The sequence below is a fragment of the Pimephales promelas genome, chromosome 18, assembly GCF_988280905.1.
Source record: "Pimephales promelas chromosome 18, fPimPro1.hap1.1, whole genome shotgun sequence".
Classification (NCBI taxonomy): Eukaryota; Metazoa; Chordata; class Actinopteri; order Cypriniformes; family Leuciscidae; genus Pimephales; species Pimephales promelas.
The window spans coordinates 32,681,464-32,825,642 of NC_142786.1; the positions used below are offsets into that span (position 1 = coordinate 32,681,464).

The following is a 144,179-nucleotide window of genomic DNA, read 5'->3' on the forward strand; positions in this document are numbered from 1 at the left end:
TAAAGATTCATTGTGCTGTAGAAGATGCCATAGCACTATGTCAGTTATGTAAATCTCAGGTGTTTCATACAAAAGCTAAAACGGTTCTAGAAGCTCATTATAATACACAATATCACTAATAACATCAAATGAAAATGAGAGAGGGAGAGGTCTGGTTAGTTTGGTTATCTGCTTGCCAGCACTAAGTAAAACACCGGTGTCATTTTTCCAAAATGGTTTGTCTAAAAGCAGAAAACAATTTTTACTAGGCTATTTGTTAGTATTTGGTCCAAAGTATCTTTTGTGTGTGTGTGTGTGTGTGTGTGGGAATGAGCTAAAATTCAATTGCTCTGCTCAAAGTGCCACTTCCTTCCTCTGCACACTCCAGATGATGCGTTTTACTGCTCAACAATCCAATGGACGGAGCTCACGCACGCAGCCACACAGCTGTTTGTATGGGATTGTGTTCACTCGGAGGTAGTGTCTGTTCACACCTTGTGTTGCTTAACGTGCACAAGCAAAATTGTGAACTCAGTGTGTGTTTTTGTGCCAAACTTGACTCCACTTTTGTTAGAAAATTCCACTCTGGGTTGAGTTGTCCTGACAATCCAATGGCTCCAATCCCAGACTGGATTCCACGGGGGTTACAGAAAACAGGGAAAAAGGTATCTGCCATGAGGAATCTTTTTCTCAGGCCTGACGGTTTTACTGTCTTTTAAATGGAATAAAACCCGACTGTGAACTTTAACAGTGTATGGTTTGAGGAAAGGGTTAGGTTAGCTAAAACATGCAAAGCTTTGTGGTTAAGTCACACTATGAAGACAACAGCCTCAGATGCTTTTGGTTTAGGATCAAAACCTGTGGCTTTCACCTCAGAGCCCTATAAACACAATGTGGTTTATAAAGTGCCAGCAACAAGTGGTTTTGAGCATCATATACTGTAAGAAAAAGAGTGATCTGTTGACTTTTGAAAAGCTTAAAAGTGAGAGATTTGATCTTGATGCCCTAAAGAACCACTTGACTAAATCAATTGTCTCTATAATGCAGAACACGCACATGTCCGAACAATCTTCCTAACATTGTCCGGGAAGCAGACACACTCTGTCAGTTCAAATCTAGATTAAAAACAAATCTCTTTGGCCTAGCATACACACTGTAAAAAAATATTGTTGGTTTAACTAAAAGTAAGAGTGAGAGAATGATTTAATCAAAGTGAGAGAATGATTTAATCATCAGAAACTCAAAATTATATGTTATCTGAACTAAATAAATTATTTAAGTTGATTTGACAAAAGAAACAATGTTGTGCTGTCACTGTAAAAAAATATTTTCATGATTAGAACTCTCAACATTTTCATTTTCTTACTGAAATCTTACTGAGATATGCTATAAAAGTGCAGTTTATTATTAGTTCATGTTGTTCACTAATGTTAACTAATGAAACCTTATTGTAAAGTGTTACCAAAATATAACTTACTGAATTCAACCAGCAAGGTTTAACTGGCTGCTTAATAAGTGTGATATACTCGTTTTGTTTATATGGTGAAAGTCCTTTTCCTCCTAAATACACTCACAAAAATGAATTCATTGCCCTTAATTAATTTTACACACAATTTAATTTAGTTCATTCAAAATAAGTCGGTTTAGTTGGGTCAACGTAATTTAGTTCAAATTAATTAGTCAAACTATTGATTTACTTATTTACTGAGGCTTGATTTTCAATCAGGATGAGTTGTTCATCATTACACTGTAAAACACACTTATCAACACACTGTAAAAAATATTTTTGTATATTTGTAATCACAACAAATTTTCTTTTGTCAAATCAACTCAAATAATTTATGTATTTCATATAACATAATATTTTGAGTTTCTGATGAGTAAATCAATCTCCTTCATTGTATGAACTCAATTTTTCCATTTCAATAAACTTAAAATTTTAAGCCAATCAGGTTACTTACTTTTTTTAAGTTAAACCAACAGTGCACTGACGTTAGCAGAACACCGAATGCACAGCAGCACAAGCACTACTCTTCAGCACAATGCAAACTACACAATTCAATATCAAATGTCAAACATAAATGAACATTAAACATTTACAAACTACCAACATCTTTTCCTTGACTGAAAAACACAAACAAAAAATAACACTTAATCCCCAAATTTACTATCCTAATGCAGTTTCTTGCAAAGCATGCTGGGAACTGCAGATCCCACTGCCCAAGGGCTGTCTTTCTCAAAAGCATCGTGAGTTAAGTTGATCGTTCGTGGCAATGGTGCTACGATCTACTTTTGGGAAACGCAGCCCAGTTAGCGTTATCCATGTCGTTTTAATACAAATGAATTGAGTAAACTTAACTTTTAAATAAATAAGGATTAAACACAATTACTTTAAGCTGTGATGAAATGTTAAATTGTGTTACTTAAACTAATTTTAATTGATTAAACTGAGCAGGCAATGCTTTTTTTTTTGAGTGTATTAATGCTTTTAAATGCCAATTGTGATTTTCACTTTGATGCAACATAATGGGTATAATAACCTTTCTCATTGAAGCAAAATTCACCAATCAGCAAAGAGCAGCCAAACATAACTTTTCTTCTTCGTCCTTCAGATGTTCCTACACGGGTCACAGCTAGACTACCCTCTATAGGTCTGGTGCAATCAGTGTGCATTTGTCGAATGTGTCAATCCTGAGCTTTATTGGAAATTCTATATTGGGTCAATGTAACTCAATTAAGTTAAAACCGTTCCCTTGTTTTATGTGACGTAAACCTGATTGAATTAGGTAACAGCAAAAATAGATTTTAGGCAGAATCAGGTAGAAATTCCCTCAGCAACAACCGCACGTTCACTTTTACAGTGTGTTTAACGAAATAGGCTACTTTTAAAAAGTGCCTTTTGCAATAATTTCATTTACAGTACATTTTAAATAATTGTCTGAATAATATTTTGTTATGCTTTAAAGAATTATACTTATTTTGATGTGTGGACTAACATGCTAAAGCACTTGATTCTGATTTTACTCTAGATTATTATTCAATAAAGTTATACATGACATACAAGTTCATTAATGGCATTGAAGTATATTTTGCAATAAATATGTGTGAAATTGATGAAAACTGACTTAATTCACACATCCAATAAAAATCGCCTAAAGTTCTGTAGTCAATAATTTAATGCAATGATTAAACTCATCTTTGATCATCCATGCAAAATGACATATGTGTTTTTTTTCAATGCCTTAAAATAGCTTGAATGTTACTATACACCCTTGCCTCATTTACTATACGCGGTTCTATGAGTATGCAAATTATCCCCGCCTCCACTCACTCACATCATATATATATATAAACAACATTAAAACTTGATTTTCACAGCAGGTTTTTTTTTGAAGAAATGTGACCCAGAATTGTGAAGTTAGTTCTGGGAAAAGCAGCAGAATTTGTTTAATTCATTTTAAATGTTAATATTTTTGTAGTTAAAGATGCTGGCTCACAATTTATGTAAGGTGAAAAAGATAAATTTTAAGCAGACAGACCTTCTCTTAACTCTAATCAGTGGATGATCACAGCTTATCAACAGGTTGTTGTGATAAATAGCTTCCACTTACTATTCCAGTGAGTGTATATGTGCTTAATATTTAAGTAACGGCGTAAATCTTGCGAATACAGTGTATTTTTGGCCCAGGTTCCTCTTGGACGGGTTCCAGGCTCGTCATGGCAGAGACCGGGGAGAGCCCTCGGCAGCGGACCACAGGTGATGCATCACGCTCAGACTCATGGGTAGGTGGTGGAGGGGGACAGAGTAAACAGTCGTAGATCACAGGCTGTCACAGATGGGCTGTGTCACGGTGCCCATGCGGCGAACTCACAGCCAGAGGCCTGCATGGTGATCTGACTTTGAGAAAGCTTTTAATCTGAGTTTATTAGAAGGGTTTCACTGCAGAAATTAGAGGTAAAGACACTTATGTTGAAGCTTCATTTATCCTTTGACAACTATGACTAAGAGAGTGAATGTGGAATCCATGTAGGTGGAAAAATCTCTGATTCATTCTTTTCAAGTGGGGGAGAGCTGGTGGCCAAGCATTTTTCTGTTGCTATACAACCTGGTCCCTCAGTCTGAAAGCCCAGGACTTGCAGCCAGAGCCAAATGTTTCAAAGAAAAGTGGCCCCTAAAGTCAATGGCATTCAATGAGCCCTGGATCTAAAGGCCTTTGTGCTGGATTCTTAGCATTCAACTTAAATCTTCCCATTACAACTGCCTATCTGCTAATCATGTTCTTTCTTTTTGTATTCTTTTGTTCATTGGCAAACAACATGTCCATGAACTTCATTTTTTTTTAATCAAAATCTAGATTTTAGCTTAACCCTTCCTAGCTAAAAAAATAAGTATTCTTATTATGGAAATAAATAATATACGTTATAAGAATACAATACAATGTTTTCAGACACTTAAGTGAATGTTAACTGCAATTAAATGAAAATGTATTCTAGTTTATATTTATATTCCAGATATTTAAACTTGTAAGTGTTCTTTTGTCTACATATTTAAAGTAGCCTACACTACAATTGCAAATCACACTTCATTTTCAGAACGGTTATGGAAACATTCAAGGAATAGTATAGTTTTAAATGAGGGCAAACAACAAAGTATTTAAGCCACTTTTGAAAACCATTTTACAATAATTTGACTCATTTATGGGTAAAACAGGATATTCCCCAATGAAAAAGACAAGTGTAGTCAGACTTCTACATTACAGAAAGCAGTCTGGCTGCGTAAATGCTAAAACAATGCCAACTAAACATGTTCTTATAGCCGCATACCATATGCAAAAATGGAAAAGGGAAAGTCACATATACTCTGATAAAAAATGACAAATTAAAAAGCTTGTATACCCTGTGAATAACATGCACCACTAGACTAGAGAGACACATTAAGAAAAACAAATAGGGTCAATTTTGATTTCATGTTGACTTTTAAGCACCCATTGTTTAGTAATTTAATAGAGTAACTGGAAAAAATGCTTCAAAACAGACATTAAATTGGTTTTAAATGCAAAAAAAACGCTGGAGAGAGTTCCCAACCCCCTCTGCTGCCTGCATGTCTACATTCTACCCGCACAACACTCGCAATTCTGCTGATATAGTCAGCGACTGACCCCCCTCCTCCTCGACACACACTCACGCGCATTCGCACCGAGCACACACACACATGCGCACAAACGCATTTATAAAATATTTTTTGAGTTTATTTTACTTTATAACAGTAAAAACTTGTTTATAAGCACTGACGCGGGTCAGGCTACCTGGCGTCGTTCGCGGGTTTTGCGTTTAGCGGGAAAGCGCTGTGCGTGTTTGCCGCCCATCCCCCACAGCCAGATAGCAAAGTTCTGCTGCTTTTGCAAGCACACAGCCAGCCGCTGCTGCGAGAAGCGCGCGAGAGAGAGAGAGGGAGAGAGAGAGAGAGAGGCAGAGACAGACAGGCAGAGAGAATGAGAGGGGGTGGGGAGAGCAGCAGTGTTTGAGTGGGGGAAAGAGCATGGCTGTTTCCATTTGGTTATTTACTTTGCCCTGCCTGTCTCTATAAGCTCTCTGGTATCTCTTTACCAAACCAAGTACATGTTTTGCTGTAGAATTTGGTGTGCCAGATTTGATTGCTGCGGCCTACGCAGTTTTTTTCTCTCCTGTTCTCAATGGCTTGCGCTGCATTTCACTTTTTTTTTTTCATTTTCACTTCCTGCTCTCGGTCCATCCCCCATCCTCTTTCCCTTTCCATCCCTCTCTCTCTCTCTCTCTCTCTCTCTCTCTCTCTCTCTCTCTCCTTCTCTGAACACATGCGCACATACACATTAGCACACAGGCTGTAATTTCATGCTGTCCTCTGCACAGATCAAACATAACGCTGCTGCAATAAACCCTCTCATTTGCTGTTTGAAATATGCAAGAACACACTTGGTTCTAAACACTTGTTTATATTTTGTAAAGTGCGGTACATATCATGTTATAGTACTGTAAATATGATGTAACAATTAAAGTATTATTTTATTCCATTCTTAGCGGTGACCACTGTCGGTCTTCCCAATGTTGTTAAATATTATTTGTATTAACTATTAAATATACTTTTTGTGAAATATTAAATTAACAAATTAAATAAAAAGTAGGCCCACTTAAATGACTAAAACTGATTAAAAAAAAAATCAAAGCAAAAAAAAATATGTTAAAAAAATGACAAAAAACATAAGAAAATTATAAAATTAAATTAAATTTAAGATATGAGTAAATACTATAATATTATATAAATAATACTAAAATTACAGTGGGATCATGACTTCAACCAATGGTGTGAGTTTGGGGGATAATCCTTTTGGCTGACCAATGGCTGATGGGAGGAGCGTTCATGAAACCTGTTTGAAAACAGTCATTATTCTCAAACATTGTTCCGAAATGACACACTTCCCCTTTAGAGATAGTTGCGTAAGTCACACAATTTTGTGTTATGGACGTAAAAAAAGGTGAGTGAAATTGAAATCAGTGAAATTGAAGAGGAACCTGATGCACATCGAAAGAACATTATCATAAAACACAGGTGACCCTTTTCAAATTCTGTGATGATGCGTTTCCTCTGTTATCAACATCAAATCTAGTAGTTTTTTAATATTTTTTTTTTAAAAATTACACATTTATTACGCTATTTATTGTGTTATATTTCCTTGTTTGTAAATGTATAAACGACTCAACATTGCTGCGAAGGTGTTTCTATGATGGTAAATTCTCTCTTCTGACCAACATAATCCATCTTTCTTCCCCCCCTCTTTTGGAAAGTCATGGAAACTCTATCACAGATTTTTTTTCTTTTGCTATTGGAGCAAATGGAAATACAAAAATTATATTCGCTCCCGTTCGCTGCCAGAAATTTACCCAATTATAATGACTTCCGCTTCTGATAACCCCGGAAAAGTGAAAAGGGTCCATCACCCAGCAACCCCTCGGCAAAGCACTCAACACCATAGCAACTGCATAGCAACCACACTGGCAACTGCATAGCATCTTGGAATCCCTAACATTGTGGCACCGAGTTTTGCATGGGTACATTTTTTTCAATTGGCGTGAAATGGAAGTTGAGAGATATCTGAGTGAACGTCTTTTTGAACAAGAAATAATGTAAACTCTTTTTTTCTCATTTGTATTCTGATGCCATTGAACATATTGCTAATATGTTTTGTATACTGTATTCAAAGTTGTATGTCATAAACATATAATTTCTGTATGTTTTGCAAAAAAAGAAAAGTAAAACAACAACAACAAGAAATAATAGGGCAGACTTGATTTTTTCAATGGAGAATTGTCCAGTTTCAGTAAACACGTAATCTGAGAAGAGAAGATGTTGCTGCAAGAGAGAGGGTAGTTATTTTGGTTAAATATAATGAAAAAAACATATGGCCTATATAGTTATTATATTTATGATAAATAAATAAATATTCCACAAAAAGTAGGATTTTTTATTAGGATTTCATGGTGATGTTAAGAAAAAATGATTTAAAAGAGTTTACATTTTTCATTCCCTCCACCTAATTAAAACAACAACAACTCTAGATTAATTTAATACAATACAAACTCTATTTTATGTTTAATTTCATAATAAAATCCAAAGCTCACACGTAGGCTATTTTGTGTTCATTCCACGAACTGGAGCCAAAACTATGTGAAAGTACCTGATGACATACTTCTCCCTCTCACTCCGGATCCGCACTACGCTCCATGACGCATTTTGCATGTGACCGTGCGCTTCGGTAAAATGGCTGTGTCTCGCGGAGCCTCGTGCTGGTTTGATCGGTTTCTCTCTCGCGCTCTCGTTCTGTAAGAGGCCCCCCCTTCACATACACACTCACACACACATTTGTGTCGGTTAAATTCATTCCCGGGACCTTTATTTATATTCTCCAAGAAACTTTTTATACTCGAGTCGCATTCGGGAGAGAAGACCGGATTCGGTCTGAAAGTCGAAGGAATGATACGGGACACGGGCACGTCTTTATAAGAGCGTTGTATTTATATTCAAAGTGACTCGCGGTGAAAGAGAGGGAGAGATCATGGCCGCTCAGGTCGCCACTCTCAACACTAGCCCACCCGTCGAACTTAAAAAGCCGGAGCGGGAGCCGCAGGACGAGTCGGTGCTCGGAGATAAGCAGCAGCAGGAAAGCAAGGAGCCGCGCTCCGACGGCGGATCCCCGGGACAGAAGGAACTAGACGGGGCCGATGTGGGAAATGCTGCTGCTGCGGGAGGAGGAGGAGCAGGAGGAGACCCTGACATGAAGAACGGCAACGGGAACCCGTCCAGGGTGAACAATAACAATAGCCAGAATGATTCCGAAGGCAACAACCACCCCGGCATGGCTCCCCACCACACGGGAGCCTTTCCCCCACCTCCATACACCTACAACCAGCACTACAACCGGGCCCCTTTTCATCAACATGGCGGACAACAAAGCCCTGGCATGGCAGGGCCGGCGGTGATGGACTCATATCCGCCAAATTCGCACGAACACGGCTACCCGAACCACTTCAACAACTACAGCCCCTTCCCAAACCGGACTCCGTACCAGCAGGGCCAAAGCTACGGCATGAATTCCCCGCGAAACAGCCAGCAGCCGACGGCCGGGGGGCAGCCAGGCAAGCAACCGCCGCCAGGAGGAACTAGTAACGTTACTGCTGCTCCCTACAACAACCAGAGGTATAACATGGGAACCCCTCAGCCCACGTCCACCCCAACGCTGAACCAGCTTCTGACTTCTCCCAGCTCCACGAGGAGCTACCAAAACTACCCGGCCAGTGAGTATAGCGGCCAGGACGGGGCTACCAAAGGACCGGGGGACATCAGTAACGTTAGTCAGTACGGTGGCGGCCATCCGGCCTGGCCACAAAGAAGCCATCACCCTCCTCCAATGAGTCCGGGAAGCACCGGACAAGCCCTCAACAGGACCCAGGTAAACTTTGCTAAACTCGCTTGCCTAACGTTAGATCTGTGTGTGCTTCAGTGCTATTGTTTCTTCCAAGGTGCGTCCCAATTCGCTTAGCTAACGTACGTAGACACCCGTATGCCGTTTTGTATAGCTACTGTAACTGTGCGAATAGTGTTCACTGAAACGGCTAAAAAGAACAAATGCTTTTTAAATACCCGGATGATGCTCTCATTTCACCGAAAATATAATGAAGTGTGGAACGCTGGACACCTCATGCACCCAACGGTTAGCTACTTAGCGGAGCTGGAGGGGCTTTCAGACTTCTGCATGACAAGATAACCGTATAAAATGCATACATTGGACGGTTGAGTAACGTTACATAGCGTAAGCGCATAGTGTATATATAGTATGACATTTGGGACACAACTTCAGTATGTTCTAAAATGGCTGCCTCTGTTTTTCCAGCGAACTCAGGCCATGTAAGCAGCTTTTATTGTACTGTATTTCTGTCCCTTGTTCACTCGTTTTGGGTTGGTTGTGATGTCCAGAGCTCGGACAGGGCTCAAGTTTGCATGTTGAAATTGAAGTAATGCTAATTTGAGGCAGGGCTGCAGCAAAAAGTCCAAGATTCACATGATTTGATAATAGTTTAGTAGGGAACGTTTTTGAGTGAAGGTTGTTGAGATATTCGAGTTCGTTTGTTAGCCCCACAAACTATCAGAGTAACTGCTAACGTTAGTTTAAAAAAAACGATGCTACACGTATATATTCAGCCTGAATATATCACAGTTCGTGGGGTAAAAGTGAACATGAACGCCGCATTACCAGCTAAGATCGGTTTGGTTTGAAACGCGTCGCGTTTGGGAGTGTTTTGAGGCGTTTTTTGGGCCGTCCGTGTGTGTAAACAGGCTGAGTGATGTGAGTAAGTGCAGCGGGCTGCTTTGCTTTGGGATTTGAATTATGGAGGTAAAATCCTTCTGTCAAAGGCAGAAGACAGTTGGTCTTAGGTTGACACGCGAGCTCAAATCTGATTGGCTGCCTCTTCTCCTGCGCCTGGCCATTTATAATTGCATCTAATGCAGCAAAGAGCCCCGCCGAAGAGCCGCTCTACTTACACGCCTTTTAAAGCGTTTTCACATTTTAAATGTACGCAACTTGTTATTTAATAAGATACTTTTTGTTTTGTTTTTCATTTTGAGTCACTTTTGCACTGAAAAATAATTTGATTAATGGTGTTTAATTTAGCATTTCATAAACAGGTCATTCATGCACACAAATCTGGTTTGTTTTTAACAATCATGCTTAAGGGATTTTGCAACTTTGCTTTAAAACGTGTGCAATTTCAGTGGTTTGCAGCATCTGTCCAATATTAAGAGGTATTTGCATTTCATAAAAAGGTTTATTTAATGAATGTAATTTACTAGGTTACATTATGAGTAGGGCTGTCAAACGATTAATCACATTCAAAATAAAAGTTTTTGTTTACATAATATATGTGGATGTACTGTCGATAATTATTTTGTGTGTATATATAAATACACACACATGCATGTATATTTAAGAAAAAATATTGTATTTATATATAATATAAATATATATACATGTGTGTGTATTTATATATACAAAATAATTACACAGTGAGTGCACCCACATATATTATGTAAACACAAACTATTATTTTGAATGCGATTAATCGTTTGACAGCCCTAATTATGAGTTGTTGACATTTGCATCTAGGTTTTCTGATATTAAGAATGCTTCTAACATTTGTTTAGGCCCTTTTTTTGCGTTACTAAAGAGATTGTGATATTATTTTTATGAGAATAACGTCAGGTCTCAAATCTTTGTTCAAGAATCTTGATTGCCTATCTGAATCTCTTTTGATATGAAATTTAATTCTTCTAAATTACATGCATGAAAGAAGTTATCAAAATGCATAATTTTTTTCTGCATGTGGTGAAATGTTTATTATTATTATTATTAGAGATTAGTATTTGTAATATTTAGAATTATACCATAGTTTGTTATCCATGTTGTAAGGTGAAAGGGATGTTTTTTTGCATCCAGGTTACTTGTTTAAAACTCATTAGATGCATTAGGTGGGAGCATGTCACTGATCCAGGTGCAGGTAATATTGAAAGTAGCATGCTTGTTCACTTCAGACTCAATGTGTGTCTGTGTTTACAAGCAGTGTAGGTGTTAGCCAGGTGTCACTGCTGTTGTACTATCCCTCATTGTCAAACTCTTTCTCAGACTCGCACCACTCTTGAACACACTCAGACATTTATGGTATTCTGAGATTCTTGTTGTTGAATAAGAGAATAATGCTTAGATATTTGATCGTGTGTTCTCTGTGGAAGTGAAGTGTTTTAAGATCCTAAGCCAATGCAACATTTTTTTTAGCCCGTCTATTATGCCACAACCTTGATGGAAAGACGAGAATATTTTTCTTAAATTAAATAGCGTGTCGTCCTCGACTCGTGTTTTAATTTTCAGATGATGATTAGTTGTTAATCAGCACTTGTGTTGGATGAAGTGACATTGTCTCTTTTTAGATAAACAACAGTTGATTTGGTGATGTGACTCATGAATGCACAAACATATTTCTGAGTTTGATTGTACACACTGTATGGTTTTAAGATTTGAACATTTATTTTGTGAGCAACTTTTGTTTAGGTACTAGCTGAAGACATTGTTAAATGAATAGATATTTTGTATAAATGAATATTTAATGTTGAAAATTGAATAGGCTACGGTAGTTAGACACACATGTGCATAGATTACTTAATTTATGCATAGATTTGTGTATGTAAAGTTCAAATTTTTGGTCTAGCCAGATTAATTGTGCGACGTTAAAGGTTTTGAGACCGCAGATTTGCATGACTGATGCAATGGATGACTTGAACTTGATGATGGTGTGTAATTTTCAAAAGCAGCTAGCCGTGCATATATCTGTGCTAATATTAAAGTGGTACTTTTTTTGTGTAGAAATAGCAGAACTAAGTTAGTTTGGTGTCAAAGCAAAATAATCAGTATTAATTAGTCAAGAGATAAAAATGTGTCTCGAAGAAAAAAATGAGTAAAAGAAACAATTTTTTAGCTGATTTTTTTTTTTGTTGAAAGTCATAAAATGTGGAATAAATATCTGTTTGGCAAATATTACTTGAATGCAAAAACGTAAAACTGTTCAGATTCGCAGTAGATTACACTTATTGATAAAGTAGATTTACAAAACCGCAATAGACACAATATGTGATATGAAGGTATGTTTCGTTGGTGTTTTGTTCAGCGGTTTCTTCTTCCGCTCGACGGACTGTGAATATCGAAACTAGGAATCGAAATTTTAACTTTTGAACGATTCTGGTAAAAACGAAAAGTTAGTCCCGGTTCCAATCGATACTCGATTCTCGATACCCAACCCTAGTTGCAATCAAACGTTTTTGCAGCATTGTACACATATAAGCATGGCAGCGGGTCCCGGACCCATCCGGTGCTGCAGAAAGGCTCACATAGTTACATTTTTTTTTCTTATTTTAAGTATGTGGCTTGGCACTGAAGTACTGGTACTTTTGACAACCATAAATGCACTGAATGATATTATAGTAGTCCAATATGGTTTTGGTTTACCATGTAGCATACGGGTCTATTTGAATATTATCTGGATGCCCTTTGAACTGTACTAAGACTAGCCTTTCTGACCCAGACCATGGCGTTGACCGTTGACCCATCAGACTATGGGCCCTATCTGTTTAAGAGGGAAAATCCTATCCCAGCATCCTCTGAATGAAGGGCATGGTCTGCGTTGCCTGCGGGGTAATGAGTGAACTGTTGCTGCCACAGCACACTGTCTGCACTGCTGAGTAATGAATCTCCACATGCTGCCTCACTGTGAGTGTGTGTGTGTGTGTGTCACAGATACTTAGGGAAACAGAGCCGGGAGGGGGGTGTTTTTGTGAATGATCCTTTGCTGCCTGCCGGTGACAGCTGTGCGCCTGTGAATGTGGGTGTGTGTGTGTGTGTGTGTGTGAGCATGCACATGTTAGCGGACGCTGGGAGAAACTCCGACCGGCTCATGCTTCATGCGCCACCAGCGATCCGACAGTCTTTTCAGGAGTGTTTAGGTTGACCAAACTCGGCACAAATTGGCCTCTTGTACGCTTGCTTTGCACTCGTAGGCCTCGAACTGTTCTGCAGATCGGATCCACTCGTCTTGTTTCTCTTTACTTGCTCACGCTTTATGGCGGTCTGATACTATACACTAAACATATCAGACCGTGCTAGGGATGGGCAGCGATTAATCGCATCCAAAATAAAACTTTGTGTTTACATAAATATATGTGTGTGTAATTAATTTGTATATATAAATACCCACACATGCATGTATATATTTAAGAAAAATGTGTTGATAATATGTCATATATTTATATATAATATTAATTATGTAAAAATATATATATAAAGTGTATACATGCAAATATTTCTTAAATATATGCATGTGTGTGTATTTATTAGTGCTGTCAAACGATTAAAATATTTAATCGCGATTAATCGCATTAATGTCATACAGTGTTTCCTCTACATTCATTCTCCCGTGGCGGGCCGCCACACTTAAAATCCTCCCGCCACGGCTACAGCTTCTCAGTGACGTCCGATATTCTGCATAGTATTATGTTATTTTGTTAAGCCCCACTAAAGGCATAAAAAACTTTGTAAAGCACAATCAAGTTTTCACCCTATATTCCAAGACTTCTAAAGTCATTGCATAATGTGTAATTTTAGTCGCTAAGTTAAAGTTAACGGAAAGTCATCTCGCCTCAGTCATTCTCCATTCAGAATTCACACAGCTCGTCGCGTTCGTTTGCGACACGACGACACTCTCTTCAAGGTCAATATTCCCATTATTACTTCATTTGTAGATAAAGCATAAAGGTCTATGGTTTTCATAAAATGACTTTATCTTGCTGGAGTGGAGTTTATTGCCCATACCTTTCACAATCCCTTTAAGTAAGATTACAGCATAGAGTCGAGAGAGTGCTATTGTTCTTCATGCGCACTGAAATTTAAAACTGTTAAAAGAAAAGGCTCAAAAAACTGTTGCATATAGAATACACTAAGCATTAGTGCTGCACGATTAATCATATCGCAATCGTAATAGCGATCTCAAACCTATGCAATTATATAACGCAAAATGCCGCGATTTTATATGAAATAAACAAATTAGGGCTTTTAACGCAGCATCTCTTCTTTTTTGTCATCCTTTGACTAGTGTTACACGATCCTGCTCTTATTCGTGCAAATGCCTTTTCGCATTTTGCACGACAAGAACTGAAAAGCTGCCTGTGAATGCCCTAAATGAGACTCGCAGAAAGACGCGCGCCATAATGCGCATGCACTGACGCGTGCCAGAATACAGTTCTCTTTCGAGCTTGAACGAACAATAACACACACAATTATGCCAAAATGTCGTTTTGTCGAGTATCTTCATAACGTAAGAAAAGTCTTAAGGACGAAAAGAGTTGTGCTATGAGGCGCATGTGAGATCCGCGTCTCGGCAACGGGTTCTCTTAAAGCGCCAGCAGCGAATAAAGCGTTCTGTCAGTCAAGTTAAAAGAACAAAGGGAAATTAGAAAATTACTCACTGATCTTGACTAAAGAACTTTTGTAGCTTTAATAAGGATTATTCTATATATAATTTATAATTCATGCAGCACAGACTGTTTGATAACTTTATTCAATTTCTGTATCCTACCTGTTAAGACAGGAAGGGCACAGGTAAATATGGTTTTTATTATGGGTTTATGTGGGGATTGTTTGAAGTTCACTTAATTTAAAAGTTGTTAATTTTTTTTTTTAGCCTAATAATTTTTTTAAAAAAGCTTTCACTGTAATGATGGTTTGGTTGATGGTTTATTGATCATTATAGGTGTTATCAATCATTTAGTTGTTGCACACGGGATGCGCATGATCGATTATAATACTTTGGGGAGACAAGGCCCCCCCACCGGGGAAATGGGCCTGCCCCCACAGCTTGGAAAAATCCTAGAGGAAACACTGGTCATAGTTAACTCGCGATTAATCGCACATTTTTATTTATTCTAAATGTCTTCTACATTTATTCTAAATGTGTTGCATTATTTTTTTTCTCATTGTAATGCTCTTATCAACATGGAAGAAAGTGGATTGGCTTGTTTAGTGGCTTGTTTTATTATTATTGAAAATAACATTAGAGTTGCACCATCCATCCATCATTCGTAAGTTCTTACTTAAACTGGAACATAAATTCCAAACTATTGGTTAGTTTGTAACTAACTCTACTTTTTCCTGCACTATTCGTTCTTAAAGCAGAACTTGTCTAGTACATGTAAAATCTTTTAAAAGGGATAGTTCACTTTGAAATTAATTTTTGATATGTTTTATCTTACCTCAAGGGCATCCAAGATGTAGGTGTCTTTGTTTCCACAGTATTTTAAATTTTGACATTTTTCAGTCAAACCGTTGTTGTCTATCAGTCATACACTGGAGGCTAAGGGGGTCCACCAAAGAGCAGCACAGAGAAGTCCAAATTAAACATGATTTAATGACTCGTAAATGTAAGTACACATTGATGGCCTAAGACACGAAACGAGCGGTTTGTGTGAGAAAACGAACGGAAGTTCTGCGTGTTCGTAGTGGCGCCCGTCTTAGAGCCACCTTGGCTCAATCAATTGCTTGAAATGGTGTACTAATCATTTGCCATAGCATACCGTTGGTGATGAGGTGTTCCCTTTCTCCTCTGTGATCGGGGAAATGTCACATTTAAGCAGTTCCACTGGGCTGTTTGGAAATGTGAGGGTAATGTATTTTCTTTTGACATTTACTTTTAAAATGTAGCAGATTAGCATAGTAATTTCCTTCTTCAAACTTATGGTCCTGGACTCTGCTGGCTTCATTTACATGACACATATATGTGTGTGTTGTGTGGAGAACCGAACGCCATTAACCTTTTACGGGCTTCTAGAGTCGGCCACATAAATCACACTAAACCCAATGATATTAGACCACAACTTCAGTGAGAAATGTGGTTTCATACCCTAGTGCTGGGCGGTATGACCAAAAATCCATATCAAGGTATATTTGTCAAAATTATACCGGTTTCACGGTATATGATGTAGGGCCCTATAAAATCCATTTTATTTTTTCCCAAATTCTGTTTTTTCCGTTTTAATTTTTGCAAATTCCGTTTTTTTCCGTTTAAATTTTTGGGAATTCAGTTTTTTTTTACCCTTTACTGTTATTTTAGTTGTAAAAAGAGCTTTTAATGTTACTTTTAATGTTAATGATTAAAATGTACACAAATAAAATAGACATTTACTCTTAAAATGACAAATACTGCATGATGCAACATAACACTGCACTCTAAGTACTTCAAGTAACAACAAAATAACAACTGTCGCCATGCTTTCAGTGGAAACGTGGCTATTGTTTTGATGCCGTCATGAGCTGAAATGACGGGAGGGGTTGTGTCACCCAGATTTGCTTCCCCGTCTCTCTGCATTTTCCCCAGACATACGTTCTTCTCCCACACAAAAAACGAATTTCATTCCAAATATGTAAAATTCCGCGGAATTCCGTGTTAATACTAGATTCCGCGTTAATTGGCCAATTCCACGATTCCGTCATCGCGGAAATTATAGGGCCCTAATGATGGTATTTTTTTCCCCTAAGCATGACTAGGAATGCGTGGTATACTGGTACTGCAAAAATTTCGGTATTTAATATATTTAAAATGGTACAATATCATAGTTTTGTTAAATTCGGTATTTGATGCGCTGCTGTTTTGACGTTCTCCACTAGGCGGCAGTGCGCTACCTAAACTGACGCGGGTCACGCGAAACCGGCAAACGATGACAACAGAACGCTATGGATAAAACGAAGCTCATTCGAATTTCTACACACCTGAAATCAATAAATAGAGAGAGCAGTTTGATTTGAAATATGGCATTACTTTGCCTACTAAAGTAATGAGAAAAGTATAGAAACAGACCTCAATGCACCACTCTGCAAACATTGCTTTTAAATAATGTGTTAATGTAAATCCTGGAATGTTTTCATCAAAAACCTTAATTTCTTTTCAACTGAAGAAAGAAACACATGGACATCTTGGATGACGTGGGGGTTGGGCTGTCAAACGATTAATCGTGATTAATCGCTTCCAAAATAAAAGTTTGTGTTTACATAATATATGTGGGTGCACTGTGTATAATTATAATAAGTATATAATTATATATATATAAATACACACATCCATGTATATTTAAGAAAAAAAATATTATTTATATATAAAATATACATTTTATATGTCTATATACACTATATACATGAAAATATTTCTTGAATATATACAAGCATGTGTGTGTATGTATGTATTTATTTATATATATATATATATATATATATATATTATACACAGTGCACCCACGTATATTATGTAAACACAAACTTTTATTTTGGAAGCGATTAATCGAGATTAATCGTTTGACAGCCCTATATAGGGGTGAGTAAATTATCAGCAAATTTTTTTATTTATTTATTTTTTTTAATTGAGCTACTAACTACTTTAAAAAAAACAACAGATTTGAGTGCTAGATCTCTTATTTAATATTGAACTAAATTAAATTTATTTGGAGATGTTTTATTTATTTGTATTTGGTACATCCGTGCCTCAATGTTTAAAAATGTGAATGTATGTGAAACCATAATAAAAACAATAGGTGTTGATTGACGCTAATCAGACGTTCATGTTTTTTTCTGTCTATTTGAAAGTTCGGTTGCTATGTTGCAATCTATACGGCCTGATTATGTCATTTAAGTTACAAAGCCTGCCTCCAGTTTTACTCAACTTGACTAATTAAAAGTCGACATTTGACCGGCAAAATGTCCATTAAACGAAACCTCTGCTGGCATCATTTGTTTTTCTAGTGGAAACTCTGATTCAGTATGATCCGGTATACCACTCAGCATTATAATACCCTTATTTTTTGGTTTATATCAAAATAATGCATGCCCCTGAATACTGTAGTTGTTTGAACTACAATCTGACATATTTTTACTGCTATTGATTGAGCACTTAAGCGTACTTGTATATGGCTCAAGTGGCTTTTACTGCCCTTTTATTTGTCGTCTGTCAGTGCTGAATGTCATTCTCGGCCCACACTTTTGTGTCAAAACGCGCCTAAACAAATAATCTGTAGGATTTTTCACTCACTGTTGGAAAACACACTCTTGAGTGGCCGTTAAAATAGTTTTTTGTTGTGGATATTTTTGTGGTATCAAAAGGGTGTTGTGGTCTTCATTACGCTGTATGTGGAGCCAACGGCCTGAGGATTTGCATGCTCACAATCCAACTGTGTCTGAGAAATATGCAAAGGACAGGTGCCGTAAACAAACCTGTTGTTGTCCTGTTGATCTGACAATAAACCAGCAAATCCCTGGAATAGCATAACTTTGTCCTAAAGACTGTGCCTTTCTTATGTTTCTTCCTGCAACGGTTTGCTGACGGCTGTCACCACAGAGCAGTGACGCTAACCACCTTCTCCTGATGTTTCTAAAGCTCTACCTGAACGACTGCCCTGGCTGACAGGTCCAAATCAACGGAGTAACGAGAAATATGCTGTCGGTGTGGTTGGCTACGGTTGTGTTTCCTAAAGGAATGCCTATTTGGACAGTTTTTGATTGACAGGGACTGAGTGCACCTGGAAATGCATTCCTATTTTTATTTTTTATCAAATGGTGACTCCCACATTGGTCAAACATGTTGTATAGGGTTGAATGCTAGAAATCTTTCTGGTGGAGATTTTGCTATCCACCTTTTTCCCAACGAGCCAACTCCATTTTAGTTTATTGGTGGCACTTCCGATTGAGGAAGTTCAACTTAAAGACTAGGTTGTGCTACAAATAATCTTTGTCATTTTGACTGAATGGGCTGTAAAATGTCCTTCAAGCTGCAATCTTTCCCTCCTAAATATTTTCTTTTTTCCTTTATTCTGCTCTAACAGTATAAATAAGGACAACATGTACTGCACATTTGTCGTCTGCTCTCTTAAATTCAATTTAGTGGAATGCACTAAGAATCTCGTTTTTCTCCACGTTTTTCACATGGATGTTTTAAAAGGCACATATCATGCAAAATCCACTTTTTTAGCCCTTAAATGCATTTTGTTGTTATTTGGAGTGTTTATAAGTACAGAAAGGATGAAATTATTCTCTTTAGGTGCTTCGTTTATATCTTTATATTCTGTTTTGGTCAAATTTTTCAACCTGTTCAGATTTTTCTGTTCTCTATGACGTTTTTTGAACAATTACGTCACAGTATTTGCAGCAGAACTGACGAATAAGGACATTGACTACCGGTCCAACACTTCGAGCAATCCGCCATTATTATTTCTCGCTCCGATTTTGTAGTCCGAGCTCAATGATGAAGAAGTTACGAGATGGCAAGTCAAAATGTTCGGTTGTTGGATGTAGTGACCCGAAACACTTCAAGGATTCCCACTTCAACAACCTCCGCCGGTATAAAGAAGGGTTCGCCGATCGATATTTAAGCTGTTAATAAAAATTAAGTAGTTTACTTTCTTAAAACACATGGTGGTCGTGGTTTAGCAGTACCTTTGTCTTTCTTTGTTTTTGTTTTGAAGTAACGTTCCACGTCTGCAGTATTATTGTTCTTGAGTTTCATCAATGGTCATTTAGCTGCTGTGTTTTCTGATGCTTTTCTAAACGTATCATATTGTCAATACAGATTTTTAGTGGTAAGATTAAACCATAGTCATTTATCTTGTCATTGTGCTTTTTTTTAACAAGAGAAATAGTCGACTTTCACTGCATTCATACGAGGACGTTGTTCTGCAGGTTCGTTGTCGTCTTTTTCAACTCGCTCTGGCTCGCACATGTAAGGCTTGATGGACAAGTCTTCCGTTGTTGACATTTTGTTAACGTGTGAATAAAAATGTTCTTTGAAGTAGGGTTGTAACGGTATACCGGTATGGCGGTTTATCGCGATATTGACATGTATGATTATCATATCGTGCACATTTGCTTATCCGCGGTAAAAAAAAAAAAAGAATTCACCTGCACTGCCGCATGCAACTTCTTTCAGTTTGACTGCTTACTCCATATCCGTACAGCGCTGAAAATGTCCGAGACAGAGGCTGCGAATCTCTATCTCCCGCCGAAAAAATAAATAAAATCTGCAGTATGGGAATATTTTGTAACTTATATCCGAAAAAACGATCGTGGTGTTGTCCTTGAAGATGGATATCCAGTTTGCAAGATATGTGGACGAAGAGTGGCTGCAAAAGGAGTAAACACGTCGAACATGTTCTCCCATATTCAGGAACACCATCCCTCCGTGAAGATAAAGGTTATTCATAACTTTTATAACTTAAGGCCATATTATTTCTGTCATGCTGAGGGAATCCCGGTCTGTCAAAAAGACGCACACATGCGTCTTTTTGCGTTAGGCGTAAAAAAAAAAATTGTTTGTTTCCGGTTTCCGACCGACCCTGTCAATTTATGTGCGACCCAAAATTATTTTATGAGCTTGGGGAAGAAATAATAAAAATTAAAATTAAAAATAAAAACACAAATAAAAAACTCTGAGGCGAACTATTAATTTACGTTTTTGTACAGCTCCGTCTTTTTATAGCACGCGATGTAAGATGCATCTTGTCCTCCAGCAATCTATTAACAAACGAGGCAGATATCGTTCGTCAAACTGAACTATAATACATATTATACAAGTCTTTTTTTGTAATTTAGGATATTTTATTCATATTCGCACACATACAAATACATGCATTCATAGGCATGCACACACCACATACTAATACCTCCATCCGCCTAGTTTTATTAAAAAATCATCCTATCATGATCCAATCATGATCCCAATCCCATCTTCTGCTGTCTAGCACTTCTTTCGCCATGTATTTGTTCGTTTCTTTCATTATTTTATGCAATCCAAAACACTCTAACCTGCCGCGGTTCGTATCTCTAGAGCCCGTCTAACTTGTCCGCTTTTCCGGGACAAATGGATTTTTGAAGGATTTTACTCGCCCCAACGGACAAGTAGCCTGATTAGAACATCAATAACAAACAAAAAAATAACTAGGGAATCACTAAACCGAGAGAATGATTCTGATTTTATTACATTTATTGCAAGTTGCGATCGATTGTGGATAATAAATGTAGCAGGCCTACTGATGGTAAGGTTGCGCTGTTGACGCTCGCGCAGAGAAATCTACACACATGAGCGGAGCACACACACACACACACAGTTAACAACATACTCTGCCTATAAAAAATCTAAATGTGGAGTTTTTATATTTTAACATATGTTAAGCACTAAGCAGCCTCAATTATGTTTCCTGAATACCATCACGATTGAAAAAGTGACATTGATTTCCTACAACAGTTCAATAAACAGTTAAGATTAAGTCACTTACTGTTTAAGCAATATTGGGTGTTTTTGTTCCATTTCAGCAGCGAAAATAGTTCCAAAGAAAAGTCACAGCAGAACCACGACGCATCTCACAGGAACTCATCCTGTTTTTACTGAATGATTCAGCATTTTGAACGAATCGGTTGAGTCAAGGATTCAATGACCCATTCATAAACATCAACATCTGTCTCATTCTTGAATGAATCAACCGTTTGAACGAATCGTTTGAATTAATGAATCAATAACTCACTCATTTATACGGCCGCCTGCCGCCACCTATTGGTAGTTTAGTGTTATGTTTATAAGTAGCCTAGTATAATTATTTCCAATATTTCTTATTTGCACATTTAAATCAATTTCATAACATTATTTTATGAAATTGTAATTTTTCAGTGTAAATGATTTAATTTCATCAGCCCTACCTAGGGTAACAGTATGCTTCATCTTTCATTTTAAATTCCTAAATTTGATCAATAAATTCAATTATTTAGAATAATAAGACACTATAGGGCATTTAATAATATTGGTGGAGGGGATGCCCTTAAAGGTGCAGATATTACAATTTGCCTTTTTAAATATCAAAGCTGATTGAACACTGATGAGAATATTGCTTCAGAATAAAAAATAAATAAATTTTAAAAATCCGGACAAGCAACTTTTTTACTCGGACAAGTGATTGACAGATTTACTTACTTGTCCGGAGGACAAGCACGTGAAAAGGCTTAAGGGGATAGTTCACTTTGAAATTAATTTTTGATATGTTTTAGCTTAACTCAAGGGCATCCAAGATGTAGGTGTCTTTGTTTCCACAGTAGTTTCAATTTTGATATTTTTAGGTTTGACTATCCCTTTAATGTCGAGCCCTGAATAATTTCCTACCCATCCCTTGCTGCCACTGAAAAAAAAAAAAAAAAAAAAAAAAAAAAAATTCCCTACCGACCCATGACCTCAACTGACAACCAACCGGAACCAAACTTTTTTTTTTTTTAGGCCTTACAAAACAGATGACACGTAAAATGTGCGATTTAAAAAGATAGATGGATGAATAAAGCAAAATATAGCTATGCAGTAGCCTAAATCAAATCGCGATGTGCGTGTCTGTGAATATACAACGCAAAAAGACTGGTGTGCAAGCCCCTTCTATATTCAGCGCGTCTCTGTATGAATGAGCAGCGCCGTTTCGTCTAGTTAGTAGATCTAGTACACACTCAAGTACGCATGACGCTCGTGGTTTTTAAAGCTGTCTCAGCCACTACGAAGACGTGAACACATGAACATATCTAGACAGAGAACACTTAATGTGCACTTTATAATTATTTTTTTTAAAGAATAATCATCAAATACACTGACCGAAACTCATAGGTGTTCAGTACAACCTGGAAAAAAAGTTTGGTTTAGCCTATGACTAAAATATATTATATTGTGTATAGTTTTTTGTCCATGTTTTAATTTATTTAACTTCTCTTGTGTAGACAAACTAAAGTTGTTACATTTTATCTGATTGCATTCTCAAAAATACATTTTGGATTCAATCACAGAAGTTATTTCAGACAACCCAGAATTTCTGAGGAAATAAATATACATTTCATAAAGACTCTATTGAAAAAAACTTTGTTACAATAAACCATGTTCAACCAAAAACAATATCTGTTTTTATTCATTTAGGGCCATTGTAGCTGATGATGATTATAATAATGATAGTTTAATATCGTATACTGTGAAACCGTGATATTTTCTGAGACGATTATCATACCGTGAAAATCTCATACCGTTGCAACCCTACTTTGAAGCTACAGTATCTAATCGTATATCTCTAATCAAACTACAAAAATGGCATGGTTTAATACTTTTACGCTTTTAAATGTCCTTTTTAATGTTTAATGGTTGAAGGATGAGTAGAATGTCATCTCTAAACATATATTTTTTTAAAAAAAATATGCTTATTGTTTATATTGCAAACCTTTCGCAGATTTTATGAAAATTAACAAAAGTTCCCATAATTTGTGCAAAATGTCATGCATTGGAAAATGGTGGATAGTATGGTATATATTTTTGCGCGCTAATGCAAAGACGTGTCTCAAACAAACGAGGATGTGTGGTTATGCGTAAAATGAAGCAAATTTAGTTTTATTTACAGCTGGCTAAAAACTTGTTGTATTTTACATATAATCAACTGTTATGTGGTCACAGGTGTGTTGAGACGAGATATGAGGTTGGGTTCACGAGACACGATTTTTGCACAATATTTTATGGAAATTCTCATTCTCAGTGACAATTCAAGACAGGAAAATAGTTTGCAGGTGCTTTTTAAAATCTTTTAACTAATAATATTATAATGAATGTCATTTCAGTTCTACTTTGAGGATGAATTATCAAATGCATTGAAAGACAATGATATAAAAGCACTGTTAAAGGTTTTGCCACAAACTCAACTGACTGGCTTTCCATTTGGCTGTACATTTTATGAGCTTCCAGAACTTCTGATTTAAGGCTGTGTGTGACCTAATTAACCTAATTTCCACAAATTGAATATTGAAATAAAAACAGTATAAGTAACAAAAATGGAGTAAAGTTTTCTCTTTTTCTAAAGTGCAACCATAATCAATGTACTGTAGCAGACTCTTTATAATTGTTGTGGAATTTCTGCTTTATTTTGCACTGGCAGTTATAGGGTTAATGCGGTGAGTTCGGGAAAAAGGTTTTTCTGTTTTTATAAAAAAAAAATCGGTGGAGGCGGTGCCGTGGTGGGCATCGTAATGTGAAATTAATGTAGCGTAGCATATTCTATGCTAATTTCACCCTCACGTTCAGTCATGACGATATCGCGAGACAGCTTTTCACTCAACGAGAAATCTCATCACATTTTAGTCTCGCGAGATCTCGCGGCAGGAGATGTTGTCCCGATTATTTCAACTTATCTTAATCCTGAACACGCTGTTTTGTAGCTCAAATAATTTTACCGTTTATTGTTCTTTGTTGGTCTTCTAGTTATTTACCTATAACCTTTAATAAATTGGAAGTGCTGCTTATTAACGGAAAATTATGAACGCTAAAACAAATGAACGAATAAATTACTTTCATGATTGAAAATTGTGGATTTTGGCAGTTTTAAATATGAATATTTAATATGAAAAGGTTTTCGCATGGATGTCAAACAAGTTTTTTTCCTTTGGTCCATTTCTTCTGAATTCTTGAGAATATTTGGAGAAACATTAGGGGAATTGAGTTTATCTGCAAATGTGTCGGTCGTTGACTGTAAAAGTCACTAACAATTCCACCTTCACATGTCGCCACTGGTGGTAGTTTTCTCAATTTATTGCTTTGATATTACTCAACCCAGTGAGATGTAATTGAGAATTGGAGTACAGAATCTCATTTGCAGTCGGACTCCCATCAGGGAACATGAGTTGAAGGCATTCGTTCTTTTGACTTGTGTTTTCAGTGTTTTTTGGGCTCACAGCATCTTACACACGTGGACCTGTAATGGTTGGACACACACAATGAATTTGGAAAGATTTTGAAAATAATTACAAAAATATAGCAATTAAACATTGCTTTCAGGTACCAGTGGTGTGTACTCTCATGGAAATGATCATGAACAACCAATCAAATCTTAGTTGTTCTGAAATACAGTTCTTGTATGTAAAATACAGAGCTCGAAATAATGACTGTCCGATGCTTAGGAGGACAGAAGATGGAACTGTCACTTGCCTGATTGGGCCAGTGCAGAATCCTCAATAAAGTATATAATTTGCACATGTCACATGCTAATCGGCTAATCATCGCTTATTTCACTGGCTAATCAGTAGGTTTGGAGCGATTATTCCTTTTTTCCATTAGTTAAAACATTGAGTAACTATAATATAAAACAAGAAAATCAGGTTTAGGGGTGTGTTTAGGGATCAGGGGGTGGAGCTGGATAGGTTTATGGGTGTGTTTAGGGATCAGGGGGTGGAGCTGGATAGGTTTATGGGTGTGTTTAGGGATCAGGGGGTGGAGCTGGGTAAGTTTAGGGTTGTGTTTAGGGATCACGGGGTGGAGCTGGGTAGGTTTATGGGTGTGTTTAGGGATCAGGGGGTGGAGCTGGATAGGTTTATGGGTGTGTTTAGGGATCAGGGGGTGGAGCTGGGTAAGTTTAGGGGTGTGTTTAGGGATCACGGGGTGGAGCTGGGTAGGTTTAGGGGTGTGTTTAGGGATCAGGGGGTGGAGCTGGATAGGTTTAGGGGGTGTGTTTAGGGATCAGAGGGTGGAGCTGGGTAAGTTTAGGGGTGTGTTTAGGGATCAGGGGGTGGAGCTAGGTAGGTTTAGGGGTGTGTTTAGGGATCACGGGGTGGAGCTGGATAGGTTTAGGGGTGTGTTTGGGGATCAGGGGGTGGAGCTGGGTAGGTTTAGGGGTGTGTTTAGGGATCAGGGGGTGGAGCTAGGTAGGTTTAGGGGTGTGTTTAGGGATCAGGGGGTGGAGCTGGATAGGTTTAGGGGTGTGTTTGGGGATCAGGGGGTGGAGCTGGGTAGGTTTAGGGGTGTGTTTAGGGATCAGGGGGTGGAGCTAGGTAGGTTTAGGGGTGTGTTTAGGGATCAGGGGGTGGAGCTGGTTAGGTTTATGGGTGTGTTTAGGGATCAGGGGGTGGAGCTGGGCAGGTTTAGGTATATGTAAGGTGGGAGTAGTTGGATCTGGATCTGGATCCGACTCCTCCCCGTGGATTTCATGTTATGCAGGCCCATCCCACTCAAATCACACACTCCCTCTAAAAGCTGACATGTGGAAATATTTTGGCAAGAAGTTGAAGGGGGAAAGGAGCTGGACAAGAGCCACACTATATTTGTAAGCTTTGTATAATAAAACTAAATTATTTCGGAAACACGACAAATAGGAGAAGCCATAAGGCACGTTTAAAAACACTCGGCTGTACCAGTCGTTGTTATATTGCAAACTTTTATTTTCATGTTGGTTCTTTGCAATGTTAATAAAATATATTGTACGTTAAAGGGTCATTCCACCTCTGGAAAGATGAATGTGTGTTTAAAATGGGTAATTTATGTAGAAGAAATGTGAAATTATCTTTGAATTTGGAGCTTTCTAGACTGAGAGAAGCAAAGTATTTACAGTCTTACAAACACACACAAAAAAAGATTCAGATAATCGATAATCCCTTTAGCATCAAATCGCAGTCCTCTGAATCGTAATCGAATCTAATTGTGAGGTGCTTAGAGATTCCCACCCCTAACTAGTACTCAACTTTAACACATTTAAATACATAACATGCGAAATGCGTCAAAATATCGAAGCAGCCAAATTCTGTATGAACCTAGCAATAAATCACGTTGGATAAAAGTTTCAAGGATGCTGCTTGGGAGATGACCGGATCCTTCACGCCCCTTACGAGTAGAAATCTTGTTTCCACGTGCATGTGTAACTGTTCCACACTTGCGCTCCTGGATGAACCTACACTGGAGTGATGTCATTTGTATAAGTGTGTGTTGGTGTTTTGGCACAACGATAGTCCTTTCCTGTAGGCTTGGACTGTTTGTTCGTGTGGAGGATTAAATTAGCAGCAGTTGTTTATCATCCATACCCAATCCATCTGTCTGGCTCAGTAGAGCCGGCGCTATCTGTGCTATCATACTTCACTCCAACGCCCGACCTCTCAAACACACACACACACACACACACACGGAGCGGTCCACACCCCCTTCCCGCTCCCTAACAGACAGTGAGACATTCCACCCGGTGTAACCTCCTCTGCCAAGAGCGCTTGGCTTTCCTCTATGCAGATTAGCCATGTGCTAATTGCAGTTATTTATTTTTCCCCCTCCCTTTTTGGATAGAGAGTGAGAGAGGAAGGAAATCAGCCATGGACGAGCGATTGATTGGTGGAAGAGGATGGGTTGAGAGAGGTGAACCGAATAGCACGAGTGTCTCTGAGCAGAGATGAGATGTTTTGTCCAATCACTTAAGTTATTTATTATTTTTAATGCATTTAAAGTCGACATGGAATCAAAATTAACTTGCATTAAAAAAAGTTAATTAGTAACTTATTCAACAAGGATACACTTTAAAAAAAAAAAGTGTTCAATTTACGGTAAAATACCGGCAGCTGTGGTTGCCAGAAATTTACCGTATAAAATACGGTAGCTAGAATTTATGGTAGGCTTAACTTAACATTTACGGAAATAAACCATATTTAATTATCTGATATACTGTTAAATTATCGACCATTTGAAGTGTAAATATTTATTTTATACCATTGTAATATACTAAGATCCATCAATCACAGCAGTAATAAGAGTCACATGATGCATATGGAAACTCATCACATGTAGCTCTTTCACAAGAAACTTAATATTAACATAGAAGCGGCACAGTGTCATTCACTCAAACATTAAACACCATCATGGTAACACACATGAAATTTTAAAAAGGCAATAAACATTACATAAAAGATAAAACCCTAATGTACCTAACTGATTAGAAAAAGACTAAGCAAACTATGAAGAAACAAGTTGTTTCAACAGAAATACATCAAGTGTGGAGTGTCACACAGGGAATTGTGGGAATGGCAATTTACATTTTTTTCACTGTAAATTATACGATGAGTTCATTTTCACTTTAAAAACTGTAAATTTAACCGTATTTTACAGTAAAATTACACGAAATTTACCATACCATAATCTATCACAGTTATTTACCGTATATAGTAAGGAAAGGTTCTGTTAACCGATTAACAGTTTTTCACTTTAGCATTTTTACAGTCTTTTACAGTCTTTTTTACAGTAATTGATCAAAAGTGACCATAAAGACTAAATGCTTCGTAAATTGTATTTATTTTAAATGTGCACAATTTTCTTATTATTTTTCATCTAGTTAATTGCTGATAAGTTCTCCTTAAATATACTGTTTTGAATGACCGCTGTTTCAGGTTTATTTCAATTTCTGTATGGTTTTGTGTTTAGGAACAGCCAAGGGTCTTTCTAGAGAGAGTCACATGACTGGCTCCTTGTTATTGTTGCTATGAACTAGTATCATTCATTAAAGTGAAAGGGGAAGCTCTCGCCCTCAGTGAGTAATGCTGCAGCGGGAAATCCTTGAATTCCCCTCTGGGATCAATAAAGTACGTCTTGTCTATTTAAAAATGAGACTGCGAGATATGGTGCTGCTTATCTTTGACCTTGCCTGAGGATGAATTAAAAGCACTTAATTTCTGTACAACTGTTATTCTCTCTCGCTGTCACATACCACCCTCATTCCCGCTCTTAAGGGTGCCCTGGGGTAATTAGGGCCTGAGCACCGATGGTGTGAGTACCCTCTTGGAATGGCTCTGTTTATTATTATTATTAGGGCCCGAGCACCGATGGTGTGAGGAACCTCTTGGAATTGCTCTGTTTATTATTATTTGGGCCCCTATTGTGTTTATTATTATTATTATTATTATTATAGGCTGAAGCTGGTACCCCGATGTGGCAGGGGGCTCGACCACGCCCTCAGAAGGGGGTCCGAGAACTTGGTCTATAAATCAAACACGCTTGCATGTAATCATATAAAACTCGGTACACATATAGATATCATCAGGCCAGACAGCTTTCTTGCTCTTAGTTTTACGCCAGTCCAACAGGATGTTCGTTATTTAGGGTTGTTTGATAAACGCATGCAGTTGAATTTAAAGTACTCCTCCCTGAAAATTGATCCAAATGCCACGAAACTCGGTCAGAGTGAAGTCAAGACATTTGATGGTGAACAATTTCCAGGGAATTTTTGATATCTCAAACGGTTTGGCCGGGGCGAGGAAACATTTATGGTGAGAAATGTGAAATGGGACGTGTGTTATAACTTCAGCATACATTAACTGACATTAACTTGATTAAACTTTAGTAGTGTGTTCGCTGTAAGAGGCTGATCACGTGAATGTGACTATTGTGAGTCAAAGCACCACCAACTGGCAACAGGAAGTGTCACTTTCAAAATGCTGTTTAGCTATTTTTAGCCGATTTGCTTAAATTCATCTGTATAATGTAAACACACTCCAGATGTAGACCTGTAAAAGGATTGTCTTAAATACTGAAACGCATCAAACTTTAATATTCTTTTTGAATGCTTTTGAGACTGCTTTAAATTGCATGAAACTCATCAGACACATTCATTAGCCAGTAGACGTGCAAAGGTTCAGAAACGGGCGTGGTGAAGGGCTCAGTAGTGCCACCTTTTGACAAAAGTCTGGTTGTTTACAAAAATCGGTGTGTATATTGTACTCCTCAAGCCAGACAACTTTCTAATTTAGTCAATGTCATTAGCTCCGACCAACAGAAAGTCAGATATGTTGGTTTGAATGTGAAGAAAATCTCAGAATTTTGCCAGTCTCTCAGTGTCTGTGTGTGAGCGAGAGGAGGGGGCTTGTCAGGTTTATTTTAACCCTTTCTTTGCTCTGTGTGACTGAGTTTAAGGGATAACATTATTAACTACAGAGGGACGAGGCATTAAATGAGCTGTATTCAAGATTGTGGCCAAAACTGGTACTGCAATCACTTTCAAATTACTGTAGAGCTGTATAAATTAAATATTGCATATTCTAACCATGTAAAAAAATCCCAAGACAACTTGGGGTCTGAAATATACTCAGATCTTTGTTCAGACGTAGTTCTTCTCCTTTATCTACTTCCATTACCCTTTTGGGTATAACCTTAAGCCATAACCTTGTCTGGACTGCTTTATCACGGCATGTAGATGCCATCTTCCATTCTTATACAAGTAAACACTGCTGTACCGTCAAAAATTAACTCAACACTATCTCCGATCTGGACTTGTGGGCTACAAAACTATATCTTTCCCATTTATCAACTTGAGCAGACACTAGAAACCTCCGCTGTGGCTCATCATTTTTCCATCTGAAATAACATTTACATTTTTTTTCTCCTGTTCTTGTTTCTTACTCATTGATAGAAGAAAAAGTGCCCAGATTTACTTCAGTAATGTTTGGCAGGTCCAGTCTCCAGCACTACTCTGATATCCAGAGAGCCTTATTACAGCTGCTGGAGGAGCAGTGCAGATTCAATATTTGCTGTTGTCTCAGCTGTTACCACTTCAACTGTCCTGCCTGGCCTGGTCCTAGTGATCTTGGAAAAGTATAGTCAAAGACAAAGTATAGCTGAATTTCTAAATTGACGCCGTTCAAAAGTTTATGTACTCTTGATTCTTAATACTGTGTGTTTTAACCTGGATGATCCTGGATTTTTGTATTGTGGTGGTTGTTCTTGAGTCCCTTGTTTGTCCTGACGCATGCTATACTATTTTAACCGTCTGGGGTTCTTCGTTTAACAGTCACACTCGGGAACTTCGGGTCAAAATTGTCAAAAATCATATTTTTTTTAACTTGTTTTTATAATATTTTTTCTTTTTTGGTGTTTTGAGAATTTCAAAAATACAAAAATTATAATTGGTATTAATGCAATAATTATGACCAAATTTTCCCCCATTGAATATAATAAAAAAAAAACATTTTAAAGCTGTATTTCATTTTGGAGTCAAGCCTAGGCCTCATAAAAGCTTTTTTTGAAATTAGATGGATGCCATCTTGTGGACAAACTGAGCTTTTTAAAAATGCAAAACACATGTATAATCTGAATTTTTTGGTGTGTTTGTGTATAAAGGTGTGTGTGTGTGTGTGTGTCTGTTTTGCACTCTTGATGTTTTATAGATTCACCCCTTCACTGTTGTGTGTTTTTTTTCAAGATCGTTGCTGATTTGTAGATTGTACGCAGATAAAAACTCAGATTTTTGCCAATTTCCCATTCATTTCCCATTCATTTCCAGTTTCAGTACAAACTGCAAACCGTTCAAAGGGTTTTAAACGATTCCAGGCGATGAATAAGGGTCTTATCTTAGATAGATAGGTAGATAGATAGGATACACAGTAGATTATGATTCAAATTATTGCAATTAATTTTTGCACAGCCCTAATATATATATATGGGCACACGTGTATGTTTGTCTCATGTTTCATTCATCAGTGAGTTTCTGTTAGGCACAGGTCGGCATTGTTTGCCCGGTTCAGCATGTTGAATCGGCATCGGGTCAGTGAGAGAGGTTGCTCTGATTCAGTTTAGTGAGTCAATGCACGAGAATAAAAGCAAAAGTGATGAAAGCGATCAGAGAGTTCAAGACTGCACAGACAGAAAGCGGTTCTAAATTTGCGTAATATTGCCTGAGCATTCAAATAATTGTAATCTTTTCATTACGAGCTGCCTGGAATGTAGAAAGTAATTGACAATTATAAAGGCAGGCAAGTGCTGGTTTGTATTTTTCTATATCTACTCTAGTGCTAGTTTTGGTTTCCCTTTTTGATTGATGAATATATGATACCCGCTGCAGGTGCGGGAATGCCTATTCTGGCTCGTTTCTGCGGTGTGTTCAAGCATAGTTTGTGTTTTTTAGGCCTAGACGCAGCCGCCGCGACGACCCAGCCGGCTTTCGTTCTTTGGCGTGGGATTGTCACGTCCTTAACATGAGTTCTGATTCAGATGTTAAATTACTATTCAGTTCAATCCTAATAAAACAATTTGAGAACACTTGAAAGCAAGTGCTGCCTTTTTACAATTAGGCAGTTCTTCACCAATTTCAGTTGATCCCAGTGTCTGCCTCGGAGGAGAAGGGTCCCAGTCATCTTTCCCTAATTCCCAAGCACTGTATTCTTGTAGTACCAGTGACTTTATTCCAATCTCTCTCTGTCCTGTGAGCTTGTGTTCGGGTCATCCTACTCATTTGTTTCCTCTTGTCTGTTTTCAAAGGGAAGTTCAGTGTTCATCCAATCTCCGGCCTGCCAGATACAACCGCTGCTCTCATTCTCTCATTCACTCCACGGCCATTTCCACTCCCTTCACTGGCACTGTTTTTGAAGCGTACAGATCTATTTTTGATTTTGTGTGGTGTGCTTTTGCCATGATCTGACTAATACTGTTGTGACATTATGATCAATATCAGAGAGGCTCGTTTCCACTGTTAAGATTGAAAACAATAACAATTGACTTCATTTTAACCAGTGAATGCTTTCAAAATATTAATGATCCAAACGATTGGCGTGCAGCTGGATCAATGCTGTAAGGAAGCTGAATCGTACCACAATAATTTCACTTCCTGTATTTTGAACTCTGCAGCCGAATTATGTAGGGCTGTATTCAACCAAAGAAATCCTTAGTCGACCAAGGTCTTGTCCTGTGCAACGATTAGTCGACTAAAAAAAAACCCGGATGTTTTGATTGAACATTTTTTAGACAATTGTCAGAACATTTTTTAGACAATTGTCAGAGCATTTATAAAACAACAACGAAAAAACATCAAAAATAAATAAAGCTATAATAATAATGAAGTTATTTGAAAATTAAGTGATTTTTTTTTTTTACTGCAAAAGGACAAAAGATTTGGATTTCTTGGACATCTTGCCGACTGAAAAAGTAGCGTGAACTGAATGAATACAGCAAAACTACCTACCTAGGGCCCTATAATTTCCGCGATCACGGAATCGCGGAATTGGCCAATTAACGCGGAATCTAGTGTTAATGCGAAATTTTGTGGAATTTTACATATTTGGAATGAAATTCGTTTTTTTTGTGTGGGAGAAGAACGTATGTCTGGGGAAAATGAAGAGAGACGGGGGAAGCAAATCTGGGCGACACAACCCCTCCCGTCATTTCAGCTCATGACGGCTCTGCTTTCGTCGGCGAAAAAGTTAAGAAACTCGTCGCACATACGCACACACACTCAAAGTCCCTTCCGTGCACGTCTGTCTATGAGGTGCCGGGCCGAGTGTGTGCCCGAGTCGAGAGCGCGCGAGAGAGACCGGTTTGTCCGAGAGAGCGCTCGACAGAAGCTGCGTCCCAATGTGCGTACTATGCCCGAAATGTATTGACAGTAATGTCACATACTATTTAGGATGGATAGTATGCACATTACGACGCAGCAAGAGTGTGATTTTTATTTTAACTTATATAAACTAATATAATTTATTTTACCGGAAAGTTTAAAGCTCATAACCATATTTTGTTGTTACTTGAAGTACTTAGAGTGCAGTGTTATGTTGCATCATGCAGTATTTGTCATTTTAAGAGTAAATGTCCATTTTATTTGTGTACATTTTAATCATTAACATTAAAAGTAACATTAAAAGCTCTTTTTACAACTAAAATAACAGTAAAGGGTAAAAAAAAACGGAATTTGCAAAAATTTAAACGGAAAAAACGGAATTTGCAAAAAATAAAACGGAAAAAAACAAACGGAATTTGGGAAAAAATAAAACGGAATTTGGTGCGGTTCCCGAGTGTATTATGTGTGTGCGCTAAACAGTGGCGCAGTTACAAAAAATAACCTAAATAAATCTTTTAAAGTTGGGGATAAAACATAGGCTAATTATATTTAGAATACAGTAATAAATAACTGCTTATAAAGGAATAAATATCAAGGAGTAAATCATTGAAAATGAATTTCTATTGGTAACAAAAAAAAAAGCGACTGGTCGACGAATAAGACGGCATCGACTGATTAGTCGACTAAAGTTGACAGCCCTAGAATTATTAGCACTTACCCTTTATTCTTTTTGTTTTTTTCAGCCTCCCGTCCCCATGGAGCAGGTGGGTAAAAATCGAGGGCAACACTACGGTGCAGGAAACCCCTACTCTCAGCAGCAGGGACCTTCCCCGAGCGCCCAACAGGGTCCTCCTTACCCAGGACAAGGTTATGGACCCCCGGGACCCCAGAGATATCCTATGGGCATGCAGGGCCGCACTCCTGGGAGCATGAGCGGAATGCAATACGGACAACAGGTCAGATTAATGTTTGTGTTTTGTGTCATTTTGATGCAAAACAATTGCCTGATGATTTCGTCATACTGGTATTCCGGTTCAGAATGTGAGTCCGACACGGCTCCATAGGGCTTTGATTATGAGGCGTGTCTTAACCGAACCAGGGGAAAAAAACTAAAAACTGTGCTCTGATTGGTTGTAGGTCTATCCAATCGAGTGCTGTGCAGTAAGTGGTGTATATTGAGAGTGTTGCTTCTTTTGGAGTGTAGAAACCACAACGACCACTAAGTTTTCATTGCGTCCCATCAGCTGATAAATTAAACTTTTGCCCGAATCCCGTAAGAACGACGGCAAACACATCTTTCCGATCGACAAATGCCTTGACTGCAGTTCTCTGTTCGTCCTTTAAAATGAATTCGATCTTACAACAGACGTAATAGCTGAATCTATGCATTTCTATTGTCCAGGGAAACCAGTTCAACTCAAGCGCTCTTTGATAACGTGATGAGTACGTAACTGCAAATCATCTGTCATCTTGTGAAATTTGTGTCAATACCCAGCCCCAATAAGCCCCTTTTCCACCAAAGCATTTTGAGAGCCGGTTCGGAGCCTGCGCGCGAACCAGTTCCTTGTGTTTCGACAGCCAAAGAACCGGTTCTCGGCCGGGAAAACTGGTTCCAAAGCGGCACCAACTCTTTGCTGGACTTTAACCGTTCTTTTAGCACGTCATGCTTATGTCGGGGACTGGGGCGGGTTTAGATGTGTCCTAAACATCTTTTCTGACCATCGCAAAGCAGAGACACGCAAGCGTTTTTACTTATTTATTTATTTTATTTGAAACATAAGCAAAGAAGAAAACAGTCACGATGTAGAACAAATAAATGGAAAGAAAAATGACACAAGACGGGTACATAACTTATCAGAAAAAAATACATATCAAACGAAAAGATTAAAAGACTTGCATATTTATTTATTTTTTTTAAAGTTTTCTAGAAGTTTCTTTAAAGTTTTTTTTTTCGTTTCTAGCTAAGACGTATGGCGACGTACACAGTGACGTAACGACGTCGTTCCCTGGGCGCTCTAGTCAGTGGAAAAACAAACAGGTTCTGAACGGGTTCGCAAGTTGAACCAACTTTGAACCAGCACCAGTTCTGAACCAGTTCTTTTTTCGGTGGAAAAGGGGTAAAAGACATCCAAGTCTGCTGCCATATTTATTTCCAGTGTCTCCGCTTGAACCCGAAGGCTTCTGACAGTCTTAAGACGTTCTTGATCATAGCAGCATGAGCTCATGAGTCTTTTTTATCCACACTTTCAAAGAAGGTTGTTATGAGGTCACAGCGAGGCTCGGGTTTGTCACATGGGGATTTCCTCGCACCGCTGTATTTTTGTATGTGGCGGTCTTCAAGTGTCTGCCTTTCTTCATCTCGTTGCCTGTGCACTTGTGCTAGGTGCCCCATTGTGCTTGTGTTGAGTAAGCAGATGCACTGGAGTGCCATCCATTTGTAGACCGGCGTAGAGCATGCTCTTCAGGTTGTTTTTATTAAACCTTCCTGTCAGAGCTGTTTTTCTTCCCCATTTTTATATTTCCTTTTTTCCTTGAGAGAGAAGGTGCCCAGCTTGTCACCATCAGGCTTTTGTCACACAGTACATTCAGCAGCAAGGTCAAATTTCTTTGTAGGCTGACTGAAAGTAATGAAATTCAAGCATTTCTCTGAAAGCCTATCTATGCCCTGGTCGTTCAAATGGATAAGAGCTCTGTAGAAAACACTGACCTCAGTCTTGGTGAACCCTAAAATGTATTTTTGCTGTTATTGTGGGCATTTTGATCTCACATTAACTGCTATTTTGCACAGTTGCTTGCAAAGTTGATTCTTATAATTTAGCGCTCTAGACAGCGACTACAAATATTAATTTGTAAGTGATATTTTTGCTGAGATCGCAAACTAATCGTTAACAATTCTAGCTTACGGATTCTTATTCTCAATATTTTTTTATCTTTGCCGTTTTCTGTTACTGCCTGAACTTCACATTATTTGTCACATAATTGCAGTAAGATTTGCAGTTTTGCACTTAAAGGATTAGTTCACTTTTGAAAAAACTTTTGCTGATAATTTACTCGCCCCCGTGTCATCCAAGATGTCCATGTCTTTCTTTCCTCAGTCGAAAAGAAATTAAGGTTTTTGATGAAAACATTCCAGGATTTTTCACCATATAATGGACTTCAATGGGAACCAGACGGTCCAAGGTCGAAAAGACAGTTTCAGTGCAAACTGTTCAAATGTCTTTAAACGACACCAGACGATGAATAAGGGTCTTATCAATGCGAAACGATCGGTTTTTCAAAGCTTATTCCAAAAATGTAACTTTTCTAAGGACAAATGCTAGCCTTGCTCTATTCTGTGAGGCGCGTTTGTAACGTCACGTAGTACGTAATTACGTTCAAAAGGTCACGGGCGACGTAGCCGGAAGTACAGAGTCAGTGTTTACAAGTTGAACGCATAGGTTGAACGTGCAAACTAACTCAAACGCCGTTTACAAAAAAAGGAATTAAAAGGTAAAACAACGATGTCGGACGATTTTGATTCTGTACTTCCGGCTACGTCGCCCGTGACCTTTTAAACGTAATTACGTATTACGTGACGTTACAAACGCGCCTCACAGAATAGAGCAAGGCTAGCATTTGTCCTTAGAAAAGTTACATTTTTGGAATAAGTTTTGAAATAAGCGATCGTTTCGCATGATAAGACCCTTATTCATCGTCTGGTGTCGTTTAGAGACATTTGAAGCTGCATCTGAAACTGTTATTAACTGTCTTTTGGACCTTGAACCGTTTGGTTCCCATTGAAGTCCATTATATGGAGAAAAATCCTGGAATGTTTTCATCAAAAACCTTAATTTCTTTTCGACTGAGGAAAGAAAGACATGGACATCTTGGATGACACGGGGGCGAGTAAATTATCAGCAAAAGTTTTTTCAAAAGTGAACTAATCCTTTAAGTCACCTTTTTAAGTCAAACTTTCCGCTCTTAAATTCTGTCAATTTTATTACGAAATACAAGCACTAAATGTAATTTTGCCACTTTATGTGGCCTGACAGATCCACATAAAGTGCCACATAAATCATGTCACGTTACGTCAAATTTACCTCAGGCTTAGAAAAGCCATTCAGTGCTCATACACTTGTTAGTCAGCTAGAAAAATAACTAAAGAAAGGGGCATATTACAATATGATCACTTAATCTTCATATTTTTACTTAAAGGGTTAGTTCACCCAAAAATGAAAATTCTGTCAGTATTTACTCACCCTCATGTTGTTTCAACCCCGTAAGACCTTCGTTCATCTTCGGAACACAAATTAAGATATTTAAGATATTAAGATCGCTCCATAGGCTTCTTGAGGGAATGACACTTGCTGTCCCCGAAAAGTCATTAAAGACATCGTTAAAATAGTCCAAGTGACTACAGGGGCTCAATCTTAACTTTATCAAATGACGTGAATATGTGAATATTTAGACATAGAGAAAAAGTATCAAACGTATCTTGTGCAGAAAAGTTAGCTTTTCTTTTACACGTGTGTGTGAAATCCAACAATACTTAATAAAAAAAATATCGGCCGATATATCGGATTTTAAACCCCAAAAATATTTGTATCGTATCGGCCTTAAATTCTTTATCGGCCGGGCTCTAGTGCTTATACCTTTACACACATCTTATAAGCATCTGAATGAGTAATGTTATGAATTCATACAGTTTTTGGTTTGGCTTTTGTTTTTGAATAAATTTCCACTAGGGCTTATTATTATTATTATTATTATTGGAAGCCAAGTTGCTGGTGAATGTTTATTTGTAGCAAGTGTGCTGTTTTGTAGGTTACAGACGAACTTGTTTGCAGACACACACACAGTCCACCCCACCACTCATCTGTTTCAGTTTTATTTAGGGGTTACGCTGGCTCTAAATCGAGTGTCGGTTGACCCCTCTCACTGAATGTAAACACTGTCTTACCGGGTAACGTTTTCCAAGCAGTTCCTCTTGTGGTATAATTTCCTCCCTGCCACCTCCTCACTCCCTTCTGCTGTATCGTCTGGCCTCCTGCCCACATGCCCATGAGTGAAGAGCACTTCAATCAGAAGTTTTCGGGCTGGGCGATATGGCATGGCCTAAAAAAAAACCCCGATCAATTTATGATTAAAATCGATCCCCATAACATAAAATGGGTGGATTGAGATGTAAAAAAATTAAATAAAATAAAACTTGCACCGCAATAAGTGTACAACATTTGGTAACTAAACAGAATTTTAAGTTTTATTAAATATTAGGTACAGTAGATATGTTAATTGTTCTCCAAAAAAAAAAGAAAAAAAAAGAGTCTTGCCTAATGCTAATTTGAGATGTAAAAATAACATCTCAAATTACATATAACAACTTTATAATATTTTAATGATATAGGTGCGTATTCTCACGTCTTCAAACAACACGAGCGCTGTCTCGCTCATGCATATTAATCAAATTGATTGACATGATAGTAAAAGGTCGGAAGACCACACTTTCACGTGGAGATTTTTAGAGATTAAGAGACCCTCAGATTCAGTTTGTAAATATTTTTGGTGGTTTTTGTTTGTGAATCTCTATGGATGTTAAAGAGAAAACCGATTTTCATTCAAAGAAATTGACGTAAACTACACATTCGAGTTAACCGATAAAGCCCAGCCCAAGTGAAAATATTTATAAGAACACAGTGCACTGTTGGGATTGTCTTTATGTATGCAGTACTTCAATTTAGTCTGTTTAAGCTCCGCCCCTCCCCACAATTGACTGCAAGCTCAGGTTCACTTTTGAGTGCCAAGCCTACATGTCTAATCCAATCAACTTAAATGTACTTCACACAGGGTTCCCACGGGTCCTCGAAATCCTTAAGTTTGTGATTCTGAATTTTTTTTTTTCAAGGCCCTGTAAAGTTTTGGAAAATAAACATACAGTGGTATGAATAAGTTTGGACACCCATGTTAAAGTTGCCTAAAAAGAGGAATAAAAAATCATCTTTTGGATATTGATCTTAATGCCTTAATTAGAAAAATGAGGAAAACTCCAACCTTTAAGGACACCAATTTTCTTTGTGAATGAATAATGCATCATAAATAAATAAATGTTTTTCCTTAAAATACAGGGTGCATAAGTAAAGTCAGGGCACCCCTATGTTAAATTCCCATAGAGTCAGGCAGATTTTTATTTTTAAAAGCCAGTTATTTCATGGATCCAGGATAATATGCATCCTGATGAAGTTCCCTTGGCCTTTGAAATTAAAATATTCCCACATCATCACACACCATTCACCACACCTAGAGATTGGCATGGGGTACTTTCCATAAAATCATCTTTCAATGCAAATCAAACCAGCTATTAGGCTAACTGAAATAAAACCATGCCAATCTCTAGGTGTGGTGAATGGTGTGTGATGATGTGGGAATATTTTAATCCCAAAGGCCAAGGGGACTTTATCAGGATGCATATTATCCTGGATCCATGAAATAACTGGCTTTTAAAAATAAAAATCTGCCTGACTCTATGGGAATTTAACATATAACAATTTAACATCCTGACTTATGCACCCTGTATTTTAAGTAAAAACATTTATTTATTTGTTGTTTCCTTGAATTTAAGGGGTTTGGACCTTAAAAGTCCTTGAATTTGAAGTTAACCAAGGTGAGGGAACCGAAAAGATCTATTGCTAAAGCCAATTCATTGCAATGTGAAAAGGGAATATCTTAGTCTCGTTAAAATATAATTTATAGTTTATGAATCGGACTCAAATCAAATTAGTAGCAAAACCTGCTCAAGTTTGCGTGCCTCGTGATCAGGATTTAAAATGCATACTAAGTTACAGATGGTCACAGATATATCATGTCCCTAGTTTATAGTTTTAAATTCCTAAATTGATGTTTGCTTGCTAATTGGAGTCCTTGGTTCTTATTGTGTTCTCTTTAGATGAGCTATGGACAGCATGGCCCAGGTAGTTATGGTCAGAACCAAGGTGGCTACTACGGACAACAGGGCCCTTCACCTCACGGAGGACCCCAGCAGTCTCCATACCCCCAGCAGCCCTCCACGGCTCCAGGGTCTCAGCCCCCTTATTCCCAGCAATCCCCTGGTCCTCCCCATGGCCAGAGTGGGCCCTCTTACGGGCAACCTCAGGGCCCCCATGGTCCCCCTCAGGGCCAACCTCCATATTCCCAGACTCCGCAGTCACAGTCAGGACAGCCTTCCTACCCCCAGTCCCAGGGTCCCCCTCAGTCACAGGGTCCTTCTCAGGGCCAGCAAGGTTCTCAGTCGCAGCCTGGATACTCTCAACCACCCTCCGGTCCGGGTCCGGCTCCTCAGCAGCAGGGACCTTCACAACAACAACAACAACAACAACAACAACAACAGCAGGGCCCGCCACAATCACAGCCGCCCAGCTCAGTGCCACCTCAGTCATCCCAGCAACCTTCAGGACAGGGTCAGCCCTCACCTTACTCCCAGACCCCTCCGCTGCAGTCTCCGCAACAACAGTCGCCCTTCCAGCGCTTTCCTCCGCCACCTCAGGTAAAAACACCTAAATCAGACCGGTTATATACTTGGAGGTGCTTCGATGAACCCTATCCTTACGCAAGTGCTTCTATATTTTGTTCCTCAGGAGCTTTCACAAGACTCCTTCAGCTCTCAATCTTCAGCTCCTTCCTCCAATCAGCCCATGGTGTCTGGCAAGAGTGGTCCAGAGGAGACCATGCAGGGACGACCTTCCAGTCTGCCTGTGAGTACCATAATATCGTAATGCCTTGCTAGCTTTCATTTTCATTAGTCTCTTGCATTGTCTATGCAACTGCTTTGGTTACTCAGTTTTTTATAACGCCACTAGCTTATGCTTTTGGGCCTTAATGTATTGAGAATGAGGAGTCACGTGCCTATTTGGGCGGGGTCTGAGCCGGTCGGCCATGATGGTAGGAGACGCTATCGGTTACCAGGGTTTTTATCGGTTTTTAACGCAGCAGTTACTTCCAGGCATGGTAAAACAGTGCGGTATTGCGAGAAACTCCTCTACTACCGATAGGGTTGGGTATCGTTTGAATTTGAACGATTCTGATTCCGATTCCTTGTTTCGATTCCGGTTTCTAACGATTCCCGATTTCGATTCCGGTTTCTAACGATTCTCGATTCCGATTCTTTTAAGAGGCAGGGTCAAAAAAGTTTAGCTAACCTTGCTAACCAATGGCCTTTCTGAAGGAAATACTCCTTCTGTAAAAATACTCCTTTTGTTGATTTCGTTATTTTTAGAAAAGTGAAGCCACACTTTGGACTGCCGACGTAAGCTATTCATGTTCGACTCGCGTGGTTATGCCAACACTTCCGGTAGACGTTTCTTCGTTGGTGTTGTTCAGTGGTTTCTTCTTCCGCTCGGCGGACTGCGAATATCGAAACTAGGAATCGAAATTGTAACTTTTGAACGATTCTGGGAAAAACGAAAAGTTAGTCTCGGTTCCAATCGATTCTCGATACCCAACCCTAACTACCGAGCTAAAAAGACACGTAATCAATACTGTTTTGTCGTGGGAATCCTACCAACATGGCGGAAAGGGGAGGGGCACTGTAAAATGACGTCAACTCCCCATTCTCAATAGAAACTTGTTCAGAATGTCTTTCTTGTTGGGATAGTGATGGGCTGGAAGACAGTAGTCTTAGCCAGTACTGTACAGAGGCTAGCTTCATGGCTATAAGGTAGTTTATGTGGTTGCTGCTGGCAAGATTTGTGAATTGTGAGGCCTCTTGTGATAAATATTGTGTACCTAAGTCATGGGTGTCGTGTCCTGCTCCATCCTGCGCAGTTTAAACACGCATGAACCAACTAATCAAGATATTTGGGATTGCTTAAACCATCCAGGCAAGTGCATTGATTCAGAGCAGGTTGGAGCTCAAGGCATTGGCCTTCCAGGAGTAGTATTGGACAATCCTGCCACAATCGGGAAATGACCATTTCAACTGGGGTCAACTGCTAGGCCACATCTCTGATATACTTGTTACTTTTGGATGGGTAGAAATTCTGAACATTAAGTCTATGCTGCTAAATTCTCCGGTGGTGTTCTGTACTGCCTTGCATGAAAACGATTCGGCTCGGCAATAAGGACTTTATTAAACCATTGTGAAAGATGCTCGGGACAGTTGACTGAATTGCCCCGATTGGACCAGTGATGCGTCATTAAGAAAGTTATTTTTTTTTGCATGTGTTTTTTTTGTCAATTTAAATGCTCAATCTATTTTAAGTTATTCAATCACAAAAGAGAACTCAATTCGGTACTTGCGTGCTGGTTTCTGTGCGCTCGCATAGAGAGCCCGACAGTTCTCGGTGTGGTTGCTAGAGTACGGAATTGAGTTTTTTTTGCATCGTCTTGTTTTTGCCTTGATGTCAATTTTGCCGAGGATTCTCGTGAACAGTCTTTAACGACATCATCTTAAAGGCGAACTTGGAAACTCTAGTAATTTCTTCGCTGATTTTCACGTTTATTGTTGTATGTTTTCTCATTGAGCGCCCCCTACAGGTCTGCGGCGTATATTTTCACAACACTGTCATTAAAAAAAAAAAAAAAAAAACCTCACTTCTTCCCACTTTCTACCGCTGCTCACATGCATTTTTTATTATCGGAACCGGCCAATTTTTCTTGTCTACCGTGGGTAATAGATCATGCACAGTATCATAGAATTATATCGAATTGGCGTAAAGCAATTCATGCTTCTCACTTGTTCTCACTTCTCACGAGACTTATTTTCAACTTACCGGGATGTAATGGTGCGTACTATTATTCTTCGGTCTCGGAGATCCAAATTGGACGACAGACGTTGCCTAGCAACGCGCCCCCTTTCCTCGGATTTCTCCTCTCGGACGTCCGTGAGGACACCGAGCAAGAATTCCGTTTCGGAATTCAAGATGGCTGCCCCTGTGACTTAAATTGTTTTCATTTGTTTTTGAACCGCTTTGGTATTTTAAATGACGATTATAATTAGGGATGCACCGATACCGATACCGGTATCTGGTATCGGCCTCGATACCACATTTTCTAAAGTACTCGTACTCGTTAAAAGTCCCCCGATACCGGGGACCGATACCATGTTCTGAGAAATGGGTTAATCACAGGCGCCGAGTGCCCACCCCCAGGCTCCGGCTGCAGCTCAGAGCGGGGAGATGGGGAGACATGTCAGCCGTGTGGAACAGTAATGCGCGGGTCAATGTAAAACAACCCGCACACTACCAACGTTTTCAACTACCCGCCCGCTACTCGGACCGCAAAAAAAGTAAGAAAATATTTTTTAAAAGTAGTACATGCTCATCGTAGCGTCATTGGGCCATAAACGTGTAACAACACAGCATCGCAAGAGGACGTAGCCTACATATAACAAAGGCAGCACTTTGGTCATCATCTTTCATTATTTCGGTAAATGTCTCCCACACTTACTCTTTCTATTTGTGTATTTGCGGAGCTTCCACTCCCCAGTCTTCACCTTTTCTCTTGCCGCCTCCATCTCTCTGCAGACTAGTGATCATAGACATGGCCGGTTCGTGAACGAATCGGTTCTTTTTAATGAACCGGTCGAACCAGTACGCTAAATCGAACTGAATCATTCGCATCAGTTCACGTCTTGCGTCAGTGCTGATCCACAAGTTACTAAAGTTACTCACTTTCAGACATGCCTGACAGTCCCTCGGAGTTGAAATAAACCAATATCCCGAATTATATTTTACTCCAGTAACTCCAACAGTTCACTGAACTGAGACATGTTGTTGATACTGCGCATCCGCGTATAGTAACGAACGCAGAGGTACAGCGGTTCTCGGATCACACCAGTACAGAACTGAGAACTGTTTAGACTGAGCTTGTGTGTCATCTTCGTGCCAGTTATTCAGCCAATAAATAAATTCGGCCTATAGGCCTATATTTCATAGAAAATTCTATCTAGTACTATATAAATACAAAGGTTTAATTGGCATTTTTTTCCAAACGACCTGACCGACCGCGACCCGAATATCATTAAAAATATTTTTGGATGACCCGTAACTGCGGGTAACCGCGGGTGACCGCGGCGCAGGCACCCGCTCATTTTGGATCAACCCGTGCATCACTGGTGTGGAACAATTTCAAAGTGAATGGCTTTGGATTAGGAGAATAAGTTTACTTGTAGTCGCCAAGTTACTTATAGTCAGTTGAATGTCTGTTGGGGGACCAAATAAATAAAGTGTTATCAGATATTAAGCTGATCGTACTAATACTCTAGTCTACTAATACTCTAATGACAGTTAGTTGACATGTAATTGAAAAGTTACTTATAGTTAGTAAAGTGGACTATTGAAATAAAGTGTTACCCAAGTAATTTAATCAAGGACCTAAAAACCCGTATATAAAAATATTTAAATCATGTTTTTTTTGTTTTTTTATTAAGTACTCGGTATCGGTATCGGCGAGTACTGAAATGCAAGTACTCGTACTCGTACTCGTTTTCCAAAAAAGTGGTATCGGTGCATCCCTAATTATAATCACTTGTGTATTACTGCGTCCCCTGTAGGTATGGGAATCAGTTGTTGTGAGTGCAATTACTAACGTTGCTAGCATTGCTAACAGAATATTAACATGAAAAACATGAAATAAAGTGAACATTTTCAAGTTCAAGTGGCAGCGTTTTGATAAGGTGTTGTCATTTTTTTTAATGCAAGTGTCTGGTGCTCGGCCAGTGCTACCATTACAACAGCTTTCCGGGTGGCGTCCATTCTTTTCTCCGACTCGGACACCCAAAACCTGAAGTGTGGACGTGATGTCAAATCCGAGGTCCGAGTCGGTTCGTTGGCTATTATAAAACGCACCGTTAGTCCCCATGTTGCAAGGTTGGTTTTCCACCTTTCTCAGGAACAGGTTATTAAACCATTCAAGTGATTTCTAAATGGTTTTAAGTTGAAATAGTTGTCAAATGCCCCTTTAATGTCTTAACGTTAAACAGGTGAGAAACTAAACGCATGCTTTGGCTCTTAAAGTGACAGAAATAGATAAAGACAAAGAAAAAGACTCATCTAGACTTATAGCTTTAAAGTGTTTATCTATATTTGATTTATACAGTGAAAACTATGCAGTGTTATTTTACGTTTGTTTGATTTTTCTGCGCTTAATACTTAGTACTACAGTGAGACCTACCTGAAAAACTTAAAGCACTGTTTAATTTGCATCTTTTGTTCTTGTTCTTTTGTATATTCACTTTTTTCTCATTTTATTATCGACCATTCACTTGTCTTCAATAGGGTTGGGTATCGAGAATCGAGTATCGATTGGAACCGGGACTAACTTTTCGTTTTTCCCGGAATCGTTCAAAAGTAAAAATTTCGATTCCTAGTTTTGATATTCACAAAAAAAATAAAAAAAAATAAAATGTTTCGATATTCACAGTCCGCCGAGCGGAAGAAGAAACCGCTGAACAACACCAACGAAGAAGCGTCTACCGGAAGTGTTGGCATAACCGCGCGAGTCGAACATGAGTACCTTACGTCGGCGATCCAAAGTGTGGCTTCACTTTTCTAAAAATAACGAAATCTCGACAAAATGCAACATTTGTGACAAAAGGAGTATTTTTACAGAAGGAGTATTTCCTTGGTTCGCAAGGTTAGCTAAACCTTTTTGACCCTGCCTTTTAAAAGAATCGGAATCGAGAATCGTTAGGAACCGGAATCGAAACAAGGAATCGGAATCGGAATCAGAATCGTTCAAATTCAAACGATACCCAACCCTAGTCTTCAATAATGGTTGACGTTTATATTCGTTTTTGCTGTGGTATCAAAATGTAATTTGAAAATTGTGAAATTTCACTGGTATCAACAATTTTGGTGGATTATTTATTAGAATACGTTACATGGGTCAAAACAACAGTTCGTATTTTTTGATGGGGCCGGTGAATATTTTGGCCGGCCAAGTAAAAATTGGAGGCAAACCGAATAAATCTTTAGTATTGTGCCTTGTGCATCATTCTTTGAAAGAACTTTGTTTCGTTTCACAACTGAGCGTTATTGTGTGATATTGATTTTAATTCATCCAACATAAACATTATTTCATGCCACATGTTGGTTACAAGGTTACTTGCAGTCGTAAGCGTGGACGCCAAAAGTTGGCAATGCAAGATTAGTTGCTTTTGGAAATCAGGTCAGGTTGGCACGTCACTGTCACTATTAAAAACATGCAGCATATTACACATGCGTGTATTTGCATATAAGGTTAGCCGATACAAATAGCTCATTCAGAGCAACAGTGTGTCTAAAATTTGTAAATAACCTGAGATAATTAATGAGAGAGTGAGAGATAGTGTCTTATAGAGCTTGAAGGAGAGAGAAATGAGATCGTTTCGTCTCTGCCAGTGGGGGATGCCCTCAGGATGTGATCTCCTCTATTTATTTATTTATTTATTTCTCTTACGTAGCCAGTGACTGAGATTTTATTCAATCCAAGGATTCCCCATGGTTGCCTGCAGGAAAGGCAATAATGTAGCCCTCGATTGACCCCTTCTACCATCAACATCTCCCTCATGCTCCGCTCTCACGGCAGATTAGCCCCTATTGCTTACTTTAGCCTGGCCGACACCGAAGGTAAAACCCCTCCAAATCACTACCTGACCTGCATGGGAGTTATCCAGCTGTGTAACAAAACTACTAGAAGCTTAATGGGTAAAGAGTAGCATACTGGGCATATATGTATTGCTACAAGGCTTATTTGTTTTAGCATATTTATTTTTAAAAGTCTTCAAGCCCTAAGACACAAATGTAGTGCTTCTACCTCCTGGAATTGTTAGACTTTTATGATCTTTTAGATTAAATCTTCATTTGTTGGTTTTTGAGGACTGATTTCATGAACGTTACTGTGGATTAAAGCTGCCAACTGCTGAGTGAATAGGGACCAGTTTAACTGGTTCAGCTGGTTTCCTGACAGTTGTTGCTTCACTCTGCAACGAATGAACTAGTCTAGCAACTGTACACTTTGTTAGCTCTCTGTGAACTGTTTGTTCTCATGCATGGTTTGCCGTCTTCACTGAAGGATATTTTCAACCTTTTATTTACAACAACGTTTGATTTTGTTGTGGCTGCTGTAGCTGAATTTCTAGCCATTTAATTGTGTAAATCAGTTAAATCATTGCACACAGTTCAAAGAATAAAACAAGATTGTCCTTTTTAATCTTTTAAAAAATGCATCTCGCTCAACCTATAAAACAAAATTCTGTTTCGGCTGATGTCACTGAGGTCACACACATAAACGTGAAACGTGAGTATGAGGCTACTGATATTGGTAATGCTGTTCTAAAATCTTGCTAATGGTTAAAACAGTAACTTCTCAATAATCTTCAAAGCACTCACGCGTGGTGAATGAAGATATATTCTGTCGCTTGGCTTATCATGTGCTGTTGGTTAGCCTTGTCCACACAGTAAAGACACATTTGACCAAAGCCTGCCAGGTTGCACTGTATTTTTGTTTTTAAAGTGTTATTTTAATAAGATTAGAGTTGGAGTGTTAGTGTTTATGTCAATTAATTAAGCAAATTATACATAGTTGGAAAGGTTTAAGACTTCTTAAGGAGGAGTAATTGATGAATTTATGACGAGTGCACCTAAAAAAATTTGCATCATAACAGAAGGTCTGACCTTTTGTCACAAAAATTCGATGCACCCACTTTTAATCATTGAAACTTCTGTTTTTATGCTAAATGTTCATAATAAAACAATCTAGTATTTTTCAATAAAAATTATAGTACAATATTAAAATGATAATATATATTATCCTCTAAAATATAATATTATTTTTTATCGCCTTTTTTATTATATCACATATTTTAGTAGTTATCATAAATTAGGTATCATTTTAAAGCTTATAAACTCAGAAAAACAGTTTTATAATTGAACGCTGTGTTACCATAGAAACAGTACTTATTTCATCAGGCTCCTCCCCTTTTTGGGCATCATTATATTTCATAATTTATGATCAAAACCTTTCTAATCTTTCAGAAAGGTCTGTGTCTCAGGGTCCCAAATTTTGAACAGAAATGTATTAATTTGTTAAGGCAGAATGTATACAACTAAATTCAATGGCACCCGGTGGCTATTTTTGGTACTACGCCTAAGCAAAATCTCATGGGAACTTAAATTTTTGTGATGTCAACCTCAAATTTGGAATATAACTTGGTTAGATTTTATGGCTTTGATTTTATATTATAAATATTTTGTAAAATATATGTTTTATATATAGTACAATATATTTAATTTACTATAAATTTAAACGTCCATAACTTTTTCATACTTTTATTTTTTGAAGCGTTTTCACTTCAGCAATAATCTGCTGAGTGTTTGCTTTAAAACAAGACCAAACTTGGGTATATTCCAAAGCATTATTGAATTACAACCATTTAAGTTTGAATGGCGCATTCTCAAAAAGGGGGGTGACGGCGATCCATGGATGTTTGTTGAGGCCCCTATTGGGATTGGGAACCACTAAGTTAAACGGATGTTTAGTACATTTTTGTTAAAGTAGTACAGTGCGCAACCACAGTTTACATAACCTAGTGCGCTTATGCTTTTAAAAGTTTCTCTGCTGTAAAGAAGTGTGATTGGCAATTATATAGACAACGAAAAACATTGGACTTATGGGTTTATGCTGGCAAGATTCTACCTCCAGACAGCTTTTTCGTGAGCTTGCATTTGTCTTAGTTAATACCCATTTGGCATATTCCTCTGTAGACGCACTCTGGTTTACCATAATGTCTCAGTCATGTGTGTGCTGATATGCGCCAAGATCGAGAAAGACGGAAAGCTGGAGCTGATCAGATACTGGGGAGAATCTGAATCCAAAAAAATGATTCCCCAGATTGTGTCTTCATAGGCAGAAAGACTGGGCATCTTTTGCTGTGATCCTGATTAATTAGTTTTGAATTATGTTTTTTCTTTTTCATTTCCCAAATTAATCTCAATGCAGTGTGGTTCATATCAGTCGAGGATCAAATCAAATCCTCTTCCATTTGGTTGATAATGGTGTATGTCTGCATATATGAGTGAGTGAGATTTCCAATAGCTTGGGATTTCAATGTTGGACGCCCTGGAAGTTGTCTATCCTTTCTGTGTGTGATCGAACATGAACACTCCCTTTAGTCTTTTCTAATCTCCTCCAGTTCCTTTCTGATGGGCTTTTGTGCCCCTTCCCCAAAGCACGGCTAATCCAATGCGGGATCCGCCTCCTCTCTAAACTTTTAAACTCCGCTGTGACTTCACCCCCGGCCCCTCGTTTCCCCTGCTACCTTTTATATACAGTGATGTGAATAAGTTTGGACACCAATGCTAAAGTTGCCTAAAAAGAGGAATAAAAAATCATCTTTTGGATATTGATCTTAATGCCTTAATTAGAAAAATGAGGAAAACTCCAACCTTTAAGGACACAAATTTTCTTTGTGAATGAATAATGCATCATAAATAAATAAATGTTTTTCCTTAAAATACAGGGTGCATAAGTCAGTAAAATTCCCATAGAGTCAGGCAGATTTTTATTTTTAAAAGCCAGTTATTTCATGGATCCAGGATAATATGCATCCTGATAAAGTTCCCTTGGCCTTTGGGATTAAAATATCCCCACATCAGTTTTCCCTAATTTTTCTAATTAAGGCATTAAGATCAATATCCAAAAGATGATTTTTTTTATTCCTCTTTTTAGGCAACTTTAGCATGGGTGTCCAAACTTATTCATATCACTGTATATCACACACTCTTCCTTTCTAAGTCAATATCTTCAGTGTCCTGTAAGTGATTCGTTTGAATCATCCCTTAAACATTTGTCCACAATTTTTTGCAGTCTCTTATTCTGAGATGCATATTAAGTAAATATGCTCAGGCCTGGAGGGGAAGGTCACATGGTTGTCACATGCTTGTTGGTGTTTTCCCTCTTCCTCCCAGTGGAACGGTTTTATAGAGTCGGACTCACAGGGAACGTGAGAGAGACGCTAAGAGAAAATTGGGCTGGAGTACTGTGAGAACGCAATAAAACTCAGTATTAAGGCCTGGTATCGGCCAATAGTTCCTGAGACACATGACACAATATCATACCATCTTATATGCATTCTTAAAAGGCTAGTTCACCCAAAAATGAAAATTCTGTCAGTATTTACTCACCCTCATGTCGTTCCAACCCCGTGAGACCTTCGTTCATCTTCGCAACACAAATTAAGATATTTAAGATATTAAGATCGCTCCATAGGCTTCTTGAGGGAATGACACTTACTGGCCTCGAAAGTCATTAAAGACATCGTTAAAATAGTCCAAGTGACTACAGGGGCTCAATCTTAACTTTATCAAACGACGAGAACACTTTTTGTGCGCAAAAACAACAAAAATAACGACTTTATTTCAACTATTCACTTCCTTCTCCATGGGCCTGTAGTCAGTTAACGTAGTGTGATTGCGTAAAGCTACGTCACACGTAGGCTCACTATTGGCCGACGCTGGTCATGTGTGTGATGCGTGTGACGTACAATAACAGAAGCTTACGCTATTAAACTAGTAACCTGACTCGCGCAGAGGGAGAAATAAACCAATAGTTGAAATAAAGTCGTTATTTTTGTTGTTCTTTGCGCACAAAAAGTGTTCTCGTCGTTTGATAAAGTTAAGATTGAGCCACTGTAGTCACTTGGACTATTTTAACGATGTCTTTAATGACTTTTCGAGGCCAGCAAGTGTCATTCCCTGAAGAAGCCTATGGAGCGATCTTAATATCTTAAATATCTTAATTTGTGTTCTGAAGATGAACGAAGGTCTTACGGGGTTGGAACGACATGAGGATGAGTACATTTTTGGGTGAACTAGCCCTTTAATACGTATTGTTGAATGCCTGTCAATCATGTGCACTCTTTCAATGCACATTTTAATCCAGTGTTTGCAGTTGGGGTTTAGAATTAACAACTGGTTATTATTCCAAACTACTACTAGGAAATATTACTAGGCATGAAAGCAAATAGATATTAAGTGGAGAAAGAGGGCGTCAGGATGGATTGAGGCAGGAAATTTATAATGTAAAAAGAAATGGAGGAAAAGTGTCGTGGAAAGAGTGCAAGTTTCACACAGGAACCCCAATGGCTGACATCATTTTAAGGCCACCCACATTTTCCCAGCACTCCCATCCAATGCTAAGTGCTCCAGTGCTGTCAGACGTCTGCGGCTCTTCCCGTCCGTCTTTCCTCTCTTTCTGTCCTGTTTTCACTTAGTTTCCCATCTAACAGTTTTGTCTTTGTTGCAGTTCCCCTTTTTTTCCTCTTAATCTCTAATTGTTGTGTTGTCTGTTTGCAGAGTGGCGTATTTATGGCTTGTTTTTTGTGTTATGTAGCTTTTATTTTATTAATAGCATTTGATAAAGCTAACCTAACTATTGCTCTTGCTCATGCTTAGGGTTAGTGATTTCAACAATCGTTCCTCAACCCTCAACTGTTTGAGGTATGAACATAAATGATGCCTCAAATTGTGTCTTGAGAAGGGAATGATGGTAATTTTCCAAGTGATGAAAAGATTTTTCCCCGGGTGGGAATGTTATGGAAGCCTGTTTCCACTATGCAAATAAAGTAATAATGACCTTTTAATATCACAATTAAATAAAAAACCTTTATTTCTCCAAATTCTTGTATTTTTTTAGTTAAAATCTTGCATTTTTAAAATTTTTTCTTTAAACATTTTCAACATAAATGTGCAGATATAAACACAACTATGATCAATCCTATTTTCCTCAGAATTGGGAGTATTACACAATTATATATTTATCATAATTACGGCTGCTTGTATATATTTTGAGTTAAGGAAATTAAGGTAATTACAACTTAATATCTCAATTTTTATATATATATATATATATATATATATTTTATATATATATATATATATATATATATATATATATATATATATATATATATATATATATATATTATATAATCCACCCCTAATATATATTATATTTATATGGAACTTCGGTACAATGGAGGGAAAAGCAAAAGTCCATAAGACTTTTCTTACGTTATGAAGATACTCGACAAAACGACATTTTGGCATAATTGTGTGTTATTGTTCGTTCAAGCTCGAAAGAGAACTATATATATATATATATATATATATATATATATATTAGGGCTGTGCAAAAGTTAATTGCGATTAATCGCATCCAAAATAAAAGTCTGTTTTACATAATATATTTGTGTGTGCTGTATATAATTATTTTGTATATATAAATACCTATGCATGCATGTACATATTTAAGAATTATTTGCGCTTGAATTCTGTATATATATATAAATACATAATCTATATTATATAAATATAAATATTTTATATAGGAATAACACATTTTCTTAAACATATACATGCATGTGTGTGTATTTATATATACAAAATAATTATATACAGCACACACAAATATATTATGTAAACACAGACTTTTATTTTGGATGCGATTAATCACAATTAACTTTTGCACAGCCCTTATATATATATATATATATATATATATATATATATATATATGAAGAGTTCAGATGCAAAAGCCTCTAAATGCCATTTGAAATTTTCTTCTAGAATGGTCATTTTTATCAAGCTTGTATATTTAAGTTCAGTAATTTCACTTAAATGACAATTAATAGGTAATCTTCATTGCCATTTAAGTGAAATTACTGAACTTAAATATACAAGCTTGATAAAAATGATCATTTTAGAACAAAATTTCAAATGGCACTTTTTGCATCTGAACTCTTCATATATACATAGCTATAGCTATATACGCATACATGCTCCTATATATGGTATCGCGTTAGCACTCTCGCAATGTGGTGGTGTTTTGCACTAACATGCACTATTGCAGTTTTTATCACTGGACACAAGATTGATTTTTTTTTTTTTTTTACTTTACAATGTACACAATTTTCTAATACATTTTCTCTTGACAGACTTTTAAACTAATAAGATTGTAACCTAGTTTAATTATAAGTCTATAATTCTGCTGGAGTCTCTTTAACTTCTGTTCTCTGTGTGATGTGGATGTTGTTGAGAATGCAGCGGTTCAGCAGATCTCGGGCCTGTTTTGCGCGGCTGTGCCTTTGCAGTATTCAGAGTCCGGGGCGTGTTTCCTGTTGCTATTCTGGGTCTTCCTGTGTGCGCGTGGCTTATTCATGTTCATGGGCTTCAGGTTGCTCTTGTTCATGAGCTCTGTGTTGCACACTTTTTCCCTCATCCTGTGTGTTTAATTAACAGAATCAAGCATGATGCAGTGAAAGCTGCAGTAGATTGCATTGTATGCTTTTCTAAGAGATAAAAAATGATTTGTGTATTAAATACGTTTTACTTGTGTTATTGTCTTCGTGTTCTCCTTCCTCCCTTCGTTGTCTGTCTCTCACACTCGTTCACACACCCACTCCCCCCCCCCCCCCGCTCTCTCTCACTCGCTTCTGCTCGGCTGACGGCAGCACAAAGGCCGTGTCTCACTGCAGCACACTCTCTCTCTCTCTCTCTCTCTTCGTCTACTGCCTCTCCCATTATTTCTATTTTTCCTCATCTTTCCTCTTCCATACTTTTCTGAATTGCATCAATACAGTGTTTTTATTTAGTTTTTTTGTTGAGTTTAGAATTAAGAACAGGTTCTTAGTCAGAATCAGAACTAGTTCATATTTTTAAAAAGACCCCATCCATAATATGATGTTCAGTTTCATTAGTGTGCTTCATCATAAGTGTCAGTCTCCATCCTCACGGCTGGGTGGTATGGCGATATGTACCGTGTGGTAGAAATTAGGGCTGGGTATTGACACAAATTTCACAATTCAATTCGATTTCGATTCACAAGCTTGCAATTCGATTCGATTTCGATTCAATATCGATTATTTTGGATATCAGTTACAATAAATGGCAAATTTTCTCAAGGAAATCAAATCTCTTAACTAATGCTGTAAACTATGGGAGTCTAGTTGTAGCCTATAGGCTTCATTAGCCTAATATGAAGCTGAATATGAACTGTTTTGTAGCTATACAAACACTTAAATTATACTTTTATTTATTTTTCTAATAAGATTATATGAAATATAAACATTTAAATGGTGACTGTCATAAAAACTTGCCAGATTTATTCAAATATACATTAAATATTGAAGAACATTAAGATTATAATGCATATGTAATATGGTGTATATATTTAGCAAAATGCTCCTCTCTAGAGTTATTTTTTCTAGCTGACTAACGAGTTTATGCGGGTTTTCTGAGGTAAATATTAGGGATGTACCGAAATTAAAATTCTTGGCCGAAACCGAAAAAGAGGAAACCAAGGCCGAAAACCGAAACACCGAAAGAATTATTAGTATCATTGCATTTATGGCTATGACTGTGTACAAACTTAACTAAAATCAAGGCATTGCAATTGCATATTAATATCACATTTTCAAAGAATAAATCAATTACAAATTATGCAAATATTTATTTAGCACAATGCACAGTATAAAATAAAATTCAAACTAAAATGTTTAACTTGACCCCACTTATGTGTACACTAAATAATAATCTTCTGGCCTGCAGAAAGGTTTTAAAATGAAATGTTCTCTCAAAAACAAAGCCGAGCGCAAACTTCTCATCACATTAGCACCCAGTTTGCACGTCTAAATTAGTTGCATTTTAAAAATTTGGCATACAATAGCATAAAAAGCCTTTTTAAATGAACAATGGTCCATGTTTAATACAAATGTACATGAAACTTAATGAAACATGTTTAGTGAATGTATTTAAATATTTAAGAGAGCATAAATTTAGTTCTATACATACATATACATAGTTCCCAATCCCATATAAATATTTTTTTGTAATGTCACAAGTAATAATCTCAGGGTTTACTGGGTTTTACATGATTATTTTTGTATTGGTGGTGGTGGTATACTAAAAAATAAGCATTGTCATGTGTTTATCTTTCTTCTTCTCACCGATTCCTGATGGTTAGAGGACAGTTACTTGAGTCGTCCCCTGTCGTTTCAAGGAATAGTAAAACGGAGAGCGCGCCAAGTATAAACGCCTCGACCGTTTGGAGCGGTGCGCGCGCTGTTTGTGGAGACTCACGCTGCCTTGTTTATACTTTCGCCTGCCTCCGCAGCGCGAGTCTCCACAGACTTGTGACCCGCGTGCAACCGGAATCGTCGTCATGGCGGCGCGCATTGTTTAGAGCAGATATAGGTGGATAAACAAGGCTTCCGTCTCCTCGCGGGTTCAGATACACTGAAATACGTCCACACCTCAGACATGTTGCTTCAGACAAGCACGTGCAGGTCGCGGTGTCCGTTTGCGTCATCACAACATTTCGGCCGTATTGTTTCGGTGATAAAAGTATTTCGCCGGCCGAATATTCGGTGCATCCCTAGTAAATATGATGACATTGATTACAAGCTGTTTAACTGACGTCTTTCCACGGTTGAAACGCTGATTGAGCGAATCAATGTGACATGATCCGGATTTGGATAAGTTGTACTCTATCTTTAACACACTTTCAGATGCTCATTCATGTTTATTTGGCGCTGTGACTGGGATTATTAAGCCGGAAGAGAGATCAGCGCTGCTGCTTCTCCAGAGCGATCTCACGCCACAGCGCCAAAACGCTATTTATGTTTTTGAATTTTTAAAGAAAATGGACGTAATTTGAAAATTGAGACTTTGTTTCATATCAATAGTAACAAAGGACAAAGATTATTGCGATTTTTTGGATGTGCACAGCCGCGATACAATGTCCCATTCATTCAAATGAAACAGGATGACTAATCGATTCTTGAGATTTAAGAATCGATATCGGTTCGTAAAAATGAGAATCGATTAATATCAAGAAATCGATATTTGAAATGTCAACATGAAGATTCTTTTATACTGTTTACCTTTGTATATCTGTGGTGTGATTTAATTCAAGCGACAAGCGGCAAACTATGATGTGGATACAGATGGATGCTTCCAATGTAGATTAATTATAATGAAAGTGTGTTTTCATGTAGGGATGTGCTGCTGTGAGTAACAATTGCAGTGCTGTATGACTATTGGAATTTTACTGGTTTGCACATTTATTTTTGTAAACTACTTTGAATTGTGGCTTATGCAATCCTATTTCTTGGCCTGGGTTTCCCCATTCTGCCTTGCCGCAGCACGATTTTATTCACGCTGCTAGGCAGTATGGACACCATGAACCAAATTTTCCCCTGATATAGGGAACCAATCACAGAACGGGGAGGGAGCACAGGCTCATTTGATAAAAGTACAGGCGCATTTGATAGACATTCGTAGCACCCAATAATACGGCTCTGGGCATTCGCCTCAAATATGAGAAAATGAACATGTGGTTTCCTTCTCAATGATACGTGGTCTTGCGTTAGCCTATTTCTAAAGGGCTACTCAATTAAAGGGTTAGTTCACCCTAAAATGAATATTCTGTCAGTAATTATTCACCCTCATGCTGTTCCAACTAGGGTTGCAACGGTATGAGATTTTCACGGTATGATAATCGTCTCAGAAAATATCGCGGTTTCACGGTTTCACGGTATACGATATTAAACTATCATTATTATAATCAGCATCAGCTACAATGGCCCTTAAATTAATAAAAACAGATATTGTTTTTGGTTGAACATGGTTTATTGTAACAAAGTTTTTTTCAATAGAGTCTTTATGAAATGTATATTTATTTCCTCAGAAATTCTGGGTTGTCTGAAATAACTGGTCTGGAATCTGGATTCTGTGATTGAATACAAAATGTATTTTTGAGAATGCAATCAGATAAAATGTAACAACTTTAGTTTGTCTACACAAGAGAAGTTTAATAAATTAAAACATGGACAAAAAAACTATACACAATAGTAATATATTTTAGTCATAGTCTAAACCAAACTTTTTTTTTTCCAGGTTGTAGGGGAGAGCGGGGCACAACCTAACGCTTTTTGCTTTTGGCTCAATTAATTAAAAAATTATTAGGTTAGATTAATACTTTTTTTACACAAGCAACATGCACATCTCTGCTACAAATGAACACTTAAAGTTTTTTTCTAGGACCTACCATTTTCGTACAGTTGGACTGAAAGTGACAGAAGTGCAAATGTTACAACTTACCCCATATGCGGGGTTAATTGTAACAGAGAGAGGGGTTGGTTGTAACACTTGTGTGTAACACACATAATTCAGTACTATTTTATTTGTATAGTTTGATATTGTTTGTGCATCTGTATAGACAGATATCCATACATATCCCTCATCCAATCATCCTTCTATTATGGATCAATATCATGGATAGAGACAGAAAAGGGCTGCATAGTTTTGCAATAAATAATAATAAATAAAATTATAAATATTGTAATTGCAATTAAATTAGATTTGTGTGTGGCAGCTAGCTGCATGTACAATTATTATTATTATTATTAATAATAACAGTAATGATAATACAATTTAGCTTAAAATAAAAATTTAAAGGGTTTATTGCATTCATAACAGGCCATATTTTTAATAAATAAACAAGTTATCATTCATAGTACACTAAATTTTAAACATTTTAAATCCCAACATTGTTTGTGAACGTCTAACAAAGTTAAATGTATACTCAAACCTGAAAAGTTGTGTGGCTCCGTTTTCATTTGATTATCATTGTACACTTGGAGGCTTAGTTGTACCACTCTGTTAGAATTAACCCCGCTGTGTATTACATATTTTAAACCTAGCTAACAGTCGCTAGGAATTGCTGACATGTTTCAAAACGGTGCTATGTTTGAGCCAACAAGACGGTGATTAAGGCAATATAAAGTTAGATTTGGAAACATATACACCCAACTCAGAAACCGAAAAAAACCTATGATGAAAAAAATTACTTTCATGGTGTCAAAACACTCTTTGTCCAGTATCTTCACGAAATATAATCAAAACTTTCCGCAAATTCGCGGGAGACCGTCTTCTGGCAGCAAGAGAAAAATAGCGGAAAGACAGCCTGCTTGATCCTGACGAACTGTGTAAACGGTCCGTGTTACATTTAACCCCGCGTTAACACCTACTGAACACCTATGAGTTTCAGTCAGTGTATTTGATGATTATTCTTTAAAAAAAAATAATTATAAAGTGCACATTAAGTGTTCTCTGTCTAGATATGTTCATGTGTTCACGTCTTCGTAGTGGCTGAGACAGCTTTAAAAACCATGAGCGTCATGCGTACTTGAGTGTGTACTAGATCTACTAGACGAAACGGCGCTGCTCATTCAGAGACACGCTGAAGGGGCTTGCACACCAGTCTTTTTGCGTTGTAAATTCACAGACACGCACATCGCGATTTGATTTAGGCTACTGCATAGCTATATTTTGCTTTATTAATCCATCTATCTTTTTAAATCGCACATTTAACGTGGCATCTGTTTTGTAACGCAAAAAGACGCACACAGACCGGGATTCCCTCAGCATGACAGAAATAATATGGCCTTAAGTTATAAAAGTTATGAATAACCTTTATCTTCACGGAGGGATGGTGTTCCTATATGGGAGAACATGTTCGACGTGTTTACTCCTTTTGCAGCCACTCTTCCTCCACATATCTTGCAAACTGGATCCATCTTCAAGGACAACATCACGATTGTTTTTCGGATATAAGTTACAAAATATTCCCATACTGCAGATTTTATTTATTTTTTCGGCGGGAGATAGAGATTCGCAGCCTCTGTCTCGGACATTTTCAGCGCTGTACGGATATGGAGTAAGCAGTCAAGCTGAAAGAAGTTGCATGCGGCAGTGCAGGTGAATTCTTTTTTTTTTTTTTTTAACCGCGGATAAGCAAATGTGCACGATATGATAATCGTACATGTCAATATCGCGATAAACCGTCATACCGGTATACCGTTACAACCCTAGTTCCAACCCTGTAAGACTTTTGTTCATCTTCAGAACACAAATTAAGGTATTTATGATGAAATCTGAGAGCTGACTCACTCCTTCATAGGCTGCAAGGTAATTTCATCTGCCAGCGCAGAAAAGTTAATAAAAACATTGTTAAAATAAGTGAAAAATAATGACTTTATTCAACCATCTTCCCTTCCATGTACTTCTGCGCTGTTGACGTAGTGTAAACGGTCCAGCGCTTTGGTTCTACTTCAGAACGTAGGCTCACTATTGGCCGACGCTGGTGATGCATGTGATGCTGGCCACCTACACTGTAAAAAAATATTGTTGGTTTAACTTAAAGTAAGTAACCTGGTTGCCTTAAAATTTTAAGTTGATTGAACTGGAAAAAGTGAGTTAATTCAATGAAGGAGATTAATTTAACCATCAGAAACTCAAAATAATAAGTTATCTCAACTAAATAAATTATTTAAGTTGATTTGACAAAAGAAAAAATGTTGAACAAAACAAATCTTGAAAATTTTTTTTTTTACAGTGTATGTTCTGACGAAATTCACGATTGTGTTGATTCCTATTGAAACGGCTCTGTTTTGCACACACAAATTTGCTGAACAGTAAATTTAACTGCACATTTATTTATATTGGAAATAATCTTATCTATCAACGCCCAAATAAAAAAAGAAAATAATCAAATGAGATGAAGTAAATTTGTGAATACCCAGCTAAAGTAATTTCTTTAGTGATTTTCATGAATTCATTGTTGCTCGTACAGATTGATATTTTCCTGTTTGTTCCTTCTTATTTTTGAAAATATGTTTCTGAACCAAATGATAAGCGAAAGTAAGCTATGTTAATGTAAAACCAGGTTATAATAATAATAATAAAACCTTTATTTAACCAGGTGAGCACATTGAGAACACATTCTCATTTACAATGGCGACCTGGCCAAAAAAAGCGTTGAGGTACAAAAACATAAGTTACACATAAAATTTAATGTATAAGGTTAATGTGTTTAGCGTTGTATTATAATCATACGAATTTGGTTCTGTAACAATTCCTAAAGTGGATTTGGAACCAGAATCCCATTATAAGTGGCTGATGATTCCTATCCTTATTTGCCGATCTCGTCTCCTAATATCGGCCCACAGCTCCAGCAGTTTTCCTGTGCTGTATCCGCATCTCCGGCCCTGTGCTCTGCTCAGCTCTGACTCGAGGGGCGTTGCTCTGGAGGAGATGCAGACACCCAGCCCCCCAGTATCCACCTCTCCCTGTTTTCACCCAGACTGGGCAGCTGCCTCCCTTACAGAAGCATCTGTGGTCCCCGCTACTATTGTGACCCGCACAATAGACCCCCTAAATGCACTCGCACAGAGAACCCCTCCCCAATCAGAGAGAGGATGGATCAGTCCAGATGCCTGTGAATAGATGTTTTTATTTGTGATAACGTTTAGCTTACAAAATTGTTCAGTGTGTCACTAAAGGATATTTTTCCTTGTGGAAACCCTGTGGCACCATTTTATATGGTGCAGTTTACCAAAAATTTAGGATAAATACCTAAAGGTACCTTCAGTACCTTTAAAAATACCTTCAGACGATGCATCAAGGCATGTCCGCAATACAAACTTAGCTTGACTTCCTGTCTCCTGAGATCCCTTCATCTGATCAGTTTTTGAAGGCGGCATAGATGCGTCCTTCGCTTCCTTTATCACACAATAATGTGCTTTCAATATTGAAACAGTTGAGCTGAGGCCATGTCCACACTAATAAGTTTTTCGCTTGAAAACGTATATTTTTCATATATTTTTGGCCTTCCGTCCACACTGAGACGCCGTTTTAAGTCAACAAAAACGTATCGTTTGGAAAACGCTCTCCAAAGTGGATAAATTTGAAAATGCCGTTTTCACGTTGTAGTGTGGACAGTGAAACCGGAGGCATTTCAAAACGGGTGACGTAAGTTTAGTCATGTGATCCATGTAGTACCAATAGATATTCATATTTATCGGTATTGTGCCTGTTATGTGTTATTCATTTTTACACTATTGCTAAAATATGTTACTTAATATGTGCTATTCTTCATAGCACTACAACGATGACAGATAATGTACGTACATTTGCTGTCCTGCGGCAAAACAGGAGAGCAGTTGCGTTTTAGACCAAACATAGGGTGACTGAATGCGACCTGGACAGATATTTTGCTAAATAAAATTATCCTGTTATTGTGCGATAACATTATTATCTCATTGAGCTTTTGTGAAGTTTCACGCATGCGCAGTAAAGTCAATTTAGAAGTTTCTCATTGGTTTGTTTGTATGTATGTCTGACCGTTGAATAAAAAAAAAATTAAAAAATTAGTTTCTCATCCACACTGAAACGTCAGAAAACGCTAGTGTGGACGCAGAGCGTTTTTAAACGAAAACCCCGTTTTCAAATGTATCTGGATTAATGTGGACGTAGCCTAATAAGCAAAGACGGCATCTGAAAGTTATGGTCGGTGGTCACTTTGTGTGTAATTGTACATTTTTGACAACATTTTCCACTTTTGATTAATAGAAATTACTATTGCACTTATTAACTATTCTCTTGGTTTTCACCAAAGTGCTATATTTTGCTGTCAATCATTAAACTATTATGTAACTTAAATCAGTTTCGTGTGCAGACGCTGCCTGCAAAGTCACTGCAACAACTCAACTACCTACGTTTTTGGACGCAGCCCTTGGCTCTATGGCTCCAGCTTTGATTGGTTTACTGGTAAATCCAATCACAGACGTTCAATCACTCTTAGAGAGAGTGACCATGGCATATAGCACAACAGTCAGGTTCCGGAAAAATCCCATTCATTTTCCCTAGGGAAAAATTGAGTTGTAGTGATTAATGTGTAAGAGGTTTCGAGACATGCCAGGAGCTCTGAGGTTAAGTGATGATGTACGTTTCCGTAAAAGCCGATAGTCAATGTGATTTTATCTCTCTCGCTTGTACTACGTCATCAAGTTAAATTTCAGTATCCAAGAACACAAGTACAGTGGACTCATGAAAGTACCCGGATATTGAGGATGCATCGAATGCAGACTTGAGAGAATCGAAATACCAGAAGAGGCGTGGCAGTCGAAGTACGGAAGCCTGTAAGCTTTAAATTCCCCCTGATGCAAGCTCGCAAACATGTGACGGCTCGTGAAAGTAAATATTTGTCCTTTTGTTTTGCTTAACTTTAATAAAGTGACAAGAAATAAAGTTATAAGAAAATCTGCAGTGTTTTTAATGGCGTATTAAAAAGTAGGGATGCACGATATATCGGCCGGCGTATCGGTATCAGCCGATATATGTTCATTGTTAATGTTATCGTTATCGGCCTGGTAAGAAAATGTGGCCGATATATTAAAACCGATAAATAATGTATTATTCCCTTCGGCTGAGACACTTGTTGAGTACTGTTTATGTTTTTGAATTTCTTGAAATATCATTGAAATCTCTTCCAAAAAAAAATGAAAATCTGGTTCGGTACAACATGTGCAACGCAAATCTGTCATATCGGCTGTACAACACTATAATGAGAACATCATTATAATTGTGCGCTTGGGATGTGGATTTAATTGTGAGACTTTTGTTTTTGTAATCAGGCTCTCAAAATTACATAAAAATTTGGATTTACGTTTATCGGCCGATATATCGGTGGTTATCGGCTTTCAAATATAAAGAATTATCGGTTATCGGTATCGGCCAAAATTTTCATATCGGTGCATCCCTATTAAAAAGAATCTTAACATTGACCAAACATGGGTAACACACAGGCAAGATGTGTGTTTCACAGAATGTGAAAGCAGTTATAATTAGCATATATGCATATAGCATAGTTATATTATTAGTTATAATTATTATGACACAATTTAAATCTGTCATTAAGCACTACTAATTTTACAGTCTTTTACTTAGTGTGCGAAGGTACCAGTGTCCAGCCTCTTGACCAGACAGACACAAACACTGAGTTGAAACAACCTTGAAGGGATTTTTTGTTTTCAATGTAGTTTTATTATTTGACAAATATATTTAAAAATGAAAAAGAAATGTGCAGCATTTTGCATTAAATCTCATTTGTTAAAAAAATCGTATCGTGAATCGCATCGTGAGTTGAGTGAATCGTTACATCCCTATATACGTTTCGGGAAACACATTAACGATAAGGTACAGCTTAAGCTATAACATAAGAACGACGTAGCGTTAAAGTTTTGGGAAATCCAGCCAAGAAAACAAAATGAGCAGTCTTTACTTGCAAACTTATTCTGTGACTTGATGGATTTTTTTATTACTTAAAATCATTTTACAATGATTGTAATTACACAAATATACACAAATTTACCAAAACAGGCTTAATTTATTATTTTATTTTTATTTATCCAAGAGCAATTTTGCACCTGCACTGTTCATGGTGACTCCAGAGGGGATTAGGGGGCGTTCACATGGGACGCAGTGCCCAGACCCCCGGGGGCTTGAAAAGATTTTATAGAATGCATGATTTAATAAGAGTATTTATAAGTTTGGCACAACGAGATGCAATGCAACAGCCAGTTTATTTGTTGAGTATTTGAGAGGAGAACATAGCCCTTGGAAAGATCAGTAGTTTAGAGGGATGTGAAAAGTGAGTTATCAGCTATTACTAGCAAAGCTCTAGAAATGAATCCAAATCGCTTATTTTTTTCTCAATGTCTTTCTGCGCTAGTGCAACTTGTCACTATTTACAATGTGAGTGGAAGGGCTGCACGATAAATAATAAAAAGAAAATCGCAATACGGCTCCTTTTTAATTAAATGTACTTGAAGCACAGCAAACGTAGCCACAAGCAGCTCATGATCCAATGTTTTCAGTATCTCAGATTATATATCTTTATTATTATTATTAAATAGAGCTGCAACAACTAATCGATAAAATCAATAATAAATCATCCACACTGTGCTTGGAAAACTTCCACCAGTCGCTTCAAATTACAGCACTGAATAATGCATTTCTATGGACAAAATGGATCTAAAAATAGTGGATTAAACGGAGTGAGCTGCTGCAGGAATTGTACGTGATCTAAGAATTCTTTATTTTAATCTTCAAACTAATGCATTTAGCGTAATGTTTAACAAGGTGCTTTGATGATGTTTCCAAAATAACCTTTAGTTGAAAAGCCCATTATTATATAAAATAACCTATTATAATTAGTGGTAGTCGTATTTTCTAGAGCCCGACCGATTTATCGGCAGACCGATATTTGGTATTTTCCAAACTATCGGTATCGGCAGTTATAATGGCTGATAAATGAATATTTCAAAAATAATAAAAACGGATGAAACACGCTTGAACCATGTCATGAGTGTTGCAGTTGTATAGTTTGTCCACCAGAGGGCACTCTACACTCGTTGAGTTGGGCACGATACATACATCGCTTGAATATCAATTAAAAGAACATCCCCATCAGTTCTCTTAACTCAAATAAGCATGACAAGTTATGACTATCATGTCCAGTTTTGCTGTTAAATCAGCCGAGAGTGAAGCGGAATTAGCTAGTAATAGTTACGTTACGTTGTTACAGTGTAGTCGACTGACTGTCCTTTTAACTTTTGACGATGTGACTGAAGTATTTCTTTAATAGCACGTTACAGTTACAGCAATGAGATGTATCATCTCTCCTTGGTCTGTTTTATTGAAAATGTATGTTTTACAATTAATTTGCAGTATGATGTAATCCATTGCTAAATTACAGCTCTTCATAGACTAGCTAACCACAAAGCTAGCTATCAGTCTGTTCTGTTGCGACAATAGAAGAAACAAGTTTCTTTTTAAAATGCATTATCATATTATTTTAGTTAAAACTCATAAATAACTACAAATAACTAATGTTAGGGAAATCTGTTAATGTTTTGTTGCGCGTTTCTGAAAAAAAAAAATATATCGGCCGATATATCAGGATTTTTAAAACCAACAAATATTTGTATCGGTATCGGCCTTCAAAATCCTTTATCGGTCGGGCTCTAGTATTTTCTAACTTGATGTATTTTGATATAGTAATCACAAAGGCAAAATTGTGATTACTTTATAATTGTTGAAAAAAAAAACACTTTTTTTGCAAGACATTATATTTTCAATAGCTAACTTCCCCAAATTGCGGAGCCCTGTTGACTGGTGCTTGCCCATGCAGACGTCACAGTCACATTGCTAGACGGTTGCTAGTGTGGGTGGTTGCTAGGCTGTTCTGTAGTTTTTTATGCGCTTGCTTAAAAAGTCAGTCAAAATAGGCCACCTATAAATCTGTATGGTATTCTCGTCTCTCGTATCCATTGAATTTCTAAAGCCTGATTGCGTACATCCCTAACTCTAATATGAGCAATAGTAGCAGTGATGCTTGCCTTCGCGAGACGAGTGTCTGTGTATGTGCTGAGAGTGAGGCAGTAATGGCCGCTGGTGGAGGCAGGGCCCTCTCTCTCTCTCTCTCTCATCACTTTCACAATCAGTGGACTGGTAGCGCCCCCTCATGGCTGACGTCTGCACACTGTGCTTGGGTCCTCCTTCGCTTGGATGGAGATGTTTGTACTGCTCTGATTTGGTGTGAGCAGCAACAATGGCGTGTATTGATAATCTACAATTAATCTGCTGCATGTGTGCGTGTGCATGTCCGGCTTGGTGATTTTGGGTTTGCTTAAACTTGACGTCGTCTTGTTAGGTGACTGTGAATGCCTGTGTGTGTGTGTGTGACAGCACTGTGACCTCAGCGCCAGAGAATGGGAGGGGGAGGGGGTGCTCCACTTTGCACTAATGTGTCAAGCACGTGGAGACAGTTGCTATGGCAACCTCACAGATGCAGCTGCGCTTGTTTTTTTTGTTGTTTTTTTCTGTCCATGTCTCCTCCCTCCCTCTCTGCCTTTCCTCATTCTAATGTTTTGGCAACAGATGAATGGGCATGTGTGTGTGTGTGTGTGTGAGAGAGAGAGAGAGTGAACAGGAAAAGGCGAGAGAGTGGATCAGCATCCTGAGCCAGCAATGGTCTGTAGGTGCGTCCCAATTTGCGTACTTGTACACTATTCAGTGCTGTGTTTTAGGGCACATACTGAAAATCACAAAAAGAATGAGTTTAAAATACCCCAATGAAATACTCATTTAACCGAAAAAGTGTTAAACGTTGGACTTTTACTCAACTGTCGGAGGTGGATGGGGCTTTGAGACTCCAATAGTGAATGACAAAATAATCGTATATAACTCATACACTAGGCAGTTGAGTACAAGTTAGGGGTGTCCATTAGAGCCAGACAGATATATCAGCAGACCGATATATCGGCCGATATTAGGCATTTTCCAAACTATCGGTATCGGCAGTTATAATGGCCGATAAATTAATATTTCAAAAATAAAATAAAAACAGACGAAACACGCTTGAACCATGTCATGAGTGTTGGAGTTGTATAGTTTGTCCACCAGAGGGCGCTCTACACCGTTCCTGTTGGCAACACTCGTTGAGTTGGTCACGATACATACATCGCTTAAATAACAATTAAAAGAACATCCCCATCAGTTCTCTTAACTCAAATAAGCAGGACAAAATTTGTGACTATCATGTCCAGTTTCAAATAAATAAATAAAATATCGGCCGATATATAAATATTTGCATCGGTATTGGCCTTCAAAATCCTTTATCGGTCGGGCTTTAGTGTCCATGGTTAACCGATTAACTGTTAAATTACCGAGTGATACATTTTGCATGATAAAGTGGCGTCAATACATATTTGCACAACTTCTGCATTTTTTTTTTCTTCTTAATGTCGATAAACTATTGCGAAATGATGTCGTTTCCATTAATAACGATGTTGTGCGACTAAAACATTTTTTTTTTCCTCTTGCGATAAGTCATTCCAAAAATAATGGCAACGGATGTTGGTAGGCTGTATTAGACATTATTATATAATTTTTTTTTAAATAACTGATATCGAGTATTTGCACGTTTATGTGCCTGATAACGATATAGAACCGATATTTATTTTGTTGTTTTACTTGTTTTCGACAAACATAGCAACAGTACTGTAATTTTACACCCTCCTTGCATACAAAACACTTCAATAAATAGTTGTTTGAAAAAGTGCAAAAAATAAAGCGTTGATCAGGTAAACAAACTGGTAACAGATAAAGAATGTCAAAATTATTCTTAACAAATAAAAAAGCATAACGCATTTTAAAACGGTGTATTCCAGCTTTAAGATGCACATATTTTGACGATAGCAGAGGTGAAGCCCGGAGGCTCGGTCTGTGAGTGCGTCCTACAGTGTGATGTATTGCTGTGTTCAGACAGTTTAACATGTTGCTCAATGCTGCTCTCATGCCCTGAACTGAGCTGCTACTCGTGACCTCTGTGTCGTCAGGAGAGCCCAGTCTGACCTCTCGCGACCTCCCCGACATTTAGAGATCACAGGGTCAGACAAGTTCATGTGACTCTCCTGTCAGGACAGAAGCGGTTAAGAAACCCTCAGCCATCAGTCAGAAGACTGGTCTTGTGATAGAAGAGGATTGGATGTTTCAGTATTTCCCAGTTTGTTTTAACTTGAAATTAAATATTGAAGTCAAGTTAACTTAGGGTGGCGTTGAAAATTGACAATGTCTCATCTGTAATAAATGTAAATTAACAGGTTAAATGCACCCAGATCTATTTGTTGACAAAAGTCCGGACTTTTGCTGAATAGGTGTTATGTACACTGTAAAAAGATTTGTTATCACAACATTTTTTTCTTGTCAAATCAACTTAATTTATTTAGCTCAGATAACTTGTTATTTTGAGTTTCTATTAATTAAATTAATCTCCTTCATTGTATTAACTCGCTTTTTCCAGTTCAATCAACTTAAAATTTTAAGGCAACCAGGTTACTAACTTTAAGTTAAACCATCAATATTTTTTTTACAGTGTAGTAATCACAACATTTTTTCTTTTGTCAAATCAACTTAAATAATTTATTTAGTTCAGATAACATATAATTTTGAGTTTCTGATGATTAAATCATTCTCCTTCATTGTATTAACTCACTTTTTCCAGTTCAGTGAACTTAAAATTTTAAGGCAACCAGGTTACTTACTTAATTTAAGTTAAACCAACAATATTTTACAGTAATTGAAAAACAAACACAGGTTTTTGTCTGTTTGAGTATTGCTAGTAATGGATTTACACTGTAAAAAAATATTGATGGTTTAACTTAAAAAGTAAGTAACCTGGGTTGCCTTAAAATTTTAAGTTGATTGAACTGGAAAAAGTGTGTTAATACAATGAAAAAGAATGATTTAATCATCAGAAACTCAAAATTATATGTTATCTGAACTAAATAAATTAAGTTGATTTGACAAAAGAAAAAATGTTGTGATTACTACACTGTAAAAAAATATTGATGGTTTAACTTAAAAAAGTAAGTAATCTGGTTGCCTTAAAATTTTAAGTTGATTGAACTGGAAAAAGTGAGTTAATACAATGAAGGAGATTAATTTAACCATCAGAAACTCAAAATAATAAGTTATCTCAACTAAATAAATTATTATAAAGTTGATTTGACAAAAGAAAATATGTTGTGATAACAAATCTTGAAAATATTTTTTACAGTGAAATCATGCTGAAAGAGAATGAGATATATTGATTGCTGAATACCTAATCAAACTAGTTAAAATGTTTAATGATCAAGTCCTTGGACATCTTCAGAGTGCTGTGGTTGTTTAATATATAGGAAAACGTACATATAAATGTGCCGTCAGTGTCTTTGTTGTTCTTGTTTTTCATCCGTTGAACTTTCCACGTTCATTTAATTGATCACAGAGTTCTGTGAAGACAAACTTGTGTCTGAGCAAAATACATTTGTAACAGTTCTTGATGTGATTTTGTAATTGTTTTTTGTTATTTACGCACACACACAGACAGTTTCTGTCCTCAGGGTCTCCATTAATTAATGCCTTCTCATTGGGATCAGTAATACACTCTTGGGTAATAAACACCTTCCTCATGGGTCACACACACACAGGAATCTCCTAGTACGCCAACATTAACACACATCCACAGAGAATTGTTTCCTGTTTGGAGAGCAGACCTGGGTCATACTCGGTGGATGCAGTGTGTGTGTGTGTGTGTGTGGCGGTTAAAACAGGAGCCTGAATCAGCGTTCTCCTCCTGTCTCTCCCTCTCGGGTTCCTCCAGCAGGTCACGGCCCAAAAATAGCAGCGGGCGCCGTTTCAAGTGCAAAACCGCCGACTTTGGGGCCGCAGCCAGTCTTTCGAGTGTGAGATTTCTATGGGAATACTTGGCTAAGCTGCTGAGTGTGTGTGTGTGTGTGTGTGTGTGTGTTTTTCTCGTTCCACTCCCACTTTTTTTCCCTTTCCCTCTCTGATCTGACTCTGGCAGATGAGCTTGCAAATTTTCACTGAACACATGCGCTCCACGTGACGACAGTTCAGTGTGTAAATATTCCCACACACACACACACACACACGCGCGCACTCCTCCGCTGGGAGGCTTTATGACTGACTGCCAGATTGATTTCAGCATCACACACCCCAAATGAACTCATTTTGCTCAGGCTTGCTTTCAGGCAGCCAGTCTTCTGTAACGGGCAAAACCATCAATAATCAAAGACTATGCTTATTTCCTGTATTTTGAGGACATTTTCACATCTAATAGTTGTATTTATGTACATGTTGCTGATGTTTGCCCTGCAACTAGATTTATTTTTGAGAAAATGTGAAGTGTTTGCTTGTCCAAAACTTTGACACAACAATGCTAATTTGTTGTGGGTGCTGTCCAGATCGTTGCTAATATTAGGATACTTCAACAATTTGTTCACCCTTATGTTGTTTTAACCCATAAGTTCATCTTAAGAACACAAATGAAGACATTAATATGCTCTGTGTTTGTGTTCATCCATTGGAAGTTTATGCAATCTAAAAAGCTTTATTATTATACACGATTATTGTAATTGTCCTATTGTTTGTACTTTGTCTCTTTGTTCTTATTTTTAATAACAGATCAATTAAAATAACTGAACGTCCACATCTAGATTCAGGTGTTTATCTTGATGTTAATGTTGATATAATGAAAAAGTTTATATAATTTATATTGCCAAGTTGAACAGAGTCATTGGTGTTTAATAGGTATTTTGTTTTGCTTCCATTGATGTTAAAACGGTCAGATTTGTGACTTGTTGTAATGCAACAACACTGCTGTTCACTTTGTTATAGTGACCCTTTCTTTTCTCGCATGAGTGAAACTTATATTGTTTATTTAACTTTCAGTTTTTAAGTATAATGTAAATTGATTTTACACATACAAGCATTATCGTATAGCATATTGAAAATTGCATCAGTTATCATACATTTTCTTCAAAATCATACTTATACACAGAGCACGCGTGTGTTGCAAATTTGAAAGCAAAGTATTGTCGCAAAGTTTATATACCGGTGTGAATTTCCTCTCGTGACGCCCCTACTTGGCATAAAGCAATGCAATGAGATTTTTTTTTTTTTCGTTAAAGTTCACTTTTGAAAAAACTTTTGCTGATAATTTACTCACCCCCGTGTCATCCAAGATGTCCACGTCCTTCTTTCTTCAGTCGAAAAGAAATTACGATTTTTGATGAAAACATTCCAGGATTTTCTCCATATAATGGACTTCAATGGGAACCAAACGGTTCAAGGTCCAAAAGACAGTTTCAGTGCAAACTGTTCAAAGGGCTTTAAACGATTCCAGACGATGAATAAGGGTCTTATCAAGGACCCTTCGAGTCATGACTCGAAAAAAGATTATTTGAGCTTATAAAACGTAAACTTTTTTATTTATTTATTAAATGACCAATCGCATCGCTAGATAAGACCCTTATTCATCGTCTGGCACACAAATGGTGTGGCACAAGTACTCAGGGGTTTGTTCAGATCACTTGGAATAAGCAACAGTAATGTTTTGTCTTATCACACAACACTAAAACATATTGTCATTTCCTCTTGTTCTCATGTGCAGGATTTGTCGGGCTCCATCGACGATCTCCCCACAGGCACAGAGGGTGCTTTAAGCCCGGGCGTGAGCACATCAGGTGTGTCCAGCAGTCAGGGTGAACAGAGCAACCCAGCGCAGTCGCCGTTCTCTCCCCACACCTCTCCTCACCTCTCGGGGATCCGTGGGCCCTCTCCCTCACCCGTGGGTTCGCCTGCCAGCGGCCCGGCCTCGCGCACGGGACCCCTCTCACCTGGAGCCATGCCTGGTGGGAACCTCACTCATATCATTTATTTTAATAATGCAGTTGTTTAGTTTACTTTAGAGACTTCTTTTTAAACTTTGTTGTTTATATCACCTATAGGAAACCAAATGCCCCCCAGACCATCGAGCGTCCAATCAGATGGTATATTACATTCCTCCATGAGTCAGGACAGAGGTGAGTCTTGACAGTTTTGTCGTTTTATGATTTGCACAATTTGACTAAGGTCTGCACTATTACTCAAAATTAAACTAATAACGTGATGTTGGTGTAATTACAAATCACAAAGCCTGCTATTTAATTAAATGTATGCTATGTGTGCCTCATGGGACATATATCACCTCTGTGCTTCAGGCGACCCAAGTTCAATTCCCGGCTCCCGATCATATTCCTCTCCCCCTCTCCCACTTCACTTCCTTTCTACATAGTGTCCTTTGATAAAAGACAAAAACTCTCAAAAATAAATCTGTAAAATTACAATACAAATATATATTTTTTTAAGTTTACAGTAATGTAAATTAAAATAATTTAGGGCTGTCGCATCCAAAATAAAAGTTTGTGTTTACATAATATATGTGGGTGCACTGTGTATAATTATTTTTTGTGTGTATATATATATATATATATATATATATATATATATAAATACACACGCATGCATGTATATTTAGGAAAAAAATATTATTTATATATAAAATATTTTATTTATATATAAAATAATATGGGTGCACTGTGTATAATTATTTTGTGTGTGTATATAAATGAATAAATACACACGCATAAATCTATATTTAGGAAAAAAATATTATTTATATATAAAATTTTATTAAAAATATTTTTTAAAAATTTGTTCAAATATATTATATTTATAAAATATATATATAATATATTTATAATTTATAAATCTATATACAGTAAATAAATATATATACACACAGTGCACCCACATATATTATGTAAACACAAACTTTTATATTTGTTTTATCTTTAATATGATATAATGATTTAATATTTATCTTTAAAATGTTTTATCTTTAATCTTTAATATTTGTTTTACTTTACAGTGAAAAAAAATCCAGTATTATTATTCTTTATTTTGTTTCTAATAATTAACGTCAAGGCTAGTTTACCATATCATAACCGTGTCCGCTCTCTGCAGTATATATGAGGAACCCTCAGATGCCATACGGCTCTCCTCAACCCGGGTCAACTTTATCCCCACGGCAATCATCTGGAGGCCAAATGCATAGTGGGATGGGTTCCTTCCCCCAGAACAACACCATGGCTAACTATGGGCCGCAGGGTGCCCAGTACGGACCTCAAGGTGAGAAGCTTTGCTTTGATTAAATATTTGACTTAAGAACATGAAAAACACATTTGACTTTTATTACTCTAGCCTAGTTTACCTTAACCCCAAAATCTACGTAACAGGTTACCCGAGGCCACCAGGTTATGGAGGCATGCCAAATGCTAACTATCCAGGTGGTCCTGGCATGAGTGGATCCATGAACCCTATGGCTGGGCAGGGTGGAGGAGGGCCGTATGGAGGGATGCCTCCAGGACGCATGGGGCCAGGTCAGATGGGTACGAGGCCATACGGCCCTGGCATTGCCCCCAACATGGGTGGCATGCCCCCTCAGGTGGCATCTGGAATGTGTCCACCACCGGGAATGAACAGAAAGCCTCAGGATCCTGCTGCAGCGGGCATGCACCATGGCCCATCCAACTCCATACACAGGTAGAGTGCACCACATGCTGCTTTTATACTTAACCTCATTGAGAAGCACAATTCCTGTAGACCCGGTTGGCAGAAATTTCCATTCTAACCCCTTCTCTGTTTGCGATCGGATCATTTTAAGCAGCTAAACTCTGGGAAAGTTTTCAATTATCCACTAAGCAAATTCTTTCAAACAATCAGTACAAAACAGTGCTTGTATGTCATGAAAACCAGGCTTATTTCATCAGAGACGGCAGAGAGAACAGTGACTCATGGCCAGTTTTCAGTCAATTATTCATTTCTGGCTTTAAATATTCTGTCAAACTCTGTGATTGTTTCTGAAGAGCGTGAGCCCTCACGCGTCGCGCTGTGAAACACAGACTGAACGGCACGTCACAACATCCCACCATGGCCAGATGATATGCTAACTACGTTTCTCAGCTGGATAAAGCAAACCAGCTTCTCGCTAGTAAAGTTTTGATGGATGCGAATTGTAATCAAGGTAAACACGATTACAGTAACGCACAGGAGTCGTACAGTAAGCACGCGTGAGTCCGTTATTATTGATGCGCAACCAAACCGTGCACGTGCACTCTTTTACATAGACATGTTTTAGTACGTTCACATTGTTTTTTGCTCAAACATTCAGGGTAATGTTTTAATCTGTCTGTGTATGTTGCTGTGTTTAGTAATTCTGAATAGATCTGTACTGTAATAGGCATATAATGTAATGGTCAAGGTGATGGTCATCTCCATGCGGTCCTGTTCAGTATCCAACTTGACATGTCTAAAATGTAAACAAGCTCTAAAAATATCATATATTTAAGCATAATATAAGCTATTTGCTGTTGCACCGTACACATACTAAGAATTCACTGTGAATTTTGACTTTTTTCCCTGTAATATATATATATATATATATATATATATATATATATATATATATATGAAGAGTTCAGATGCAAAAGCCTCTAAGTGCCATTTGAAATTTTCTTCTTTAATGATGATTTTTATCAAGCTTGTTCAGTGATTTCACTTAAATGGCAATGATAATTACCTATTAATTGTTATTTAAGTGAAATTACTGAACTTAAATATACAAGTTTGACAAAAATCTTCATTAAAGAAGAAAATTTCAAATGGCATTTAGAGGCTTTTGCATCTGAACTCTTCATATATATATATGTATGTATATGTATATATATATATGTGTGTGTGTATGTATATGTATATATATATATATATATATATATATATATATATTAGGGCTGTGCAAAAATTAATTGTGATTAATCGCATCCAAAATAAAAGTCTCTGTTTACATAATATATTTGTGTGTGCTGTATAATTATTTTGTACATATAAATACCTATGCATGCATCTATATAATTAAGAAAATGTGTTATTCATATATAAAATATTTATATTCATATAATATAGATTATGTATTTATATATATATATATATATATATACAGAATTTAAGCGCAAATAATTCTTAAATATATACATGCATGCATAGGTATTTATATATACAAAATAATTACATAAAGCACACACAAATATATTATGTAAACACTGACTTTTATTTTGGATGCGATTAATCGCAATTAATTTTTGCACAGCCCTAATATATATATATATATATATATATATATATATATATATATATATATATTAATCTTTGTGCTTTGGTGTGCATAGATTTATGACTTATGGACTACTTATACACTCCTGAACAAAATCTTATGACTGGGGGGTAAAATCTGTGCAAATATATGGCTTTTATGTTATTGTCCTAGTTATGATGGGGCTACTTTCTAATGAGTCCTTTTTTGACACTTTTAGTTCTGTTGTGAGTTTATATTTCGGTTATGGTCTTAAACTTTCATGAACGCAAACATCCGAAGCGCGCACCCTTAAAACCGCGCAAACACTGAATTGAAAACTTTCACGTCTTGAGCTTGTACGGACTAATTGAACAAAATAATTCAGGCTGTCAAACGATTAATCGCATCCAAAATAAAAGTTCGGGTTTACATAATTGTTGGATTGCTCGCATAGCTGGATCTCTCTCGTGCCTTTTGGAAACACACAGGCTGGTTTATCTCTTTTCATTAAACGCTTTTATACAACCCAAAGCGGTGGAAATAGAACAAATAATGCAGAGTTTGCTTGATTTTGATTTTGGTCGCAAATCCATAACATCCTGGAGGGACTGCCGGTTGAATCAGACATGCAGGAAAGATTTTACCTTCCAGAGTCCGTCTGATCATACTGGGAGAGCTGAACATGAGATTAATTCGTTTCTCTCCTAGACCGCCTGGATTTCCTAACATGAACCAGGGAATGATGGGAGCTGGGTCTCCATATGCACCACCCATGAACAGCATGCAGGGTATGATGAATCAAGCAGGACCGTACCCAATGCCTGGCAACATGTCCAATAACTCTGCAGGTAAGCACTCAACATGCTTCCTGTATTTCTCTTCACACATCAGTTTTTATCTAATTGAAGTAGCCCACAATGACAATGTTTTTCCATTTGTCTCATAGGCATGGCTCCCAGTCCAGAGTTTGGCATGGAGAAACTCAACCAATCGCAGAAGTTGAATAACAAAGTGGACGGGACTCCTAAGACCGAATCAAAAAAGGTGACGAGATATTAATATTGAAATGGGTCTCGGCCTCTCTTAAGCTCAAGGACACGGGCTTGACTTATCACCTGTGTGGAGGGTTGTGCATGTACATGGGGAGGAATGCACATTCAGGGGTTTTGAAATTGCTCCCTGCAGTCCTGCCTTTATACATCATTAATGAAAATGCTTTTCCACTGAAATGCACACACACACCGTGTTGATATATCCGTGTATTGATGCCCCGTTTATAAAAATTGCATGTATTTTCAAGCAGGAATCTACCAGTGGTGGAGGAGGTACTGAATCTCAGTACAAATAACCAGATAAATATTTACTTCAGTAAAAGTAGAAGTAACACAATGACAACCATACTTAAGTAGAAAGTAAAAAAGTACTTTAAAAGTTAATTGCGATTAATCGCATCCAAAATAAAAGTCTGTGTTTACATAATATATTTGTGTGTGCTTTATGTAATTATTTTGTATATATAAATACCGATGCATGCATGGATTTAAGAATTATTTGCGCTTAAATTCTGTATATATTTTTAAATACATAATCTATATTATATAAATATAAATATTTGATATATGAATAACACATTTTCTTAAATATATACATGCATGTGTGTGTATTTATATATACAAAATAATTATATACAGCACACACAAATATATTATGTAAACACAGACTTTTATTTTGGATGCGATTAATCGCAATTAATTTTTGCACAGCCCTAATTAAAAGTAAAAGTACTTGCATAACAATTGATTCTCTTAATGACTATTTTCTAATGATTAATAAAACATTTATTTCTAACTCATTCAACCTAATACTCCTATAATGATGGAAAAAAATGTCACAATTTCTGAAATAAGCTTGCAATTAGGCAATATAAACCATGCTTATCCTTACTAACTTATGTTAATAACTATGTTTGGCAGTAAACGCGATTAATTTATGGTGTAATTCTGAACCTCTTGGCTTGCCATAATCCTAACCAAACGTATCTGATATTACACACGATGTGTTTCCTATGCACGTAAAAACAAATTTTCGCGTATAAATTGCACGATAAACACACTGTGCGAGATGCATTTAGTTGATGTATCTATGGCAACCAAACGTCACTGGTGAGACAAACGTGCAACGAACGGACGGTCGGATTACGTTTTGGCAGGGGAAAAACTGATCAGAAAATGTAACAGAAGTTGTAGAAATGTAGTGGATTGCTGCAAAATGTAACCAAGTAAAAGTAAAAAGTATGCACTATTTATTCTACTTAAGTAAAGTACAGATACGTAAAAAATTTACTTAACCCTTGTGACAAAAATGTCCATGTTAAAAAACTGTCATAAAAATGTGACGCTTCGGAGCACAGACTTAAGTTTGGTATCATTTTAAAAGAAGACCCTTTGCAGATTATTGCTAAAGTAAAAAATAATAATAAGTAAATCAAAAAAAAGTTATATAGGTATAAGTTTATGAAAAATATTTATAAAAAAATATTTTATAAATAAGGTTGAACTCAAAACTGCAATAAAATCAAATCCATAAATCTAAATAGGTTGTGTTCCAAATTTGAGGATGATATCTCAAAAAATGAGCTTTGGGTAACAGTTTGTTTGGGCGTAGTAACATATTTTCCCCATTGGGTGGCAGCAAAACCCCACTGGAGCTCACAGTGATTGGATTTGTTATTTGCAGTTTTTCTCTCTCAGTATTACAAACACACATATTTTTTTTTATAACACACATACTAACCACACTCTGACATCCATACCAACACACCCACACAAATATTGTTGCATAATTTATCCCGTTGGCTCTATAATATGCCGAAGCAGAAAACAGGAATAAAGCGATATTTGTTTTATAGGCCAAACTTTTAAAAAAAAAATGGCACTATCTGATAAAAAATAGTAAAAAATAAAAATATGAAGCCTTGCCATCAGAATGAAAGCCTCTAAACAAAGATTGCATAATTGTATAGTTAACTGAACCGGGGATTAAAAATGGCAGTTTCAATGGGGACATTTTTGTCCAAAAGGTGCTGAGAGGGAGTATTTTTTGTACCTAATGCAAAAAAATATTTTTTGACGGTGAAATAGTAAAATTCCAATAAAAATACACACCTGTGCCAAGTTTTTTTGCAGTTAGCTTTAACACAGGCAAAGTGATAAAAAAAAAAAACTGAAAAGGACAAAAAATGTCCATCAGGATGCACAAGGGTTAAGTAAATGCCACCTCTGGAATCTACTATATGCATTGTCCATTTCATCCTTGCAGAAGTCGAGTTCGTCCACCACCACTAATGAGAAGATAACCCGTCTGTATGAGCTGGGTCCGGAACCAGAGAGGAAAATGTGGGTGGATCGTTACCTTGCGTTTGCTGAGGAGAAAGCCATGGGCATGAACAATCTCCCCGCGGTGGGCCGCAAACCCCTCGACCTCTTTCGCCTCTACGTGTCCGTCAAAGAGATTGGTGGCCTCACTCAGGTGTGGAGATGAACTTCTCCTGATATGGTAGCTGTAAATTACAGAACGGGTTCATTAGGAGTTATTTGTGATTTGCATATGAAATGCTTATTTTGCTTTCTGTTTTTCTGTTGGCTTTGGAGGTCAATTGTGTCCGTCTGCTGTTTTCAGGTGAACAAGAATAAAAAGTGGAGGGAATTAGCCACTAATCTAAATGTGGGCACATCCAGTAGTGCGGCCAGCTCTCTAAAGAAACAGTACATCCAGTGTCTCTACGCGTTTGAGTGCAAGATCGAGCGAGGGGAAGACCCTCCGCCGGACTTCTTCAACACTGACCCTAAAAAGAACCAGGCTAAGGTCCAGCCCCCGTCACCAGGTCAGTGCCGACATGCCCAACAACTGGGTTTTTGGTTTGGTTGTAATACCTTGGTCTGAAACTAAATCCAATGCCATACTATAACCAGGTGTGATGCAAAAAGGCCGATTTCACATGCTAGTTTTTCAGTGTTTTGAGATTGGTCCGCAATCCCTGTGCATTAAACATCAAATATGCTCTCAGTGTTTGTGAGGTTTGGTGCTTGCTTTCAGCATTTCTCCTTCTGGTGTAAGATTACCACGGTGTTTGAAGTAGGGCTGAACGATTAATTGCATTTGCGATAAAATCGCGATATGATGAAACGCGATTTTGTAATCGCAAGAGCTGCGATTATACTGGTCACGTGACACGCGAGAGAAAAGCAGTCTGCAAGATAAAGCATCAACTTCCCACGCTACGCGGTCTGGCGTTCAGAAAAGAACAGTTTATTGTGTTATTTATTCTCTCCTCTCCTCAACAATCCTGGATCGATTCAGAGAATTTCAGAATCGAGTATGAGCTTATAGTTTTTAAACACAGATGCGTGATGACGCTGCGCGTGCTTTAGAAACGAACGGTGTTCTGAATCTGCTTGCTTCTATTTTCTCACTCTCTCTCTTCCTCACTCACACACACGACACCGCTCGAACCTTCCAAAACATAGTAACGTTATTTCATAAAGTTCGGGATTGAACCGAATTACAAGGACATTCGCGGGCTTCATTGAACAGGTTTTGCCGCTTTGCTTGATGTTATAACGTTACTCTTGCAGTGCTCGTTCTCTCCCGCGGGAATTTTCTTTACAAATGCTTCAGTTCACAGAGGCATTATTTATGTCTTTTGGAATGCAGTTGGCTTGTATATTAAAACCATGAAAATCACTGAGAAGGCTGCTTTCATTTTAAAATAATAACGCGTGCTTTGTGAAGAGCGCTCGTGCATGCGGCCGTGAGCGACTCATTGGTAAATGTACTTGGATGTCAAAATGCTTTTATGACGCAAAATTAATGTAAACGCGGTCAGTTATATCTTAAACCAACAGGACAAACCACATTTAGAATTTCAAAAGAGATATATGCATTAGTGTGAATGCAGCTTATCGTATCTAAACTAAGGGGAAATCACTCCAGCTCTTGAATGAAAAACATTCAGACAGCCTACTTTTAAATACAGAGACCACTCTTTGTTTATTGCTTGTAATGTTTTTTTTTTGTTTCTCTTTATTTACTAGCTTTTATATTTTTAAGCTATATTATTTTATATAGCCTATTTAAAGTTCTTAACATGTAATTGCTTTAATTAAATGTTTTTTTTATATTTATTTTTTAAAGTATGTGTTTTTACACATGTAATTAAATACATATTTTAAGAGTTATTAAGATTAATTAATAAGAAAAAAAGTAGATCGAATCATGAGCTATCTAAAGATTCCCATCCATACTGTACAATGATTTATTGCTTGTCTTTGTCGACTAATACAGAAGGTAAATAACTTTTTTTTTAAATCGCATATTAAATCGCAATCGCAATATTGGCTAAAAAAATCGCAATTAGATTATTTTCCAAAATCGTTTAGCCCTAGTTTGAAGCATATGAATTTGAGGGTTAATGCGTTGTTGTTTCGAGTCAGGTACAATGTTGTCATGATGTCCAGGAAAGCTGACGTAATCAGAGTTGAGATTCGATAACTGCCAGTACATAAACCTCTTCCCATAATGCACCTGTAACCTGCTAGATTCATGTGGTTGTAAATGTGACATTTTGTTTTAATGGAGTTTTGCTTTGTGGTTTAATACAGCTGGTAATGTTTGAACGCCAACATTTGATGTTCATTTCTTGTGTTGTTTATAGTGATTTATTGTATTGATTGCTACCTCTCCTTTTTTGATGCATATAATATAGATATAATATATGGAGATATTGATACTCCACTTTTTTTTTTTGGAAATAGGCTCATTTTACAACTCCCCCAGTTGGGTTTTAACCATTTCCGAACCAGTCGATTTTCTGATTTTCAGCCCGACCGATAAAGGATTTTGAAGGCCGATACCAATACAAATATTTGATGTATCGGCCGATATTATTAGTATTTTTTTATTTTTTTTATTTCAGAAACGCGCAGCAAAATATTAACAGATTTCCCTAACATTAGTTATTTGTAGTTAATTATGAGTTTTTAATAAAATATTATGATAATGCATAACTGGTTCTCTCTGGCTGGATCAGCAGGTTGCAGGATGTGGCGCGTTATAACAGGAACGGTGTAGAGTGCCCTCTGGTGGACAAACTATACAACTCCAACACTCATGACATAGTTGAAGCGTAATTCGTCCGTTTTTATTTTTATTTTTATTTTTGAAATATTCATTTATCGGCCATTATAACTGCCGATACCGATGTTTTAGAAAATGTCTAATATCGGCCGATATATCGGTCTAGCTCTATTTAGAAGAATATCAGTAACCAGACAGTTTCTGGTCTCATTGACTTCCATAGTATATTTGTTTCCTACTATGGAAGTCAATGACACCAGAAACTGTCTTGTTATTGATATTCTTCTAAATATCAGAAAATCGGCTGAATGGATTCGAAAATGGTTAAAACCCAACTGGGGGAGTTGTAAAATGAGCCTATTTCCAAAAAAAAAAAAGTGTAGTATCCCTTTAAGTATGCTTAAGGAGACTGCATTATATCCATCCAGCTGTTTTTCAATCCAAAAACACAAAAAAGAGAGTAAGTTCTGTTGAAACTAAGATTACAAGAGAAACGGGGCGAGTTAAAGGGGATCCCGTGTGATGTAGAGCGCGTCTGCTTGGCACAGTGTCATGAGCTCCCCGACTCCCCTTCCGGCAGATTGCGTTCTCCTGGCCTCGGGATTCAGAGGCAAACCCCTGGAGGGCTGAGCCGAGGGGAGGGGGATCGGGGTGTGTGTGTGTGTGTGTGTGTGTGTGTGTGTGAACGAAGGGGTTAGTGATATGTAAAGTCAAGCTGGGTTTTTCGTCATCTTTTTTCCCACCCTCCTCCTCTTTATCTGTGTTTGAGGGATATCCTTGCCCAGAGGAGGGAGGCTGAGCCATTGTGCCGTGTGTTAAAGAGCATGTGTGAAGTGTGAGATACGGTTACGTCTGACCTGGCAGTGACCCCAATGTGTGTACGAGTTAATGAATGAAAGTATGAGTCATCCAACAGGCATGCCAGTAGTAATCGTCCTCTAGCTGGCCGCAAGATGAGCTGCAACATGTGGTGGTGTTCATCCACACACGTTTGTGTGTCTCGTCATCATTCCCTGCACTCTCTGACACTGACATTGACACACAAGCACATTGGCTCAAGTCTACTTAAACATGTAATTATGTTGGTTGGGATTGGCATGAGCACTCAAAAATTTAAAGAGACAGTGAAGTTTGAGTTCAAAACATTTCTCTATTATATGCTGCATAAATAAACTTGCCTTGCCTTGCTAGAAATGTTGCTTTTTACTTTTAAGCAGCATGTAACCTTCAAAGTTTATGTTAAACTCATTGAATTTAATATTTTTTAATACTTAAATAAGGTGGAAAAATAGTTCTAGCAGATTTAGCTGTGAAATGTTAATGTTATTGGTACCGACTTTTGGAATATCGTCTTGTGTGCTATTAAAAAAAATAATGCTCATTAATATCTGTTGTAATAGTATTCTCAGTTGAAGAATTGAGACCTGGAAACAGTATTTGATGCGTCACGACTCAAAACACCAAAAACGGGGCTTCATTTGTTATGAATTGCATTTGAGGATAGGGCTGGGTATTGACACAAATTTCACAATTCGATTCGATTTCGATTCACAAGCTTGCAATTCGATTTCGATTCAATATCGATTATTTTGGATATCAGTTGCAATAAATGGCAAATTTTCTCAAGGGAATCAAATCTCTTAACTAATGCTGTAAACTATGGGAGTCTAGTTGTAGCCTATAGGCTTCATTAGCCTAATATGAAGGTGTTTTGTAGCTATACAAACACTTAAATTACACTTTTATTTATTTTTATAATAAGAAAATCATATGAAATATAAACATTTAAATGGTGGCTGTCATAAAAACTTGCCAGATTTTTTCAAATATGCATTAAATATTGAAGAACATTAAGATTATAATGCATATGTAATATGGTGTATATATTTATCAAAATGCTCCTCTCTAGAGTTATTTTCTTCTAGCCGACTAACGAGTTTATGTGGGTTTTCTGAGGTAAATATGACGATGACATTGATTATAAGCTGTTTAACTGACGTCTTTCCACGGTTGAAACGCTGATTGAGCGAATCAATGTGACATGATCCGGATTTGGATAAGTTGTACTCTATCTTTAACACACTTTCAGATGCTCGTTCATGTTTATTTGGCGCTGTGACTGGTATTATTAAGCCGGAAGAGAGATCAGCGCTGCTGCTTCTCCAGAGCGATCTCACGCCACAGCGACAAAACACTATTTATGTTTTTGAATTTCTAAAGAAAATGGACGTAATTTGAAAATTGAGACTTTGTTTCATATCAATAGTGACAAAGGACAAAGATTATTGCGACACAATGATCCATTCATTCAAATCTAACATTCAAGACTAATCGATTCATGAGATTTAAGAATCGATATCGGTTCGTAAAAATGAAAATCAAGACTCTGCCTGTTTATCTGAGTACTCAAGCGATCCAACTGACCCCCATGAGGCGTATTGCCTCATCTTTCTCAGCACATGAGTAAGCTCTTAGCTGCCGGCTGAGTGGTAATAATGGAGACTCTGTCATGCTGTGATAAGGAGTTTCAAACCTTCGGATGCTGCTCTCTGAGCACTTAGCTGGCAGAGCACCTCTCCCTGTGTCATCGGTGGGGGAAAATCCTCAAATGAGATTAAGTGCCATGAAAAGCAGCTGATTTCAGGCTGGCGAAGATTGCCAAATGAGCCGACCTCAGCACATTTCCTTGAAAGTGTGTCGCATGCTGTCTGTCCACAGTAAAAGTGCTGTAGAAACAACAAACGCAGCACTTCAGAACATATTTGATGTTTTGGGAATTTTGTTTTCTGGTATTGTGTTTCTGTACTATTCGCACAATAGAGAGCCTAAGTCCCTCCCCTTCCGGTCGACCACCATGGGACCTTATTTCGGAAAAAATATTGTATGGTAGTCAATGGAGAGACAACAAATATTTTGATCTGGTTTGAATTGTGCCCTGAATTACACATATGATGTTTGTCAATTTAAAAGATACAGTTTAAAGTAAAGAAAGTCACAGTTTGATGTAAAACCGTTGAGTTATAAGACGTAATTAAAAAGACTACAAACCCCAAAGGTGCACATTTTCTCCCAATGAATGAAGCTAACTTTACTGAGGCTAACGTCTGTCATTGTTTCTATAATCTTACGTTATAATCATAACGTTACGCCGTCATGCCTGAGTGTTTTGTACCAGACCGCACACACACGAGCAGCGGATCTCACTCGTTGTTTCGCTTCCTGGGAGATGTAGTTCATAGAGCGATTTTCACTTAAAACTAAATGTTACTCTTCTGTTGTATGACAAACTGCAACGTTTTTGACTTTCAGAATTATCTTTTAAATTGACAAACATCATATGTGTAATTGAGGGCACGGTTCAGACGGAATATAAAGATAAGTTGTCTCTCGCCATTGACTACCATTCATATTTTTTCCAAAATAAGGTCCCATGAGCCGGAAGCGGAGGCTCTCTATATGTCCACCTAAACTTCCTCTGGTGTTTGCTGACTGACAAATCTGATATTCCCCCTTCCCTCAGCTGGATCAGGATCGTTACAGGGTCCTCAGACGCCTCAGTCGACCAGCAGTTCAATGGCCGAAGGTGGTGACCTGAAGCCCCCTACCCCTGCCTCAACACCGCACAGTCAGATGCCACCCATGCCTGGTGCTAGGTACGGTACATGACAATACTACGCCTCTCTATGATCAGTTTTGGGACATTCAGAATTAATTTCAAGGGCCACAGTCGCTCATTTGAGCTAATTTTGAGTCATTATGTCTCACACAGGAGCAGTGTGAACTTACAGGACCCGTTTGCTGACGGTGGGGATCCAGCTTTTACCAGGCGTAACTCTGTAACCCCCAATTCAGGTTATCAGCCTGGTATGGGTGGACCAGACATGATGGGCCGCATGGGGCCTTACGAGTCGAATAAGGACCCCTTTGGTGGTATGAGAAAAGGTGAATCTTCTTGTCATATCCTTACAAAGTAATATTATGGATCTCTTTTGTAAATTTGTTTTCTTTTAGTTATCTCTCATCTTTGTTCTGGCCCACTTTATATGAAGAAATCTTTATACAGTCCCTCCAGAAAAACGCGATTATGCGATCGCTGAATTCAATGCAAAATCAGCCAAAGTCCGCATATTTACTTTCGCCGCATAAATTGCCGATTTCCGTGCAAAATATGCGGGGTTTGCATAATTTCATAATCCTCGCATTTTCGTTGCAAAAAAAGTCACATGTATCTTAGCAGAAAGTTGAAAAATGTTGCGTTTGCTTCACACAAGAGCAGCCATTTCCCCCCCGTTTCCATGGGAACGTTATGAAGTGACGCAATTACGAGACGCCAGACAGACTCACGGAGGCGATCGACATCTCACAAATCGAACTCGTATAACTGTCCGTCACACGTTCTACCGTCACATCGTTACTTAATAAACAACATAAGATAAAAGAAGTAGCATCAAACAGACATGGGGTGTTCGAGGCGCACATATAACACTGCAGAGAGCTCTTAAAGGGGCCACACCTTATTTACACTCATTACAGTCTGAAATAAAACAAGATGAGAAATTAAATATTCCCAGCACTTTCTATGATGTAGTATGCTTGCTTATCAAAGGAAGTAATAAGAAATGACTCTTACATTAGCCTAGTGAGAACAGGATGTTGAGGGAATCACTTTTTTTCTCTTTTTCATCAAACCACAATTTTTTGCAAATTCCTGCAATTTCATCGCATAAAATTACATAAATATGCCGCATATTCCATCGCATTTTTAAAGAAAACGGGCCGCGCAATCAATCAATTTTTGCCCGCAACAATCACACAAAAACTCCGCGTTTTTATGGAAGGACTGAATACTATTATAGTAAATGTTATATATAAATCACAAATTTTCACACATTTTTGGAAATTACCACCACAAAATCAGTCATTTTGATTGCAAAAATCACACAAAAAAAATCGTGAAATCCTGGAGGGACTGAATTTATAGTTTTGCTGCTATAATATTGAGCCTACTCTGTGTAGCCAGTTTTTATGTACTTTGCTACACTAACATTTGAAAATTTCAAATTGTCTGCTCTATGAATCTTATCCCAGCAAGACTAATTGTTAAAAGGCTTGGCGATTTATTTATTTTTAAACCTGAAATTTACTAATCATCCTTGTAAGTATAAATTGTACTTCTAATGATGTGTCATGTTGTAAACACAACATGATAAGAATTATGGGTGGTACATATTTTAGTATACAAAAGAGGATGTTCAGTGTGTCTCTCTTCTTGCATTTTCAGCGGGTGAGCAGTTCATGAGCCCAAATCAAGGCTCGAATAGTGGCATGGGGGAGCAATATAACCGAGGCGCCGCAGGACCTATGGGCAATATTCCGATGGGTCAAAGACAACAGTACCCATACGGTCCGGGATACGACAGAAGGTGAGAGCATTTATTTATGTTTTACATTTTTATTAAATGAAGCCATTGAATTTATCACAGCAATGAAACACTGCTGAAATCTAATGAAGTGTTAATATTTTGTATCTTTGTAGTGATTTTGACATTCCAACACAACCTAACCAAGAGTTGCTGTTTTTAAAAATGCCATTTATTTATTTCCTTACAGACCAGACTCAAGTATGGGCCCAGATGGCAATATGGGTCCACAACCTAACATGATGCCTTCTGGTGCAGATGCAGGGATGTACTCACCCAACCGGCCCCCACAACAGCAGAGGTAAGGATTTAATTAAACAACACGTAAAACTTTCTAAATGTTTATTTGCTTAAAATTAAAATTTTCTACTGTTTGCTACTCACTATTGAACATCCATGCTTTTTGGGGCTTTCTGAAACTGGATGTATTTCTTGGTTTGCAGGCATGATTCTTACAGTAATCAATACCCTGGCCAAGGTGCTCCCCCTTGTGGACCATACCCAAACCAACAGTCAGGAATGTACCCACAACAACCACCGGTCAGTGCAACACAACCTTAAAGGGATTCTCCTTTTTTTTTTTCTTTTTTTTTTTTTTTGGTAATAGGCTCATTTTATCATTCCCCCAGAGTTAAACAGTTGAGTTTTACCGTTTTCGAATCCACTGAGCCGATTTTCTGATATTTAGAAGAATATCAGTAGCCAGTAGAGCCCGACCGATAAAGGATTTTGAAGGCCGATACCGATACAAATATTTTTGGGTTTTAAAATCCGATATTTTATTTATTTATTTGAAACTGGACATGATAGTCACAAATTTTGTCATGCTTATTTGAGTTAAGAGAACTGATGGGGACGTTCTTTTAATTTTTATTCAAGCAATGTATGTATCGTGCCCAACTCAACAGGAACGGTGTAGAGTGCCCTCTGATGGACAAACTATACAACTCCAACACTCATGACATGGTTCAAGCGTGTTTCGTTCGTTTTTATTTTATTTTTGAAATATTCATTTATCGGCCATTATAACTGCCGATACCAATAGTTTGGAAAGTGCCTAATATCGGCCGATAATATCGGTCTGGCTCTAGTAACCAGACAGTTTCTGGTCTCATTGACTTCCATAGAAGGGAAAAAATATACTATGGAAGTCAATGAGACCAGAAACTGTCTGGTTACTGATATTCTTCTAAATATAAAAAAATCGTCCGAATACATTCGATAACGGTAAAACCCAACTGTTTAATTCTGGGGGAGTGGTAAAATGAGCCTATTTCCAAAAGAAGTTTAATATTGCATTATTGGTAATTGTGTTATTGCCTGAGATCTAAAAAAAAAAAAAAACGTTCTCTCATATAGAATTACACGCAGAAGAGGCCGGTTGATGGTGTTTACGGTCCTCCTGCAAAGCGTCATGAAGGGGACATATACCCGTTTGGTGGTCAGCAGCAGGGACCCCAAGCCCCAGGTGGACCTCAGTCCCAACCAGATATGTATAACCAGTATAATACCTATCCAGGCTCCGACAGACGCCCACCTGGCCCACAGAGCCAATTTCCTTTCGGTTTCGACCTAACCAATCGAGGTCGAGGACCTAACATGGGCGGTCCAAACTCCCAGCCATCCATGCAGCCGCAGATGATGGGTAGCTCCATGAGTGTGCCCTCAGTCCCCGATGGACCCCAAGGACCCATGTGGCCTGGGCGTAATGAGATGAACTACCCAAACTATCATAATCGCCAGGGGCCCCCTGGTGTCCCTTCTCAAGGTCAAGGCTACCACAGCATGAATCGTTCTGAAGACATGATGCCCTCAGATCAGCGCATGAACCATGAGGGATCTTGGCCTGGCCATGTTAACCAGCGTCAGCCCCCATACGGGCCTGGGGGCTCTGGGCTGCCAATGTCCAGAACTCTACAACCCAACTATCAATCCTCTCAGAACCACATTCCACAAGTGTCCAGCCCTGCACCCATGCCAAGACCAATGGAGAACAGGACCTCGCCCAGTAAGTCTCCATACATGCACTCGGGGATGAAAATTCAGAAGGCCGGACCTCCAGTTCCTGCGTCACACATTGCCCAGCCGTCGGTGCAGCCCCCTCTGATTCGGAGAGACGTCGCATTCCCACCAGGTTCGATAGAGGCCTCGCAGCCCCTTCTGAAACCGCGTCGTCGGCTTACCATGAAGGATATCGGTAAGAGCATCGTTCCTATGAATACTGTTGTCTTGGTCCACTTGTAGAGTGTTCTAAAAGTTGGGTTTTGTTTTGTTTCAGGAACACCAGAGGCTTGGCGAGTCATGATGTCCCTCAAATCAGGCTTGTTAGCTGAGAGCACATGGGCTTTGGATACCATTAATATTCTTCTCTATGACGACAACAGCATTTCTAACTTTAACCTGAACCAGGTCAGTACGTTTTATGCTGTGATCACACCGGACTCGAATAGCGCGTCAAATTCGCGCCTGACGCGTCTAGTTAATTAATTCGCATGTAAAAACAAAACTTTGAAGCGAAATTTACGCGCGTCAGAATCGAAATCCGTTGGCGGCCATTGTTTTTATGTCGACCGAGCATTCATCGAGAGAGTCACCGCTCTCGAACAGTAGCGTGGGGATCATCGTCGCCGTATATTTGTGTCCTCCGCACCGTTTGGCTAGTTTCATCATTTGCTCGCTGGATGACGGCCGCTGTCAGCGGTACTTCCGCCTGTCCCGCGCCCAGTTTGATGACCTGTTGTCCCGCATCAGAGCGAGGATCACCCTCGCCCTCATCCACCTAATCTAGCTGTCATTTATTTTTGTTTTGATGATAAATAGAGCCAGCTTCCAAAACTTGTCCTGTGATTTTTTTTTTTTTTTTTTTTTTTTTCTCTCTCACGTCCAGACACGATCTTATGCACATACAGTGGTGTGAATAAGTGTTTGCCCCCATGCTAAAGTTGCCTAAAAAGAGGAATAAAAAATCATCTTTTGGATATTGATCTTAATGCCTTAATTAGAAAAATGAGGAAAACTTCAACCTTTAAGGACACAAATTTTCTTTGTGAATGAATAATGTATCATAAAAAAAAAATTTTTTTTCCTTAAAATACAGGGTGCATAAGTAAAGTCAGGGCACCCCTATGTTAAATTCCCATAGAGTCAGGCAGATTTTTATTTTTAAAAGCCAGTTATTTCATGGATCCAGGATAATATGCATCCATGATAAAGTTCCCTTGGCCTTTGAAATTAAAATATCCCCACATCATCACACACCATTCACCACACCTAGAGATTGGCATGGGGTACTTTCCATAAAATCATCTTTCAATGCAAATCAAACCAGCTATTAGGCTAACTGAAATAAAACCATACCAATCTCTAGGTGTGGTGAATGGTGTGTGATGATGTGGGGATATTTTAATCCCAAAGGCCAAGGGGACTTTATCAGGATGCATATTATCCTGGATCCATGAAATAACTGGCTTTTAAAAATAAAAATCTGCCTGACTCTATGGGAATTTAACATAGGGGTGCCCTGACTTATGCACCCTGTATTTTAAGGAAAAACATTTGATACATTTTTCATTCACAAAGAAAATTGGTGTCCTTAAAGGTTGGAGTTTTCCCTAATTTTTCTAATTAAGGCATTAAGATCAATATCCAAAAGATGATTTTTTTATTCCTCTTTTTAGGCAACTTTAGCATGGGTGCCCAAACTTATTCACATCACTGTATGTTGATTGTCTTTACATCATAATACTATTTCATATAATCTAGATATGGAATGAATAACATTCAATACAAAAATGAACATGTCTTGTATATAGAAATAATGTTTAAAGTGATAAAACATTTGCTTTGTTGTGCATAATCCCACCATGCATTTAGTCATATTGAAGCATCCAGACACTTCACCACGTCAGCAAGCAGCTAGGCTCCTGATTGGTTAACGTGGCATGAATTCATGCCAAAGTTCAGATTTTTCAACTCGGGCGGCAGACGCGAATTCGCGTCAAACGCGTGAATGCACAAATGGCACTAATTCCGCTATTCACGTCCGGTTTGAACGCACCATTACAGATGACATAACTAGGGATGGGTCAGGTTGGTCAACTAACATATCTCTCTTCCAATTGCAGCTTCCGGGCTTCCTCGAGCTTATAGTCGAGTACTTCCGAAGGTGCCTCATTGAGATCTTTGGCATCTTGAAAGAGTACGAGGTTGGAGACCCTGGGCAGCGTACCTTGATTGACCCAGATGCCATTGACCCTGAGATGTCCGATGAGGAAGGGCCAGAGGCAGAGCAGATGGAAGAGGAGGATGAGGATGATGATGATGATGATGATGATGTCGAGATGGACCCGGTCCATACGCCACAAGTCCAGATCAAGCAGGAGAAAGACGAGTCTATGCAGGGTGAAAAATCAAACGACGAAGAAGAGAGGGAAGCCAACGAGACTTCATGCAAAGATCCTCTCAGGTCGTCCACCCCATTGCTGGACACAAGTCAGGAGAGGCCAAAGCAGGCTAGTAAATTTGACAAGCTCCCCATCAAGATATTAAGGAAAAAAGACCCGTTTGTGATCGGCCGCACTAGTAAATTGGGTCGGCGGCAGGCGTTTGATAGCGGCCTCGTCCATTGGAGCGTGGGTGGCGGTGACACCACCGAACATATACAAACCCATTTCGAGAGCAAGACGGACCTCTTGAAACGGTTCCCGGTGAAGGTGAACGTCGAGCCGCGCAAGAAGGCATCTCAAGTTACGGATAACGCTCAGAAGGCGCAGACGAATGACGAGCAGCAACCTGGAAAAAGCACGCCAGCGAGTATAACGGCCACGTTTGACGACGTCCTCTCGGCTCGGCGAGGCTCCGTCACCGAGGAGGCGGTCCGAGGCACCCTGGATGTCGACAAGGAGAAAAACACGTTCCTCTTCGGGATGGATCTCGCACAGCAGAGTCGCAACATCAAGATCCTGGAGGACGAGCCGCACAGCAAAGACGAGACGCCGCTGTGTACGCTCTCGGATTGGCAGGACGCCCTCGCGCGCCGCTGCATCTGCGTCTCCAACATCATCCGCAGCCTTTCCTTTATTCCCGGCAACGACCAGGAGATCTCCAAGCATCCAGGGCTGTTGCTGTTACTCGGCCGGCTCGTGCTGTTGCACCATCGGCATCCTGAGCGCAAGCAGGCGCCGGTTACTTACGAAAAAGAGGAGGAGGAAGACGAAGGCGTGAGTTGCGAGCGAGACGAGTGGTGGTGGGACTGCCTCGACGTTTTGCGGGAAAACTGCTTGGTGACGTTAGCCAACATCTCAGGTCAGCTGGACCTCTCCGTCTACCCTGAGAGCATTTGCTTGCCCCTGCTAGACGGCTTGCTCCACTGGGCCGTGTGCCCTTCGGCCGAAGCCATCGACCCCTTCCCCACGCTGGGGCTCAACGGGACGCTGTCTCCCCAGAGGCTCGTCCTCGAAACCCTCAGTAAGCTTAGCATCCAGGATAACAATGTTGACCTCATTCTGGCCACACCGCCTTTCAGCCGCTTGGAGAAGCTCTACGGCTCCCTCGTGCGCATGGTCGGCGAGCGCAAAGTGCCCGTCTGCCGGGAAATGGCGGTGGTGCTGCTAGCTAACCTGGCGCAAGGCGACGGCGTCGCGGCCCGGGCTATCGCGGTGCAGAAAGGCAGTGTGGGGAACCTTCTCGGCTTCTTGGAGGACAGTCTTGCAGCCACGCAGTTTCAACAGAGTCAGGGCTCGTTACTGCACCTGCAGGGGGCGCACTTCGAGCCCACCAGTGTGGACATGATGCGGCGGGCGGCACGAGCCCTGCACGCTCTCGCCAAAGTGGAGGAGAACCACTCGGAGTTCACGCTGTTCGAGTCGCGGCTACTGGACATCTCGGTGTCCCCGCTCATGAACTCGTTGGTGTCCCACGTGATCTGTGACGTACTTTTTCTGATCGGCCAGTCGTGACAGCCGTGGGGGTGATGGTGCGTTTCCCCACTCGTTTTTTTTTAATGTGTGTGTGTGTGTGTGTGTGTGTCGACAGCGAAACTGACTGAGTGTACGTTCATTTTTTATTTTTTTTATTTATGCAAAATCACCTCAGATTCCACTGTCTATCCTTGCTTTGCTCCATTGAGTCACGATGGATTTGACGCGTACAAGAATGAAACTTGCAAGGATGCGCCGATCGAGATCCTCGCCTGCGGGAGAGTGCGCTGCCCTTTTTTGTAAGGAAAAATAAAATGAAAACTGTAACCAAAGTTGCTGTCACGTTTACAGTGAGTTTGGGGAGAAATCGTGCCCGCGTACACGCCTTCCGGGTGGGGAAGGGCGACCGTAATCTGGTTCTTGGAGGCTAAATGGACTTGCAGACTCTGGTGTGTGGTATACATTGCTGTAACTTTGATTAAATATATACTTAGCCCTAAAGGAACCAGGTCGTTGGCTGTGAACAGAAATGTAAATGGGAGGCCTGTGCAGTAGATTGTAGGACTTTTTTTCTGTACTGTACACCTTAAAACTGTAAACATACTGTAATAATACTGTTTCACACTGAGATAATGCTGGCTTGGCAGCAAAAAAACTGTAGTTTTTAAAAATGATGATGATGATGATTTTAGTTCATGTTGAGAGAGGAGAAAATGGCTTTCCCCCCAAAGTAACGTGAACCTACAACACCCCGACCTCTTCTTTGTCCCTCGATTGTATGACTTGACCCTTAAAGAAATCACCTCTTAGGACTGGTCTTGAGCTCTAGATGCAGTCCAGGCTGCAGTGTATATAATGATGTTGTAAATTACACTCTTTCTCTCTCATCTTATGGCGCTCTTCACCGTTTTTAATCTTTGACGAATTAAAGGTTTCACTCAACAGATCTGTCATTGCACATTGCCATGTGTTTATTTACCACCCTCCTCTCCTTACATTGCCCATTCACACATAACATTTCAATTGCTTTTGTTCGAGCTGTAGAGGCGCACGTTTCCGACCAGACGAGTCCATTAACTCCAACCATACGAGGATACAATACACACGTTTGTTTCCCCCTCTTTCCCAGCGGTTTCCTTAGTCGACTCCAGTGCTATGGATTCATATTTGTATTTCAGATGATGTAGCTAAAATCTTGTTGTAAATTCCTTTTCCCCCCCTTTTGGCTTAATGAATATCATTTATTCCGTATGAAATCTTTATACTATATGTTCCACGTGTTAAGAATAAATGTACATTAAATCTTGGTAAAACGCTTGTGATTGATTGATTTATTTGTATAAATTATCGGTTTTGCGGTTTATGAATTTATACATGTTAAGATGTATGGACTGCATTTTTCATTGCCCCGTATATTTTTACACAGTCAATTGTGGTTGGAACCAAAGGCGGTTATAATGGAAGTAAACGGTGATGCTCAGATGCTAGTGATCAGAAACAGGGCTTTAATTGTAAAATGCCGAACTTGTCCTTTAAAGGTCAAAATCCTAAAATGTATTACATATGTGACAGTGACGCAACTAAGAACCTTAGTGCCATTACAAAAATGATATGGACAACTTCACAGCCTAATAACTCCTATTCAGGTAAGTGCTTAAGTACGGAGGCGTATTGCATTCACTTGAAGAAAAAAAATTTGCTCTGTTTTTCTGAATTAATGAGTTAATTTTTCATGAGAAAAAAAAATTTGCTCTGTTTTTCTCAATTAATGAGTTAATTTTTCATGAGAAAAAAAAATTTGCTCTGTTTTTCTCAATTAATGAGTTAATTTTTCATGAGGAAAAAAAGTGTTTGCTCTGTTTTTCTGAATTAACGAGTTAATTTTTCTTGGATTTTTTTTTTTTTTTGCTGTGTTTTTCTGAATTAACGAGTTAATTTTTCATGAGAAAAAAATATTTTGCTCTGTTTTTCTGAATTAATGAGTTAATTTTTCATGAGAAAAAAATATTTTGCTCTGTTTTTCTGAATTAATGAGTTAATTTTTCATGAGAAAAAAATATATTTTGCTCTGTTTTTTCTGAATTAACGAGTTAATTTTTCATGGATTTTTTTTGCTCTGTTTTTCTGAATTAACAAGTTAATTTTTCATGGAAATTTTTTTTTGCTCTCACGAAAAATTAACTCATTCATTCAGAAAAACAGAGCAAAAAAATATTTTCTCATGAAAAATTAACTCATTAATTCAGAAAAATAGAGCAAAAACTTTTTTCTCATGAAAAATTAACTCATTAATTCAGAAAAACAGAGCAAAAACTTTTTTTCTCACTAAAAATTTATTAGTTAATTCAGAAAAACGGAGCATTTTTTTTTCTCATGAAAAATTAACTCATTAATTCAGAAAAACAGAGAAAAAAAATTTTCTCATGAAAAATTAACTCGTTAATTCAGAAAAACAGAGCAAAAACTTTTTTTCTCACGAAAAATTTATTAGTTAATTCAGAAAAACGGAGCATTTTTTTTCTCATGAAAAATTAATTCAGAAAAACAGAAAAAAATTTTCTCATGAAAAATTAACTCGTTAATTCAGAAAACGGAGTAGATTTTTTTTCTTCTTCAAGTGAATGCAATACGCCTCCGTACTAATACGTCTCCGTACTTAAGTCTCACAATTCTGCTGGTAAACTTGTGAATGTCTTATTTATTTCCAATGCAAATGTATTCTGTAACCCAAGTGTATTTCTGTTGTAATCAGTTATCCTCAAGTGCTGTTTGGTGGAGGCCTGACTCAACAGAAGTGTTTAGGTGCTCTAAGGACGATTCTATTAACTGCATATTGCAAGTCACATTTTTTTCCCCTCACAGGATTAATGGTGTCCAACACCAAAGAAAACACAGGCTGAATTTGGATAATTGGATACTGTAAAAATACAGGCATCTGTAGGCTGCCAATATTATTTTAAGATGAATATGAAATGCATGCAGTTTTCAATAGTTTTTGTACTTTAATCAAATTTTGTGTAAAAACAAATAGACAATCCGTTCAAATAATTAATTAAAGAGATTTTAAAGTTGCAGTTGTAAATTTCCTTCATTAGGTTGGAAAGTGAAGTCCAGCGCATGCAATCCCCCAAAATAGCCGTTTTTATGAGTAACGAGCACTTTAAAAGCAATATTATTTATCTTGCATAGCCTACAATTAAAATGACTGAAATTACAATCAAATACATGCATATATAAGTTTTGATTTTGTTGATGTTGTATTTTATACGTTTTTTTTCTTCCTAAACATGCAGAGATGTCATATCTTATTTGATTTTGCCTCATGCTAGCCGAAGTTACGACGTCACTCTGTAGGCCAAAACGCGGAAGTGAGTTAGCATTTTAGCACTACGGTTCCCTCGCTCTAAAGCCTATGGGATTTTTGAATGGGTTTTTGCTAAATCGCCTGAAATAAGGTCTGTGGTGAACAAAGCCTCTAAATATGTTCACGTTTTGATCTATGACACAGAACACACAGTTATAACCTGCTTGTGTTTTTTTTAAACTTTATTGTGTCTGATTGTGTTTTTTAAAATCTTTATATAGCCTAGGCTTTAAAATGTATACATTTTGGATTACCTTGTAAATATTATCTTGATAGACAAAACGTGTAAGGGTCACAACCCTTTGTTAAACACAGATCTTATTTTGTGCGATTTTCCAAAAGTCTATGGGGAAAATGCATTGCTTTTCGACCGACGGAACCCATGCGCCGCTAGCTTCCGTGTTGTCCTACAAAGTGACGTCATCACTTCGGCTCTCTATTGAAATGACGATAAACAATAGATGCATATGTCAGTTTTGATTTTGTTTCAGAAGTTGTACATGTTCGTTTAAAAAAAAAAAACATTTTCATGCTAAACATACAGATATGTTATGATATCTATGCTAGTAATGAACACGTGGTTGCATATCTCCATAGAAATGGAAATATCAGAGCACGCAATGTTAATCCCACAGCGCCATCTAGCGGTTACAAACAGATAACTACAATTGCCGGGCAGGGATGAGTGCAATGGATGCTGATTATAACGATTAGAGCCATCTATTCACGCACTACCGAAAGATAGGCTACAGGAAAGCAATACGCAGAAACCACTGGAATCCAGACAGCGAAACGTGGATTTTGGGGTAAAATTGTAGTTCTTTAACATGTTGGGATTGGCGTTGCCTGTGAAGAGCATCTGAGGACTATAGCGTCACATCCTGCGTGCCATCATCCACATCATCTGTGCGGCGGGATAAATCTGTGCAGCAGATCATATATTAGTGTGCTCTAACATTCACGCGAGAAGCGGAAGGTGACGCGCGCGTTTGCGTTAAAAACAAACTACCGCTGTTTTTTAATCGAACCATGTAGCGAGGACGCGTTTGTGACGTTGTCGCTGCACATCGCGTTACGTCACATGCTGGTAAATCCGTCGCGCTTTTTCGCGATCTGTTTGTTTGCCAAAAGCGGGACGCGGTCGGCGTGTGCTCGTGCCGTGTTTGTTTGTGTAATGACACTGTTAAGCGACATCTATCCGCTCGTAACGCGCAGCAGCTGATGTTTGATGGACACTGAGCGCCGTGAATGATGAAAAACCGCGAATATCAGCAAATAGATCCTCATGCACTCGCGACCCCGACGCCTCCACCGCGACCTCTTCCCGAGCACAAGCCCAAACGAGCCCGGAGAAAATGGGAGGTGTTTCCCGGGAAGAACCGCTTCTACTGTGACGGGCGCATCATCGTGGCGCGTCAGAGCGGCGTCTTGCCGCTCACACTGGGACTCATCCTGCTCACCAGCGGACTCTTCTTCGTCTTCGAGTGAGTCTGATTCTGCCTTGAGCTGGCTTGTTGTTGATAGGACAAATAAGTGTTGTATTGTTTGTACATGCACATCTATATAGGCCTAGAGCAGATCGGGGTCACAAGTGCATCTCAACGCGCTCAGGGTTTGGAGAGAAAAGTCCAATTTCTATTTCATCGATATATCTGAAGAGTTCAGATGCAAAAGCCTCTAAATGCCATTTGAAATTTTCTTCTTTAATGATGATTTTTGTCAAACTTGTATATTTAAGTTCAGTAATTTCACTTAAATAACAATTAATAGGTAATTATCATTGCCATTTAAGTGAAATCACTGAACAAGTTTGATAAAAATCATCATTCTAGAAGAAAATTTCAAATGGCACTTAGAGGCTTTTGCATCTGAACTCTTCAATTCTGTTTTTACTCTACCAGTGGTTTGATGTTGGTCTCAAACACGTCTTATTTAGGATGTTTTTGTGGAATAAACCAACCCTGACATTAAAATTATAGATCACTCTTAAATGAGAATCTTATGTGGAACATAAGATTGTTTTTAATGGAAGTCAGTGGTAGCGTTAAAAATGAGTGAGTGTGCATAAGACAAGTATTTTTCATAAATTTGCCGATTTGTCACGTGTTATCAGCATTTTTTATCTTTTAAACAGGTTTCCAGTGTGACAACTTGCCCCATTGATGTGTCAGTATGCCCTTCTATAGAATCAGCATTGGATTGACTCAATTGAATCAATATGTTTTATTTTTAAGTTTACCTATATGCAGTACCTCATGTATTAGAACTAAATTATTAGTAGACTACAACAATAAAATATAACTGGCATTATATTTGATGTATACATGACCATTTTTATAATGTTATTACTAATGCCATATTATTTGAACAAACTGTGACAAGGTGTCCTGTCCTGTTAAAGAGCCTGCATTAGAAATCATCCCATTTTTTTAATCTACATTTGTTTCTAAATTAGTTTTATTCATAATAGTCACTAGATCATTAAACTACAGCAATACAAAATACAAAATTAAGAACTGCTAATAGCAATAATTCTCAATAATACAAGCTTGTGTTGTGATATTAATGGTTATGGATATATTATCTAATTGTTTAATTTATATCTCAATTATGACAATGTCTGTTGTTAAATTAAGTTTATTTAACCTGTGAATTGTTCTGTCGCAGTTCAGCAAACCACTTAATAGTGTCGTTTCGATAGACTTGAAATCCGTCCTGATAATACTTTGCGTATGGCAAATAAATGCATCTTTCCAAGGGCAATGATATTGGAAATTTTCATTAGCGTGGTTGAGACGATTGTTTCAAACTGCAAATAAACATGCCTCCCTATCCTGATTTATACAATAATAGAAAATGATCTATGAATCTGCATGTGAAATGTCCCGTCTCTCTCATGATAATATTTGTACTGAGTTCACTTTTAGGGACTTAATTAATGATGTATGCTTACTTAAAAGTGTGTCTCATTTAATTTTAGTGTTAATCATACTCCTAATTTTAAAGCAATCCCTTGTGGATCCAGCACATTATGTGGAGATTCTGTAGATTACATTAGGTTTATGTTCTTTATTTTCATCAGTTGTTGTACACCACCACGGTCTCTCGTTCTCTTTATAGTGCATTGGTTTAGCATTAGACATTGGATTTGGGATCCGCAGAGCTGCAGGGAAGGGAATCGTTTAATGGAGCACTATATTTTAAATCAATGTTTGACTAATTGAGGCGTTGTGTGGTTCCAGCTGCCCGTTCCTGGTGAAGCACCTGACCAGCTGCATCCCGGCCGTCGGAGGGGTCCTTTTTGTGTTTGTGCTCATCTCTCTCTTCCAGACCAGCTTCACGGATCCGGGGATTCTGCCCCGGGCGACGCCGGAGGAGGCCGCAGACATTGAGAAACAGATCGGTGAGGGAGCACGCATCTCCACATGTCCATGGTTATCTTCAGAAAGGATAATATATGGCATGCTAGATTTAGTTTAATCTAGTTGGTGAAACTTAATGTGTGTGCAATGCCATTTTTTTAGTTGCCCCAAAATATGATCATCTTTCACCTATTCTAAAATGAATAAGGGCTGTGCAAAAATTAATTGCAATTAATCGCATCCAAAATAAAAGTCTTTGTTTACATAATATATTTGTGTGTGCTGTATATAATTATTTTGTATATATAAATACACACACATGCATGTATATATTTAAGAAAATGTGTTATTCATATATAAAAAAAATATACTTATATAATATCGATTATGTATTTATATATATTTATATACAGAATTTAAGTGCAAATATATACAAAATGTATATTTATATATAAAATTATATAAAATTAATATTTATATATACAAAATAATTATATGCAGCACACACAAATATATTATGTAAACACAGACTTTTATTTTGGACGCAATTAATTTTTGCACAGCCCTAAATATATATATATATATATATATATATATATATATTTATTTACATATATATTATTTTTTCATGTAAAAATACCCAATTTATATTGTATTATGCTGTTATAAATTTGTAAAATAAATGAACTTTTTTTTTTTTAGTATTTATTTTGTTTACAAATTAAAATTTTATTTTAAATGTAATATTTTAATCATTTATTTTTTTAAATTTAATTTAAATTTTTTTCTAAACTTTTCCATGGACCCACTAGCACTCCCTTGCGACCCCCTGAGGGTCCATGCACTATAATTTGTAAACCCCTGCACTACGCAATGATGCATTTGTTTAAAAAAAAAAAGTCTGCAACCCTCATAATTATTCAGCGAGTGTTATTCAGTTATCTGTTTAATTATTTTGCATTTATTATTCAAGTTTGTCTAAAATATCTTTATCCAGTTGATTATATAATGAGTTAAGAAATATGCCTGATGTTTTTTCTGGTTCACTCATCACTGTGGAAATGTGAGGGCTAGTCTAGGGCATTGCATTATGGGATAGAGTGCATGTGTATATAGAGTTGATGCTAAAGTTGACTAAAAAGAGGAATAAAAAATGATCATTTCTCAATGCACATCAAACCAGCTGTTAGGATAACTGAAATAAAACCATGCCAATCTCCAGGTATGGTGGAGGGTGTGTGATGATGTGGATATTTTAATTCTAAAGGCCTTGGGAACTTTATCAGGAAGAAATATATTCTGTTCATCTAGCTCCAAAAAAGAGGAAGTCTTCGCTGTTTAGAGACCCTTATTAGAAACTGTTCAATAAGAGATTTTTAAAATCCGAATGATCCTAACTGCACAGTTTTGTTTTATTCTTTAACTTTTGTTATTGAAATTCCTCTCTCTCTCAGACAACCCAACAGGCTCGTCTTCATCCTACCGCCCCCCTCCGCGCACTAAGGAGGTCCTCATCAATCAGCAGGTGGTGAAACTCAAGTACTGCTTCACCTGTAAGATCTTCCGTCCGCCGCGCACCTCCCACTGCAGCCTGTGTGACAACTGTGTGGGTGAGTGTGGGGTCAGAGGTCATGCATTATTTGGCTTGGGACGACAAATCCGGGCCTGTTTTATTTTATTAGCGACGTTTGCTAATCTGAGTGCCATTCTACTATTGCTTCTACTTCATGGTAGAAGTTTACATTTACCTTTATGCATTTGTCACATGCTTCTATTTAACATGACATTAGCAGACCTAGAACACCACAGCAGTTTCGTCGTAGAGCAACAGGACCTCAAATTTAATGTCTAATGACATACAGTATAATTAGGGCTGTGAAATGATTAATCGCGATTAATCGCATCCAAAATAAAAGTTTGTGTTTACATAATATATGTGGGTGCACTGTGTATAATTATTTTTTATATATATAAATACACACACATGCATGTATATTTAAGAAAAAAATATTATTTATATATAAAATATTTATATAAATTATATATAAATCTATATACAGTATACATGAAAATATTTCTTAAATTTATACAAGCATGTGTGTGTATTTATATATATATATATATATATAGTATATATAAAATGATTAATGACACAGTGCACCCACATATATTATGTAAACACAAACTTTTATTTTGGATGCGATTAATCTCGATTAACCGTTTCACAGCCCTAATTATAATAGATTGTTAGCAATAATTATTGTTCTTTAGTAATTTTTATTATTATATTTTGTGTTGTAACTTTTATTTTAATGTATTATTGCTATTATTTTATAGCTATATTGATAGATAATCTACATTTTTATGAATTTGTGCATCCCTTTTTTTACAATCACAATTTGTATCATAAAAGCAATTCATTAATTCTTTATCAAGTAATTATTAGTAGTTTGAGAGCCTTGGGAAGACGTACTCTAGTATGTAATTTGCAGAGCTTTATAGGAGTGGGTGGCCGCTAAAGTGTCATTTTGTTGCAGTTTGTGTGTTGATTGTTTTAAATATATATATATATATAATTTATTTATATATTTATTTATTTGTTTATATATTTATTTATTTATATATTTTATTTATTTTTAATGTTTTTGCAGAATCAAGGTAATGTAGTTTTTCACTAGGAATTCGGCTGTTAAACGAGTCAATTCCAAAATTGAATCAGTTCCAGAAAATGAATTATAAACGCCACGCATGTCTTCATAAAATGTAATCTAGTCACATTCGCTATGAAAAGGCAATATATTTGTTCCTCTTTGCAGTTTCACACAGTTCTGCTTGTGAATCCGTGTGGGATGTTATTTTTCTCAGATGTTGCAGTGTTATTAATGCTGATAGATTTATGCAAGCCGGTTTGATAGGTTGTGATTTATTCTGAAGCCAGCAGAGTTTTTAATCACTGCTGTAATAAATCAAGAAGCGTGTGACGCCCTGCTGTCTTGTGTCTTTGATAGAGCGCTTCGATCATCATTGCCCTTGGGTCGGGAACTGTGTGGGAAAACGAAACTATCGCTTCTTCTACACCTTCGTGGTCTCGCTCTCCTTCCTCACGGCCTTCATCTTCGGTTGTGTAACCACGCACCTGGCTCTGAGTATGTGTCATCATTTCAATTGCTTGAGCAAAGATTGAGCCGTTCGTTCGATGATAGCAGATCATTTTCTCTCGTGTAAACGGATTTGTAACAAGACTCGGCATTTCTTTCTAATGCTTTTATTCTACACATCCACATGCATGAGTGAATCACAGTTTGTATTGAAGCCAAATGAGCCTGTAAGAGGCCGTGTGTATGATTTGAGATAACCTTTATTGACTAATGTTCTCTTTTATAGGGTCACAAGGAGGAAATGGGTTGGTTGTTGCTCTCCAAGCGAGTCCTGCCAGATATCCTTTCATTTTAGATGTCTGACTCTGATTTCAGATGATTTTATTCTAATAAAAGGATGTTTTGGGTTATTAAATGAAGCTTCTTCAGCATCTGAGACGACAAAAATAGTTTCAACTTGTCCCTCAAAATCGAATCCACACTGGATTAAATGTTGAAATGCAGTGCTTTGATTTTTGTGTGCTAGTAAAAAACTTGGTAACACTTTACAATAAGGTTCATTAGTTAATATGTGAACAATACTTCTTCAGCATTTATTAATCTTAGTTAATATTAATTCCAACATTTACTAATACGTTTTTAAAATCAAAGGTTGTATTAGTTAACATTAGTTAATGGACTGTGAACTGACATGAACGCACAATGAACATTAACAAAGATTAATAAACACTGTAACTAATGCATTGCTCATCGTTAGTTCATGCATTTACTAATGTTAACTAATGAACCTTATTGTAAAGTGTTACCGAAAACTTTTACGTCAGCGGTTTGAATGGTTCACAATGCCTCAAAAATCACATTTCTGTTTTTAAACACAGTTCAGATATCTTGGCTACAAATTAAGAATTAGTTTCAACGACTTAATTTGTGGCCATGTTGTATTAATTTCCATTTTCAAATTCATTTTAGTAAAATTCTTCCCAAGACTAATTAATTTGTTCCCTTTGTTTTACAGTAGGTGAAGCATGGCCATGTTTTACCAATTCATTCCCTGATTTATGTAAATTGTGACCAGATTGTACAAATCTGTCCCCTCTTTTTATTTGATTTTATTTAGTTGTATTGTGGCCACAGTTTAACTAAAAACAGTGAACGGATTCCTAATTTCTGGCCTCTCAAGTCATGTGCGGGGCTTCGTACTTTATTAACTTGCCCCCATAGGCTTCCATTATAAGTGTAAATGCACTGCTTGTTCCCAGTATATTCCTGTATTGCGTTTAATTTGTATTTCTGTATTTGTTCAAATTCTCTAGTCTTCCTTGACTTCTGTCCACTGCTCTCGAGTTAGTAGTTTGCTTCTTTTCTGTATGGTCCATTTTGGGCCTCTCAGGCTTCCATACATACTTGGTGGCTGCAAATCTTACTACCAATGAGGATGTGAGTGTTTTTCTTTCATAACCTAAGAGATGAATTTTTAATTTCAGGGCTAATTTATTCTGAATTTAATACTTTAATAGCAAATTGAAAGTGTAACCTCACCTATTTTCTACCTGCGTCATATTGTTACTGTGTCGATGCTTAGTCTTTCTCTCCGTGTTACCTGGAACTTGATTTTTATTTATTTATTTGTCAGCAAAAGTCTTTGGTAACACTGAGTATACAAATTTAAAGTCCTTGCAAATCATTAACACACTATTAGTTTATAGTTAATATATTGTAGTCTCTACATCTGGGGCTTTTTTGAAAACTAAAGCTTGTATTTACACTTTTTTTTGTATCCCTGCCCTAGGTCGTCTATAAAGTCAATAAATCTTTAATCACCAAAATGACAAATGAAGTTTTTTCCTTAAAAAAACAACCATGCCTTAAATTTTAGCTTGTTTAACGTTACACCCATGCCTCATTTAGTATTCGTGGCTCTAGGAACATGCCAGTTAGCCCCGCCTCCACTCACTCAGAGATCCAATCATTGACAATCACACGTTGATCTGATTGGTTACAAGGTGGTTTGTGAGTGTGCTTTTGAGACTGTCTTTGGTTCACTGCAGTGTTTAGGAGAAATACTTAGCAATAGTGTCAACTTATGAATTTACTCATATTTTGTCTGTTGCATGACTGACAAAATAGGCATTACAAACACAGTTTGTGTTAAATCTGTATAGTTCAAATGAATTTGAGATTGAAGGAAAACTTTAAACGGAGTTGAAATACATAAATCTTAGAATAAGTACTTTTGTTAAAGGAGTAGTTCACTTTAAAAAAAAGATGTCTTTCATCCAAGATGTCCATGTCTTTCTTTCTTCAGTCGAAAAGAAATTAAGGTTTTTGATGAAAACATTCCAGGATTTTCTCCATATAATGGACTTCAATGGGGACCAAACGGTTCAAGGACCAAAAGACAGTTTCAGTGCAAACTGTTCAAAGGGCTTTAAACGATTCCAGACGATAAATAAGGGTCTTATCTAGGACCCTTTGAGTCATGACTCGAAAAAAGATTTGTTTATTTTGATGAACAGGAGAGTCACGAACACGCACCACAGAACAGAGCAAGGCGAGCATTTGAGCTTATAAAACTTAAACTTTGTTATTTATTTATTAAACGAGTGATCGTTTCGCTAGATAAGACCCTTATTCATCGTCTGGAATCGTTTAGAGCCCTTTGAATCTGCTCTGAAACTCTCATTTGGACCTTGAACCGTTTGGACCCCATTGAAGTCCATTATATGGAGAAAATCCTGGAATGTTTTCATCAAAAACCTTCATTTCTTTTCGACTGAAGAAAGAAGGACGTGGACATCTTGGATGACATGGGGGCGAGTAAATTATCAGCAAACTGTGTAGCTGTATTATTTTTTTCTTTCATATTACAGATTAAAGGTTCATGGTCAGGGAAAAGTGGAAACGAGGACGTTGGGAATCCTTACAGTTACAACAGTATGATGAAAAACTGCTGTTCTGTGCTCTGTGGACCCATGCCGCCCAGGTGAGACGTGTGTAGATCAGGAGGTTATCTTAAAGGGTTAGTTCACCCAAAAATGAAAATTCTGTCAGTATTTACTCACCCTCATGTTGTTCCAACCCCGTAAGACCTTCGTTCATCTTCGCAACACAAATTAAGATATTTAAGATATTAAGATCGCTCCATAGGCTTCTTGAGGGAATGACACTTACTGGCCTCGAAAAGTCATTAAAGACATCGTTAAAATAGTCCAAGTGACTACAGGGGCTCAATCTTAACTTTATCAAACGACGAGAACACTTTTTGTGCGCAAAAATAACGACTTTATCTCAACTATTCACTTCCTTCTCCATGAGCCTGTAGTCAGTTAACGTAGTGTGATTGCGTAAAGCTACGTCACACGAAGGCTCACTATTGGCCGACGCTGGTCATGTGTGTGTGATGCGTGTGATGTATAATAACAGAAGCTTACGCTATTAAACTAGTAACCTGACTCGCGCAGAGGGAGAAATAAACCAATAGTTGAAATAAAGTCGTTATTTTTGTTGTTTTTTGCGCACAAAAAGTGTTCTCGTCGTTTGATAAAGTTAAGATTGAGCCGCTGTAGTCACTTTGACTATTTTATCAATGTCTTTAATGACTTTTCGATGCCGGCAAGTGTCATTCCCTCAAGAAGCCTATGGAGCGATCTTAATATCTTAAATATCTTAATTTGTGTTGCGAAGATGAACGAAGGTCTTACGGGGTTGGAACAACATGAGGGTGAGTAAATACTGACAGAATTTTCATTTTTGGGTCAACTAACCCTTTAAATAGGGCAGTTAAAGTCTGGATTTATCACTGTGGCTTTATTGTGTTTCCCATTCTTCCTCTGTCGTCTTGTCAGTTTGATTGACAGGCGAGGATTTGTGCCCTCCGATGACTCAGTCCAGACCAGTCCGGTGGAAATCGAACTTCCAGCTGCCAAAAACGACATAAACATGGTAGGACGTGCAGTCACCTCAGGCCGACGACCTCCTCCTCCTCCTCCCCCGGTCGTAACCCTACAGCGACCTGCCATCTTCATACAGAACCACTCGACCGCCTGACTATTTGTGTCTGTTCCCCTTCTTGCTGTGTTGTATCATGCGTTTTGGCATATTTGGATGGCGGTCTCGGATTTGTTCGGCGTTGAGTAGAGCAGTGACGGCGGTGCTGCCTTGGTCAAAGTCAGATAGATGAGATGTGTTTACTTTGAGTTTTAAAGGGAAATAATGGTTTGTAGACTGTTTAGCTCCTTCATAGATCAGGGGTTTGGAGTGTAGGTGCTTTACAAAGGAATGGGTGTAGCTGACATGCTTCATGGTGCACATTTACAGAAAGAGGAAACGAAACTTCAGTCTTCCTGTAAGGTTAGGTCGAGTTCTGAGGTAATGAGCAGGAAAGGCGCTGTAGTTTCATGTGATGCTGGTGTTGGTTTTTAAAGCCCTTTATTTGAAGGTTTAAAGACTTTTGATGTGCAGGACTATGACGCTCTTGAAACAAAATGTTGTTTAGTTTTCCTTTATCGAGGTTTGTGTAACTCAAGTTGTTTTTATTATGATCTGAGCACACAAACAACTTGGCTGTTTAAGTTATTTGAATAATATTTAGTTTAATCAAACAAACGTTGTTTTTTTTTTTGTAGTTTTATAGTGGGTGTTTATCAACTTAAATGTTCCTTGAAGTTATTTGTTTTTCTCAGCTAGTAACGACCTCATCACATCAGTAAACAAGCAAACAGCGCTATTGGTTTAAACCTTTCTCTGGTTGTAACTTCCATGTGAAATATCTAAATATGACGAATTTTCATAAAAATGAATAAGGTGCTAAAGCATCTCTTCACTGATGCACTGTTCACTGTTATTAGCAGTAGTGTAGCTATTCTCACACTTGCCTTATTGTGTGTGTGTGTGTGTGCATGTTTATGTTGTGAAACAGTTTGCATGCAATGGACATTTCCCTATGGGATTTTATGTATAATAACAGCATGGTTTTTTTTTAATGATCATTCCTGACATTTTTTTGTACTTTTTGAACATATTTGTGCTTGTATATGTTAAAAATGCCTTTTAATGTTAAATAAATATATTTTTGATCCACAGAATTCCTGTCCTGCATGTACATGTGTTGTTTCTGCCATAATTGAGTTAAGTGGGGCGAGTTGTTTGTTTAGGGCACACTGACAGTTGTGTGGTTTTCTTGGCATGTTCGATGCATTAGTGATGTTATACTTACCGGGCATAGCACATTAACCCTTGTCCCGTGTGTGTGTGCATGTGTTTAGGAAAAAGATTGCCTGGATTTCGCCCTGTCTTGTGTCAGCTGATGGTTCAGTGGGCAGAAGTAGGGGATTGTGGGGAGGTTGGTAAGACTCAGGAGCGTGTCCACAGATTCCTGTAGGTGGCGTCACATCGGCTCCACGTGCTTTAGGCCTGCATGATGCTGACAGAGCATTACAGATGATGTGTTACAGCATCAGCACTGCTCCTCCCATTCTGACTATCCACTATTTCATGTTTAGTTTGTGTGCAATATATTTTGGACTTGGACTTTGATTGTCAAGCTGCATTATCATGCTGTGAACCAAAATCAACGATAAATCACAAACCATTTTCTCTCCCTCCTGTTCCAAACCTGTATAATTACTTCTGTGAATAACACTTCACAAGATAATCACGAGACGTTTAGCTGAATGTCCTAGTGGTTCTTTCGCATATAGTGAATGCATGTTGAGGCCTCACAGCCCCGGTTTACCATTCACAATTTTTCAATAAGCTCTCAAGTTTATATTATTGACTTGTTACTTTTAGATTTCCATTATTAATTACAACAAAACTCATATGAAAAACCAGTCAGTAAATATGTGACGTAAGTGTCTAAAATATACATCACAGTGGTTTTTGTGTTTGGTCATATCGACGCTGCGGTTGTGGTTTAGTGAGTGTGAGTGACGCGCTGATAGAGCGAGAATGATTCATACGTGTCTGTGAATCGGACACCACGGCTCACGTTGTGTTTATTGTGTGTGTCAGAAGATACCGATGCACTTTGTAAAGATGATATCTGAAGAAAACGCACTCTTAAGTTTTAGAAAGAGTCTAATTATGGCTAGATTTGAAAGAGTTACAATTTATTTAAAGGTGTCCTTGTTACAGTGTAATTGTTTAAATATTGAGGAATAATGAACGTAGTACGTAATATATAGTAATAGTAAGGAACATGGTTTGCTTTGGGGTTAGTTGTGTGTAATTTGCTGTACATGCAATGTGTAACAGACTCTGGGAAATAGTGTTGCCCAAATTTAGTTTTTTGTTGCATTCTAGGGCTTTAGAAAGCCCATTTTAAGAACGTCTCCTAAACATCTCCTTTAGTGTACTGGTGATGGTGTCAAATAAGTTTGGAACGACATGAGGGCGAGAAAATTTTAGATTTTTAATTTTCAGTGAACTACCCTTTAATCTGTGTTAGTCTGTCTGTCTGTTCTGATTTGACTCCTTATCTCTGATTCTCATGATTTCGCTGTTGTTCATTTCCATTGTTCTCTCCTGGCAGAATTTATATGACTTAAAGGGATAGTTCACTTTAAAATTAACGTTGTGGTATGTTTTATCTTACCTTAAGGGCATCCAAGATGTAGGTGTCTTTGTTTCCACAGCATTTTAAATTTTGATATCTGTCTGTCAGTCATATAATGCAGGTCTATGGTCACCACCTCAAAGAGCAGCACAGAGAAGTCCAAATTAAACATGATTTAATGACTCGTAAATGTAAGTACACATTGATGGCCTAAGACACGAAACGAGCGGTTTGCGTGAGAAAACGAACAGTATTTATATAGTTTTTACCTAATGTAACCACAGCCACGTCCAAGTGGTCTGAGGGCGCGGGCGCTTTGTGGCTGTGATTACAAGAGGTAAAACGATATAAATACTGTTCGTTTTCTCACGCAAACGCTCGTTTCGTGTCTTAGGCCATCAATGTGTACTTACATTTACGAGTCATTAAATCATGTTTAATTTGAACTTTGAGGTGGTGACCATAGACCTTCATTATATGACTGACAGACAACAACGGTTTGACCTAAAAATATCAAAATTGAAACTACTGTGGAAACAAAGACACCTACATCTCGGATGCCCTTGAGGTCAGATAAAACATACCTATGCCTTTAAATGGTCATATACAGTTCTATATCGAAGAACCATCTGCATGAGTCAACAGAGACGCTGATATCTGATTGACTGTTGCTTTACTGCTCAGCTATTTAAACCGCATCGAAATGCTTTTACTTCCCCTGTGTCTAACTTGAATCTACTTCCTTTTTTTGTCTTTGTCACACCCATTCCCATATCCCTGGTTCTTGTTTATTTCTTTCATAAGCCTTCGCCCATTGTTACCTCACCCTTTCCTATCTTCCTCCACAGTGCACGCATGGTACCAAAGGTCTGCTGGAAACGGCCTCTCGATCTCCTCTCCTCACCAGCTCCTGTCCGCAGGCCAAACCTCAAGCGGCGCCGGCCTTCATGGAGCCTCTTCCAGAGGTCACCCCTTCTCCGGCCCTGGAGACCACCAACACCCCTCATAAACATCACTCCCACCACAGATCCAAGGGCAAACAAGCCAGTCATCACACCCACAAGACGTCCAACTCCTCTCCGAGACCCCATCACAGCCACAGTTCAAGACGGAAGGACTCGAAGAACAGAGAGCCGAAATTCAGTTCTCTGCGCTGAGCAATGCGACTCCGTCCTGCACATCGATGCGTTTCTTGGATTATTTGAGTTTGTCGTCATAAGATTGATCAATTTCGTCGGGTTCGTAAACTGACGGTGGTGTTGGGGTCTTCCTGAATACAATCATCGCTGCAATCTGGAGAGCAGACGTGAAGTATGAACTGGAAAACTTCATATATACAGAGTGTTTTCATGAAGACAAGCACAAATGTCTCAAAAGTCTTCTTAACAGTGAGATCCAAAATGAGCTTCATCACAACTGCGATACTGGAACAAGAACACTGTTGTCCTCAATATGAGCTCTGGGATCCATTTCTTATTGTGGATACATTGGTCAAGCTTCAATAAGCAAGAACCAATCTTTATGCAAAAAAAAAAAAAAAAATGCATGCGTGGAGAATACAGCTCACAATCATTCTTCATCCGTCATGTTGAGTCTTGTTGAATTGTTATTTTTCCCTAAGGACCTCAGCATGATTTTGTAACATATTGTTATTATAGTGTGCACAAGTACCTGCTAACGTGGATGAGATGAAGCCTCCGGGTCTAGTTGAAAAGAGTGCTTCTCTCTAAACCTCGTCACATCCGCTGTTCTTCACGTTGCGTTCCTGACCCACTGTAATCAGACAGTCTCAATGCACTAAGTCTCAATGCAGCAATACTGTAATGTTTTAGTTACTTATTGTTTGACTCGTGTGCTACTGTATGTGTGGACACTTTGTGTTTGAATGGGAATATTGTTATCCAGGTTTTGACTTAATATGCAAACTGAATGTTATTTATGAATGCTGAAATTGATCCTCTGTTTTTCAAGACCTCTGCAACATTTGCACAAATAAATATGAAGAACTAACAGGCAAGCCTGGGGTTTGATGCGTTTCTGTGTTTAAACCCATCATCATGTTTAGTGCACGATTAATTGTTTGCGCAGAGCGTTCTGAGTGACCGAATGTGTGTGAAGCTGGTTATTTTATTACCATGTGAGAGGAAATAATTCTCATTTTATTACACTCAGGTCTAAGTCCCATGGCCCTCTATCAGAATCCAGAGTTTCAAGAAGATCGGAGAAACTAAAATTTTCGACCCAAAAAAACAACGAAAGGGCTACCACTGTCGTTATTTTGGGGGGGGGGGGGGGGGTTGAAATTTTGAGTTTCCCTGATCTTCTTGAATCTCTGGATTCTGATAGAGGGCCATGGGACTTACATCTGAGTGCAAACATGGAAGCTCGAGACTCTATTATCTGGCATAATTGCTGCGTGAGATCTCAATATCTCAGCTCTGGAAGAGTCTAGAGCCTCCATTTTTGCAGTCAGGTTTAAGTCTCATGGCCCTCTATCAGAATCCAGAGTTTTGAAAAGATTGGAGAAACTTAATTTTTCGCCCGAAAACGAAAAAAAAACGAAAGGGGTAACACTGTCGTTTTTTTTTTCGGGTCGAAATTTTGAGTTTTGATATCTCAGCTCTGGAAGGGTCTAGAGCCTCCATTTTTGCACTCAGGTCAAAGTTTCACAGCCCTCTATCATATTCCAGAGTTTTGAGAAGATTGGAGAAACTTAATTTTTCGCCCGAAAATGAAAAAAAAAACGAAAGGGGTAACACTGTCGTTTTTTTTTCGGGTCGAAATTTTGAATTTTCATATCTCAGCTCTGGAAGGGTCTAGAGCCTCCATTTTTGCACTCAGGTCAAAGTCTCACAGCCCTCTATCATAATCCAGAGTTTTGAGAAGATTGGAGAAACTTAATTTTTCGCCCGAAAACGAAAAAAAAACGAAAGGGGTAACACTGTCGTTTTTTTTTTCGGGTCGAAATTTTGAGTTTTGATATCTCAGCTCTGGAAGGGTCTAGAGCCTCCATTTTTGCACTCAGGTCAAAGTTTCACAGCCCTCTATCATATTCCAGAGTTTTGAGAAGATTGGAGAAACTTAATTTTTCGCCCGAAAATGAAAAAAAAACGAAAGGGGTAACACTGTCGTTTTTTTTTCGGGTCGAAATTTTGAATTTTCATATCTCAGCTCTGGAAGGGTCTAGAGCCTCCATTTTTGCACTCAGGTCAAAGTTTCACAGCCCTCTATCATATTCCAGAGTTTTGAGAAGATTGGAGAAACTTAATTTTTCGCCCGAAAATGAAAAAAAAACGAAAGGGGTAACACTGTCGTTTTTTTTTCGGGTCGAAATTTTGAATTTTCATATCTCAGCTCTGGAAGGGTCTAGAGCCTCCATTTTTGCACTCAGGTCAAAGTCTCGTGGCCCTCTATCATAATCCAGAGTTTTGAGAAGATTGGAGAAACTTAATTTTTCGCCCAAAAATGAAAAAAACGGAAGGGGTAACACTGTCGTTTTTTTTTCGGGTCGAAATTTTGAGTTTTGATATCTCAGCTCTGGAAGGGTCTAGAGCCTCCATTTTTGCACTCAGGTCAAAGTCTTGTGGCCCTCAATCATAATCCAGAGTTTTGAGAAGATTGGAGAAACTTAATTTTTCGCCCGAAAATGAAAAAAAAAGAAAGGGGTAACACTGTCGTTTTTTTTCGGGTCGAAATTTTGAATTTTGATATCTCAGCTCTGGAAGGGTCTAGAGCCTCCATTTTTGCACTCAGGTCAAAGTTTCACAGCCCTCTATCATAATCCAGAGTTTTGAGAAGATTGGAGAAACTTAATTTTTCGCCCGAAAATGAAAAAAAACGAAAGGGGTAACACTGTCGTTTTTTTTTTCGGGTCGAAATTTTGAATTGTGATATCTCAGCTCTGGAAGGGTCTAGAGCCTCCATTTTTGCACTCAGGTCAAAGTTTCACAGCCCTCAATCATAATCCAGAGTTTTGAGAAGATTGGAGAAACTTAATTTTTCGCCCAAAAATGGAAAAAAACGAAAGGGGTAACACTGTCGTTTTTTTTTCGGGTCGAAATTTTGAGTTTTGATATCTCAGCTCTGGAAGGGTCTAGAGCCTCCATTTTTGCACTCAGGTCAAAGTTTCACAGCCCTCTATCATAATCCAGAGTTTTGAGAAGATTGGAGAAACTTAATTTTTCGCCCAAAAATGGAAAAAAACGAAAGGGGTAACACTGTCGTTTTTTTTTCGGGTCGAAATTTTGAGTTTTGATATCTCAGCTCTGGAAGGGTCTAGAGCCTCCATTTTTGCACTCAGGTCAAAGTCTCGTGGCCCTCTATCATAATCCAGAGTTTTGAGAAGATTGGAGAAACTTAATTTTTCGCCCAAAAATGGAAAAAAACGAAAGGGGTAACACTGTCGTTTTTTTTTCGGGTCGAAATTTTGAATTTTCATATCTCAGCTCTGGAAGGGTCTAGAGCCTCCATTTTTGCACTCAGGTCAAAGTTTCACAGCCCTCTATCATAATCCAGAGTTTTGAGAAGATTGGAGAAACTTAATTTTTCGCCCAAAAATGGAAAAAAACGAAAGGGGTAACACTGTCGTTTTTTTTTCGGGTCGAAATTTTGAATTTTCATATCTCAGCTCTGGAAGGGTCTAGAGCCTCCATTTTTGCACTCAGGTCAAAGTTTCACAGCCCTCTATCATAATCCAGAGTTTTGAGAAGATTGGAGAAACTTAATTTTTCGCCCAAAAATGGAAAAAAACGAAAGGGGTAACACTGTCGTTTTTTTTTCGGGTCGAAATTTTGAATTTTCATATCTCAGCTCTGGAAGGGTCTAGAGCCTCCATTTTTGCACTCAGGTCAAAGTTTCACAGCCCTCTATCATAATCCAGAGTTTTGAGAAGATTGGAGAAACTTAATTTTTCGCCCAAAAATGGAAAAAAACGAAAGGGGTAACACTGTCGTTTTTTTTTCGGGTCGAAATTTTGAATTTTCATATCTCAGCTCTGGAAGGGTCTAGAGCCTCCATTTTTGCACTCAGGTCAAAGTTTCACAGCCCTCTATCATAATCCAGACTTTTGAGAAGATTGGAGAAACTTAATTTTTCGCCCCAAAAATGGAAAAAAACGAAAGGGGTAACACTGTCGTTTTTTTTTCGGGTCGAAATTTTGAATTTTGATATCTCAGCTCTGGAAGGGTCTAGAGCCTCCATTTTTGCACTCAGGTCAAAGTTTCACAGCCCTCTATCATAATCCAGAGTTTTGAGAAGATTGGAGAAACTTAATTTTTCGCCCAAAAATGAAAAAAAACGAAAGGGGTAACACTGTCGTTTTTTTTTCGGGTCGAAATTTTGAATTTTGATATCTCAGCTCTGGAAGGGTCTAGAGCCTCCATTTTTGCACTCAGGTCAAAGTTTCACAGCCCTCTATCATAATCCAGAGTTTTGAGAAGATTGGAGAAACTTAATTTTTCGCCCAAAAATGAAAAAAAACGAAAGGGGTAACACTGTCGTTTTTTTTTCGGGTCGAAATTTTGAATTTTGATATCTCAGCTCTGGAAGGGTCTAGAGCCTCCATTTTTGCACTCAGGTCAAAGTTTCACAGCCCTCTATCATAATCCAGAGTTTTGAGAAGATTGGAGAAACTTAATTTTTCGCCCAAAAATGAAAAAAAACGAAAGGGGTAACACTGTCGTTTTTTTTTCGGGTCGAAATTTTGAATTTTGATATCTCAGCTCTGGAAGGGTCTAGAGCCTCCATTTTTGCACTCAGGTCAAAGTTTCACAGCCCTCTATCATAATCCAGAGTTTTGAGAAGATTGGAGAAACTTAATTTTTCGCCCAAAAATGAAAAAAAACGAAAGGGGTAACACTGTCGTTTTTTTTTCGGGTCGAAATTTTGAATTTTGATATCTCAGCTCTGGAAGGGTCTAGAGCCTCCATTTTTGCACTCAGGTCAAAGTTTCACAGCCCTCTATCATAATCCAGAGTTTTGAGAAGATTGGAGAAACTTAATTTTTCGCCCAAAAATGAAAAAAAACGAAAGGGGTAACACTGTCGTTTTTTTTTCGGGTCGAAATTTTGAATTTTCATATCTCAGCTCTGGAAGGGTCTAGAGCCTCCATTTTTGCACTCAGGTCAAAGTTTCACAGCCCTCTATCATAATCCAGAGTTTTGAGAAGATTGGAGAAACTTAATTTTTCGCCCAAAAATGAAAAAAAACGAAAGGGGTAACACTGTCGTTTTTTTTTCGGGTCGAAATTTTGAATTTTGATATCTCAGCTCTGGAAGGGTCTAGAGCCTCCATTTTTGCACTCAGGTCAAAGTTTCACAGCCCTCTATCATAATCCAGAGTTTTGAGAAGATTGGAGAAACTTAATTTTTCGCCCAAAAATGGAAAAAAACGAAAGGGGTAACACTGTCGTTTTTTTTTCGGGTCGAAATTTTGAATTTTGATATCTCAGCTCTGGAAGGGTCTAGAGCCTCCATTTTTGCACTCAGGTCAAAGTCTCGTGGCCCTCTATCATAATCCAGAGTTTTGAGAAGATTGGAGAAACTTAATTTTTCGCCCAAAAATGGAAAAAAACGAAAGGGGTAACACTGTCGTTTTTTTTTCGGGTCGAAATTTTGAATTTTGATATCTCAGCTCTGGAAGGGTCTAGAGCCTCCATTTTTGCACTCAGGTCAAAGTCTCGTGGCCCTCTATCATAATCCAGAGTTTTGAGAAGATTGGAGAAACTTAATTTTTCGCCCAAAAATGGAAAAAAACGAAAGGGGTAACACTGTCGTTTTTTTTTCGGGTCGAAATTTTGAATTTTGATATCTCAGCTCTGGAAGGGTCTAGAGCCTCCATTTTTGCACTCAGGTCAAAGTTTCACAGCCCTCTATCATAATCCAGAGTTTTGAGAAGATTGGAGAAACTTAATTTTTCGCCCAAAAATGGAAAAAAACGAAAGGGGTAACACTGTCGTTTTTTTTTTCGGGTCGAAATTTTGAATTTTGATATCTCAGCTCTGGAAGGGTCTAGAGCCTCCATTTTTGCACTCAGGTCAAAGTTTCACAGCCCTCTATCATAATCCAGAGTTTTGAGAAGATTGGAGAAACTTAATTTTTCGCCCAAAAATGGAAAAAAACGAAAGGGGTAACACTGTCGTTTTTTTTTTCGGGTCGAAATTTTGAATTTTCATATCTCAGCTCTGGAAGGGTCTAGAGCCTCCATTTTTGCACTCAGGTCAAAGTTTCACAGCCCTCTATCATAATCCAGAGTTTTGAGAAGATTGGAGAAACTTAATTTTTCGCCCAAAAATGGAAAAAAACGAAAGGGGTAACACTGTCGTTTTTTTTTTCGGGTCGAAATTTTGAATTTTCATATCTCAGCTCTGGAAGGGTCTAGAGCCTCCATTTTTGCACTCAGGTCAAAGTTTCACAGCCCTCTATCATAATCCAGAGTTTTGAGAAGATTGGAGAAACTTAATTTTTCGCCCAAAAATGGAAAAAAACGAAAGGGGTAACACTGTCGTTTTTTTTTCGGGTCGAAATTTTGAATTTTCATATCTCAGCTCTGGAAGGGTCTAGAGCCTCCATTTTTGCACTCAGGTCAAAGTTTCACAGCCCTCTATCATAATCCAGAGTTTTGAGAAGATTGGAGAAACTTAATTTTTCGCCCCAAAAATGGAAAAAAACGAAAGGGGTAACACTGTCGTTTTTTTTTCGGGTCGAAATTTTGAATTTTGATATCTCAGCTCTGGAAGGGTCTAGAGCCTCCATTTTTGCACTCAGGTCAAAGTTTCACAGCCCTCTATCATAATCCAGAGTTTTGAGAAGATTGGAGAAACTTAATTTTTCGCCCAAAAATGGAAAAAAACGAAAGGGGTAACACTGTCGTTTTTTTTTTCGGGTCGAAATTTTGAATTTTCATATCTCAGCTCTGGAAGGGTCTAGAGCCTCCATTTTTGCACTCAGGTCAAAGTTTCACAGCCCTCTATCATAATCCAGAGTTTTGAGAAGATTAGAGAAACTTAATTTTTCGCCCAAAAATGGAAAAAAACGAAAGGGGTAACACTGTCGTTTTTTTTTCGGGTCGAAATTTTGAATTTTCATATCTCAGCTCTGGAAGGGTCTAGAGCCTCCATTTTTGCACTCAGGTCAAAGTTTCACAGCCCTCTATCATAATCCAGAGTTTTGAGAAGATTAGAGAAACTTAATTTTTCGCCCAAAAATGGAAAAAAACGAAAGGGGTAACACTGTCGGTTTTTTTTCGGGTCGAAATTTTGAATTTTCATATCTCAGCTCTGGAAGGGTCTAGAGCCTCCATTTTTGCACTCAGGTCAAAGTTTCACAGCCCTCTATCATAATCCAGAGTTTTGAGAAGATTGGAGAAACTTAATTTTTCGCCCAAAAATGGAAAAAAACGAAAGGGGTAACACTGTCGTTTTTTTTTCGGGTCGAAATTTTGAATTTTCATATCTCAGCTCTGGAAGGGTCTAGAGCCTCCATTTTTGCACTCAGGTCAAAGTTTCACAGCCCTCTATCATAATCCAGAGTTTTGAGAAGATTGGAGAAACTTAATTTTTCGCCCAAAAATGGAAAAAAACGAAAGGGGTAACACTGTCGTTTTTTTTTCGGGTCGAAATTTTGAATTTTCATATCTCAGCTCTGGAAGGGTCTAGAGCCTCCATTTTTGCACTCAGGTCAAAGTCTCGTGGCCCTCTATCATAATCCAGAGTTTTGAGAAGATTGGAGAAACTTAATTTTTCGCCCAAAAATGGAAAAAAACGAAAGGGGTAACACTGTCGTTTTTTTTTCGGGTCGAAATTTTGAATTTTCATATCTCAGCTCTGGAAGGGTCTAGAGCCTCCATTTTTGCACTCAGGTCAAAGTTTCACAGCCCTCTATCATAATCCAGAGTTTTGAGAAGATTGGAGAAACTTAATTTTTCGCCCAAAAATGGAAAAAAACGAAAGGGGTAACACTGTCGTTTTTTTTTCGGGTCGAAATTTTGAATTTTCATATCTCAGCTCTGGAAGGGTCTAGAGCCTCCATTTTTGCACTCAGGTCAAAGTTTCACAGCCCTCTATCATAATCCAGAGTTTTGAGAAGATTGGAGAAACTTAATTTTTCGCCCCAAAAATGGAAAAAAACGAAAGGGGTAACACTGTCGTTTTTTTTTCGGGTCGAAATTTTGAATTTTGATATCTCAGCTCTGGAAGGGTCTAGAGCCTCCATTTTTGCACTCAGGTCAAAGTTTCACAGCCCTCTATCATAATCCAGAGTTTTGAGAAGATTGGAGAAACTTAATTTTTCGCCCAAAAATGAAAAAAAACGAAAGGGGTAACACTGTCGTTTTTTTTTCGGGTCGAAATTTTGAATTTTGATATCTCAGCTCTGGAAGGGTCTAGAGCCTCCATTTTTGCACTCAGGTCAAAGTTTCACAGCCCTCTATCATAATCCAGAGTTTTGAGAAGATTGGAGAAACTTAATTTTTCGCCCAAAAATGAAAAAAAACGAAAGGGGTAACACTGTCGTTTTTTTTTCGGGTCGAAATTTTGAATTTTGATATCTCAGCTCTGGAAGGGTCTAGAGCCTCCATTTTTGCACTCAGGTCAAAGTTTCACAGCCCTCTATCATAATCCAGAGTTTTGAGAAGATTGGAGAAACTTAATTTTTCGCCCAAAAATGAAAAAAAACGAAAGGGGTAACACTGTCGTTTTTTTTTCGGGTCGAAATTTTGAATTTTCATATCTCAGCTCTGGAAGGGTCTAGAGCCTCCATTTTTGCACTCAGGTCAAAGTTTCACAGCCCTCTATCATAATCCAGAGTTTTGAGAAGATTGGAGAAACTTAATTTTTCGCCCAAAAATGAAAAAAAACGAAAGGGGTAACACTGTCGTTTTTTTTTCGGGTCGAAATTTTGAATTTTGATATCTCAGCTCTGGAAGGGTCTAGAGCCTCCATTTTTGCACTCAGGTCAAAGTTTCACAGCCCTCTATCATAATCCAGAGTTTTGAGAAGATTGGAGAAACTTAATTTTTCGCCCAAAAATGGAAAAAAACGAAAGGGGTAACACTGTCGTTTTTTTTTCGGGTCGAAATTTTGAATTTTCATATCTCAGCTCTGGAAGGGTCTAGAGCCTCCATTTTTGCACTCAGGTCAAAGTTTCACAGCCCTCTATCATAATCCAGAGTTTTGAGAAGATTGGAGAAACTTAATTTTTCGCCCAAAAATGAAAAAAAACGAAAGGGGTAACACTGTCGTTTTTTTTTCGGGTCGAAATTTTGAATTTTGATATCTCAGCTCTGGAAGGGTCTAGAGCCTCCATTTTTGCACTCAGGTCAAAGTTTCACAGCCCTCTATCATAATCCAGAGTTTTGAGAAGATTGGAGAAACTTAATTTTTCGCCCAAAAATGGAAAAAAACGAAAGGGGTAACACTGTCGTTTTTTTTTCGGGTCGAAATTTTGAATTTTGATATCTCAGCTCTGGAAGGGTCTAGAGCCTCCATTTTTGCACTCAGGTCAAAGTCTCGTGGCCCTCTATCATAATCCAGAGTTTTGAGAAGATTGGAGAAACTTAATTTTTCGCCCAAAAATGGAAAAAAACGAAAGGGGTAACACTGTCGTTTTTTTTTCGGGTCGAAATTTTGAATTTTGATATCTCAGCTCTGGAAGGGTCTAGAGCCTCCATTTTTGCACTCAGGTCAAAGTCTCGTGGCCCTCTATCATAATCCAGAGTTTTGAGAAGATTGGAGAAACTTAATTTTTCGCCCAAAAATGGAAAAAAACGAAAGGGGTAACACTGTCGTTTTTTTTTCGGGTCGAAATTTTGAATTTTGATATCTCAGCTCTGGAAGGGTCTAGAGCCTCCATTTTTGCACTCAGGTCAAAGTTTCACAGCCCTCTATCATAATCCAGAGTTTTGAGAAGATTGGAGAAACTTAATTTTTCGCCCAAAAATGGAAAAAAACGAAAGGGGTAACACTGTCGTTTTTTTTTTCGGGTCGAAATTTTGAATTTTGATATCTCAGCTCTGGAAGGGTCTAGAGCCTCCATTTTTGCACTCAGGTCAAAGTTTCACAGCCCTCTATCATAATCCAGAGTTTTGAGAAGATTGGAGAAACTTAATTTTTCGCCCAAAAATGGAAAAAAACGAAAGGGGTAACACTGTCGTTTTTTTTTCGGGTCGAAATTTTGAATTTTCATATCTCAGCTCTGGAAGGGTCTAGAGCCTCCATTTTTGCACTCAGGTCAAAGTTTCACAGCCCTCTATCATAATCCAGAGTTTTGAGAAGATTGGAGAAACTTAATTTTTCGCCCAAAAATGGAAAAAAACGAAAGGGGTAACACTGTCGTTTTTTTTTTCGGGTCGAAATTTTGAATTTTCATATCTCAGCTCTGGAAGGGTCTAGAGCCTCCATTTTTGCACTCAGGTCAAAGTTTCACAGCCCTCTATCATAATCCAGAGTTTTGAGAAGATTGGAGAAACTTAATTTTTCGCCCAAAAATGGAAAAAAACGAAAGGGGTAACACTGTCGTTTTTTTTTCGGGTCGAAATTTTGAATTTTCATATCTCAGCTCTGGAAGGGTCTAGAGCCTCCATTTTTGCACTCAGGTCAAAGTTTCACAGCCCTCTATCATAATCCAGAGTTTTGAGAAGATTGGAGAAACTTAATTTTTCGCCCCAAAAATGGAAAAAAACGAAAGGGGTAACACTGTCGTTTTTTTTTCGGGTCGAAATTTTGAATTTTGATATCTCAGCTCTGGAAGGGTCTAGAGCCTCCATTTTTGCACTCAGGTCAAAGTTTCACAGCCCTCTATCATAATCCAGAGTTTTGAGAAGATTGGAGAAACTTAATTTTTCGCCCAAAAATGGAAAAAAACGAAAGGGGTAACACTGTCGTTTTTTTTTCGGGTCGAAATTTTGAATTTTCATATCTCAGCTCTGGAAGGGTCTAGAGCCTCCATTTTTGCACTCAGGTCAAAGTTTCACAGCCCTCTATCATAATCCAGAGTTTTGAGAAGATTGGAGAAACTTAATTTTTCGCCCAAAAATGAAAAAAAACGAAAGGGGTAACACTGTCGTTTTTTTTTCGGGTCGAAATTTTGAATTTTCATATCTCAGCTCTGGAAGGGTCTAGAGCCTCCATTTTTGCACTCAGGTCAAAGTTTCACAGCCCTCTATCATAATCCAGAGTTTTGAGAAGATTGGAGAAACTTAATTTTTCGCCCAAAAATGAAAAAAAACGAAAGGGGTAACACTGTCGTTTTTTTTTTCGGGTCGAAATTTTGAATTTTCATATCTCAGCTCTGGAAGGGTCTAGAGCCTCCATTTTTGCACTCAGGTCAAAGTTTCACAGCCCTCTATCATAATCCAGAGTTTTGAGAAGATTGGAGAAACTTAATTTTTCGCCCAAAAATGAAAAAAAAACGAAAGGGGTAACACTGTCGTTTTTTTTTCGGGTCGAAATTTTGAATTTTGATATCTCAGCTCTGGAAGGGTCTAGAGCCTCCATTTTTGCACTCAGGTCAAAGTTTCACAGCCCTCTATCATAATCCAGAGTTTTGAGAAGATTGGAGAAACTTAATTTTTCGCCCAAAAATGGAAAAAAACGAAAGGGGTAACACTGTCGTTTTTTTTTCGGGTCGAAATTTTGAATTTTGATATCTCAGCTCTGGAAGGGTCTAGAGCCTCCATTTTTGCACTCAGGTCAAAGTTTCACAGCCCTCTATCATAATCCAGAGTTTTGAGAAGATTGGAGAAACTTAATTTTTCGCCCAAAAATGGAAAAAAACGAAAGGGGTAACACTGTCGTTTTTTTTTCGGGTCGAAATTTTGAATTTTGATATCTCAGCTCTGGAAGGGTCTAGAGCCTCCATTTTTGCACTCAGGTCAAAGTTTCACAGCCCTCTATCATAATCCAGAGTTTTGAGAAGATTGGAGAAACTTAATTTTTCGCCCAAAAATGGAAAAAAACGAAAGGGGTAACACTGTCGTTTTTTTTTCGGGTCGAAATTTTGAATTTTGATATCTCAGCTCTGGAAGGGTCTAGAGCCTCCATTTTTGCACTCAGGTCAAAGTTTCACAGCCCTCTATCATAATCCAGAGTTTTGAGAAGATTGGAGAAACTTAATTTTTCGCCCAAAAATGGAAAAAAACGAAAGGGGTAACACTGTCGTTTTTTTTTCGGGTCGAAATTTTGAATTTTCATATCTCAGCTCTGGAAGGGTCTAGAGCCTCCATTTTTGCACTCAGGTCAAAGTTTCACAGCCCTCTATCATAATCCAGAGTTTTGAGAAGATTGGAGAAACTTAATTTTTCGCCCAAAAATGGAAAAAAACGAAAGGGGTAACACTGTCGTTTTTTTTTTCGGGTCGAAATTTTGAATTTTCATATCTCAGCTCTGGAAGGGTCTAGAGCCTCCATTTTTGCACTCAGGTCAAAGTTTCACAGCCCTCTATCATAATCCAGAGTTTTGAGAAGATTGGAGAAACTTAATTTTTCGCCCAAAAATGAAAAAAAAAACGAAAGGGGTAACACTGTCGTTTTTTTTTTCGGGTCGAAATTTTGAATTTTCATATCTCAGCTCTGGAAGGGTCTAGAGCCTCCATTTTTGCACTCAGGTCAAAGTTTCACAGCCCTCTATCATAATCCAGAGTTTTGAGAAGATTGGAGAAACTTAATTTTTCGCCCAAAAATGGAAAAAAACGAAAGGGGTAACACTGTCGTTTTTTTTTCGGGTCGAAATTTTGAATTTTCATATCTCAGCTCTGGAAGGGTCTAGAGCCTCCATTTTTGCACTCAGGTCAAAGTTTCACAGCCCTCTATCATAATCCAGAGTTTTGAGAAGATTGGAGAAACTTAATTTTTCGCCCAAAAATGGAAAAAAACGAAAGGGGTAACACTGTCGTTTTTTTTTCGGGTCGAAATTTTGAATTTTCATATCTCAGCTCTGGAAGGGTCTAGAGCCTCCATTTTTGCACTCAGGTCAAAGTTTCACAGCCCTCTATCATAATCCAGAGTTTTGAGAAGATTGGAGAAACTTAATTTTTCGCCCAAAAATGGAAAAAAACGAAAGGGGTAACACTGTCGTTTTTTTTTCGGGTCGAAATTTTGAATTTTCATATCTCAGCTCTGGAAGGGTCTAGAGCCTCCATTTTTGCACTCAGGTCAAAGTTTCACAGCCCTCTATCATAATCCAGAGTTTTGAGAAGATTGGAGAAACTTAATTTTTCGCCCAAAAATGAAAAAAAACGAAAGGGGTAACACTGTCGTTTTTTTTTCGGGTCGAAATTTTGAATTTTCATATCTCAGCTCTGGAAGGGTCTAGAGCCTCCATTTTTGCACTCAGGTCAAAGTTTCACAGCCCTCTATCATAATCCAGAGTTTTGAGAAGATTGGAGAAACTTAATTTTTCGCCCAAAAATGAAAAAAAACGAAAGGGGTAACACTGTGGTTTTTTTTTCGGGTCGAAATTTTGAATTTTCATATCTCAGCTCTGGAAGGGTCTAGAGCCTCCATTTTTGCACTCAGGTCAAAGTTTTACAGCCCTCTATCATAATCCAGAGTTTTGAGAAGATTGGAGAAACTTAATTTTTCGCCCAAAAATGAAAAAAAAACGAAAGGGGTAACACTGTCGTTTTTTTTTCGGGTCGAAATTTTGAATTTTCATATCTCAGCTCTGGAAGGGTCTAGAGCCTCCATTTTTGCACTCAGGTCAAAGTTTCACAGCCCTCTATCATAATCCAGAGTTTTGAGAAGATTGGAGGAACTTAATTTTTCGCCCAAAAATGAAAAAAAACGAAAGGGGTAACACTGTCGTTTTTTTTTCGGGTCGAAATTTTGAATTTTCATATCTCAGCTCTGGAAGGGTCTAGAGCCTCCATTTTTGCACTCAGGTCAAAGTTTCACAGCCCTCTATCATAATCCAGAGTTTTGAGAAGATTGGAGAAACTTAATTTTTCGCCCAAAAATGAAAAAAAACGAAAGGGGTAACACTGTCGTTTTTTTTTCGGGTCGAAATTTTGAATTTTCATATCTCAGCTCTGGAAGGGTCTAGAGCCTCCATTTTTGCACTCAGGTCAAAGTTTTACAGCCCTCTATCATAATCCAGAGTTTTGAGAAGATTGGAGAAACTTAATTTTTCGCCCAAAAATGAAAAAAAACGAAAGGGGTAACACTGTCGTTTTTTTTTCGGGTCGAAATTTTGAATTTTGATATCTCAGCTCTGGAAGGGTCTAGAGCCTCCATTTTTGCACTCAGGTCAAAGTTTCACAGCCCTCTATCATAATCCAGAGTTTTGAGAAGATTGGAGAAACTTAATTTTTCGCCCAAAAATGAAAAAAAACGAAAGGGGTAACACTGTCGTTTTTTTTTCGGGTCGAAATTTTGAATTTTCATATCTCAGCTCTGGAAGGGTCTAGAGCCTCCATTTTTGCACTCAGGTCAAAGTTTTACAGCCCTCTATCATAATCCAGAGTTTTGAGAAGATTGGAGAAACTTAATTTTTCGCCCAAAAATGAAAAAAAACGAAAGGGGTAACACTGTCGTTTTTTTTTCGGGTCGAAATTTTGAATTTTCATATCTCAGCTCTGGAAGGGTCTAGAGCCTCCATTTTTGCACTCAGGTCAAAGTTTCACAGCCCTCTATCATAATCCAGAGTTTTGAGAAGATTGGAGAAACTTAATTTTTCGCCCAAAAATGGAAAAAAACGAAAGGGGTAACACTGTCGTTTTTTTTTCGGGTCGAAATTTTGAATTTTCATATCTCAGCTCTGGAAGGGTCTAGAGCCTCCATTTTTGCACTCAGGTCAAAGTTTCACAGCCCTCTATCATAATCCAGAGTTTTGAGAAGATTAGAGAAACTTAATTTTTCGCCCAAAAATGGAAAAAAACGAAAGGGGTAACACTGTCGTTTTTTTTTCGGGTCGAAATTTTGAATTTTCATATCTCAGCTCTGGAAGGGTCTAGAGCCTCCATTTTTGCACTCAGGTCAAAGTTTCACAGCCCTCTATCATAATCCAGAGTTTTGAGAAGATTGGAGAAACTTAATTTTTCGCCCAAAAATGAAAAAAAACGAAAGGGGTAACACTGTCGTTTTTTTTTCGGGTCGAAATTTTGAATTTTCATATCTCAGCTCTGGAAGGGTCTAGAGCCTCCATTTTTGCACTCAGGTCAAAGTTTCACAGCCCTCTATCATAATCCAGAGTTTTGAGAAGATTGGAGAAACTTAATTTTTCGCCCAAAAATGGAAAAAAACGAAAGGGGTAACACTGTCGTTTTTTTTTCGGGTCGAAATTTTGAATTTTCATATCTCAGCTCTGGAAGGGTCTAGAGCCTCCATTTTTGCACTCAGGTCAAAGTTTCACAGCCCTCTATCATAATCCAGAGTTTTGAGAAGATTGGAGAAACTTAATTTTTCGCCCAAAAATGAAAAAAAACGAAAGGGGTAACACTGTCGTTTTTTTTTCGGGTCGAAATTTTGAATTTTCATATCTCAGCTCTGGAAGGGTCTAGAGCCTCCATTTTTGCACTCAGGTCAAAGTTTCACAGCCCTCTATCATAATCCAGAGTTTTGAGAAGATTGGAGAAACTTAATTTTTCGCCCAAAAATGAAAAAAAACGAAAGGGGTAATACTGTCGTTTTTTTTTCGGGTCGAAATTTTGAATTTTCATATCTCAGCTCTGGAAGGGTCTAGAGCCTCCATTTTTGCACTCAGGTCAAAGTTTCACAGCCCTCTATCATAATCCAGAGTTTTGAGAAGATTGGAGAAACTTAATTTTTCGCCCAAAAATGAAAAAAAACGAAAGGGGTAACACTGTCGTTTTTTTTTCGGGTCGAAATTTTGAATTTTGATATCTCAGCTCTGGAAGGGTCTAGAGCCTCCATTTTTGCACTCAGGTCAAAGTTTCACAGCCCTCTATCATAATCCAGAGTTTTGAGAAGATTGGAGAAACTTAATTTTTCGCCCAAAAATGAAAAAAAACGAAAGGGGTAACACTGTCGTTTTTTTTTCGGGTCGAAATTTTGAATTTTGATATCTCAGCTCTGGAAGGGTCTAGAGCCTCCATTTTTGCACTCAGGTCAAAGTTTCACAGCCCTCTATCATAATCCAGAGTTTTGAGAAGATTGGAGAAACTTAATTTTTCGCCCAAAAATGAAAAAAAACGAAAGGGGTAACACTGTCGTTTTTTTTTCGGGTCGAAATTTTGAATTTTGATATCTCAGCTCTGGAAGGGTCTAGAGCCTCCATTTTTGCACTCAGGTCAAAGTTTCACAGCCCTCTATCATAATCCAGAGTTTTGAGAAGATTGGAGAAACTTAATTTTTCGCCCAAAAATGAAAAAAAACGAAAGGGGTAACACTGTCGTTTTTTTTTCGGGTCGAAATTTTGAATTTTGATATCTCAGCTCTGGAAGGGTCTAGAGCCTCCATTTTTGCACTCAGGTCAAAGTTTCACAGCCCTCTATCATAGTCCAGAGTTTTGAGAAGATTGGAGAAACTTAATTTTTCGCCCAAAAATGAAAAAAAACGAAAGGGGTAACACTGTCGTTTTTTTTTCGGGTCGAAATTTTGAATTTTGATATCTCAGCTCTGGAAGGGTCTAGAGCCTCCATTTTTGCACTCAGGTCAAAGTTTCACAGCCCTCTATCATAATCCAGAGTTTTGAGAAGATTGGAGAAACTTAATTTTTCGCCCAAAAATGAAAAAAAACGAAAGGGGTAACACTGTCGTTTTTTTTTCGGGTCGAAATTTTGAATTTTGATATCTCAGCTCTGGAAGGGTCTAGAGCCTCCATTTTTGCACTCAGGTCAAAGTTTCACAGCCCTCTATCATAATCCAGAGTTTTGAGAAGATTGGAGAAACATAATTTTTCGCCCAAAAATGGAAAAAAACGAAAGGGGTAACACTGTCGTTTTTTTTTCGGGTCGAAATTTTGAATTTTGATATCTCAGCTCTGGAAGGGTCTAGAGCCTCCATTTTTGCACTCAGGTCAAAGTTTCACAGCCCTCTATCATAATCCAGAGTTTTGAGAAGATTGGAGAAACTTAATTTTTCGCCCAAAAATGAAAAAAAAACGAAAGGGGTAACACTGTCGTTTTTTTTTCGGGTCGAAATTTTGAATTTTCATATCTCAGCTCTGGAAGGGTCTAGAGCCTCCATTTTTGCACTCAGGTCAAAGTTTCACAGCCCTCTATCATAATCCAGAGTTTTGAGAAGATTGGAGAAACTTAATTTTTCGCCCAAAAATGAAAAAAAACGAAAGGGGTAACACTGTCGTTTTTTTTTCGGGTCGAAATTTTGAATTTTGATACCTCAGCTCTGGAAGGGTCTAGAGCCTCCATTTTTGCACTCAGGTCAAAGTTTCACAGCCCTCTATCATAATCCAGAGTTTTGAGAAGATTGGAGAAACTTAATTTTTCGCCCAAAAATGGAAAAAAACGAAAGGGGTAACACTGTCGTTTTTTTTTCGGGTCGAAATTTTGAATTTTCATATCTCAGCTCTGGAAGGGTCTAGAGCCTCCATTTTTGCACTCAGGTCAAAGTTTCACAGCCCTCTATCATAATCCAGAGTTTTGAGAAGATTGGAGAAACTTAATTTTTCGCCCAAAAATGGAAAAAAACGAAAGGGGTAACACTGTCGTTTTTTTTTCGGGTCGAAATTTTGAATTTTCATATCTCAGCTCTGGAAGGGTCTAGAGCCTCCATTTTTGCACTCAGGTCAAAGTTTCACAGCCCTCTATCATAATCCAGAGTTTTGAGAAGATTGGAGAAACTTAATTTTTCGCCCAAAAATGAAAAACAACGAAAGGGGTAACACTGTCGTTTTTTTTTCGGGTCGAAATTTTGAATTTTGATATCTCAGCTCTGGAAGGGTCTAGAGCCTCCATTTTTGCACTCAGGTCAAAGTTTCACAGCCCTCTATCATAATCCAGAGTTTTGAGAAGATTGGAGAAACTTAATTTTTCGCCCAAAAATGAAAAAAAACGAAAGGGGTAACACTGTCGTTTTTTTTTCGGGTCGAAATTTTGAATTTTCATATCTCAGCTCTGGAAGGGTCTAGAGCCTCCATTTTTGCACTCAGGTCAAAGTTTCACAGCCCTCTATCATAATCCAGAGTTTTAAGAAGATTGGAGAAACTTAATTTTTCGCCCAAAAATGGAAAAAAACGAAAGGGGTAACACTGTCGTTTTTTTTTCGGGTCGAAATTTTGAATTTTCATATCTCAGCTCTGGAAGGGTCTAGAGCCTCCATTTTTGCACTCAGGTCAAAGTTTTACAGCCCTCTATCATAATCCAGAGTTTTGAGAAGATTGGAGAAACTTAATTTTTCGCCCAAAAATGAAAAAAAACGAAAGGGGTAACACTGTCGTTTTTTTTTCGGGTCGAAATTTTGAATTTTCATATCTCAGCTCTGGAAGGGTCTAGAGCCTCCATTTTTGCACTCAGGTCAAAGTTTCACAGCCCTCTATCATAATCCAGAGTTTTGAGAAGATTGGAGAAACTTAATTTTTCGCCCAAAAATGGAAAAAACGAAAGGGGTAACACTGTCGTTTTTTTTTCGGGTCGAAATTTTGAATTTTCATATCTCAGCTCTGGAAGGGTCTAGAGCCTCCATTTTTGCACTCAGGTCAAAGTTTCACAGCCCTCTATCATAATCCAGAGTTTTGAGAAGATTAGAGAAACTTAATTTTTCGCCCAAAAATGGAAAAAAACGAAAGGGGTAACACTGTCGTTTTTTTTTCGGGTCGAAATTTTGAATTTTCATATCTCAGCTCTGGAAGGGTCTAGAGCCTCCATTTTTGCACTCAGGTCAAAGTTTCACAGCCCTCTATCATAATCCAGAGTTTTGAGAAGATTGGAGAAACTTAATTTTTCGCCCAAAAATGAAAAAAAACGAAAGGGGTAACACTGTCGTTTTTTTTTCGGGTCGAAATTTTGAATTTTCATATCTCAGCTCTGGAAGGGTCTAGAGCCTCCATTTTTGCACTCAGGTCAAAGTTTCACAGCCCTCTATCATAATCCAGAGTTTTGAGAAGATTGGAGAAACTTAATTTTTCGCCCAAAAATGAAAAAAAACGAAAGGGGTAATACTGTCGTTTTTTTTTCGGGTCGAAATTTTGAATTTTCATATCTCAGCTCTGGAAGGGTCTAGAGCCTCCATTTTTGCACTCAGGTCAAAGTTTCACAGCCCTCTATCATAATCCAGAGTTTTGAGAAGATTGGAGAAACTTAATTTTTCGCCCAAAAATGAAAAAAAACGAAAGGGGTAACACTGTCGTTTTTTTTTCGGGTCGAAATTTTGAATTTTGATATCTCAGCTCTGGAAGGGTCTAGAGCCTCCATTTTTGCACTCAGGTCAAAGTTTCACAGCCCTCTATCATAATCCAGAGTTTTGAGAAGATTGGAGAAACTTAATTTTTCGCCCAAAAATGAAAAAAAAACGAAAGGGGTAACACTGTCGTTTTTTTTTTCGGGTCGAAATTTTGAATTTTGATATCTCAGCTCTGGAAGGGTCTAGAGCCTCCATTTTTGCACTCAGGTCAAAGTTTCACAGCCCTCTATCATAATCCAGAGTTTTGAGAAGATTGGAGAAACTTAATTTTTCGCCCAAAAATGGAAAAAAACGAAAGGGGTAACACTGTCGTTTTTTTTTCGGGTCGAAATTTTGAATTTTGATATCTCAGCTCTGGAAGGGTCTAGAGCCTCCATTTTTGCACTCAGGTCAAAGTTTCACAGCCCTCTATCATAATCCAGAGTTTTGAGAAGATTGGAGAAACTTAATTTTTCGCCCAAAAATGGAAAAAAACGAAAGGGGTAACACTGTCGTTTTTTTTTCGGGTCGAAATTTTGAATTTTGATATCTCAGCTCTGGAAGGGTCTAGAGCCTCCATTTTTGCACTCAGGTCAAAGTTTCACAGCCCTCTATCATAATCCAGAGTTTTGAGAAGATTGGAGAAACTTAATTTTTCGCCCAAAAATGGAAAAAAACGAAAGGGGTAACACTGTCGTTTTTTTTTCGGGTCGAAATTTTGAATTTTCATATCTCAGCTCTGGAAGGGTCTAGAGCCTCCATTTTTGCACTCAGGTCAAAGTTTCACAGCCCTCTATCATAATCCAGAGTTTTGAGAAGATTGGAGAAACTTAATTTTTCGCCCAAAAATGGAAAAAAACGAAAGGGGTAACACTGTCGTTTTTTTTTCGGGTCGAAATTTTGAATTTTCATATCTCAGCTCTGGAAGGGTCTAGAGCCTCCATTTTTGCACTCAGGTCAAAGTTTCACAGCCCTCTATCATAATCCAGAGTTTTGAGAAGATTGGAGAAACTTAATTTTTCGCCCAAAAATGGAAAAAAACGAAAGGGGTAACACTGTCGTTTTTTTTTCGGGTCGAAATTTTGAATTTTGATATCTCAGCTCTGGAAGGGTCTAGAGCCTCCATTTTTGCACTCAGGTCAAAGTTTCACAGCCCTCTATCATAATCCAGAGTTTTGAGAAGATTGGAGAAACTTAATTTTTCGCCCAAAAATGGAAAAAAACGAAAGGGGTAACACTGTCGTTTTTTTTTCGGGTCGAAATTTTGAATTTTGATATCTCAGCTCTGGAAGGGTCTAGAGCCTCCATTTTTGCACTCAGGTCAAAGTTTCACAGCCCTCTATCATAATCCAGAGTTTTGAGAAGATTGGAGAAACTTAATTTTTCGCCCAAAAATGGAAAAAAACGAAAGGGGTAACACTGTCGTTTTTTTTTCGGGTCGAAATTTTGAATTTTGATATCTCAGCTCTGGAAGGGTCTAGAGCCTCCATTTTTGCACTCAGGTCAAAGTTTCACAGCCCTCTATCATAATCCAGAGTTTTGAGAAGATTGGAGAAACTTAATTTTTCGCCCAAAAATGGAAAAAAACGAAAGGGGTAACACTGTCGTTTTTTTTTCGGGTCGAAATTTTGAATTTTCATATCTCAGCTCTGGAAGGGTCTAGAGCCTCCATTTTTGCACTCAGGTCAAAGTTTCACAGCCCTCTATCATAATCCAGAGTTTTGAGAAGATTGGAGAAACTTAATTTTTCGCCCAAAAATGGAAAAAAACGAAAGGGGTAACACTGTCGTTTTTTTTTCGGGTCGAAATTTTGAATTTTGATATCTCAGCTCTGGAAGGGTCTAGAGCCTCCATTTTTGCACTCAGGTCAAAGTTTCACAGCCCTCTATCATAATCCAGAGTTTTGAGAAGATTGGAGAAACTTAATTTTTCGCCCAAAAATGGAAAAAAACGAAAGGGGTAACACTGTCGTTTTTTTTTCGGGTCGAAATTTTGAATTTTCATATCTCAGCTCTGGAAGGGTCTAGAGCCTCCATTTTTGCACTCAGGTCAAAGTTTCACAGCCCTCTATCATAATCCAGAGTTTTGAGAAGATTGGAGAAACTTAATTTTTCGCCCAAAAATGGAAAAAAACGAAAGGGGTAACACTGTCGTTTTTTTTTCGGGTCGAAATTTTGAATTTTGATATCTCAGCTCTGGAAGGGTCTAGAGCCTCCATTTTTGCACTCAGGTCAAAGTTTCACAGCCCTCTATCATAATCCAGAGTTTTGAGAAGATTGGAGAAACTTAATTTTTCGCCCAAAAATGGAAAAAAACGAAAGGGGTAACACTGTCGTTTTTTTTTCGGGTCGAAATTTTGAATTTTGATATCTCAGCTCTGGAAGGGTCTAGAGCCTCCATTTTTGCACTCAGGTCAAAGTTTCACAGCCCTCTATCATAATCCAGAGTTTTGAGAAGATTGGAGAAACTTAATTTTTCGCCCAAAAATGAAAAAAAACGAAAGGGGTAACACTGTCGTTTTTTTTTCGGGTCGAAATTTTGAATTTTGATATCTCAGCTCTGGAAGGGTCTAGAGCCTCCATTTTTGCACTCAGGTCAAAGTTTCACAGCCCTCTATCATAATCCAGAGTTTTAAGAAGATTGGAGAAACTTAATTTTTCGCCCAAAAATGGAAAAAAACGAAAGGGGTAACACTGTCGTTTTTTTTTCGGGTCGAAATTTTGAATTTTCATATCTCAGCTCTGGAAGGGTCTAGAGCCTCCATTTTTGCACTCAGGTCAAAGTTTCACAGCCCTCTATCATAATCCAGAGTTTTGAGAAGATTGGAGAAACTTAATTTTTCGCCCAAAAATGAAAAAAAAACGAAAGGGGTAACACTGTCGTTTTTTTTTCGGGTCGAAATTTTGAATTTTCATATCTCAGCTCTGGAAGGGTCTAGAGCCTCCATTTTTGCACTCAGGTCAAAGTTTCACAGCCCTCTATCATAATCCAGAGTTTTGAGAAGATTGGAGAAACTTAATTTTTCGCCCAAAAATGAAAAAAAAAACGAAAGGGGTAACACTGTCGTTTTTTTTTCGGGTCGAAATTTTGAATTTTGATATCTCAGCTCTGGAAGGGTCTAGAGCCTCCATTTTTGCACTCAGGTCAAAGTTTCACAGCCCTCTATCATAATCCAGAGTTTTGAGAAGATTGGAGAAACTTAATTTTTCGCCCAAAAATGGAAAAAAACGAAAGGGGTAACACTGTCGTTTTTTTTTCGGGTCGAAATTTTGAATTTTCATATCTCAGCTCTGGAAGGGTCTAGAGCCTCCATTTTTGCACTCAGGTCAAAGTTTCACAGCCCTCTATCATAATCCAGAGTTTTGAGAAGATTGGAGAAACTTAATTTTTCGCCCAAAAATGGAAAAAAACGAAAGGGGTAACACTGTCGTTTTTTTTTCGGGTCGAAATTTTGAATTTTCATATCTCAGCTCTGGAAGGGTCTAGAGCCTCCATTTTTGCACTCAGGTCAAAGTTTCACAGCCCTCTATCATAATCCAGAGTTTTGAGAAGATTGGAGAAACTTAATTTTTCGCCCAAAAATGGAAAAAAACGAAAGGGGTAACACTGTCGTTTTTTTTTCGGGTCGAAATTTTGAATTTTCATATCTCAGCTCTGGAAGGGTCTAGAGCCTCCATTTTTGCACTCAGGTCAAAGTTTCACAGCCCTCTATCATAATCCAGAGTTTTGAGAAGATTGGAGAAACTTAATTTTTCGCCCAAAAATGAAAAAAAACGAAAGGGGTAACACTGTCGTTTTTTTTTCGGGTCGAAATTTTGAATTTTCATATCTCAGCTCTGGAAGGGTCTAGAGCCTCCATTTTTGCACTCAGGTCAAAGTTTCACAGCCCTCTATCATAATCCAGAGTTTTGAGAAGATTGGAGAAACTTAATTTTTCGCCCAAAAATGAAAAAAAACGAAAGGGGTAACACTGTCGTTTTTTTTTCGGGTCGAAATTTAGAATTTTCATATCTCAGCTCTGGAAGGGTCTAGAGCCTCCATTTTTGCACTCAGGTCAAAGTTTCACAGCCCTCTATCATAATCCAGAGTTTTGAGAAGATTGGAGAAACTTAATTTTTCGCCCAAAAATGAAAAAAAACGAAAGGGGTAACACTGTCGTTTTTTTTTCGGGTCGAAATTTAGAATTTTGATATCTCAGCTCTGGAAGGGTCTAGAGCCTCCATTTTTGCACTCAGGTCAAAGTTTCACAGCCCTCTATCATAATCCAGAGTTTTGAGAAGATTGGAGAAACTTAATTTTTCGCCCAAAAATGAAAAAAAACGAAAGGGGTAACACTGTCGTTTTTTTTTCGGGTCGAAATTTTGAATTTTGATATCTCAGCTCTGGAAGGGTCTAGAGCCTCCATTTTTGCACTCAGGTCAAAGTTTCACAGCCCTCTATCATAATCCAGAGTTTTGAGAAGATTGGAGAAACTTAATTTTTCGCCCAAAAATGAAAAAAAACGAAAGGGGTAACACTGTCGTTTTTTTTTCGGGTCGAAATTTTGAATTTTCATATCTCAGCTCTGGAAGGGTCTAGAGCCTCCATTTTTGCACTCAGGTCAAAGTTTCACAGCCCTCTATCATAATCCAGAGTTTTGAGAAGATTGGAGAAACTTAATTTTTCGCCCAAAAATGAAAAAAAACGAAAGGGGTAACACTGTCGTTTTTTTTTCGGGTCGAAATTTTGAATTTTCATATCTCAGCTCTGGAAGGGTCTAGAGCCTCCATTTTTGCACTCAGGTCAAAGTTTCACAGCCCTCTATCATAATCCAGAGTTTTGAGAAGATTGGAGAAACTTAATTTTTCGCCCAAAAATGAAAAAAAACGAAAGGGGTAACACTGTCGTTTTTTTTTCGGGTCGAAATTTTGAATTTTCATATCTCAGCTCTGGAAGGGTCTAGAGCCTCCATTTTTGCACTCAGGTCAAAGTTTCACAGCCCTCTATCATAATCCAGAGTTTTGAGAAGATTGGAGAAACTTAATTTTTCGCCCAAAAATGAAAAAAAACGAAAGGGGTAACACTGTCGTTTTTTTTTCGGGTCGAAATTTTGAATTTTCATATCTCAGCTCTGGAAGGGTCTAGAGCCTCCATTTTTGCACTCAGGTCAAAGTTTCACAGCCCTCTATCATAATCCAGAGTTTTGAGAAGATTGGAGAAACTTAATTTTTCGCCCAAAAATGAAAAAAAACGAAAGGGGTAACACTGTCGTTTTTTTTTCGGGTCGAAATTTTGAATTTTCATATCTCAGCTCTGGAAGGGTCTAGAGCCTCCATTTTTGCACTCAGGTCAAAGTTTCACAGCCCTCTATCATAATCCAGAGTTTTGAGAAGATTGGAGAAACTTAATTTTTCGCCCAAAAATGAAAAAAAACGAAAGGGGTAACACTGTCGTTTTTTTTTCGGGTCGAAATTTTGAATTTTCATATCTCAGCTCTGGAAGGGTCTAGAGCCTCCATTTTTGCACTCAGGTCAAAGTTTCACAGCCCTCTATCATAATCCAGAGTTTTGAGAAGATTGGAGAAACTTAATTTTTCGCCCAAAAATGAAAAAAAACGAAAGGGGTAACACTGTCGTTTTTTTTTCGGGTCGAAATTTTGAATTTTCATATCTCAGCTCTGGAAGGGTCTAGAGCCTCCATTTTTGCACTCAGGTCAAAGTTTCACAGCCCTCTATCATAATCCAGAGTTTTGAGAAGATTGGAGAAACTTAATTTTTCGCCCAAAAATGAAAAAAAACGAAAGGGGTAACACTGTCGTTTTTTTTTCGGGTCGAAATTTTGAATTTTCATATCTCAGCTCTGGAAGGGTCTAGAGCCTCCATTTTTGCACTCAGGTCAAAGTTTCACAGCCCTCTATCATAATCCAGAGTTTTGAGAAGATTGGAGAAACTTAATTTTTCGCCCAAAAATGAAAAAAAAAACGAAAGGGGTAACACTGTCGTTTTTTTTTCGGGTCGAAATTTTGAATTTTCATATCTCAGCTCTGGAAGGGTCTAGAGCCTCCATTTTTGCACTCAGGTCAAAGTTTCACAGCCCTCTATCATAATCCAGAGTTTTGAGAAGATTGGAGAAACTTAATTTTTCGCCCAAAAATGAAAAAAAAACGAAAGGGGTAACACTGTCGTTTTTTTTTCGGGTCGAAATTTTGAATTTTCATATCTCAGCTCTGGAAGGGTCTAGAGCCTCCATTTTTGCACTCAGGTCAAAGTTTCACAGCCCTCTATCATAATCCAGAGTTTTGAGAAGATTGGAGAAACTTAATTTTTCGCCCAAAAATGAAAAAAAAACGAAAGGGGTAACACTGTCGTTTTTTTTTCGGGTCGAAATTTTGAATTTTCATATCTCAGCTCTGGAAGGGTCTAGAGCCTCCATTTTTGCACTCAGGTCAAAGTTTCACAGCCCTCTATCATAATCCAGAGTTTTGAGAAGATTGGAGAAACTTAATTTTTCGCCCAAAAATGAAAAAAAACGAAAGGGGTAACACTGTCGTTTTTTTTTCGGGTCGAAATTTTGAATTTTCATATCTCAGCTCTGGAAGGGTCTAGAGCCTCCATTTTTGCACTCAGGTCAAAGTTTCACAGCCCTCTATCATAATCCAGAGTTTTGAGAAGATTGGAGAAACTTAATTTTTCGCCCAAAAATGAAAAAAAAACGAAAGGGGTAACACTGTCGTTTTTTTTTCGGGTCGAAATTTTGAATTTTCATATCTCAGCTCTGGAAGGGTCTAGAGCCTCCATTTTTGCACTCAGGTCAAAGTTTCACAGCCCTCTATCATAATCCAGAGTTTTGAGAAGATTGGAGAAACTTAATTTTTCGCCCAAAAATGGAAAAAAACGAAAGGGGTAACACTGTCGTTTTTTTTTCGGGTCGAAATTTTGAATTTTCATATCTCAGCTCTGGAAGGGTCTAGAGCCTCCATTTTTGCACTCAGGTCAAAGTTTCACAGCCCTCTATCATAATCCAGAGTTTTGAGAAGATTGGAGAAACTTAATTTTTCGCCCAAAAATGGAAAAAAACGAAAGGGGTAACACTGTCGTTTTTTTTTCGGGTCGAAATTTTGAATTTTCATATCTCAGCTCTGGAAGGGTCTAGAGCCTCCATTTTTGCACTCAGGTCAAAGTTTCACAGCCCTCTATCATAATCCAGAGTTTTGAGAAGATTGGAGAAACTTAATTTTTCGCCCAAAAATGGAAAAAAACGAAAGGGGTAACACTGTCGTTTTTTTTTCGGGTCGAAATTTTGAATTTTCATATCTCAGCTCTGGAAGGGTCTAGAGCCTCCATTTTTGCACTCAGGTCAAAGTTTCACAGCCCTCTATCATAATCCAGAGTTTTGAGAAGATTGGAGAAACTTAATTTTTCGCCCAAAAATGAAAAAAAAACGAAAGGGGTAACACTGTCGTTTTTTTTTCGGGTCGAAATTTTGAATTTTGATATCTCAGCTCTGGAAGGGTCTAGAGCCTCCATTTTTGCACTCAGGTCAAAGTTTCACAGCCCTCTATCATAATCCAGAGTTTTGAGAAGATTGGAGAAACTTAATTTTTCGCCCAAAAATGAAAAAAAAACGAAAGGGGTAACACTGTCGTTTTTTTTTCGGGTCGAAATTTTGAATTTTGATATCTCAGCTCTGGAAGGGTCTAGAGCCTCCATTTTTGCACTCAGGTCAAAGTTTCACAGCCCTCTATCATAATCCAGAGTTTTGAGAAGATTGGAGAAACTTAATTTTTCGCCCAAAAATGGAAAAAAACGAAAGGGGTAACACTGTCGTTTTTTTTTCGGGTCGAAATTTTGAATTTTCATATCTCAGCTCTGGAAGGGTCTAGAGCCTCCATTTTTGCACTCAGGTCAAAGTTTCACAGCCCTCTATCATAATCCAGAGTTTTGAGAAGATTGGAGAAACTTAATTTTTCGCCCAAAAATGAAAAAAAAACGAAAGGGGTAACACTGTCGTTTTTTTTTCGGGTCGAAATTTTGAATTTTGATATCTCAGCTCTGGAAGGGTCTAGAGCCTCCATTTTTGCACTCAGGTCAAAGTTTCACAGCCCTCTATCATAATCCAGAGTTTTGAGAAGATTGGAGAAACTTAATTTTTCGCCCAAAAATGGAAAAAAACGAAAGGGGTAACACTGTCGTTTTTTTTTCGGGTCGAAATTTAGAATTTTGATATCTCAGCTCTGGAAGGGTCTAGAGCCTCCATTTTTGCACTCAGGTCAAAGTTTCACAGCCCTCTATCATAATCCAGAGTTTTGAGAAGATTGGAGAAACTTAATTTTTCGCCCAAAAATGAAAAAAAACGAAAGGGGTAACACTGTCGTTTTTTTTTTCGGGTCGAAATTTTGAATTTTGATATCTCAGCTCTGGAAGGGTCTAGAGCCTCCATTTTTGCACTCAGGTCAAAGTTTCACAGCCCTCTATCATAATCCAGAGTTTTGAGAAGATTGGAGAAACTTAATTTTTCGCCCAAAAATGAAAAAAAACGAAAGGGGTAACACTGTCGTTTTTTTTCGGGTCGAAATTTTGAATTTTGATATCTCAGCTCTGGAAGGGTCTAGAGCCTCCATTTTTGCACTCAGGTCAAAGTTTCACAGCCCTCTATCATAATCCAGAGTTTTGAGAAGATTGGAGAAACTTAATTTTTCGCCCAAAAATGAAAAAAAAAAACGAAAGGGGTAACACTGTCGTTTTTTTTTCGGGTCGAAATTTTGAATTTTGATATCTCAGCTCTGGAAGGGTCTAGAGCCTCCATTTTTGCACTCAGGTCAAAGTTTCACAGCCCTCTATCATAATCCAGAGTTTTGAGAAGATTGGAGAAACTTAATTTTTCGCCCAAAAATGAAAAAAAAACGAAAGGGGTAACACTGTCGTTTTTTTTTCGGGTCGAAATTTTGAATTTTGATATCTCAGCTCTGGAAGGGTCTAGAGCCTCCATTTTTGCACTCAGGTCAAAGTTTCACAGCCCTCTATCATAATCCAGAGTTTTGAGAAGATTGGAGAAACTTAATTTTTCGCCCAAAAATGAAAAAAAACGAAAGGGGTAACACTGTCGTTTTTTTTTCGGGTCGAAATTTTGAATTTTGATATCTCAGCTCTGGAAGGGTCTAGAGCCTCCATTTTTGCACTCAGGTCAAAGTTTCACAGCCCTCTATCATAATCCAGAGTTTTGAGAAGATTGGAGAAACTTAATTTTTCGCCCAAAAATGAAAAAAAACGAAAGGGGTAACACTGTCGTTTTTTTTTCGGGTCGAAATTTTGAATTTTGATATCTCAGCTCTGGAAGGGTCTAGAGCCTCCATTTTTGCACTCAGGTCAAAGTTTCACAGCCCTCTATCATAATCCAGAGTTTTGAGAAGATTGGAGAAACTTAATTTTTCGCCCAAAAATGAAAAAAAACGAAAGGGGTAACACTGTCGTTTTTTTTTCGGGTCGAAATTTTGAATTTTCATATCTCAGCTCTGGAAGGGTCTAGAGCCTCCATTTTTGCACTCAGGTCAAAGTTTCACAGCCCTCTATCATAATCCAGAGTTTTGAGAAGATTGGAGAAACTTAATTTTTCGCCCAAAAATAAAAAAAAACGAAAGGGGTAACACTGTCGTTTTTTTTTCGGGTCGAAATTTTGAATTTTCATATCTCAGCTCTGGAAGGGTCTAGAGCCTCCATTTTTGCACTCAGGTCAAAGTTTCACAGCCATCTATCATAATCCAGAGTTTTGAGAAGATTGGAGAAACTTAATTTTTCGCCCAAAAATGAAAAAAAACGAAAGGGGTAACACTGTCGTTTTTTTTCGGGTCGAAATTTTGAATTTTCATATCTCAGCTCTGGAAGGGTCTAGAGCCTCCATTTTTGCACTCAGGTCAAAGTTTCACAGCCCTCTATCATAATCCAGAGTTTTGAGAAGATTGGAGAAACTTAATTTTTCGCCCAAAAATGAAAAAAAACGAAAGGGGTAACACTGTCGTTTTTTTTTCGGGTCGAAATTTTGAATTTTCATATCTCAGCTCTGGAAGGGTCTAGAGCCTCCATTTTTGCACTCAGGTCAAAGTTTCACAGCCCTCTATCATAATCCAGAGTTTTGAGAAGATTGGAGAAACTTAATTTTTCGCCCAAAAATGAAAAAAAACGAAAGGGGTAACACTGTCGTTTTTTTTTCGGGTCGAAATTTTGAATTTTCATATCTCAGCTCTGGAAGGGTCTAGAGCCTCCATTTTTGCACTCAGGTCAAAGTTTCACAGCCCTCTATCATAATCCAGAGTTTTGAGAAGATTGGAGAAACTTAATTTTTCGCCCAAAAATGAAAAAAAACGAAAGGGGTAACACTGTCGTTTTTTTTTTCGGGTCGAAATTTTGAATTTTGATATCTCAGCTCTGGAAGGGTCTAGAGCCTCCATTTTTGCACTCAGGTCAAAGTTTCACAGCCCTCTATTATAATCCAGAGTTTTGAGAAGATTGGAGAAACTTAATTTTTCGCCCAAAAATGAAAAAAAACGAAAGGGGTAACACTGTCGTTTTTTTTTCGGGTCGAAATTTTGAATTTTGATATCTCAGCTCTGGAAGGGTCTAGAGCCTCCATTTTTGCACTCAGGTCAAAGTTTCACAGCCCTCTATCATAATCCAGAGTTTTGAGAAGATTGGAGAAACTTAATTTTTCGCCCAAAAATGAAAAAAAACGAAAGGGGTAACACTGTCGTTTTTTTTTCGGGTCGAAATTTTGAATTTTGATATCTCAGCTCTGGAAGGGTCTAGAGCCTCCATTTTTGCACTCAGGTCAAAGTTTCACAGCCCTCTATCATAATCCAGAGTTTTGAGAAGATTGGAGAAACTTAATTTTTCGCCCAAAAATGAAAAAAAACGAAAGGGGTAACACTGTCGTTTTTTCTTCGGGTCGAAATTTTGAATTTTGATATCTCAGCTCTGGAAGGGTCTAGAGCCTCCATTTTTGCACTCAGGTCAAAGTTTCACAGCCCTCTATCATAATCCAGAGTTTTGAGAAGATTGGAGAAACTTAATTTTTCGCCCAAAAATGAAAAAAAAAACGAAAGGGGTAACACTGTCGTTTTTTTTTCGGGTCGAAATTTTGAATTTTGATATCTCAGCTCTGGAAGGGTCTAGAGCCTCCATTTTTGCACTCAGGTCAAAGTTTCACAGCCCTCTATCATAATCCAGAGTTTTGAGAAGATTGGAGAAACTTAATTTTTCGCCCAAAAATGAAAAAAAAACGAAAGGGGTAACACTGTCGTTTTTTTTTCGGGTCGAAATTTTGAATTTTGATATCTCAGCTCTGGAAGGGTCTAGAGCCTCCATTTTTGCACTCAGGTCAAAGTTTCACAGCCCTCTATCATAATCCAGAGTTTTGAGAAGATTGGAGAAACTTAATTTTTCGCCCAAAAATGAAAAAAAACGAAAGGGGTAACACTGTTGTTTTTTTTTCGGGTCGAAATTTTGAATTTTCATATCTCAGCTCTGGAAGGGTCTAGAGCCTCCATTTTTGCACTCAGGTCAAAGTTTCACAGCCCTCTATCATAATCCAGAGTTTTGAGAAGATTGGAGAAACTTAATTTTTCGCCCAAAAATGAAAAAAAACGAAAGGGGTAACACTGTGGTTTTTTTTTCGGGTCGAAATTTTGAATTTTCATATCTCAGCTCTGGAAGGGTCTAGAGCCTCCATTTTTGCACTCAGGTCAAAGTTTCACAGCCATCTATCATAATCCAGAGTTTTGAGAAGATTGGAGAAACTTAATTTTTCGCCCAAAAATGAAAAAAAACGAAAGGGGTAACACTGTCGTTTTTTTTTCGGGTCGAAATTTTGAATTTTCATATCTCAGCTCTGGAAGGGTCTAGAGCCTCCATTTTTGCACTCAGGTCAAAGTTTCACAGCCCTCTATCATAATCCAGAGTTTTGAGAAGATTGGACAAACTTAATTTTTCGCCCAAAAATGAAAAAAAACGAAAGGGGTAACACTGTCGTTTTTTTTTCGGGTCGAAATTTTGAATTTTGATATCTCAGCTCTGGAAGGGTCTAGAGCCTCCATTTTTGCACTCAGGTCAAAGTTTCACAGCCCTCTATCATAATCCAGAGTTTTGAGAAGATTGGAGAAACTTAATTTTTCGCCCAAAAATGAAAAAAAACGAAAGGGGTAACACTGTCGTTTTTTTTTCGGGTCGAAATTTTGAATTTTGATATCTCAGCTCTGGAAGGGTCTAGAGCCTCCATTTTTGCACTCAGGTCAAAGTTTCACAGCCCTCTATCATAATCCAGAGATTTGAGAAGATTGGAGAAACTTAATTTTTCGCCCAAAAATGAAAAAAAAACGAAAGGGGTAACACTGTCGTTTTTTTTCGGGTCGAAATTTTGAATTTTCATATCTCAGCTCTGGAAGGGTCTAGAGCCTCCATTTTTGCACTCAGGTCAAAGTTTCACAGCCCTCTATCATAATCCAGAGTTTTGAGAAGATTGGAGAAACTTAATTTTTCGCCCAAAAATGAAAAAAAACGAAAGGGGTAACACTGTCGTTTTTTTTCGGGTCGAAATTTTGAATTTTCATATCTCAGCTCTGGAAGGGTCTAGAGCCTCCATTTTTGCACTCAGGTCAAAGTTTCACAGCCCTCTATCATAATCCAGAGTTTTGAGAAGATTGGAGAAACTTAATTTTTCGCCCAAAAATGAAAAAAAACGAAAGGGGTAACACTGTCGTTTTTTTTTCGGGTCGAAATTTTGAATTTTCATATCTCAGCTCTGGAAGGGTCTAGAGCCTCCATTTTTGCACTCAGGTCAAAGTTTCACAGCCCTCTATCATAATCCAGAGTTTTGAGAAGATTGGAGAAACTTAATTTTTCGCCCAAAAATGAAAAAAAACGAAAGGGGTAACACTGTCGTTTTTTTTTCGGGTCGAAATTTTGAATTTTCATATCTCAGCTCTGGAAGGGTCTAGAGCCTCCATTTTTGCACTCAGGTCAAAGTTTCACAGCCCTCTATCATAATCCAGAGTTTTGAGAAGATTGGAGAAACTTAATTTTTCGCCCAAAAATGAAAAAAAACGAAAGGGGTAACACTGTCGGTTTTTTTTCGGGTCGAAATTTTGAATTTTCATATCTCAGCTCTGGAAGGGTCTAGAGCCTCCATTTTTGGACTCAGGTCAAAGTTTCACAGCCCTCTATCATAATCCAGAGTTTTGAGAAGATTGGAGAAACTTAATTTTTCGCCCAAAAATGAAAAAAAAACGAAAGGGGTAACACTGTCGTTTTTTTTTCGGGTCGAAATTTTGAATTTTGATATCTCAGCTCTGGAAGGGTCTAGAGCCTCCATTTTTGCACTCAGGTCAAAGTTTCACAGCCCTCTATCATAATCCAGAGTTTTGAGAAGATTGGAGAAACTTAATTTTTCGCCCAAAAATGAAAAAAAACGAAAGGGGTAACACTGTCGTTTTTTTTTCGGGTCGAAATTTTGAATTTTGATATCTCAGCTCTGGAAGGGTCTAGAGCCTCCATTTTTGCACTCAGGTCAAAGTTTCACAGCCCTCTATCATAATCCAGAGTTTTGAGAAGATTGGAGAAACTTAATTTTCGCCCAAAAATGAAAAAAAACGAAAGGGGTAACACTGTCGTTTTTTTTTCGGGTCGAAATTTTGAATTTTGATATCTCAGCTCTGGAAGGGTCTAGAGCCTCCATTTTTGCACTCAGGTCAAAGTTTCACAGCCCTCTATAATAATCCAGAGTTTTGAGAAGATTGGAGAAACTTAATTTTTCGCCCAAAAATGAAAAAAAACGAAAGGGGTAACACTGTCGTTTTTTTTTTCGGGTCGAAATTTTGAATTTTCATATCTCAGCTCTGGAAGGGTCTAGAGCCTCCATTTTTGCACTCAGGTCAAAGTTTCACAGCCCTCTATCATAATCCAGAGTTTTGAGAAGATTGGAGAAACTTAATTTTTCGCCCAAAAATGAAAAAAAAACGAAAGGGGTAACACTGTCGTTTTTTTTTCGGGTCGAAATTTTGAATTTTGATATCTCAGCTCTGGAAGGGTCTAGAGCCTCCATTTTTGCACTCAGGTCAAAGTTTCACAGCCCTCTATCATAATCCAGAGTTTTGAGAAGATTGGAGAAACTTAATTTTTCGCCCAAAAATGAAAAAAAAACGAAAGGGGTAACACTGTCGTTTTTTTTTTCGGGTCGAAATTTTGAATTTTCATATCTCAGCTCTGGAAGGGTCTAGAGCCTCCATTTTTGCACTCAGGTCAAAGTTTCACAGCCCTCTATCATAATCCAGAGTTTTGAGAAGATTGGAGAAACTTAATTTTTCGCCCAAAAATGGAAAAAAACGAAAGGGGTAACACTGTCGTTTTTTTTTCGGGTCGAAATTTTGAATTTTCATATCTCAGCTCTGGAAGGGTCTAGAGCCTCCATTTTTGCACTCAGGTCAAAGTTTCACAGCCCTCTATCATAATCCAGAGTTTTGAGAAGATTGGAGAAACTTAATTTTTCGCCCAAAAATGAAAAAAAAACGAAAGGGGTAACACTGTCGTTTTTTTTTCGGGTCGAAATTTTGAATTTTCATATCTCAGCTCTGGAAGGGTCTAGAGCCTCCATTTTTGCACTCAGGTCAAAGTTTCACAGCCCTCTATCATAATCCAGAGTTTTGAGAAGATTGGAGAAACTTAATTTTTCGCCCAAAAATGAAAAAAAACGAAAGGGGTAACACTGTCGTTTTTTTTTCGGGTCGAAATTTTGAATTTTCATATCTCAGCTCTGGAAGGGTCTAGAGCCTCCATTTTTGCACTCAGGTCAAAGTTTCACAGCCCTCTATCATAATCCAGAGTTTTGAGAAGATTGGAGAAACTTAATTTTTCGCCCAAAAATGGAAAAAAACGAAAGGGGTAACACTGTCGTTTTTTTTTCGGGTCGAAATTTTGAATTTTCATATCTCAGCTCTGGAAGGGTCTAGAGCCTCCATTTTTGCACTCAGGTCAAAGTTTCACAGCCCTCTATCATAATCCAGAGTTTTGAGAAGATTGGAGAAACTTAATTTTTCGCCCAAAAATGAAAAAAAAACGAAAGGGGTAACACTGTCGTTTTTTTTTCGGGTCGAAATTTTGAATTTTCATATCTCAGCTCTGGAAGGGTCTAGAGCCTCCATTTTTGCACTCAGGTCAAAGTTTCACAGCCCTCTATCATAATCCAGAGTTTTGAGAAGATTGGAGAAACTTAATTTTTCGCCCAAAAATGAAAAAAAAACGAAAGGGGTAACACTGTCGTTTTTTTTTCGGGTCGAAATTTTGAATTTTCATATCTCAGCTCTGGAAGGGTCTAGAGCCTCAATTT

General features: G+C 38.0%; 2 protein-coding genes across 3 annotated transcripts; both read left to right on the forward strand.

Moving 5' to 3' along the window:
* The first annotated feature begins 7,755 nt into the window (after positions 1-7,755).
* On the forward strand, positions 7,756-93,108 carry arid1ab (AT-rich interaction domain 1Ab). The gene is made up of 20 exons (XM_039681119.2): positions 7,756-8,963; positions 34,006-34,218; positions 40,182-40,778; positions 40,870-40,986; positions 71,129-71,369; positions 71,466-71,540; positions 72,523-72,687; positions 72,795-73,101; positions 75,398-75,537; positions 75,636-75,733; positions 78,008-78,217; positions 78,368-78,572; positions 84,345-84,477; positions 84,594-84,766; positions 86,106-86,247; positions 86,435-86,545; positions 86,688-86,784; positions 87,604-88,441; positions 88,523-88,653; positions 90,369-93,108. The coding sequence occupies exons 1-20, from the start codon at positions 8,070-8,072 to the stop codon at positions 92,199-92,201; spliced, it is 6,720 nt and encodes a 2,239-aa protein (XP_039537053.2). The 5' UTR covers positions 7,756-8,069; the 3' UTR covers positions 92,202-93,108.
* A 3,071-nt stretch (positions 93,109-96,179) lies between these two features.
* zdhhc18b (zDHHC palmitoyltransferase 18b) lies at positions 96,180-110,559 on the forward strand. Of its 2 annotated transcripts, XM_089122611.1 has the most exons (10): positions 96,180-97,010; positions 98,769-98,929; positions 100,343-100,498; positions 101,897-102,034; positions 102,273-102,324; positions 103,321-103,423; positions 104,857-104,969; positions 105,832-105,928; positions 107,251-107,327; positions 109,391-109,525. In XM_089122611.1, exons 1-9 carry the CDS (start codon positions 96,775-96,777, stop codon positions 107,290-107,292), a joined length of 1,098 nt encoding a protein of 365 aa, XP_088978737.1. In that variant the 5' UTR covers positions 96,180-96,774; the 3' UTR covers positions 107,293-107,327; positions 109,391-109,525. The 2 variants fall into 2 exon arrangements, with proteins under 2 accessions (XP_088978737.1, XP_088978736.1); XM_089122610.1 differs by lacking the exon at positions 107,251-107,327 and having other exon boundaries at positions 96,181-97,010; positions 109,391-110,559.
* Positions 110,560-144,179: the final 33,620 nt, after the last annotated feature.

Excerpts from the sequence above, each read along its gene's own strand:
- arid1ab (XM_039681119.2), top strand. The coding sequence starts at position 8,070 with ATGGCCGCTCAGGTCGCCACTCTCAACACTAGCCCACCCGTCGAACTT. Across the intron at positions 8,964-34,005 it reads AAGCCCTCAACAGGACCCAG|CCTCCCGTCCCCATGGAGCA; the intron begins GTAAACTTTGCT and ends TGTTTTTTTCAG. Across the intron at positions 86,248-86,434 it reads GGTCCGGGATACGACAGAAG|ACCAGACTCAAGTATGGGCC; the intron begins GTGAGAGCATTT and ends ATTTCCTTACAG.
- zdhhc18b (XM_089122610.1), top strand. The coding sequence starts at position 96,775 with ATGATGAAAAACCGCGAATATCAGCAAATAGATCCTCATGCACTCGCG. Across the intron at positions 102,325-103,320 it reads CTCCAAGCGAGTCCTGCCAG|TGCTCTCGAGTTAGTAGTTT; the intron begins ATATCCTTTCAT and ends ACTTCTGTCCAC. Across the intron at positions 105,929-109,390 it reads CCAAAAACGACATAAACATG|TGCACGCATGGTACCAAAGG; the intron begins GTAGGACGTGCA and ends CTTCCTCCACAG.